We start from the raw sequence: 144,179 nt of genomic DNA, 5'->3' as shown, positions 1-144,179 counted from the left end.
TTTTGTTACAGATGAAAGCAATGTCTTTCCATAACACCCGCGTGAAAGTACAGGACTAAAATAAATGGGATCAAGTCTCTATTATAATCCCTGTTGCAATTTGTAGGAAGATTTTTACTGAATAAAATCTATTAATTAATTAAAATGAAATCTCCTTCACTTTGGAAAAAAAAATTAAGTCAGTGTCCTTAACAAAGTTACCATCAGTATTATGGGAGGTAGTCCTAAGAAATGAATAGGTGCAAATTAAAATTACTTTACGGTATTTCCCTGTCCTTTTAAGTACTTCTTTGTTTTCCACTTTTGAAGTGAAATTATTAATTTTTTTTTAGCTCCAAGTGTTGCTTGGGGGGGGGGGGGGGGGGGGGGGGGGGCGTTAAAATCCCAGTGTTTAAAATTGATAAACAGTTAATGGGGCGAATTGCTGCTCCCAGCGATATTATCTTGTGACTGAAGAGTAATCATAAAATAATTTAGAGCAACAAAACTGTACTGTTTGCTTGCAAGAGGTCATTTTCCGCTGTGAACTCGGAGCCCGCATCTGTGCAGTCATATGCTTTTTCTTGTACCGTGACGGGCTTTTTTCCGCACACGCAGCGCCATCTGCTGGTCAGCCGTGCGCACAGCGTCGCCTCGGTACCGCTGCTGTGTCTCCGTCGGGGAGCAACAAAAACATGTCCGAGTGCGGGAGGCTGAACCGTTACTAGCTACGGCCGCCTGCTGCCACCGCAACAAGTCGTCGTTTGGACGGGCTGCTGTATGATTCCCGTCGTGTCAACGGCCGACAACCCAGAAAGATGCCACAGAAAGCACTGGGATCCATTGTTGGTCTTCTTTGCACCGGGACCTATCTGGCGCAGGTAAGCCGCCGCTCGAGCTCGCGGGGATCGGTGGATGCTTCCAGGCGAGACCGCTGCTCGCGGGCTGGGTGGAAGGCCTTCTTCCGTCGATCCTCTTTGTCTCCTCCACAAAGGAAACTGGGCACGGCTCGCTACTGTATACCGGGGATGACGTCAGTTAGCAAAAGTTTTCGATAATATTTCGACAGTAAATTTGATTTCAGGTTGTGGAGGAGCTGGGGGAGCTCCTGAGAGGTGTTTTATTGTGTCTGTTTCACAATTTGAGTCGAGGGTGGCGAGATTAACGTTAGCCGCTGCTAACTGATACCCGGCAAATGGACGTATTTATTCATAGTTGTTGATTTAGCAGCATAGACGGGGCAGCCAGCCAGCCGCAGTTTGAGCTCGGCTTCCCTTACAGAGTCCATCCATCCATCTTCTACCGCTTGTCCAATTCAGGGTTGCTATTCTAAATTTCGACAACGATAACGATAAACTCGGTTAAGCTTTTAAGCTGTTTATAATGAATATAAGCGGAAGAGAATGGATGGATATTTATTAACAAATAATTTACGGCCCAGTGCATGATAGCCCAATGTTATTATTATATTACTGTTTGCCATTGAAAATGAAAATGAAATTAGACATAGCCAGTCAGCCCTTCCCTGAGGGAGATTATATTTCCTTGTGTTTTTTGTGTTTTGATGCGCACTGCTTTTGCAGATCTTTCAAACTTGTCTTGTTTCTTCACGATTTGCTGTTTTTCCTTTATGTATCAGCTTTTCTTTTTTTCCCTTATTGTGTATGTTTTGGATTTATTTGATGTTGCACTTCGTAACTTTAAGGAAAAGTGCCAAATAAATAATGTATATTGTTATTATTTTATTACTACCACTGTATCTGCTGCCCTTACCATGGCATTCCGAATAAAGTGTGTGTGTGTGTGTGTGTGTGTGTGTGTGTGTGTGTTGGGGGGGGGGGGGGGGGGTATTTAAGTAGAGTGCATTTTAACTGTCTAAATATAGGTGACACTCAGGACAGAAAATTGGCATGGAAATGTGACTATGAGTCAGGTTAAACAGATCCTTGAGATAGGTTAGAGCTTCAAGAGTTTGCTGTGTATTTTTTTGTTAACTTGTGTAATTGCATCTTGACTCAGGCATTCACTTTGTTTACCTTTGTGTGTATTTAAGGGAAAGGAGTTCTGTTTTGGGGTAAACAATGAGCAGTACCGCTGTGAGATGGGGTACTGCTGTGGTGAGACAGAGTGCTGCACTTACTACTATGAACTCTGGTGTAAGTACAGTTGCTTTTTTTATTATTATTTTTCCCTCAAGCCTTCACCCAGATACATAAACTGTGTGTTTGTATGCATTAATATCTCTTGTATTCTTTTCTTTCTTCTTTTTGTTTTTTGTACATTTAGTTCTTTAGACTCTGGTTAACTTTTCAAGTTAGCTTTACTTTCACTTTTAAATGTAGTTCCTTGTTGAATTATGAAAATGCACCTATGTGAACGGAGAAGTAAAAATGTTGTCCTGGTTTATTTTAAGGGCAGGAAAATGATGTTTTATGTTAATGGGTGCTTTAGTTCTGCTTGATATTGCTTAACTATGGCATTGTTTAGAATCAGGCAGTTTGTGAGATCAGTTATCTATAGTGATGATGATGAAGATTGCATTAGACTTCTTTATACTGCAGGAATTTTGCATATCTTCTAGGGTGTGATGCAGCTTTGTGCATGTTCTGCCAGCAGGAACCACACACGTAGGATCTCTTTCAGGTCCATTTTCAGGGAAACTTAAGTACTCACTTTTGGTAGGTCCCTCTGAGCATGCCCTAGAAACATCTAGGCAGAGCTCAGTGCTAACTGCTTAAATTCAGAGAAGACAGTTGCCCTCTTGATTTTTTTTTTTCTCTTTTACTCTCTGTGTGTTCTCAAACACCACCATCAACAATGACCAATTTTCCACAATGTAGTTGAAGCTGTTGCAAAATTATTACGCCACCTCTGAAGTCCCACACTGCAGCAAAGACACAAAGGCTGATAAGGGAGCTATTCCTGTAAATGTTCGTGTCACGTGTGTGTGCCTCATTTTTCCTTGTTGGAGGAATGACTTCTGAATTTGTCCTCTCTCCTAGGGTTCTGGTTAGTATGGACCTTGATCATCATGCTCAGTTGCTGCTGTGCTTATCGACACCGGAGGGTTAAAATGCGTCTTCAGCAGGAGCAGCGCCAGCGTGAGATCAGCCTCATGGCCTACCAAGGAGCCTCCAGCTCTTTTATTTCACCTCCACCTCTCAATTTAAGTGGGTAGTTTTTCAGTTTTCATCGTGGTGCTGAACATAGTCCCCAAGTTTTCTACTGCTTTGCAATCCAATGTTTTTTTCTTTTTAATCATGCAATGCTATGTGCAAGTGCAGTGTCTTCTGAAAACCTGTGACTGGTGTTAATTGCATCCTGAGTACAGATTAGGAGCTACAAACAGGATTGAAATGGTGTAAACATAAAGGCCTAGCTCATCTCTTCTGGAGCAAATTTCTGTAGCACCTCCTTTGGGATACTTGTGTTCTCTCAGACCTGCTGAAAGATTTAGTTTCAGCTGAGTTTGCTTCGAGTTCTTCCTGATTCAGGCCTGAGCTGCAGCATGGTATTTAGCTAATCTCAGAGTCATGGCTAGTCTACCCGACAGGCAAATTAGGGCTAGCTATAAACAGGCTTCATATTTGCAGCTTGTATGCACACTGTCATTCCTTGGGCACTGCTAAAAGCTTCTGTCTATATGTAAAGGTTAGGCCATTAAACTCCACTCTCTTTACCACAAAGGTCCAGTACCATGCCCATGTTTCAGCAGCACATCTTGGAATCTTTATCCCTCAAACATAATACTCAGTGTTCTCCCCTCCTCCTAACAGATTAAGCTGCTGCCTTTATCTCACAGTCATGATCTTTGAATTGGAGAAGGTGATCATAATGGTAATCTTGTAATACTGCAGATGACTTAAATATGGATCAAAGATCATGGTCTGAAGTTGGCCGAGTGATACCAGACGGTGGAGATACCACCCTAATGTCAGTGATCACTGGACCTTGGCTTGAATGTGATATGTCCACAGATATCACAAATAGGATTTGGATACGGTGTACACTTAATAGAAGCCCACTCAGAACATGCTTGACTCAATATCAAGAATGTGAACACAACTCTTAACCATGCACATACTTAGACAGTGACTCACTCACACAGGGACCCTGGCAACAGGTACTCTAGTTGCTTTTCACTTCAAATCGGTGTTAACATGATAAGAAGCTATTTCTGTATAGATTCATAGATTCTGGGATCCACATTTATATAAGTTGCAACCCTTACAGAAAAGGAGTCAGACTCAGGGTGCTTTCAGGGTCATTAGGTTTGATCCAGTCAACAGTTTGATGGATGACATATTAAGTGTTTTAGCTAGTTTTTCCTGATAAGTTTATGATTATCAGCTAACCCATTAAATTGAAGTTAGTTGATTATGGTGATGGTTGAAAGCTGAAACTTCTATATTTGATGACTTTCAGGGTTTTGGAATGACTGCAAGCTTCCTGACTATGAGGAGGTAGTAGGCCATCCCCCGACACCTCCTCCACCTTACTCTGAAAACCCTCCTGAGTCGACTCCTGAGGTCGTTCCACAAGTGAACCAGCCAGACACTTCTTCTGTGCCACAACCGCTTGCTGAGGCTGAGCCGAGGGTGGACAGTCAGGCCTCCAGTTCATCGGCAGACCAGGAGGCGGTGTCGCTCCCGATCCAAGTACAGTGTCCGGCAGAGGAGAATGTAGAGGCGGCAGAGGAGGACGAGGAGCTTGTGACTCGGCGCCGGCATGTGACCGGCGACTCAGGGATTGAGGTGTGCGTTTGCCAGCTGGATGTGGATGAAGGCTCAGGGCTCGAGGAGGAAAGCGATGAGGAGCAGCGTATGTGTAAGGTCGCCGGGAGGGACTGCTGCTCCGGCCCCCAGCAGCAAACCTTAAGACAGAAGGAGCACCCCTCGGAGCTGCCTAGCCAGAATAGCACCAGCAATGGAGACCACATGGTGTGATCCACAGCGTAATTAACCAGCCAACCAGTGCAGCTTCATCATCACCACAGGGGACAGTCTGTGTTTTAATTCTTTAAACTAACACTTAGACAAGACGTCAAGATGATGATGATGATGATAACTAATCCTTAATGGCTCCTGATTAGGAAAGATAATTATAATGTGTGGACAAATTTTTTTTTTCTTTACTTTTCTTGTTGTGGAGCCAGCAAGCATGTTTTGTTGCTCCATTTGGTTTTTATTTAGTACTAACCATGAGAAAGTAATTGGGTAATTAGAAGACAGCATTTGATTGTGATTGAAGCCAGAATTGACGTCGTTCTCTCCTCCAGCTCTGCTGTCATATTTCAGTCCTTGGTCAAAACATTTCCAGCCATCTTTCCCGTTTGACATTTTACCTCCAGCGGGGCGGTCATTCGGGAGCATACCAACACGGTCAACAACATTTCTCTCGTAGCTGCTGCTACAGCTAAGCAGAGGAAGGAAAAACAAACCCTTTGAAATGGTTAAATGAGACTGGATGAAATCGACAAGCGATTATTTTTAATTTTCCCCAAAGCTGTGTGGGTGAAAGACTGCGAGCGCTGTGAAATCTAGGGCACAGCTGCATAGTGATGTCACCTCTGAGGTCATGATAACCAGCATCTGGTGTGAAGTCTTTGAGACTCGAGTAAGGAAGGCTGTACATTCACTCAAGGGAGTGCAGAGAGTTTAGTTTAATCTTAGGTGACTGAATGGCATATGAGCCCCTTTTGGGAAACTTTCTTGTTACTGTTGGTGTGGCCTCCTCGGCTGTGTTACCAGCAGTCAGCATGACATATGGGATATTCAGCATTTCAGTGGTATATGGATTGTGTGCATGTAACCTCCTCACTCTGGTTTCAGACTGCATTAAATCCATAGTAATGATGCCACCAAACGTATTAATTAATAAAAAGCCTTGCGGTGGCTCTATATTACCATGTTGTTATGTCCGAATGAATTTGTTGCCCAGTATATAGTCTGGATGTTCCTATTAATGAATGCGGATTTCATTTCGTAACCAGCTGTGCTTCAGTAAAATGCCACAGGTGTCACTTTTAATTGCAACAAAGCCCCAAACAGGGGCCGCTTGAGTGCATAGTAGTAGTAGTAGTAGTAGTAGTAGTAGTGCTTGGGTGTTTCAGTGCAGTAGGGAAACGTTGAGATGTGTGCGTGTTTCTTTCAAAGTGCTGTATTGCTTGGTTGAAAAGACTGCAGTGAGGTTACTATTAAAAGCACTGGTGTTTTGCATGAGGCATGGTTTATATGTGTTTAAATTTGAGCTAATTTGTATCCCGGGAGGAGACACAGATCCCTTTAGGGTTTGTGTCAGGAAGGGGGCCTGGCATTAAAAAAAAAATCTGCCAAATCAAACTTGTGGAGCTACCCGCTGACCCCTTGTGAATAAGGGAGCGGCCGAAAGTAGTTTTTTTTTTTTTTTTTTTTTTTTTTTTTTTTTTAGTGTTTTCTAGTGCTTGTGCTACTTGCTTTGCTTATCATTTTGTAACAATATTAGTGGGCTACAGAGACTGCGCAAGTCTGAGCCCTGATGTCAGGGTAAAGAAAGGGACTGAGGTTTAACATTAGATGTCTGGATCTAATATTATTGTGTTGTTTTGGCTATGTGAGCCATGCCGTGCTAGTAGCTAGTTAGCTTAGGCTGCCTGTGCTCTCTATCTGGCCCCTGTAACTCTTGGCAGTGTGAGGGATTTGCAGTGGTATTTTCCATTGGCAGCAGAGGGCCGGTGCATTTGCAGGTTGAAATGGATGCAGGCTGTCCTCTGCAGTCAGTTCAGTGTTGGCACAGAGACACAATCTATTGTGACTGAATGCATACTCTTCAACATTGCATGCTGCTTGGCCAACACACCATGCAGTTCGTGTTCAAAACATAGCAGTCAAACCCGGTTATAGTCAGATGTAGAAATTCTTGTCTGTGCAAGATGAGCAGTAACTGATAAATCAGTAAATATTTCATTGGAAATTTGTTTGGAACAGTGGTGAATAACTCTTCATCTGCTCTGATACCTTGTACCCAAATGGACACAGTGTAACTCAGGTTGGTCAATCTGCTTCGCACATGCACTCACCAAGTCCTGCTTCCAATTGGCCTTTATCACCAGAGTAAACTTCATGGTGCAGTACTCTCTGTTCTAGTTTATTTCACCAAGGGTAACAATAGTTCAAATGCAGACGGCCAACTTCACAAACTTCACATGTGTTTTGATTTTCTTTTAAATACCATAGAGTTAGAAGACATTTCCATCTGGCAAAGTGGGGAACAAAAGCTAGCATTTCATGCTTGCTGGATATATTTATTCGGCTAAATTACTTTGCACGCCTCTTTATTTACAGCACTGAATGAACTCTGGCAAGGACACATTTGAACTGAGCATTGTTGGCCTCTTAACAGGACATGATGCTGAGTTCTGTGCAAAAATATGGAATTTTAGGCAGTTTTGTGGTCCGTGAAATGGTTTCATTTTTCCTTCAGCTAGCAGCGGTTTGTTCTGGTTGTGGCTGTGCGTGCTACAGAACTTGCTGTTGTGGCTGCAGTAAAGGAAAACAAGTGGGCCTCTGCATTGGGCGTGTCAGTGTAAAATGAAAATATCTGAATGCACAGCTGCCTGGGATTTCATATCCATTAAACAGGCCTATCTAAACATGCTGCTATGCAGTTTTACAGGATTAGCTAAAGGTTTGCAGCCTTTGTGATGTGTGGTTGAGCCGGTGCTTAAACATGAAGCCATACTAACATGACAATGACCTTTTCAGAGGAGTAGTTAAACTGTGAGCATGGCTGCACACCCATTAGCGTATGTAATAATAGACTTTTTTTTTTTTTTGCCAACACACCTCAAGCTGCCTTGCTGCATTTCTAGAGAGCAAATGTCTTGATTAAGGAGCTGCACAATATAAATTATAACCTCTGGGTGCAGAAGCAGATGTGATTCTGCCTTATTAAAAGTACATTAGTCATTTTTTTTTATGGTAACATTTGTGTTGTTTGAAGCATGGTTGCTTTAGAGCAGAGGAGCGCTTTTGTATCGATAGAAAATAGCATTTCTGGGAAAGTGCGCTTGTGTTGTGAGAAAAGGATGTGGTGAATAAACATTTAAAAGCCACAAGTTTTAAACTGTCACATGTTCTGTACAGCTTTGTTACTGAGGGGTGGTTGTAGTGACTTTAAAATCTGTGTGTCTAGTTAGTTGTGGCGCTGACAGTATGTTCAGACCACATAGTTTGTGCTCGGTCTTGTTTTTTTTATTCCCATTGAGCTGGATGTCAGTTTAGTTAGTAAAATATACTCACTTGAAAGCATGAGAAGAGTAGAAAATGTTCTTGTTGGTAAACCTTGTTTTTTTTTTTTTTTCTTTGTTTTTTTGCTGCTAAGGTGCATCTTTGCTTATTTGTATACATATTTAGGGTAATAACAATATGGGGCAGGTGGGTGGTGGGGGTGGGGAATGAGGAAGGGGATAGGGGTTCCTTTTGTGCATGAGTGAACTGGAGGTCCATGGTTTTCCCATTGCCAAACAACTGCTATGCCTCCCTGGTTTTCACTTGTTTACTGAGAGTAAGGGCTATATCAGTCATGTTGACAGACATCCATCCATTTCATTTAGCGATTCACCTGTTGTGCGCTGTTCTTTACAAGCCACAGTTGCCGAGATCCACTACCAGAACATGGTTAGAAATGAGTAATGTGATCATTCTTAGGATTTGGCTGTCTCTTGATGTTGTGGTGGAGCTCATATTTATCTAATAGCTGATTGTATATGACCATGTATGTTTGTTTTATAGGCTTTAACTTTTGCCTTCTTGTTTTGTCAACCTCAACAGAGATCCGTGATGCAACATAACCGACCAATCCCCACTTCCCCCTTTCCCGAATGCACTTAAAAAAATTTTTAAGAACCTTTTCTAAGTAGCGGCCTGTTTTGCTCCGTTGGCTCTTTGGAGGCTGCGACTCCACCTTTCACCAGGCTGTGTCTTGGTAACAGAAAGTGTAGCCAACACTGTAGCTGTTTTTGTTTTTTTCAGCTGCACGCAGACCCCCCTCAGTAACAAAAGGGCACAGCCACCGGTGCAGAACTTGTCGACAGAGTAAACTACCAAAGCCTTCGCTGTTCACGCTTCACGGCTCGTCACTGTTTCATACTCTCAGGGTTATCTTTAACAAGCAGTGCTATAGTTTTAAATTAACACATTTTTTTTGACCACTCCCCCTCCGAGTCTCATAACGCCAAAGCAGTTGTTTCAAGATTGTTATCGTTTTGATATTATGTGTGCATCACGCATCTCTGTGCAATTTACTCATCTAGGCTATGCAAAAACATAAACTTACTGTTATATGCTGCGACACCCCCACCCCCACCCGTCTCTCTGTCGTTTGTCTGTGGACACCAGTACAAGCAATATAACTCTCAGTACTTGTGGCACCGCACTATACTGTAATCTACTTCGGTTGGTCTGTGTTTATCTGTTTGTTTAAGAAAAACTTTTTAAAAATTGTAATGCTACTACAGTAATATGGGCAGTGTGTATGCTGAAGTATCTATTGAGGGGCTTGAGTTTAAATGCCGTTCTAGTTTATACATGTATATCATTCCCCCACCTTCTTTTTGGCTTTTTTTCTCTGCCTCCTTAAACCACTAACACTTCTGCTCCAGACTTATGGTTACAACACATTGTTCGGTTGTATATGCTGAAAGAAAGGGTTGATTATATTGTTGTTGTTGTTATTGTTATTATTATTTGGTCTGTTTGACACTTTTCTGTCCCCCTGCTTTTGTTTCCATCTTCATGAAATTGCAGGCTAAATATTAAACCATTGCCTTTAATCCTCAGTTAATACAGCACCACCGTTTTATATATATCATACATATGAAAGACCTCAACATGGAACACAGTCAGCTTGCATCATACCAGCCATTATTAGTGATACTTTGCTGAGCCCTCAACACTGTAGTGAAAGAAAAACGAATTCTTATGAGTGTGATTGTGTCCATCAAATCTGTGAACTGTACTATTTTTTTCTCAACTGTAAATTATACCAAACAGATGGAGGCACACATTTTTGACCTATGTGGACTTTTTTTTTTTTTTTTTTGCCAAAATGAGAAACATCCACTTTTGAGGGGGAAGGCATCTACAAAAAGCAACTTGACTCTTTCTACATTGTTTTCCTAATAACTTAAAACAACAACAAAAAAAGGACAAAATGAGAAATGTAGAAAAAAATAGTAATCAAGCACTGACTGACAGATAAAAATGCTTTGGTTTTGTAAGAAGTCTGCTGTGTACTCTTTGGGTCATCATTTGTATTTTATTTTTTTAATAAAACAAACATTGGCGCTCTGCTGATCGACGTAACTTTGTCCTTTTTACAGAATGCCGTTTGCTCGAGACGAATCGAACCTCAAACACTTTGGGGGTGGGGTGGGGGGGCGGGGAGTTGCCCTGTCTTGTGCCGAGATATTGATTTGGAGGATGATCACATGGTTGAGTTATAAACACATGAGCCATTTAGCCTAAATTATTGATGGTTCTGTCATATTGTGCCCCACCACAGGGCTGCTATACTATACTAGAACAAGAGAACATGCTTATTTTAACCAAATAATTTGTATAAGGGTGGTGTGTGTGTTAGTGAGTGCGCTAATCCTTGACCTCACTCTCATCCTGACTGACCCTCTGGCAGTATCTTAGTGTCATCAATGGTTTGTTGAATTCCTTAACTTTTGAGTCTTCACTTGCCTGGCTGCCTGTAGCCTAAACCGTGCTCTTGTCTGTCTTCCATCTGTTTTTCTTCATTTATTTAGATCACTTAAAAAGTTTACAAATGCATAATTTTATGTTCATGAATAAAATTAATTAAAACAAGTACAGGGGGAAAAAACCCTTCCGGACATCACAGCAAGATAAAACCTGCTAAATTTATTTTGATTTCTATGTCGCTGCATGAATACATGAGGCACAGTTTTTATACAAAAAAAAAACATAAATAAGGTAGGGTGTTGAATAAAGTGGTTACAGAAACATATGAACTTACTATTGAACATATGACTCCTGCGAGGCGGCCTGAGGCCAAATCAGTATGCATGTTGGGTTCAAGAGCAGGTATGACATTCAAGGGGGGAAAAAAAACAGGTGTTTTTTATATGTAACAAAAGAAACACAAAGAGGTCAATTTAGTTTACAATGTGCAAAAAAATAAATCAAAAAAGGGGTCACAAGCTAGTGTACTCCTAGTGCTGGTGCCAAGCCTGAATAAAAGGGTGGTGTCAGGAAGGGCATCCAGCATGTAATCTGTGCCAATAAAAGTAGTGAAAATAAAGAGAAAAAATGTCTCTCTAAAAAATGTGCACACAGATGAAGGTAAAAGGTATGAAATATACTGTAAATAAACATTTTGAAAAAATACACCTGATGTAAAATTATATAGTGATTGAAATAAAACATTTCCCTGAAACACACAAATTGTTGCCACCAGCACATGCAGCACAGAACGCATAAAAAGCCCACTCATAATATTAACAAAGAGCATCGGTATCAGAGAAAGTTCATTAAAATAACTTGCACAGGGGCCATGCATCCTAAAGCAACAGTAAGACTATCGAGCACATTATACAGTATAGTGTACACTGAGAGGCTTTTCTAATGCAAAGAAGTGTAGAGATAGCAATGTGGAGATGGATCCGTGGGTTTTACTAATATTTGGTTGGTTTGCACTGCAGGTGGTCGATCATTTGCAAGCAGAACACATCAGATACTTAAATAGATTTCTCAAAGCTGTAAAATCAACATCAAGTGAACTGAAAACCAATAATAAAAAAAAAAAAAAAACAATCCTCCAAATCCAACTAACAGTACCAAAAACACAAAATATAGCTGCTCATAAGAAGTCAGTGAAGATACTGCACATCTGGTTTTGCAACAGGTACAGAGGTGGAGATGGTAAGGCCGAGTTGGTGTGCGTCAGCCAGGGGTTGAGGACAAAGTGTGAAGATCCTCCTACTGGTTCATGGCTACTGATGGCAAAGTTGGGTGTATGGCTTTTCCGTAGCAGTCCACTTCCTGTCAAACTACATTGTATTGTCCTCAGGATAAAAAAAACCCCGCCGGCTGACAGCAGCGTCTCATTTTCAGTGCAGCTGGGTCCGCGGACCATGGTAGCTATTACAATCACCGTCTGCTTTGTTGTTTTCCTCAGTAGAAGCGTTTGCGTCTGTTCTCGCTCCAGTGGCTGTAGACCACCAGGCCGATGACGATGAGGAAGATGCAACCCAGCATGGAGAAGAGCACGGTGAAGAAAATGGCTATTCCGCTCATCCCCTCTTCACGCTGACCCACTGAAAGAGAGAGAGGGCCGCGAGTGAAAAGCAAATCCTCTGATGGTCACTCCACTAAATAATGCGTGAATGTATTATCTCACATCTGATGAGCTCCATGTTGTCAACACTGGGTATGGTTATTACATCTTCCTCCTCCTCCTCCTCTTCCTTTTTGCTCCGCAACACCGTCAGTTGGTAGAGTTTCATGGAAATTATATCATGGTTATCTATTAATTGAGAATCAGTAAATGGAAATGTAAAAAAGAAAGTTATACAAAAGCACAGAGATTAGAAGCTACTGTGTGCTTCTAGGAGTTTTGCGCTGTAATTCTTCATAGAGCATAAATACAAGTATTACTTCAGACAGACAGCTCACAGGAAGCTGATATTGTGAGTCAAATATAAACCCATTATATTCACGACTAAACCGCTGATTTAAATGTTGAAATCCCAGCTCGCAGCACAAAATATTCACAGCCTTGAGGCGGTAATCTAGAGTTTTGATATCTAGGTAGAGTGTCCTGTTACACAAAAGGCCAGATTGCAACAATAACAAACACCATCTATTTTTGCTTTCTGATGGACTGTGCACAGTTCTTTTTAAACACTAATGTCTGCACTGATTTAGATTTCTTAGTCCCGTTTTTACTCCAATTCTGCAAAATATGCAGATATACTTGTCTCTATGAGAGTGAGGTCCTTTGATGGGACCTGTGCTCACAGACCAGTACTGTGCAGCTCGAGTGGCATTTTGCCAAAGAACACCAAAACTGGCAGGTCCGGCACTAGACCCTCCACTATCGTCACAGATTATGCATCATGTAGTCTGATTCTGACAGTTTGGTCAGAAACCTGCACATGAGTAGCCCACTGGACGTCATTTTGCAGAGCTCTTGTAAGCACTCCTACTGTTCCTCCTCACACAAAGGAGCAGATATCAGTACTGCTGCAGCCCTGACCAGCTTATGCAGTGGCCCATTTCCTGGTATCTCCTCCAAACTCTTGAGACTGTGCTGGGAGACACAGCAAACCTTCTTGGAATGGGATGTATTGATGTGCCATCTTGGCGGAGCTAGACCACCAGTGCAACCTGTCTACTTAGACTTCAGTTTATGCAGCCTAACTGGACAGATCAATGTCCCTGAAGTTTAACTGACTTGGTGTTATACTGTGATTATCAAGTGTTCCCCTTAATTTTTGGAGAAGTGTCTTTTCACATTAAATCTTCTTCTTTCAGGTTCTCCCTTTATGGTTAACCACAGCAAATGATCTGCCTTCATCTCACCCTACCCCTAGCATCCCCCTCTGTCACGCCAACCCTCTCCATCTCCTCCTTCACTACATACCATCCTCTTTGGTCTTCTTCTTTTCCTCCTGCCTGGCAGTTCCATCTTTAACATCCTTTGTCCAATATATCCACCATCCCTCCTCTGCACATGTCCAAACCATCTCAGCCTTGACTCTCAAACTTTATCTTCAGCTCTGCCACCTGTCTTTCTGTCAGCCTCCAAAACCAAGCAGCAGAGCAGGTCTCAGCACCATCTTGTAAACCTTCTCTTTCACTCTTGCTGCTATCCTTCTGTCACCCTGACACTCATCTCCACCCTGCCTGCACCCTCTTCTTCATCTTTCTTGTCCATTGTCCTTTGCTTTGGATGGTTAATCCCAGGTATTTAAACTCAACCACCTTCACTACCTCTGCTTCCTGTAGCTTCACTGTTAAACCTGTCTTCTTCTTATTCACACATATGCATTTTGTCTTGTCTTTCATTCCTCTTCTCTCCAGAGCATACACCTCCACCTCTCCAGGCTCTCTTCCACCTGCTCCCGACTCTCACTGCAGATCACTATGTCGTTTGCAAACATCACAGTCTAAGGAGACTCCCGCCTGACCTCATCTTTCATCCTGCCCATCACCACTGCAAACAAAAAGGGGCTCAGAGCAAATTCTTTATTTAAGCCCACTCCCACTTTGCACCCATCTGTTACTCCTACCTCACCACTGTCTCAGTATCCTCATACAAGTCCTGCACCACCCTCACAAACTTCTCTGCAACACACGCAGTACCACAGTTCCTCTCTTGGCACCCTACAATAAGCTATCTCTAGATGCACAAAAACAGAGTGCAGCTCCTTCTGACCTTCTCTGTACTTCTCCATCAACACTCTCAAAACAAACATTGCATCTGTAGTGCTCTTTTTTGGCATTAAGCCATACATTAATGAATTCCTCTTCCTGTATTTACCCCATTACTCTTGTAGTGTTGCTGTAGTTTTGACATGTGTTTTACTGGGTTTCTGTCTCTGTTTTGACTTTATTATTCTCAGGGGATCTCTGGTACCCTCTGTATTTTCTTATTGTATATTGTATATTGTATATACTGGTGCCTGTTCCCCTGACTCTGTTTTTCCTCTGTTTTGTACCAGCTTAAATAAAGGCTTGTTTTCACTACATTCCATTGTTTCTGCATCTTGGGGTTGGCTCAACACCACACATGACTTCTAAAGTACACAACAGCTTTAAAAGAAGTTGCCTTGTACTCAAATTATTTTGAAGCAACTGATGATAAATAATGCATACAGATAAAGAGTATGCTAATCACTGTTATGTGCAACAGTCTGTGGTGGGTTTATGAAGACAAAGCTAAAAATAATCCAAGTAGTGTTTGAAGTGCAACAGCCACCTGTTTACCTGAGAGATCTCCAGTGATCGCTGAAGCTCCAAAATAATAGCCTTGTGGCAGCCGCACCCCAGGTAGGTCCAGGCAGTCCCTCCATTCATGCTGCCCATCGATATCTATCATCACCTGGTCAACAAATTTTCATTTACTTCTTAGGTTCACTAGTAGAAATGACTTTATATTGTAATTCATCATATTTTATATGATAGAATTAGCTACTTTTTCCTGGGTACCAAAGGGATTCAACCACTGTTTTTATCTGAGGTGCCTAAAGACTGAGATCAAACTGCACGCTTCTCACCGTGAGCCTGCGGCGGACGTATCGGATGAAGAGGAAGGTATCGTGCTTGAGGTTGCGCACCATAGCGTTGCAGCCGCCCAGCTCTGTGGGCCGGCCATCCAGCTCGTGGTCATAGCTGATGCTGCCATTCCCCACCATTGCCAGGACGAAGGGGAAGATCCTCTTGTGGTCAGAAGGAGGAAAGGAGAGAGAACGGGATCAAAGCTTGACTGAAATTAGCCTCTCATCACTTCCTGTGATGGGCCACCACAATCATGCAAAGGGATTTTAACGTGCACTGACTCTTTCATGTATGCCCACTTCCTATTATTTGATTGTTTTGTGTAATTTTAGAACATTTTATTAATCCAAGCATGACCCAGCTGTAACCACAGAAAACGTCACAGACAGTGTTGCTTCAAAGGGTTAAATGAGAGTGGAGGCTGAATTATACACAGAGGGTCGGGGTCAGATGTTACAAACACCGGTTACCTGTGTGCGAGGCGTGTATCTCTTCTTCTGCGCCTGTATCCAAATGGGTGCACAAAAGAGGACAAATACAGCCCCTTTACACAAATTTGCACTCACGCATTAAGCCTACTTTGCTTCCACACTATAAGCAGAACTACAGCAGCGTACCTCTAAGTGTTTCTCCTCATTAGGATATGTGTCCACAAAAACTCCCAAGCCAGTGAAATTGTCCATATTTCCAAAAACAGGACCTGGAAAAGGACGCCAAGACAGAGTGCTAGTTAACATATAAACACTGGTTTTATAGTTTAGCACTATGGTTAGGTTTAAATGGCATGCTGTTGTGCTTACCTTTCTGCATGCGTTCCTTAGTATACCAAATGGCCAGCCCATCACCATTCAGGTTCTTCTTTCCTTGCCCATGAATTTTAAAGTGCACCTGCAGCTCCCAGTCCTTAAGATGGCAAGGCTAAAACACAACAAGTCCAATAAGCTACGGAAATAAACATATAAGAGAAGTCTTTGGTAGGATTAGTTTTATTCCACAGTCTGGTTTCCTTTTGAGTACGTAAGGTTTCACTAAATTTGATATTAGAGCTTTATTAGGTGTCACTGAGGTGACTGCATGGATACAGCTAAAGGATGGGTTAAGGTCAAGAGGAAACACAAATGAAAACAGAAAGAGACTTCATTATAGTATTCAGTCCACTAAGATCAAGGTAGAGACACTATTTTGCCAAATCAATCACTTCCATGACCACAGGTGTATAAAACCAAGCACCTAGGCGTGCAGACTGCTTCTACAAACATTTGTGAAAGAATGGGTGGCTCTCAGGAACTCAGTGAATTCCAGCATGGTGCTGTGATAGGATGCCACCTGTGCAAGAAGTCCAGTTGTGAAGTTTCCTGGCTATTAAATAAGTGGAAGCGATTGGGAACGACAGGAACTCAGCCACAAAGTGGTAGCCCAGGTAAAATCACAGAGCGGGGTCAGCGGATGTTGAGGCACATAGTGCGAAGAGGTTGCCAACTTTCTGCAGAGTCAATCATTACAGACCTCCAAACTTCATGTGGCCTTCAGATTGGCTCAAGAACCGTGCGTAGAAAGCTTCATGGAATGGGTTTCCATGGCCGAGCAGCTGCATCCAAGCCTTACATCAATAAGTGCAATGCAAAGTGTCAGATGCAGTGGAGTAAAGCACGCTGCCACTGGACTCTACAGCAGTGAAGATGAATCACACTTATTCGTCTTGGGATCCGATGGATGAGTCTGGGTTTGGCCGGAGCCAGGAGAATGGTAGTTGTCTGACTGCATTGTGCCAAGTGTAAACTTTGGTGGAGGAGGTGTGTGGTTGTTTTTCAGGAGTTGGGCTTGGCCTCTTAGTTCCAGTGAAAGGAACGCTTAATGCTTCAGCATACCAAGGCAATTTGGACAATTTCATGCTCCCAATTTTGTGGGAACAGTTTGGGGTTCCAACATGACTGCACACCAGTGCACAAAGCAGGTCCATGAAGACGTGGATGAGAGAGTTTGGTGTGGAAGAACTTGACTGGCCTGCACAGAGTCCTGACCTCAACCTGACAGAACACCTTTGGGATGAATTAAGAGCAAAGACTGCCAGCCAGGGCTTCTCACCCAACATCAGTGTCTGACCTCACATATGTGCTTCTGGAAGAAGAATTCCCATAAAGACACTCCTAAACCTTGTTGAACGCTTTCCCAGAAGAGTTGAAGCTGTTATAGCTGGAAAGGGTTGGCTGATATCATATCAAACCCTATGGATTAAGAATAGGATACCATTCAAATTTGTATGCATGTGAAGGCAGACGAGTGAATACTTCTGGCAATATAGTGCATATGAGGTTTTCACCCAATCATAGTTGTGAGCAGCAGACGATGAGGGAGTTTGTTTTGCCAGTGTGAGATAAAATCAGCAATAAAAACCGATTATGATGGACAAGCAGTCTGGCTTTGGTTGAAAGCAATAACCAGTGGCTGAAACTTCCTCCTGAACCCCATCTAATCAAGTCTTAAAATCAACTATCACTATCATAATGTGGCTGAACATAAGGATGTCTAAAGCACATTTCTAAAGATCAGAACAGTTCCTAAGTAAAACAACTTAAAGTGCATCTGAAATTGGTGAGGTGCATCAAAAAGTGAGCCTTGCCCCCCCAAAGTCATGCTGTGTTAATCCCCCAGTTCATGTCCATGTACAGCAGCTCTTATCTGGGTCAAACATGCATATATGTAAAATAACTATATGTCTGTCAATTGTAGTGGAAAACTTTAATGTTTCTTGCAGCAATGAACGTGAAAGCAAAATTTGAACTTTACTTTAGCGAGGGTGAAAATATTAACACGAGGGTGCACTGTCAGCTTTTGCACACAAGTAGGACCAAGCCTGCCAAAGAAATCTGTTGCAATGTTACAAGATTGATAAAAATGTAACAAATGTTACAGTTTTCAAACCATTTTATAGCTAAAACACTTCATCAGTTAATCAAGCAAATAATCAGCTGTTATTTTTGTTAGCTGAGGCCCCAGTAGACACAAGACATCAGTGCTCATGGTGTATTACACTGGGTGAAGCCTTTACTCACAATGCGGCTCCATATTGCCCCCTGTCTGCTCTGCATGTCAGGTGTGAGGCGCACCTGCTCGGTGGTTACCATGGCATCACCCATCAGCTCCCAGTGGGAGGAGCCTGAGGAGCCCACACCTGAGAAAACAAATAGCACCGTCAGTATGACAAAAGCTTACAATGCAACACAGCTCACTGATGTCAAAGATGCTCTGCTTTGTGTCTGTGTGGTAGGGAAAAAAAAGGAGACAAACACATGAAGGGGAATCAAGCACAAAAACATGAATATGCCACTTTAACAGTGGAGCAGGCACGGCTACGCTATAATAGCATGAGATGCATGAGAAAAGATTTTGATCGCATCTTAGAAAAAGCAGCTTGTGCATGCGTGAGATCTGATCAGTAAGTGCGGTATTCTGGAAACATCTGTCCTCGCCCCTCTGTCTGCGCCCCCTGTACCACAGGTACCTTGGTAAGGCTTGGAAAGGGAATGCTCCCGCTTCAGGAACTCTTCCATCTCGTGGTCATCGTCGGCAAAACACCGGTTTAGAGTAAAAAGGAAGAAAACGACAGTCCAGTATAATTTAAAAGGCATTTTCTTCCCTCGGCATGTAAAGCGGACCAGTAATTTGGAGTCGCTGTGGTGACTGCTGCCGCTGGTGGCGGCCATCGTTGGTCAAAACTCAGCCCACTAAATCGTCATCTTCCTTCCCATTGGGCCACTGGGTTGCATGGCTCCTCGCCATTGCTCAGTTTGACTGTCAATCAAAAGGAATGCCTTTTACTGGCTATTCTACACGGTTGTTTAAAATAATTAACGGGCCCATATATTGTGAAAATAGAAATTATTCTAATCCTCGCATTAACACAAACCCCTCGCACATTAAGTGGAGTGTGCAGGGGGTCATGTCAACGTGTCTTTAACGTCGTTAATTTATATAGAAATATCTTTATTAATGTAAGAAAAAACTGAAAAAAGTTCACGGTTGTATGATATCAGGTTGCTTTTGTGTATTTTGTTTGTGCTTCTCAAATTTGCATGTGTCACCTGTTTACATGACTGATACACTCACTAATGCATGCGGCTCAGATGTGTTTCAGCAAAACCCCTGCCCATATTCAAACTCTGTGCACTTTCTGCATTGTCATGATAGCTTTGTGATTTCAGATCATGCACTATGTTGTTTGGTTTATGAAGACGCCAAAATGCACAGTATGTCTTTTTCTCTCCCCTCAGCCCAACGCGGCAAAGATAGGGGCAAAGATAAATAAATAACTGTATAAAAAACATACGAATGGGTTTATTTATTAATTTTCAGGGTTACTGTGGAAGCACAGCGGTCATCTACCCTTGAAGGTGAGAGGAAGAGAGGTTGCTTTTCCATCTTCACAAGCTCGTTCTTTGTACAAGTTACTATTATGGTTTTACTTTTTACTCTGCATTTTGAAGTCTTTAGTTTGGCATTATCACGGCAATGGAGCCAAAAGTGACCATATTTTTAAGAGAGGCTGGAGTGCCTGGTTAACATGCAGCATCCATAGACTGTATAGGTGCATCACACAGTCACAGAATCCGTCAAATTAACAAAAGCGGGAAACTCAAGAGCATTGTTACTTTCCCCAGCAGTAGTCCAGCAGTGAAGATCACACTAAGAAAAAGGTGTGTAACATCTAGGAAGGTCACAGAAGAACCCCGGGTAACTTCTAAGAATCTGAATGTCTCTCTCACATTGGCTTTCATTTGACAATGAAATTAGAATGACAACATTTTAAGATGCTTGGATATGAATTTAATAGAAATACTTTTACAAACTATTTTTTTCTTTTTAATATTTCATAGGCTTCAAAAATGAAATTTTTTCTTTGTGGAAAGGCTGATGTAGCTTCGAGGGCAGTGTCGCCACGGATTCTTATGACGTCGTAAATTTGATGCGTTACTGAAACATCTCCTACACCAGTGACAGATGTAAGGTTTCTCTCCAGTGTGGGTACATTGATGTATCTTCAGCGTAGATAGATGAGTGAAACTTTTTTCAGTCATCGCAAGAGTGGGGTTTTTCTCAGGTGTGGGTACACTGATGTGTCTTCAAAGTCCAGTAATGTCTAAACCTCTTGCCACAGGTATGGTTTGTCTTCAGTTTGGCTGGGGTGATCCAGCTGTCCTTGAGTAAACTCCACCTCACCCTCATTGAGATGTTTTTCTGCAATGTTGCAGGTCTGGTTCTATGAAGCAAAAAGAGATGGAGAGAGTAACAACAATCTGAGAACATATATGATTTGAAATACTTCCTAAGTATAAAGAAGGAGGTGTCCTGCTGAAAGTAAAAAGTGGAAATGTCAGAAGAGTAAAATGGAGAGAGCTTTCTTTTGTCAGGTTGTCTTGTCATGTCTACATCCATCTGTCTTTTGTTCCTGAGGTATTATTTTGGATAATGACCAGTTATGTCACTGTGAAGCTGACCTTTGACCTTCATGTTACTGTGATACTGCATGTAGTCACAATTAGTGTAAGAATTCTAGAGTCATGACTGATAAAGTGGATGCCTGAGTGTAAATCTAATGTGTTCCTCTTGGGCAAAGTTTATTTAAGTTTATTACAGTGTATTAGACATAGGTATAATAGCATGTCTTCTTCAAATGAGCTCATTATATAAAACAGAAATGTCAAAATAGTGCAAACAAAGAGCATGTCAAAAAGCTTCAAATATTGATGTCAGCACATGTAGAAGTAACCCCTGTAAGCTCAGCAGCCACTTTGGTACCAACCAGGCAGTTATTCTGAAGCTTTCACTTAAATAAATGAGGAGAAAACCATAACTTAGTTTTCAGTGGTGACTAGGACATAAAAACTGCTTGTATTACATCATCATACAAATCTGATAAAAACACGTAAACTGTTTGGTGGCATGATTCCAAAATATGGTTAATTTTTTTTTTGTCAACATGGTGTTTGTCCGCCAGAGCACTGAACAAACACCATGCTAATCCACCTCACGGATACAAGAGAAACAATACATTAATCTAAATATTTACTATGATAATGAGTAAATATGACACAACACACAGCTCACACTGTCCTAAACATCTCCTGTGTAGCATCATAACTGGCTCATAATAGCTATGTTACAATCACCTTGCCATTGACCGGTGATGTTCCCTGAGCTCACCTGTTTTTAACCTCGTGTACTGCGTTAAAGTGCCAATTTAAGGTATATGGATGAGTAATTTTATGTCTCAACTTAAAACTGACTTTCATCATGTTTCTTTGATCAGGAAGTAGTTTATTAACAGCTGTAATGCCATCATGGCAGCTGAGAGATCAATGAAAATGTCCGTCCATTTCGATGAAAACTATTTACTATTAAACTATTCTGTTTGTTATAAAGCCGTTTTTCAGCTCTTATGACATTTTCAGCATGAAATTTTGTCTATAGAGAATTATTTGTTTCATTGAGTCATTTTCATGTGACCAATCCTATATTCAACATGTCTCTTAATACTGTTCTTTGGTTTTGTTTCTTGATTCATTAATAATTAATTATGAGCCACTACTAAACTGATCATTTTCAATCTCCTGATGTTAAATTTTGCACTGCCCTCCTTTTGCCTTTCCTCTGAACTTTCTTTGTAAAAAGACTTTGGCTTCAATTTAGAGTATTCTTTGTATCATTTGTTGATGAGTGGTTGATTAATTATTGGTAAACATACATTTGGTGACAGCTTTCTATTGGATATCCCTTTCCTGAAAATTTCAGTCAAATATCTTTAAAATGAAGGCAAAAATATGTGTGTCATTTACATTTTAAGATCACAGTTTTCCATGGATCACAATGCTAAAGCAATACATGCAATAAAAATGTATCCAAATGTATCTTTTCCCATGCTCTTTCTATCTGTACAGGTTTCCAATAAAATTGGAAAGAATTAAGTTTTTTTTTGTAAGAAATCTACTCATGTGTTTCCCATGTTGGCTGTTGTTTGGCACTTCGTTAAGGGGTGGATCAACTGCCATTGTTAGCATTACAGTTTTCTGCTATAGGTTTCTATTTAGCTTTCTTGGAATGCCATGTCTCCTCCTTATCTAATGATTCAGGTTAAAGTGTCTTACCTCTGCCAGTGTAGGCATTCTGCTGCTGGTGTTACTCTGCTCTTCTTCCAGAAATTCCTCCATCAGTGAAAACTAGCTCATTTGGGGAAAACTAACAAAGAAAACCCAAAATAACCAAAATTGAAACATATTATTCAACAAAATCTGTTTCATTCATATGTTTCATTCATATTTCATAATGTCAGGATATCATACACATAGCATGTTATATTCAAGGTAAGGGTCTTAATAGCTTTTTTTGTTTGTTGATTGTATTGCATTAGATGGAGCTATATTGTTTAAACTCAACTTGAAATCAAGCAGAGCTACAAACAGTGCAGGTACAACAGCTCTCCACAGAGCCCTTACACATCTGGATCAGCAGCTGTAAGCATTTTAGTTCTGCGTTCAACACCATAATCCCCCATAAATGGATTCATAAATGGAGCAGCTGAGGCTCGAACAGTTCACTGTGCTGATGGATTCTGGATTTCCTGAGAAAAAAAATACAAAATGTCAAATCATTTTATTGCTCAGTGCACTCTCGGTGCTACTGTATATTTCTAAGGTGACGGCTGCACATTAGAGCTTTGAAATTTTAAACTTGATACATTTAAATATTTGAGCCTATGGTCCCACAGCCTGATGAAGGAAACGTGGGCATGGCTTTAGTTTGTTATAGATCAAAGTGAAATTAATATGATTGATTGACCAGGTATTCTGGGTGTGTGTTCTGAGAGACTCAGCAGCAGATTTGAATCAATCATCAATCTGATTTGGTTATTTTATTAGATACCTTGTTTTCTTTGTTAGTTATCCCCCCCCCCCCCCCCCCTTTTTTTTTAAATGTGTCTCTACCTGTTTGCTTTTGTTTAATAAAGTTTGGACAAAAAAAAAAAACAGTGGTAGAGCTAGCTGGGATATGTGGTGGATTACATACTTTAGTTTGTTTTTAAATACACTTTTGGAACCTTTGGAAGATGTGCTGCTATGGATGCATCTCTAGTGAAAGTAGCTTAAAGAACAATAGAACAGGATTTGGATAGAATAGGATAGACTGCAGCAATATGTGGATGTGCCCCACACAAACATATTCTTTGCCCCTCTTTTAGTTTGTTGGGATCTGGTCTCATCTTTGACATGTTGTTGCAGGTGAAAATGTTATCTTGCTATCTGTTTTCTTGCATGGGGCTCACTGATTTCTAAAGACTTAAATACCGAATATGAGGGCAGCATAGACCATGAATTCTGAAACTCTACATATGACATGATGGTGTATGTCTGTGTAGGTTCTCAGTCATCCAGGTCATAGTAGACTCTGGAGCTTGAAAAAGGGCTTCTTCAGTTCTGGAGAACTGAAACATGATGGTGTAATTCAAGTGACTGATAGAAAGCATCTTTGGGGAAAATGACTGTGGGGTGAATTTTTTTAGCTCCGCTGTTTACTAGAGATGACAGTCAGCGGAGAGGATCAATATCGAGCTGTCTGGCCTTCTTCCGTCAACTTTTTGCTAAATTTGCTACTCCTAGGTCATTTATATTTGACATCTTCTGAAGCATGTCACAAATACTATTTGGGTGGGGCTCTATAAAACTGGGCAGAGAGATACTTGATTTATTTTTTTTGGTTTGTTTTATGAATTTTTGAAAATTTCAAGAAATTATTATTATTTTTTTTTAATTTCAGGAAGTTCTGTATATATTGATGTTTAACTTCAGTTAACTTCAGTTAATTGTCTCATTCTTCTGAAACTTGTCATGAATATTCATTGGGCAGTGGTCAAAAGTTTTCAGTTTTTTTTAAGAAATACTGTAGATTGATGTTTAACATCAGTCGCTGCTCCTTCCTTATTTATTGGCAAATCCTTCTGAAACTTGGTGTGAGTATTCACAGGGCAAAAGATGAAAGAATATTGCAGAGAGATTTTCATTTTTTTTTTTGTAAAAAAAAAACAGTGATGACATACAGCCAAATTACTTTCTGTTCCAATATATTATAATTTGTACTAGTAAGCACATCCGCTTTGGCACCACCCGCTAACATGGAGGGGGTGGGGTTTATGACCCATACTGCAGCCAGACACCAGGAGGCGATAGAGACGTTTTGGCTTCACTTTGCGGGGAATCTGTGAGGTCGCCGGTTTTCTGCAGTTTTAGTGTACATTGTAGTGTACTCGGTAGCGTTGCTGCCGCCCTGTGTCGGCTTGCGGGCACAGCAAAGTGGTCGGTTGGATACTGTAAAGGACACAGCCCATCCGACACGCTCTCGCTCCTCGAGGTTATACAGCGCACTGTCGGGGGATGCAGTGAAGGACAGCAGGAAACCATGAAACCTACTGACGAACAGGCGGAGAAAACGGTGGACATTTATCGCGATACATGGGTCCGTTTTCTAGGTATGTGCGGTTTTAATCAGTTTCGGGTTACTAACGCTCGGTTCTCCCTGTCAGGGCGGTACTGTGTGCTAGCTGCATCGGAATTAGCATAGCTGGCTAACCACTTTCCTTAATATCTATTTTTTAGGAAACTGGACTGCTAAAAGGCGTTTTGTTACTGCGGGATATATCGGGCGTTCGCGGTCTGCTCGGCAGTTCCACAGTTTTGTTTCCACAGTACTGTGTAAGAGGCAGTGAGCTACTATCTGTAAGGCTCAAAAGTTGTCCCCCTTAGCCCTGACTCAGTGAAGGTAGTTGTCAAGCAAGTTGCGACCACTACTGAGAAACGCCCACCCACGAACCTATTGAAACAATAGTGTAACTTAGTATCAATGTCTTTTCCCCTTTAGCCTCCATCTCTACCAGCTATTGCTCCGAGACAGGGCACAGGCAGGAACCGGTCCTGAAGGGCGTCCTCTGTGCAGCTGTTCCCATAGGGTGTACCTATTTGGAACTCCTTGGCTTTCATAACAGACACAGGAGTAGCAGTGTGTATTCGACATCATTAATCCCACTCATAAAATCATAATCTTTTTGTTCCCGGATTTAATCCTGTCTGTACAGGATTACCTCCTCCGATACATTTAGAAGTCTGTAAACGAAAACTGCTCCTCTGTTTTTAACAGTAGTTCATTTGCCCCCCCTTTCCCTTAATAGACATGATATCGCATCCTACATTGGTTTTGGGGCCGCATAAAAACTGAGCATTTAAATGTATGAAATTGTGTCATTTCATCTGTCATTTTTGTATGCACCGATCAGCTGCAACAATGAAACCACTTATAGTGAATTCAGTTACAATAATGATCTTATTACACTGTATCCAGTAGGGGTGTAACACAAAATTCCATGGTTCGGTTCATATTCCCATACAGAAGCCACGGTTCAGTTTATTTGATTTGATGATTTATGTGACTAAAACCAACAAATTGCTTAAAACTTCTTTATTCCTTGCAAACAGTAACAAAAAATAACTTTCAATGAACATAATTTAGAATCACCAATTACCTAACCCCAGTAACTGCATGTCCTTGGACTGTGGGAGGAAACCGGGGTACCCAGAGAAAACCCACGCAAACACGGGGACAACATGTGCACGACACACAAAGGCCTGGGCCAAGGTGGATTCAAACCCAGACCTTCTAGCTGTGTGGCTAACCACCACACCACTGTGCTGCCCGCAACACAACAGTCTTTAGAAAATAAAGCTGACTAAATAATCCTCTTCTGATGAGATTCATGAGAACAAAATGAATTTGTATCTACATATCATTTCTTTAAAGCGCCTTGAGGCAGCTGTTTTTTGTGATTTGGCGCTATATAAATAAACTTCAACTGAATTTTATTATCACCTCATGCGTATTTATTTTCAATATTGTTGCAACAACTGTGACCGCTCCTGTTTATAGACAGCTGAGGCTAATCAACAACAGCTGGTTATAAGCTAACTTCATGCCATATGTTAGGCTTGAATGTCCTAAAAATCACACTTTCCGCTGATAAACAGTTTTATTACATTCTCACATCACATGAGAGTTTATTTGTTAAGTGTCCAAGTCGTCCGCAACATTAGATCCACCTCAAGGAAAGTTTCGGCAACCCGGGCTAACAGTGGCCAAAAAAAGTCCTGGAAATACTCAAAAAGTCACCTCATTATCTCTTGTCATCGGACAGAAGCGAGCTTCTCTGACTTATCGACTTGCTTTGGACTTTTTTTCACAAAGTTTTAAAGCCTCCTCCAGAGTAAATAAACGTGGATGCTTTATGAGGTAAACAGTGATCTTACAGTCTGCACTCACTATATAAACGCCGGTCAGAGCATTTGAGGGGACTCAGAAGTATAAATGTAAAATATTTAAAGTAAAAAGCATCGGTTTTTATTCCTGTGTTTAATATTAAAATATGTCAAAATATAGTGTGTACAAAAATGTTTTTGTGCACAGCCAGTAGTAAAAAAAAAAAAAAACATGCCGGCCAGCCACTGCTGCTACGTGAAACTCAAGGTGGCCAGCGGGGCCACTATGGGCTACAGAGGGTTAAAACACAGACAGAACTCGAATTTATTTAGATCTGCTTTGTTTTTTTGTACAATAACCATGAGATCCATTGGCTGTTCGGTTCACCAGACTGTAGCTTCTATACTGCAGTTATTGATTAACTGTGGTATACTGTTACACCTCTGGTATCCAGTGTGTCCCTGGCATGCATGTGTTTGTTACTTTGACATATACAGCCCAATTTAACATCACTGAAGGTCAAGCACGCACCTCATGGCAATAGCATTCTACCAACAGGAGTCTGGCCACCTGACAAAAACCTCTGAGGAATGACTCGAACATGAAAAATAGTCCTGCTAGTTCTGTTCCAGCGTCCGGTCTCCCCGGCTCTGATCGGGCATATTAACCCGGTGCTGCTAATGTCCTGGTGATAAACACAGGACACCCCCGGAGGTCAGGTCCAAGCTGTTTTGGCGACCTCAGCAACATTAAACAGGAGTTTTTAGTTTTCCAGCTGATTGTTCAATATTAATGTGACACATCTCTACATGAAGTGGTTAGTAATACTACATGCCTCTATACTGCTATGAAAAAGCCAGGTAGTGGTTTCACAACACAAACCAAATTAATCTTAATTATATCAATTTAGTAAGTTAAATTTGCAGGAAGATCCAGAAATGACCTTTGAGTTGACCTATACTCATTATTAGTTGCAGGTTACATGCTCATTATTTTAGAGATCTTTTGATTATGGTACCGCAAAGTACTGAAGAACCCACCAGCTTTCATTTTTTTCCACATCAGAATGTTTTGGCAGCAAAACACAGCATGCGAATTGTTGGTAGATAACATTAGAAAAGACATGGACTTGCCTGATGTGCTTGTAGATTAATACCAACTCACTTTTAAAATCCACCCCTAATAAATAATGCAGCAGAAATGCCCCGCTGTAGTCCACATATGTGAGCACTCACTCATTGTTGATGGAAATCTCTAAACCTCACTCTTATCATCCAAGTCCTGCTATCTTTTTAAGCATTTGGATTCCTTATCTCTGCTGTTCCTCGTAGTTCCGCGTAGTGGCTGCAACACATACACACACACTGTCTCTCTCTAACTAACCTTCCTACCTTGCTGTGCAAGCAGTCTATAGCATGAAGGCATGGCATATTTCCTCATTACCCAGTGCTTCCCTAGATAATCTTATCAGCCCTCCATTTGTTAGCATTCACTGTTATAAACGTAGAGCTCTTATCTTTTTATTAATGTTACCCTCACTTTCTGGTCCAAGTCCAGTAGCTGACCTGGACTGTACTGTAACTGTTATTTCGCAGTTACAGTATGCCAGGCAATCATAAGTTTACATTTACTTTAACACTGTGCTTTGCTTTTGGCTAAGAAAAAACATTTTAGCACTTATATCGTAGGTACTGGCTTTACTGGTTCTCTTGTGGCTCTTTAGATTTATTGTTCACATTTCTCATCTCATACTCACAAAAGACTACTTGCCTGACACAACCAGAAAAACAACCTGTTAGTCACAAGTAGTCACTCTACTTCCATGTTTGTCTGAACGATCGTGTTTCATCTAAGTCATGTGTTATTCCGTAGAAATGGCAGCCTTTTATATTTTATAGATACTGCTGGGAAAATTTTGACCAGCATGTGGAAACTGAAGCACAAACGACAACCCAGCTTGTCATATTCTTCTATTAATTTCATTAATAAATGCGCTGAAAGACACCAACATCACAAACACTGTTGAGATGCCCAGCCCTGGAGATTGCTCGATCTTAACATTGCAGTGGACAGGAAAAAAAAGAGAGTACAGCTGAACATATAAAACAGGGTAAAGTTAAACATTTGGGGGTCAATTTAGGTCAGACCAGGCTTTTTGAGCTATTTGCACGTCCCCTTGCACCTATGCCTCAGCAATGAGAGCTGGATCATCAAAACAGCGATCCTTCAACTTGATTTTCATTTTGGGGAAGTTGTAGGGAGGCATATCTGGCGAGTGGCCCAGGTGGTGAAGGAAATATTGTGTTTGTTTGTTTGACAATACCTACCAACAAACAAACAAAAAAATGTTTCAGTGCGCTCTGAGCTGGCGTGATGTGGCAAGCTGGCATGTACCCCAGTTCAGATCGTTTCCTCCGAGTGTCTTGTGTCACAGCAGAACTCCAAGTTGACAGTCTCACCCCGGGGGATAAATTCACAGTACAAATGAATGCTGGGTGGGAATAAACTGTCAAGTGTCTCCTGGTCTAGCTCTCCACCTGACATGCTGCCTTCAGGCTGTAGACTCTTCCACTGAGGAACCTCTAGAAGCCTGTTCAGTCAAGGTCTCACGACTAACCATGATCCTCAGCTCAAAATCTGGGTATTAAGTACAAGTTGCATGAAATTTTCAGGTTTGAAAAAGCACCTGTAAAAGCTGCAGCCAAAATCAGTTGTCCCATGTGCGCTGATTTATTTTATTTTATTGTATTGTATGTCCTACAGGGTGATATGACTCTTTAAAGTTGAACTAAAACACACATTAGTGTTCTCCATTTGATTACCAGAAAGCATTTTATTCATTTTAATTCATTCCCATCAGTAGCTATGGGCAGCTCGCCTTGAATGTTGACTTGGCATGGTGAAAATTCTAATAATGGGAACACATAACTGAAAGATGTTGTTTCACTCTATTGTACTGCAAAACAAACAAACTTGCTGTTCAGTGATGTGCATCTTTCATATACAGTTGTTGCTTCTGCTCACTACTGACTGCGCTTTCTTTTAATTTTATGTCACATGTGGTTGAAACCAAAACAAGCACTAAATCCTGTGTACTCAAACTATTTTGAGTACAGGGGATTCAGGTGCTTTTTGATGTGCCAAAGCACAAAGCTTGTGACAGACATGTTTGCAGTGTTTGAACAGTAGCTTCAGTTTTGCCCGCAGTACCCTTGATGTAATCATACAGCGGCAGCAGAATTTGACTCCACCACGCTCTACTGGTTCTGTTGACATTGAAGCAAAGATAATGCCCCCGTGTGACTGGCATTAATTGTACCAGTGATGTACATGTACTGTGGCATATGGCACAGGTGACACCTTAATAAGAGATCAAGGACATGTAAGTCATTCCGCCCTCATGGAATGTATATGGCATGATTTTCCAAATGTTGCTCTGCATTTTCAATAAGTCAGAGTCAGAGATGAAGCTGATAGAGCTGTTCATGAGCCCCTTGCAGGTTTAAGGATTTATATGCTATCCTGTGATCTAGCACTGAAAAACTGAACTTATGCATATATAATGTGAAGATCCACTACTCTGAAAATCACTAATCCTGTATTATTATGAATAAAAATTTAGTACTATTCATTAGTTTTCTGTTCCCAGGCTTCAGTACCTGTTAGGTTATTGTGTATGTAAAGGAGACTTAGAAGGTTTATATTTTGTATTCCCACAGGCTATGCCAATGAAGTCGGGGAGGCCTTTCGTGCTCTGGTGCCAGTGAGCTTGGTATGGGGCAGCTATGCTGTGGCCACTACGTATGTTACTGCTGATGCTGTGGACAAAGGGAAGAAAGCAGCTCTGGTAAGATATTACCATTTGTTTGTGGTATCTTCATTAATAAAGAAAATGTGGCCCCTGAGATTTATTATGTAACAAGAGAAGGGTGTTAATACATCATACTTAATCCTAGATCACTGGAATGGATTCATCTCGACTCACTGTACTTGTGCTTACAGATTTTGGTTAAGTCAAAAAAGTCCAGCTAAACTGTTTATCCCCTTCACTTAATTGCAGCTTTTGTCTTTAACTGTGTTTAAAACCTGACAGCTATTACGACCCTCATTTTCCAAATATCCAACTGTGTCTCAAGGCCCATGGGGACAACCCAGGGAAGACAGCACGGGTTGCGGTGGCAGTGGTGGACACATTCGTGTGGCAGGCTCTCGCCTCCGTGATCATCCCGGGCTTCACCATTAACCGAGTATGCGCTGCATCACTGTATCTGCTGGGCAGGACCACCAAGTGGCCGCTCCCTGTCCGCAAATGGACCACCACAGCTATAGGCCTCTCTACAATCCCCTTCATCATCACTCCAATAGACAGGTAAGCACAAATCATGTTTAAATGAATTACTCTGTGTTTTTTGTTTTTAGATGTTTCTAATGTCAACACATGATTAGTGGCTCAGCAGTATTATCATGAGATGCGTCTTTCCCTAACAAATGTGCTATCCACTTCTGGTTTAGTAAACATTAAAAATACAATACCTAAAGCTTTTTGTTTGAGGAGCTGGTTCCCAAATGTTTCATAGACCACCACCCTAACCACAGTCTATAATGGCATTAACAATAAAAAATGAGGAATATTAGTAATGAGTTTTAGAGAAAGAAAAGTATAGCATCATTGTCATTATACATCCTGTATAATGACAATAAAGGCATTCTATTCTATTCTATTCTTTTTTCTCACATAGATTATATTATTCCACGTAGTTTTACTCTATATTTTCCCCTAGCTGTCCATGCATACTACTTGGAGTGGCTGAACACCATACCAAGTACCTGCCCTGCAGTTTGAGAACCACTAGACTAGCACAGACAATTAATGTTCTGTTGGTGAGCAACGCGTGTAGAAAATGTTTTAAAATGCTCATGTTACTGACATCTGTTACTATAGTCAATATTCACTGATAAGCACAAGTAAAGTTGCTCTAATATTTTGTCCCTCACTGATAAAGAGTTGCATAACTGCAGCCCTCTAAAGCAGAAGTGGTCTTTGTAACAGTTCTGCTTTAGGCAATGGAACCAGAAATTATTTTATGATAAATAAAATGATTTCCACTCTTTGTGCTCTGCAGGTCAGTGGATTACCTGCTAGACTCCAGCCTACGGAAGGTCTACGGTGATGGAGAGAAGCACAAATAAGGAGGGATCACGTAGGACAGACTGCTCCCCTTGTGGGCAGGCACCAGTCCAGTCTCTGTAGACCTTTGCTGATATGTAAAGAAGGGATCCGTGAAACAAGATTCTACAGTTTGTCAGATATACTATAATACAGTAGTTTTTATTGCAGATCTATGAAATGTGCTATGTTAATTGTAAGAAGTGAAAACTGGGTGTGTGAAATATCCCTTTAGGGATGCTGAATTTAAACATCTCAGGGGTAGTCCGGGTTGTGACACCATAATATGTAAATGGAAATAATAGATTTTAAAAAAAAAAGAAAAAAAAAATATATATAATATAATATATATATATATATATATATATATATATATATATATATATATATATATATATATATATATATATATATATATATTAATATAATATAATATATGTATGTGCTTCACATAGTGCATTGAATCTCTGCTCTTTGGGAGCAATATATTTTTTACCATATACCTGTTATCTTACATAGACACAGCACAGTGTGAACTGTTACTTTATTAGCCATATTCAGTGGTACTCTAATGACAGGCCAAAAAGCCATTCTTTATTATTCATTGCTGACTTAAAATTTAACTTTGTTTTTGTTTCTTCTTGGAAGGTTTTTGTTAATTTGGGGGCGGAGAAAGGAAGGTTACTGAAATCATTCTTTACAACCTAGTTACCATCTATTTGATTGTGTATACAGTATTGGGTCAGTATGTACTGCAGTGTAATTTATTGCAGTCTGAAGTTGTTAGACATACCACTAGCAGAGATGTATAACGGTCTCTCGAGCACCAAGAGTCACGATGTATTGACTTCTGCAGGCCTCAGATTACTGTGGAACTGAATTAGAGCTGGCATATAAACTGATTGATCAGACTTTGAATGATCAGACTCTTCCAAAGCGCCAGTGTAATACCTATGCACAAAATATTTTAAGGGGCTCAGAAATATGCAGATACTGTATGTTCGTAATCGCCAAAGCAGTTCTTTGAGGAGTCAAGTGAAACATGCTGAATCTGAATTGTGCTGAACTATGCAAGGGAAAGAGTAACTGTGTACGTACACGAGCTTGGCAGTTAATGGGGAATGTTTTCCCTCTTTAAAACAGTAAAGTATGTGAATGCGCACAAATTAAAAAGGGATTTGTGATTGTGAAACTGTAGCACGACACTTGGATTAGCTGCCACTTTTTAGCTGAAACATTGTGGGGATGGTCATCAGCAATAACCTTTGTTTAATATGTTTGTGTCATATGAAGTTATTTTTGTCAGTGAGAGAAGAGCCTGTGAAAACTTGCACGAGTTACTTGGACACAAAGAAGTGATGCCAGTCACAAGATTACAAACAGTGCTTGTTTTTTTGTTTTTGTGGGGGGTGGTTCCCATTAAACACATGCTAAAGTCTCTAGGATGTTCAGGACTTAATGTTTTCATCTTACTGTAGGCACATACTTTTACCTTGTGGTGTTTTTAGTCTGATTTCTAATAGCAGGAAGCTTAAAGGCTTCGTAGTCTGCGAGCAGTTAATGTCCCAATAATCCTTGCTACTGGGAATCGGGATGCTTAAATGATAAATTGATGTCATTGATTACACCAGTGCGTTTCCTGCTGTCACATGTCAGAATGCCTGCCTTGATTACAAATTGTGCCGGTACCTCCCTTGTGAAAATCTCTATATTCGTATTCAATTTAGACGTTTCAGATTTGCATGCTGCAAAAGAAAAAAAAAGGAAACGGTTTACTTTTTCTTTTAAATGTGTGTGTGTGTGTTGCAAGCGGGATTTCTGAGTCACAGTTTCAAGCCTTAACTGAAAAAACCCCCCAGAAAGATCAGACCTCAAACTTTGTTTCGTTTACTGTAGTTCACAAGATGCATTTTTTTTGAAATGTGAGTGTAACTTAAATGTTAAAGATCCATTCATTAGAGTGGACGTCTGATATTGAGCAGTCCTGCTATTCTGTAACTTCTGAACTGAAACTAATGAAATGATGTAATAAAAAAAAAGTCTTTATTTGTGGTTTGTTTCAGAGATTACTTTAATCTCATCACATCACAGTTGTTTTTATGCCTTTAAGATTCTCCAAGTATTGACCTCTGTACTATTTCAGAAAAAATATTGAATATTATGACTGCAGCTTTTCTACGCTGCTTCAAGTGGCAGCATAACAACCTGCTCTTTGTGCAGGTAGTTTCTGCCTGACCAACTGTCACTTTCTGGTGAAAGAGGTGTAATTCAAGGGATAAGTTAACCACTGAAATGGAAGCTCTCAAAAGGACACCAGAGCAGGCGATTTGAGAGCCCAGTTGCAGTAATTTGTCTTGATTGAGTCAGGAGAGCACAGCTGATGCCACTTTTGTAGATGAAGTGGCCACATAAAAAAGCCGAAGGAAAGCGGATCATGAGTTCACGCAGTCATGTTTGTAATTCATCTTGTGCTTTTGGCTCTTCTGGCCACATCAGGTGGTCAGTCAGGTAAGAAAATGGCATTCATCTCTTGTTGGGTCAGGGTTTGATGGGATTTGTTGGGTTATATTTTTGAGTGTTTATTTACAGGCATTCCTCAGTACATCCAGGACAAGTGGCTCATCACTGAGAATCCACAGTATGATTACACTGATGGACAATTTCCAGCAGTAGAGGAGACCATGGTGGCTGAAAGTTCATCAGAAGGTCCTAGAACAGGGCTTTCTAAGGACCAGACCTTTTCAACTACTCCAGAACCATTTCTCGTGAGGGAACAAGGTGGGTTTCATGCCTTCAACATGACTAACAGCATTCATCATCACATCTCTGGTAATGCTGCCCATTTAAGATTTCATCTATTAAGAACTCCTGCTTTTGTTAGACTTCAAAGAAACTGCAGAGTCATCGGTGTGGAAAATTGCCCTGGTAGTAGCCATCCTGCTGGTGTCAATAGTGGGATCACTGAGCATGACCTACTACCTGTGTGTCTGGAGAGGAGGCAGGATCTACTATCAGGCTCAGAAGGAGGTTTATGCTTAAATAAAGTTAATGCTGTCTAGAAACTTCAAGCAGTCCCCTTTTCTAATTTTGAATTTGTGATTGTGTGAGGCTGTGTCACAGGGCTCTGTCTTGTAACCCTTGACTCACTCTTTGCTACTTGTTCTCATTCAGTGACTAAAAATAAGGCAGTGACGACGTCTATAACTGGAATATAATTGCATATAATGAAACTAAGTACAGTGAGGCCCCAAACCACTCTACTTTTTTTTTTTTTTTTTTTTTGAGTTTCATGTCAGATACACACACACACACACACACACACACATGCTGGACTCTTTGCTAGGTACACTTGTTCAACTATTGTTTTCAGCTGCTCCCTTAATCATAAGGGATTAAGAAGCACCTCTCCATATTTAATTTGGCAGTTTTATGCTTCCTGCCCTTCCTGACACTCCTAATTGATCGGTCTCCTCCTGGGATCAAACAGGGGATCTTTTCCTTTTTTGGTGACTGTGTAAACCAAGCGGTATTGTTCAACTACTCATTAACACATAAGTAACCAGCCATTCACATGGAAGCAACTCAGTGCATTCAGGCATGGTCAAGATGACCTGCTGAAGTTTAAGCTGAGCATCATAATGAGGACAAAAGGTGCTTTAAGTGACTTTGTGGCATGTGGGTGCAAGACAGGCTGGTCTGACTATTTCAGAAACTGTTGCTCTACTGGGATTTTCCCCACACAACCAGCTCTAGAATTTAGAGACTGGTTAACTTAAATAAAAAAAAAAAAACAAAAAAAAAAAAAAACTGAAATATCCAGTGAGCAGCAGTCCTCTGGGTGAAAATGTATGGTAGAGGTCAGAACAGGATCACCAGACCAATTCCAGCTGACAGGAAAGCAACAGTAACTCAAATAACTATTCATTCCAACCAAGGTATGCAGAAGAGCCTCTGAATGCACAGCACGCCAAATCTTGCAGCAGATGGGTTACAGCAGTAAAAGACCACACCAGGTGCCGCTCCTGATGGCTAAGAACAGGCAACTGGGGCTACAAATTTCACTGTGCATTGTACTGTGTATAACTGCATGTGACAGACAAACCTTATCTTATCTTAGAGTCTGCACAGGCTCTCAAAATCTGGACAAGAGGCTGGAATAAATGGTCTGGGTCTCAGACATTTGGATTATAGGGTCAGAATTTGTGTTGCCAGGCATGTTTGTAAATGAGAACTAGTTATCAAATATTTCACCTGGTAAAATTAGAGTAAAAATAAACTGAAAGCATGGATCCATCCAGCCCTTCATCAATGGTTCAGGCTGCTGGTGGTGTTTTAATGGTGTGGGAAATTTTTTTTTTTAGTACACTTTAGGACCTCTGAGTACTGAGCATCGTTTAAACTCCACAGCCTACTGATGACCATGTCCATCCCTTTATGACCACAGTGTACTCATCATCTGCCTGATAACATTCAAATCTCAAATTGGTTTTTTTTAAACAGAATGAATTCACTGTACTCAAATGGCCTCCACAGTCACCAGATCTCGGCCAATAGCGCACCTTTGGGATGTGGTGGAACAGGAGAGTCACATCATGGATGTGTAGCAGACAAATCTGCAGCAACTATGAGATGCCAAAATGACTCCATGCCATGAAGAATCAAGACTGCTCTGATGGCATATGTGGGGTCCAATCCAATACTAACAAAAAAGGCCAGTGAGTGCATGGCTTCTGTAAAGTTTATTGAAGGGAAATTCTTGCTGCTCATTGCTGTGACCAGAGGTTTGTTGTTCTGCTGATCAATGGGAGTGCATGTCAGCCAAAAACATTTCAGATACGGCCCTATGTTCTGGAGCCAAAACATTGCATATTTGTTGATGGTAAATCTATTTACATAAGCGCTGGACTTTCTGCTTCGTGGGAGGGAACAAAAAAAAAAAAAAAAGAACCTGCAAGATATTCATAAACCAACCAACAATGGTTCATCTTGCTTCTGGTTCCTTTTAACAGTGTATATATATATATATTTTGTTATGTATACACTACATATTAAATGCCATTTTTGTAACACACATACACATTGAGGTATCTCCACAGTCATACTGTATACCGGTGTTTCTCTTGAGAAAAGCAGTAGTTCTTCACTTTCACTTGCAGTGCGTTTTGCAGCCACTGGGTGTCATCACTAACACAGTTTTTGTGCAAGGCTCCACCTGTCTAGCTATCCAGGACGGCTTCTACACACTTGCAATCATATTGTGAATTTCTGCTTTATTGTAAGATATATAATATGCAACCCTGCAAACTGAACCCCTGACATATTTTTTTACTGTACTGGATCTCCATGCTCCATGAGTCCAATCTCAATCTGGCTGTAAGCACTTTAAATGTTTATGTACCATAGAGCCTAATTTTCAACATGATAAAGATTTAAATTAACGCATTAATAATGCTTCTAATTTTGTGAACATTTTTTATGAATGCGTTTATCGCTAGCAAACAGTGATAAAAATGCCCATTTTTTATTGAAGGCAAATTAGACATTGTGCAAATTATCTCTGAGAGCCCCATGCCAACATGCCTCAAGGTGCTGTACATCTTGAATGCCTTATTAAAAATTTACCTGACCTGTGTTTATTTATTTTTTTTGTAACCATCGGTCTTCCATTACTAAAGCTCTCCTCTCTTTGCAAACTCTACTTAATGTTCTTGTTGGCCGCCTTTGGCAAACAATTTTGTCTTCATAAGAATTAATCTTGATCAGAATTATGGCAGAGGTGGATGGCAGGCTGTTGGCAAAAACTGTGTACTGCTACAAGTAAAGAGTAATGTTTTAATTCAGTGTCAAGCAGCCAAGCTCACATCAAATCCACAAACATTTATAAGTCCCCTTTGAGCAATATCAGGTGGCATTAGGGGGCCCATGGAGACAAAACACTGATGAATTGAATTAATCTCCCCCGCTGTGATGGATGGGCCTGTTCACAGGGGGCTGGAAAAGGGGAGCATTGTTCATCTGTCACTCCAATTGCCATGTCCCTCTATGATTTGTGCCTGGGTTGCGAAGGCCACAAGTGGCCAAAAGACCTCCCTTTCTCCTTCTCACTTGTCTCTGTGTTGTTTTTTGTTTTGTTTTGTTGTTTTTTTTTTCAGGATTTCTCAGCCTTTCATTTGCTCTTCTGCACCCCCATAACCCACACTGATAATCATACAGCCTGAAGCAGGAAAAAACACTTGAGTCATGCTAGTCTTGGCTGCATTCTGGCTGTTAGCATTTGCATTTCAGATAAAACTTCCGTTCAGTGGTGTATTTTATGAAGACCCTGATGGCAGCCACATGCTGAAGGCATCAGGCAATAAAGTTGTTCTTTATACTGCAAATGTTACTTGAATGTTAACTTTTTCAGAGCTTATCCTCTTCTCTATGCACCTTGGAAGTACAATTTATCCTGATTACTTAGTTGTTGTTTTTTTGCATATTTGTTACACTTAAATGTTTCAAATCAACAAATTTTAATATTAGAAAAAAGAGACAAAGATAACCCGAGTAAATACAAAATGCAGTTTTTAAAAGATTTGATTTATTATGGGGAAAAAAAGCTATCCAAACCTACCTGGCCCTGTGTGAAAAAGAAATTGCTCCCCTTTGTTGAATCATGAATTAACTATGATTAACTACATTCTTTGGAAGCTGAGTTCAGTTTCACTAGTCACACCCAGGCCTGACTACTGCCAGACCTATTAAATCAAGAAATCCCTTTAACAGAACCTGTCTGACAAAGTGAAGTAGCTCTAAGAGCTCAAAGTGCAACACATCATGCCACAATCTAAAAACAAAACAAAAAAAAAAAACATTTCAAGAACCGCAGGAAACAAAGTCATTGACATCTGTCTGTCTGGAAAGCGTTCAAAGCCATTTTTAAGGCTTTTTGACTCTAGTGAACCACAGTGAGAGCCATTATCCACAAATGGAGAAAACTTGGAATAGTGGTGAACCTTCAGAGGAGTGGCCCGTCTGCCAAAATTACTCCAAGAGAGCATCACCGTCCCATCCGGGAGGTCACAAAAGAACCCAGAACAACATCTAAAGAACTGAAGGCCTCACTTGCCCCAGTTAAGGTCAGAGTTCATGATTCCACAATAAGAAAAAAACCACTGCTGACCAAAGAGAACACAGAGGCTCATCTCACATTTGCCAAAAACGTCTTGATGACTTTTGGGAAAAAATTCTGTGGCCTGACAAGACAGAAGTTTAGCTTTTTGGAAGGTTTGAGTCTTGTTACATCTGGCATAAAACTAACGCTGCATTTCATAAAAAGAACATCGTAGCAACAGTGAAACATGGTGGTGGTAATGTGGTGGTCTGTGGCTGTTTTCCTGTTGCTGTAACCGATGGAGCCATGAATTCTGCTTTCTACCAGAAAATCCTGAAGGAGAATGTCCACCCATCAGTTTGTGCCCTGAAGCTCAAGCATACTTGGATATTGTAACAGGACAATGATCTGAAAAACACGAGCAAGTCCACCTCTGAATATTTTGTTTTTCCATTTTGAGCCAAACAGAAAGGCCCCAGGTGACCTGCTTGTCTCTTAAAGCCATTTTTCTTTCAGTGAGGGGACAGCACTGCCTGCATATTTTAATATTTTGCTGTTTTATTTGGATTTTTTTCCCCTGCCTTGCCTGGTTTAGCTTTTGGAGTGGCCTAATCAAAGTCTGGACGCAAATCAGATTGAGATGCTTTGGCATGACCTTAAACTGGCCATTCAGGCTGGAAAACCCTCCAATGTGGCTGAATTAAAACAATTCAGCAAAAGAAGAGTGGGCCAAGATTCTTCCACAGTGATGTGAAAGACTCATGGCCAGTTTAACAAATGCTTGATTGGAGTTCTTGCTGCCAAGGGTGGCGAAAAAGTTATTAGGTTTAAGGGGCAATTACTTTTTCGCACAGGGCCAGGTGGGTTTGGATAGCTTTTCTCCCTGAAAAATTTAAGTGTGACAAAGTTTTATCAACTGTCTGAAATTGACAAGTTTAAGCCAGCTTTCTTCTGATTGGCTGTCCCTCATAAACAGAAGGTTTAAACAGCAGGTGAATGGAACTGCCATGCCCACAGCCAGAGCCGTCTGAAACCAAATGCTCAGAAGAGTCTGAAGGCTGAACCGTTAGCTCGCAGAGATTACCTGCACATACCCTGACCTCATTACGTAAACCTTTGCTGATGTTTAATATAAGCTTGCATCATTTATGCACTACAGAAAATGTAGAAAAGCACAATAGGTCAGCATAAAGTGTGTTTTCAATTCATAAGCTAACAAATGTTAATTAAATGCAATAGTGTCACAGTCCAGTCCAGTCCTCTGTTTAAGAAAAAAACAGGCAAATATAAATCATGGCAAGTCTAAGGAAAAAATAATACATTATCTTCACTTAGTTATGCATACACTATGTGTCTTTTGCTACAAGGTTAAATTAAAACCATTCTGCTTGGAGCATGCTCTCTGAGCTTATGTGCATTATTCTGCTCCATTCAAATATAAGTCAAAAGCAGAGATGGTCATGTTATGCCTTAATTTCTCTTCATAATGTCTTCTCTAATCCTGTTTTCTGCCCTTAACTAAACGGTCCATATAAGTACAAAGTGGAAGAGCTGTTAACATGTTTGAGCACCTTATTTGGGCCTCTAGTCTTTAAAAAGCTAATATTTTGTTTGCTTTAACCTTGGGGCTCAGAGTCTCAGATTGGCTTATCTGGCTGCTCAAGATCCAATGTTAAAAACAAATTCTCACCCACATTGGCTGCAACTTTCCCTCTTTTAGGATGCACAAGACACTTAACCTGTTTGAACTTAAACTTGAACACTGCTGAGGCTGCTGTCTTGGCTCTTTGCTCTCTATTGTTTTTCTAAAGTACTTGCCCCTTCAAAAGCAGCTGCCCCCGCTAAGGGCTTAGACGCTCAAAGGCCACTCCCTGGACAAAGCTCAGATGCCTTCACAGGTTTTGTGCTATATGTGGATAATGAACTAAAATTTAATCAGCTACTGGTTAATATCTGCTGCCTGAAAGCAGATTGTGCTGCTGAGCACTATGAAATAATCTGAAGGTGGACTGGAGTTAAAGCAGCAGTCATGCTCAATAAAGCCTGAAAGTGAGGGTGCTGGTTTAGCTCACTGTGCTGAGTAGATGCCCATGTGCCATAAGGCTACTGCAGAGGCATGGGTTTGAATCTGCCCCAGGCTATTTCCTGCTCTCACTCTCCCAGCTTTTCTGACAAATCTTAACTGTCGTGTCATGATAAAGAGTAAAAAGCCCAAAATATAATAATAAGGAAGTTAGGGATGCCACTCCTTTGGTGTGTGCATACAAACACACACTATTTTGCCAAAAGTATCCACTCACCCATCCAAATCATTGAATTCAGGTGTTCCAATCACTTCCATGGCCACAGGTGTATAAAATCAAGCACCTAGGCATGTAGACTGCTTCTTAATCACTACAGACCTCCAAACTTCATGTGGCCTTCAGATTGGCTCAAGAACAGCGTGTAGAAAACTTCATGTAATGGGTTTCCATGGCCGAGCAGCTGCATCCAAGCCTTACATCACCAAGCACAATGCAAAGTGTCAGATGCAGTGGGGTAAAGCACACAGCCACTGTACTCTAGAGCAGTGGAGATGAATCACAGTTCTCCGTCTTGTGATCCGATGGATGAGTCTAGCTTTGCTGGTTGCCAGGAGAACGGTACTTGTCTGACTTGCATTGTGCCAAGTGTAAAGTTTGGTGGAGAGGGGATTATGGTGTGGGGTTGTTTTTCAGGAGTTGGGCTTGGCCCCTTAGTTCCAGTGAATGGAACTCTTAATGCTTCAGCATACCAAGACATGGACAATTTCATGCTCCCAACTTTGTGGGAACAGTTTGGGGATGGCCCCTTCCTGTTCCAACATGACTGCACACCAGTGCACAAAGCAAGGTCCATAAAGACATGGATGAGTGAGTCTGGTGTGGAAGAACTTGACTCACCTGCACAGAGTCCTGACCTCAACCTGATAGAACACCTTTTGGGATGAATTAAATGCGAAGACTGCCAGCCAGGGCTTCTCACCCAACATCAGTGTCTGACCTCACAAATGCTCTTCTGGAAGAATGGTCAAAAATTCCCATAAACACTCTCCCAAACCTTGTGGAAAGACTTCCTAGAAGAGATGAAGCTGCTATAACTGCGAAGGGTGGGCCGATATCATATTAAACCCTATGGATTAAGCATGGGATGTCACTCAAGTTCATGTGTGACGGCAGACGAGTGAATACTTTTGGCAATAGTGTGTGTGTGTGTGTGTGTGTGTGTGTATATATATATATATATATATATATATATATATATATATATATATATATATATATATATATATATAAACACACACACACACACACACACACACACACACACATATATATATAGTAGTTACTAATATATACTAGTATGTTACTATACTAGTAATACTAGTTAGTCTTAACCAAATTTCATAAAATTAGCTGCCTTCAAAACCACATTTGTCAAACTCTCAGTGATTTCTCTGAAAACCAGAAACATGTTTGTTTGTTTTCCATTTGACTCCCAGATAAAAGGGCAGGAAAAAAAGAGACAACATCAACTAAAATTAATGGACAAAATTTAAATTATTAGCACCGGGCCATAATTATATCCCACTACTGGTAAAAGCATAAAAAAAGCATAAAAAGCGGTGTTTGCTACACACAGTGCTCTCTCACACATGCGTGCATGCACGGCTCTTAGTGTCCCCCTTTTAGTGAAGGACTATGTTTGTGGAAAGGCCATTTTAAGGGCATCGACTGAAATGTTTAACGTTCGACGGTCGATTTATTGAGGTCAGGAGAAGGCTACGTTTTGAAAAATAGAAGACAGGGACATGTTTGGATTGATTTTCATGAATGATTTTATGCTGTGAGCAAAAGAGAAACAAAAGACAATCAGAGCACATCAAATCACGGCCACAAAAGAAATAAGGGGAGGCGACATAAAAAATGAAGGGCACGGCCAGAGCTGTGTCACTGAGCGTTAAGCTAATAAATATCAGTTTGTTTCTTGGAAATGTGAAGACAAAGAAGACCGTGGAGAATTCTGCTGGATTAAGCTGTTACAAGTGCTGGGGGGGGATTAGCTCATTGTTGGTATTGTATAGTTGCTAATTTATTTTCAACTTGAAAAAAAGTCTAGACTATTTGAGTTTAAAATGTGGAGTTAAATAATACAGCATTCAACACTAAATACTTAAAAAAAAAATAAAAAATCAGGTACGTATCATTAAAATACCTTCAATTTGCTATATACAGGGAAATGAGGGTCTTCATGCTGATAAATGATGACAGGAATGTTTCTTACTCGTGTGGTTCCGTATTTATTGGCTTGATATACATCCACAGAGATTAAAGCAACACAATCATAGCACCCGATTCAACAAAGAAACTGTCAGTTACAAAGTAGCATTTCCTTATTCAACAGTGCACGGTGTGATGCAGACTGTGCTCTGTATGCTCTCAGAGCTCTCACTCTCTCTCTCTCTCTTTGTGAAATGAATTAGGAGAACATGAAAACTGAGCAGACCTTCAGCAATACATTATGTATGAGGGCGCTTGAAGGCTCCTGCTGAATTCTGTTCAGGTGGCATCAGAGGGTGCAGCCAAGTGGAAATGTTGGCGTGGTCACTTAAAGCCCACTATCTGTGGTAATCTTTCTACATGAAAGCGCCACACACGGCTTCAGCTATACTCTTCTGCAACGAAACCACGTTTCTATAGTGACCACTAAGGAGTTTTACCAGGGCAAACTGAGGATTAAAGGCCTCACTCTAACCTTCAGGTTATCTCCTACCCTGCATAACATGCAGATGCTATTTGCAATGTAAATTAAAATCTATATTTTGTTTACCGTCTTGCACTTGATCCAATCGCGATACGTGTGTGCTAATCATCCTCGTCTGCATCATTAGAGGCTCGCTGCACACGTGTCATTTGTGTGTCAGCGAGTGTGATAGCTTGACATAATTCTAAAATCAGATAACGTAGCATATGATTCCTCATCTTCTGTTGTTGTGAGATAACATCTAATTTCCCATCTCTTGAGTCATCTTACAAAGACATCATCTGCTCATCGTGAAATCAATATGCTGCGGAAACACCATTACAACAGTCTTCACAGTGTGCTTGAGTGAATCACTCGAGATCAGAGATGAAAAATTCACACGCAGCGAGACAAAGGAGCACACATGCAGGCACCACAGGTACACAAATACACCGTCTCCTTCACTGTGTCCTTTCATATAACGAGACTAATTTGATGTTCGGTGTAATTTAATTGTGCCTTGTTGCACATTCAGAAAAATATCTAATCAGAAGATCAGCACCTGTATCAGGGTGAATTGTAGGGGGCTCACTACAGAGAGAGAGAGATGGTTGGTGAAAAGCATACTGCTGTCATTAGTGGCAAAGTACTACTCTGAGTTGTCCCTCTGATGTACTCATTTCTAATCTTGTCCATTCTGGTCACTCCTAATGAAAATCTTAGCATCGTGAACTCTACCACCCCCAGCTCCACCTCCAGTGTTATTGTTAGTACTACCAAATCACTACCATCTTGTGAATCGTTCCTTTCACTGATGCTACTATCCTTCTGTCACAAATCTCCCCTGGCACTTGTCTCCATCCACTCCAACCTGCCTGCACTTTCTTCTTCCTCTCTCTTCTGCACTGCCCATTGCTTTGGACGGTTGATCCCGGGTATTTAAACTCATCCACCTTCACTACTTCTCCTCCTTGCATCTTCACTGTTTCACCTGTCTCTGTCTCATTCACATACGTGTATTCTGTCTTGCTTCTACTGACGTTCATTCCTCTTCTCTCCAGAGCATACCTCCACCTCTCCAGGCTCTCTTCTACCTGCTCCCTACTCTCACTACAGATCACAGTGTCATCTGCAAACATAGTCCACAGAGACTTCTGTCTGACCTCATCTGTCAGCCTGTCCATCACCACCGCAAACAAGAAGGGACTCAGAGCAGATCCCTGATATAATCCCACCCCCACTGTGAACCCATCTGTCACTCCTTTCACACCATCTCATACTTGCTGTCTCGCTGTCCTCATACATGTCCTGCACCACCCTCACACTTCTCTGCCATTACTGACTCATGCAGTCCCTCACACAGTACCTCTCTTGGCACCCTATCATATGCTTTCCTCTAGATCAGGGCTCTTCAACTCCAGGCCTCGAGAGCCCCTGTTCTGCAGGTTTTAGATGTTTCCCTGATCCAACACACCTGAATCAAATGGCTGAATTACCTCCTCAGTATGCAGTCAAGTTCTCCAGAGTCCTGCTAATGACTTCTATATTTGACTCAGGTGTGTTGAAGCAGAGACCCATCTAAAACCTGCAGGACAGGGGCTCTTGAGGCCTGGAGTTGAAGAGCCCTGATCTAGATCCACAAAAACACAGTGAAGTTCCTTCTGACCTTCCCTATATTTCCCGATCAGCACTCTCAAAGCAAACATAGCATCTGTAGTGCTCTTTCTTGGCACCTGTCCTCTTAACCTACCTTCAACAACTCTTTCCCATATCTTCATGGTGTGGCTCATCAACTTTATCCCTCTGTAGTTACTACAGCTCTGGACATCACTCTTGTTCTTTAAAATGGGGACGAGCACTCTTTGTCTCCATTCTCAGGTATCCTCTCACTCTGGTTAAAAAGTCCACTACCCCCTCTCTTAGACATCTCCATATCTCCACAGGTATGTCACTAGATAAAAGGTGACAGATTTAATAAAGACAGTAAGATTCATCTTCTTGGAATTATGAATGTATGTATAAAATTGTGAGCCAACTAATCATGTAAATATTGATCAGCTGGGTGTCAATCATCTGATGGCACTTTAATAAAAGGCAGGGTATCCTCAAAGTCATTAGGATTCATGTCTGTGCCAAATCTGATGCCAATGCATTTCCTGTCTCCTAGTGGTGGAACAAGTAACTGACCAACATGCATCTAAAAAATGCAAATATTATGTTTACATATCTTATTAAATGGAATGTCTTTTGAATATTTGGCCTTGGGCTTATGATGGCCAAGTTCACCTCTTTAGTATTATAGGCTTAATAATCAGTTGATTAAAAGTAGTTAGTTGCTGTTCCTTCAGCACTAAGAAAAAAAAAAAGGAATGCGGTCAAAAAGGCTACACGAAGAGCACACTGGTGGAAATGTGAAGTATATTAAAGGCGACATACATTAAGAGAGTTATAGTCGATATGCAGTAACCTGAAGTGGAGCCAAATAGTAAAAGCAAAAGTGGACTGATCACTTAAAAATAATAACAACAATGAGGTGATGACAGTCTAGGAGAAGTCAGACCTGAAGACATCCCCTCCTTTAAAGTCTCTCTCCCTCTCTCTCTCTGGCACTGCTATAATTTTCCCGGGTGAAATGATGGATGAGGTGGTGTCAGCCCATGTTCATTATAATGCACACTATCTATTCTTCTCAGCCAGACTCTCCGCGCTCCAGGAAATGCCAGAGTGGTATTGGACCTATGAAGAGAGGCGAGAATCCCATCTGATTTCACGGAGAGGATTTGCTGCTAGGTGCATGTTAACTCAGCACACGGTAATTCATCAATCACTAATGAAGATACTGGGAGGCTACTGCTCATTCTTAAAAGAAACACACTCCTCTCTGGGTGTGAATGATGAACTTCCTTTGATGCCCATAATCCCCTGCAATATGCTCATCTTGAATTAATAATAATGTGGATAGCTGCCTTTGTGCAAAACATTTGGAAAACACAGCAGTGTTTGTCCCTGAAAACTGATTTTCACAAATCCATTCAAAGTAATGTCTTCATAATGTGTAAATCATTGGCAAGGAAATATCTGTAGTCCTGTTTAATCAAAAGCAATCAGCTACATGTGCAAGCTGTACCCCAACCTTGAAATCCATTTCCTGTGGGTGGTTAAACATGGCATGGTGCTGCAGTGGTTAGCACTGTTGACTCACAGCAAGATGGTCCTGGGTTTGAATCTCCTGGCTGGCTTGGACCTTTCTGTACCTGCATGGCTTCTCTCTGGGTACGCCAAAGACATACATGTTAGACTAATATGAACATAGGCATGTTGTTGTCTGTCTCCTTGTATTAGCCCTGCAGCAGACTGGTGACCTGTCCAGAGTGTACCCTGCCTCTCGCCCTGTGACAGCTGGGAGGGGTTCCAGCCTGCCCACAATCCTGAATTGGATGAACGGAAGAAAATAGTTTGATGGAGATGGTCAAACAATATTTTAAGCTTAGATGAAAATTATTTGTAACTACAGGTACTGTTTTTATATTATTCACACTCAAAAGAAATGCATGTGTGACCATTTTATAGCATTCATATTACTTAAATAACCTAATTGAAGTATATATTTTACAATCATGCCCATCAACATGACAGCATTTGTCTGTTACCCTGTTTGAGTAACAAATGTCTGTTACTCTTGAATATAAAATTGATTCTAAAATAATACTGTGATCTTGTTCATGTGGATGTTATTTTTTGACATGTACCTAACCCACCCTAGAAATGGCCCTCCCCAGTGCCAGCTGCCTCCGCAGCAGGGCAATGTGACCCACTGCACTGCAAAAAACTGCTCAGGAATGGCTCAAGCAACACAGAAAAGAGCACAACATACTGGCATGGCCTCCAAAGATCCCAATCTGAGCGAGCAACCATGTGATTTGCCAAAATAAACCTGATGTGCAGATATCTCACCACCCAATAAATCCAAAGCTGCCAACATTCCCATGGGAAGTCCTTGTGCCTTGTGCCCCTATGAGTCAGAGCTGTTGGTATCACAAGTGGTTGATCTGTGTTTATAAGTAACTTTTTTTTAGTTTGTTCCACAGCAGTTCCACAGTTATTGGAAATTTCTTTCTTCGATGTTGTTTATGTGGTGCAAAGCTTTTTTTAAGCAAATAAGGCTGTCCTGAGGAAAAAAAAAAAATCTTACTAATAAGTATGATTTTTTAACTGAAACTTTGATTTCATCATGAATATTTAATATAATTTATAAATATTTAAGAATTGCAACCAAACTTTTAGAAGCTTTAATAACACTTGACATGTGCCACCTGATGTAAAGTGTCTTTTTATATGACGTGAGACACACTTCTTGAATAAAACACACATGGACGCACACCCACTCCGACCCTGACACATCCAAAAAGATTGTCTGGACAAACATATTATCTTTAATCAGAGTAGTAATGCTTCTTTTCTCCTCGGTCAGCAGGGACCTGATGAGGGGAAATGTGTGGCATATTGAAATAGATTTATTCAAACTGATAGCATCTCATCCTATCAGCTTCACACCAAGTGGGCCAAACTGCAAGTGTTTTCAAAGCCTTTAAGGGTGTATTGAACAAAAGGGGGGGGGTGGAAGAGTGTCCAAATGAGTTCTGGATCATTCCTGGAGCAAAGGGATCAATAACCGCCAGGCTAAGCTCTCGCTCATCCATCTGATTCATATCTTGCCCCCTCCCTGCTTTTTGCGGATACCAGACTAAAGGCTCCTGCTCTGTGGCAATATGTACCAGCTACAGGCTGTTTTCTCAAATACACAAAGCTATATGTAGTGATTAATGTGAGAAATGAACTAGTATCAGGGTGGACTAGATATGTCAGCATATTGTGATCTTCACTGGAAACATAAGACAACAAAGGGAATATACAGATATGATTACGTAGCTCTGTTAGGTTGGAATTAGAGGTAACAACTCTTATGTGGAAAGTTCTTCTGATTAGCCTAGAAGTGCCACTGAGCAACTATTTATAAACTACAAATGAGGTTCAGATGGCAGTAAATTTCCCAAAGCTCCTATATGAAAGTTTGCATCCTGTATCCACCTGTCATGGCTCATATGATAGAAATATCTCCCAATGTGTTACTGGTTGTTAATTTTTAAGTTCAAGTTTAAAAATCACTAATGAAGAAACTGGCAGGCTAGAGTAAGAGAAGTCAATAATAATAATAATAATAATAATAATAATAATAATAATAATAATATCATTCTAAAAGTTATATAAACTCACCCCATCACACATACATTTTCCAGGAAGAATATTAGAGACTTGACACAAAATTAAGCTATGACCTTGGAAATATTCACATTTTACTTGATTGTATTTATACAGTGCAAGCATATTATAATGATATGTACTGATATGTACTTATTATCTTGTCAATACAGGGCACACTGGTTATTTTTATATTACAAGCATACTGTTACAGATTTGTAAACTCTATCCATAAACATTCAGGTCCTTCTGTCAAGCAGTCTTCTTTGAGGCTTAAGAACAAAGTATTATTATGCCGACTCTCTTTCCTTAGACTGCAGAAGCCATTCCAAGGTCAGAAAATTTGTGTTACTCTTAGTGACTTGTATGCTGTACATACTATTTGTTTGGATTTTCTTTATGGTTGGATAACAAAGTTAACTGGATTTGCTCTTCAAGCTTGCTTAGATATACTAACCTAATGCTCTTTTTACTAAAAAGAGAATGTTTTCCCTGACCACAATGAAGTAATTGGGCTTCTAGTGCTCAAAACAACAGCAACAACAACAAAATTAATATGTAGCCCTTTGCATGTAGATCCCCCTAGAGGTCTTAAGATTCAATAGTTACTTAATCACCAACTCTCCAGTCTCTCTATCTCAGTTAGTGGAACTAAGAGCAGACCACAACAGCCTCCTCGAACAGGCTCCACTAACCACCACAGTGGGAGACATCCAGGAAAGAGTCTCAAATATGAAGAGTTGGAGAGCACCAGCCCCTGACTTAATTCACATTTATTGGGTAAAGAAGCTAACTGCACTCTGTGAGTGCCTGGCACCACCAAGAGATGCACCCAGAATGGATAACTGAAGGCTGAACAATCCTGATCCCCAAGGATCCCCAGAAGCAAAGACTGGTCCAATCCAACTACGAGCCAATAACCTGCCTCAGCACAACATGGATGTTTGCCTCACACGCTGCATGCCTAGAACTATACAAGATCAACAGGCCTCTAAGAACCTTCATCAAGAGCTCAGTGGGAATGTGGAGAACAACAGTGGAGGCCAACTTCAAGCCAATTGCACAAGTCACTATCAAGTGCGGGATTTACCAAGGAGATGCTCTGTCCTCACTGCTATTCTGCATAGGCATGAATCCCCTCAGCCAGATCATCAAGAAGACTGGCTACAGATACAGCCTATGAAATGGAGCAACCATCAGCCACCTCCTGTACATGGATGACATCAAGCTGTACGCCAGGAGTGAACGAGATATTGATCCACACCGCTAGGCTCTACAGCAATGACACTGGAATGTTATTCAGACTGGAGAAGTGTAGTCAGATGGTTAAAAGAAAGCATGAAGGTAGTCAAAACTGAGGGGATTGTGCTACCAGAAGGCAACACTGCAGACACTGAAGACAGCTACAAGTACCTTGGAATCTACAGGCACATGGGGACCATGAAGAGGCTGCTAGGAAAGCTGCAACCTCCAAGTACCTGCAGAAAGTAAGGCAAATTCTGAAGAGTCAGCTGATTGGAAAGAACAATATCCAGGCATTCAACACCTACGCCAGTTGCTAGATATCCTGTTGGGATAATATGCTGGCCAAAGGAGGAGACAGAAACCACTGATGTCAAGACAAGGAAGCAGCTTACCATGCATGGAGGGTTTCACCCCAAATCCAGCACCCTGTGACTATACGCTAAGTGGAAGGAAGGAGGCAGAGGAATAGTGAGTGTCAGAACCACTGTCCTAGATGAAACAACAAAGATCCATGAATACATCAGGAAGATGGCCACAAAGGATCATGTGCTTGGTGAGTACCTCAGGCAGCAGAAGCCCGAGAAAGAAGAGGACCAAGAACAGAAACCATCATGTAAGGACAGGCTCCTGCAAAATGGGATACACCCCCAAGGATGGTTGAGAATGACAGAGCTAAGATCCTGTGGGACTTCCAGATACAGACAGACAAACTTGTGGTGGTTAACCAACCGGACATAGTAGTGGTGGACACAGAGGTAGAAGGCCATAGTGATAGACACTGCAATACCAAGTGATGGCAACATCAAGAAGAAAGAACACGTGAAGCTCGATAAATACCAAGGGCTCAGAAAAGAGCAAGAGAGGATGTGGAAGGTGAAGGTAACAGTGATCCCGGTGATCATCAGAACACTTGGGGCAGTGACCCCCAAACTGTGAAAGTGGCTCCAGCAGATTCCAGGAATGACATCTGAAATCTCTGTCCAGAAGAGTGCAGTCCTGGGAACAGCTAAGATACTGTGTGTACACACATATATTAACATATTTTTTTATGTTTCTATGGTTAATCCCCCTTTAATCAAAATTATATTTTTATTATAATACAAAAAATATAATTTTTAGAATTATACTAAAAGTATTATACTTTTATTATAAACAAACATTTGTTATATTCTTTTTTAGTAGGCACATTTTGGGAATGCAAGTAAATAACAGTAATGTTTAATCTTAAAAAATAATTTTAGCACTAAATATATAACTTTGATTAAAGGAGGATTAACCATAGAAATATAAAAAAATATTTTGGTAATTATCAATACAATTATTTTAGGGAAGCTTGGGAATAAACCTTATGTAATTTATTAGGCAATACAAAACTAAATCATAGCTGAAAAATAGTAGAAAGTAGAGATTAAGTTGAGCGGCCAACTCAAAGTGACCTTTGTTTTGGGATCGTAGGGCTTGGAGCGGCTGCTGGTGGTGGGGGTGGGCTACACTCATGATAACCTCTGTATCTTTAAAATCAGCTACAGAGCTACGGCCCTGAATACAATACTTTATTTTGATTCATATTGAGTTGTCCTGCATATTTAGTTTTACATGAGAAAAGCGCCATTTTTTTTTAAATAATATGCGATATGCATGCCGAGTGTAAGACTAACCTACATAAATATCTCTTATGAAACACAGTGTGCTCAGTAAGTCATTCTGACCTCTATTCTGTCACATTCTCTGTTGTGAGAGCACAGATACATTATGTAACCAATGCATCACAGAATGACACCGTGCAGTGATAAAAAAAAAAATATAATAAATAAAATAATAATCCTTCTTTGCGCGTTTCGGGCAGAACAAAAGATCACAGAAACAAAGCACAGATCGTATCAATAAAGGAATCTCACTGACTGTCGCGTTCGCCTCTCATATCAAATACACTTAACTACTGTAATCCTGGACTTTGATCACGTGAGTACAAACTTGGCCAAATGGAAAGGCGAGTCTCGGTAGTACGCTTCCGACCGCCATTACATTACAATGCGCGGTGGGCTGGACGATCGTGCGCGAAGAAACGCTACAGCGCTCGGCGTAAAACAAACAGACACAGAGGGTGAGAATGACACATTCAGGCTGCGCGCACGCTTACATAGCTGCATAATAACGCTGTCTGAGAGATAAACAATGAGGAAGGACTCGCCGCTGAGGAAATCATACACGCCTTTAAGGATTTAATTCAACAGTGAAAGAGAAACAGAGAGGATGCGCTTTTAAATGCCGAGGTGGTGGTTTCTTAGACAAAAAAAAAAAATCTGCAGCATGCAACATATTCTTTATGTCAGCAATGGGCGCCAGACAAGGACGGCCACTTCTGCTTGAACTGTACATTTAAGAAATCCTATCTGATATATATTTTTTGTTTGTTCAAGACTGAGGCTGTTGTGGTCGCGAGAGGACGTTTCGTAATGATATAAAGCTGAAAGGAAGGAAGGATTTTTTCAAACCTCCGTCTACACAGACGCCTGCTTGTCGTTTTCCTGCTGGTGGAGTAGCCCTGTAAGAATAGTTTTTTTTTCTTGTCTGAACGCTGTGACTCATGATTAGGGCTTACTGAGGAACCCGCTCGACTTTGTCCGTCCTGCCGCGGAGGAGCACTTGGTTGGTTTGCTTGGTGGTAGGTTGGAGTGGGGGGAGAAGCTTTTTGGTTTTTTTTTTTTTGGTTTTTTTTTGGAGACCCCCTCCGCCTGCGCTCCGTTTAATTTAAGAGCAACAGAGGGATTAAACATTCCTGCCCGCGCCGCCTGTTTGTGTGAGACAGGCTGGGTTACATTGTGAGAGGAACGGTTGTGACAAGAAAGACGGCTATAAATAGCACATTGCAATTCTCGAAAACTATCACAAGTGGTGCATCAGCTTGTGGAGGAGCAGACGGAATCAGATATCCTGCGTGCTCCGAGTTGATTGCTTCGCGGTGCAGCGGTTATATTTAAAGAAGTTTTGACTCTTGATTTTTGACATTTTTTGGGGGTGGGTTGGGGGTGGGGGGTGGGAAGAGGCTGCTCCTCGGCGCGGAAGAAAGGAGTCGTTTTCCCCATGGATTACGGTCATTTAATGATGAAACTATCCGCGGAAAGACTGATTTGGAAACAGGCGGATCTTCCTCGGGATTGAAATGGATACATTTCAGTGCTCTCCGTTGTTGACAGTGATCAGATTTGGAATCGCCTGACTTGGATTGTAACAATGTTGTGATCCCCGCACACGCTTGGATTTATCAACACTACAACACAGGCTATCTTATCCGCTGTTGGCTTATTATCATCATTTTTTATTTATTTATATATATATTTTTTGGATGCATTCTGCACTTCTTTTTGAATACGCCCATTCGACCATCCCGAGTTTATTATCCGGACCTCTTGTGAGGTTATAAGCCTGCTTGTTTTTGGCAGACTCGTAAGGGAACCGATTTGTCAGCCCCTGCTCGGTGTTTGATACCCATGTAGGATTTCGACATGCCCCGCGCTGACGACCCCAAAGGCGGACCATTATGACTACATCGGCGAATTGGGTGGCTAACGGGGCAAGCCTTGAGGACTGCCACTCCAACATCTTCTCTCTGGTACAGTATTAATAAATCATGTTGGTCACAGACACGCGAGGCGCCTGTGATGGACAAGTCATAAGACAGTGGGAGGCATGCTTTAATGTGTGTCTGCTGTACAAAGGTGAACCAATTGCTGATGTTGTTATTAGGCAATCATTAACGCGGGTTAGTGATTCGGAATAAACAGCATATTTCATCACTATAAGCCTGATATAATAAGGCGCCTCAGCTCAGGGGTTTAAATGGGGTGATTTAACATGAATAAATCAACTTTATTATCCGATTTCAAACCAAAACAAATCTCACGATGCTTAAAACGCAGGGTTCAAATGCTACAAGTACAGCCTGGCAAATCATTTGTGTATTTGCATGTATCTGGCAAATAAACAATAGATAAACTATCTATTTTTTTCATGAGCACAGTGGCCATTATCCTCCACTCCTTTAAATAATCATTTCACTGGAAATCTTGCTGGAACTCTAATGCATTGCCAAGCAACTAACTTGGAAAGGAGCCCTGCTGCTGCCACTGTCAGATATCTCTACAGCCAGATAATAAAGCAAAAAGGATTGTCTGATCTTCAGCAATAATAGTTTTATGCATGGGGCTGCTAAAAATGCTCCCTAGGTCATAAATTGGAAGTAAAGGAGAGCTGAGAACATTTTATTTTTCTTTTCAGAATAAAATGACTGAATTAGTGGAATAATTGTCTCACAGGAGAAGACAAAAGCATGAGAGATTTTGACAGGCAGCGTCATGTATCAGGCACACAACGGAAGCAGCACTTTCACACTGAAAACAAGGTGTTTTTGACTCTCTAGGCAGTTGCATTTTTGCAGAATTCACTGCTTTTGAGGGTGGAAGAGAACCGAGCAGTTTTCGTCCTGCAATCAGCGAGTTAACTGTCTTACTACAACAGGCAGCCAAGTGGAAAGGCATGCAGTAGGCTGAGCTCAGGCACAGGCTGCTGCTGAGAACCACAACAACATATGGGTCCTGGGGGCTTTTTAGGTGATCGTGCAGGTTGTCAACCTGCAACAGCTTTCAGCACATGTCGCAAGATATGGTCATGATTTTAAAAAGAGAAAGAAAAGAAAAAACAAAACGGTGGACACAGGGGAAGAATAGACTTTTTCAGCTAGCACAGGAATTCAAAGTGATTCATCACTTCTTCTTTCGCGTGTATTTGAGTAATATTTGTGTCTGTAAATGGAACAAAAGGGGAATCTCAAGCTACTCAAAAGCATCTTGTTTGGATTGATGTCCAGTTGCACAGAAATACAGGCAATACACCAGAAGTCTTAAATTTTCTCAGCCTGGCACAAAAGAAAACATCGATTGCCCCTCTGTCACCGTGTCATTCGTGGATATTCCCTCGTGGGAAAAAAGAAAAAGCTTTCATTCACTCGCTGTGGCATTATTGGCCATCGTGAACATCCCTTTCAAATGGAGGGAGAAAGAGACCATCCATCAGCTGGCTTGTTTAGAATATTTATGACTGGCTGGTGCCTAAGTGGTTGCTCACTGGCAGGACTCCTACAGGGAAGTCCAAGATGGGACAAAACACTAATGAGACACCGAGTGTCCTGGTTAGAGGGGGTGATAGAGACAAAGAGACAGACACAGCGATGAAGAATGCATTCTGATGCTGATGTGACAAAAAGCTCCAGAGGTGGTGGCTGAAGCGCTGTTAATATCACTTGAAGGGAATGAATCAGCAAACAAAAAGCTTCTGTATATTTTTGTGCTTGTTGTTTCCTACAGGCATTGTTTTGATGCTGAAAGAGTAATGGGAAACTGATCAGCAATGAGAAGAATTATTACCTTTATTTGCCCAGGAAGTCCCAATGAGATCAAATCTCTTTTACAAGGGGGGCCTGGCTACAAACAGCATAAAATACAAGATCAACAACATAATGTACAATATACAAAACATCCACAGGTCTCCTTCACTGCATTCCTTATGATGCTTTTAAATGCACCAATAGATATAGGTATTAGGTCTTTCTGTAAATTATTCCATGTCCAAGGTGCAAAGTAAGTCCCCAGATCTGTCAGATTTATAGGCACATCAACAAGCAGCCATTTAGAGGAGCATAGCTGATGACTGTTGGTACTGGGACAGAGAAGGGTACAAAGGTAGACTGCAAGTTTACCTTGTATTACTTTATAGAGGAAAAATATACCAGCGCTTGGATTAGATGGAACAGCTACTCTTATGCTTCTGATTTTATGAATCAGTCAGAGACAGCATGAAGTTTGTCATTCGAAACTCATTTAATGAAAGTAAGGTGGGATACTTTTGATTTTAATCTTTTCCCTCTGGATTGTGTTCTTGTGTTCTAATTGCTGAGCACTCCTGCTCTGACAGCCTGTTAAACAGCATTCCAGCATGCATTAACCTTGTCGCTCACACTGACTTCCTTACTGTTATTGCAACCCGCACCAGGAAAAAGCACCTTAGGAAGCATAAGCGCCTATGTTGTGGGACTTTACGGGCGCATGGCAGATTACTGTCATGAGCTCCGTGTGGCCCGTGTCAGATTCTTGAGATTGCTGCAATCACACAACCCACAAAACAACTGTCTTGTGTGCTGGCGATCATCCATCTGTGACAGAAAGCAAACAAGACCCTTTTAGGTGGGAGAAAAAAAAAAAGAAAGAGGCGACATGGTGAGCTAAGTTGAAGTGTCACTGAAACAGGGAAGGGCAGAGGAAAGGAGAAGAGGAGAAAGGAATGTTTTCAGCTAAAGGAGTGTGCAGACTGAGAGAGAGAGAGAGAGAGAGGCTGATGGACTGAAGCAGAATCTGTTTTCATTTTAGGAAAGTATTATGACTGATGTGCATTTCCTGACTGCTAGCCTCAGCCTATTTGAGCGAGAAACTGAGAGTGAAAGAGTGAGAGAGAGCACGAGAGAAAATTAAAGAGGGAGAATGTAATGGGAGAGAGAGAGCGAGAGAAAAAGAGAACAGTCATCTTTCTGTGGACTGGGCAGGTTCTCATAAGACTGAGTCCCAGCCTGAATATGAAATGCAAGGAGGAGACAGTTAAGAGCCTCACAACACAGGAAGCCTCAGTGTGTCTGCGTGTGCTGCTGCTGCTGCTGTGTGTGTTTGTACTGGGCACACTGTAAACCATGCAGACTGTGGAGGCAAACTTCAAACACCCGTCATATTATACACACACGCAGACAAACACACCCGGAGATGCTTTCACAAACATGAGCAGCACAACACAAAAATGGGTGCGGGGGGGGGATAAACAACCACATTCCCACACACAAACATGTGTATCACAAATGCAGCATACATGCACACACCAAATCTTCCTCCCACACTTGCATGTGCGTACACACCACGCGTCTCATCACCTTTATTTGGGGTGTGAATGTATCCTACATCCAGGCTTGTGCAAACATATGTGGAATGGAGAGACCTTAATTAAAGGACTTCTCCTGTCCCCTTGACAGAGGCACATGGAGTGTAACACTGGTAATTAAGTGTCCTCAAGTAGAGGTCTAATGTGATCAACTAAAAGGTGCTCATTAGCCAAACTGTATTCCAATAGAGATCTTGCTTGTATAATGATGATGCTACTGTCTGGTGTGGACATAAAAATGCTAAGAGATGAGGCTGAGGGAATACCATTAACAGTGGTGTCTTGATTTATGGCAGGTGAGTGGCCATGGCTTGTAAGAAGAAGCAGGTAATCAGGAGCGGTGCCTTTTTAATTTAGGCTGTTTGCGTCTCCTCGTTATTAATGGTGGTGAATATTGCAAGGTTGCTTGGGGATGAAAAAGAGCCAGCGGTTGGATAGTGTGCGTGCCGTGGTCTGCTGAGCCAAGAAATTGTTGAACTGGGAATCATTTGAAATGTGTGTTGAAATTATAGCAAAGTACTGCTTTTGGTGTAAGAATTACACATTTATAGGTGTCTGATAGATTTTTTTTTTTTTACCTCAACATTCTCTAAAATTACACTAATAATTAGCAAATAATGTCAGATACATTGTTTTTGACTTAAGTGTTGATAAGTAGCAAGATGTACAAAGTAGCAGCAGTATGCGAGAGGTAATTTAGATGCAGTGTCACTGTGACATTGTTTTTTTCTTCAGATGTAAATGCCCTGCTCAGTGCATATCTTAGTCATAGTTCTTTACCCGCCAAAATCATGACAGTCTAGTCATACACCAGTCTTTAATGTCAATTTTAGCTTCAGACTCTAGCTGAAGACATGCAGTGATGGCACACAAATTGACTTGCCATGTTACTCCTCGTCTAAACACAAGCTTTTGTATAAGAATAAATGAGCAAATAACCAAAACAGGGCGAAGGTGAATGGATTGTGTGGAGATGGTTGTCTTTAGCTAGCATTAAACATGCCACGTGAAGCCTTAAACTTGGTTAAGGCAACTTTCAGCTGTGGATTTCTGTGTGCTTTCCATGAGCCGCGATGAACATTGTGAAAGCCGTGAAGAACCTGCTAATCGATGCATTTTCTTAAAGAACAATGCAGCCCTATAAGCACAAGGGATTAGGTCATTCAGGGTTTGTCTACACATATAATTGTCACTATAAATTTCACAATTTTTCAAATGGCTGTGTTTACAAACAAGAAAAAGACAATTACCAAATCAGGATCTATCTGATGAAATGATGAGTAAACAAACCTTAATGTAGGCATTCAATTTCAGGCGCTGGCATTGTTTAAACCCATGTTTAATGAAAGGAACTGCTATTTTTTTTTTTTTTTTATAAAAAGATTTATAAGGATGACAATGAAGTCGTGACAGCATTGAGGAGAGGCTCATTCTAGCCTGCTCGCTTGCAGTTCAGGCAGGTAGCACTAGCTTCACCTGGTCTCAGCCGCGACACTAATCTGCCGGTGTCGCGGCTGAGGGAATCCCTCATCATGGCAATAGGTCTCATTAAAGCAGTGGCCCACCTATCTGTCTGAAGGTGGCATGCTGTATGTCAGAAACACACACTGTAATCAAATAAGTTGTGAATGAGCAGTGTAGTAGTTCAGCCGCTTACAGAAATAGGGTAGAGTGTGAGTTGAAAACAGGAAGACAGGAATCTCCTCACTCATACTTCTGTTTTCACTACACATCCCTTTTCTCGTAAATTCTCTCGAGTGTAGTCATGGATTTTATCTGAGCGGCGGGCTTGTCAGGGACCTGCCACAGAGGTGAAGAACGGTTCAAAGACAGAGTGGGAGGGAGGGAAGGAAGCCCCGCCGGTCCCAGAGCTGGATATGGGACAGGATGGTGCAGGAGTATTTTGGAGCACGGTGGCTTGAGTGTGAAATATGTAAGCCCAGCAGTGCCAGCTGTGTTCTATTCTTAGCGTCCGCTGGTGTTCCTGCATGTGTGTAGGGCGACAGAAGTCTGAGTGGGGAAGGAGGATTGGCAGGAATGGGCAGTAGCTGGTGCCATCAGCTGCCTGTGACAGCTGGAAAGTTTGGTAGGTAGTTGGCAAACAGACTGATGGACTTTTAGAGAGATGTGTATTAAACACATCATTGTTTAGTGTGACTTTTGCTGTTTTCTGGTCATAGTGGAGCCATAGATTATAGATAGATAATAGATTAGATTGTAGATTATAAAAAAAAGCACACAAATATCCATTGATTTGTGGACTTTTAATTTTTTGAATTTAACTTTTTTCTTTATATAAGAAAAAATACATATACTGGAGTTCAAACTAATTGGATGGTCTGTACCATACAGTAAGCCCTTTTATTTGTAAGATAATTACATTAAAATAATCCCAGAGGTACAAACAGCACAAACACAGCTTTGAGGTCTAGTTTAGGGATATAAGTTAGATGAGGTGAAGTGTAGGAGACAGCTGTATTATTCTAGTTGACTTCTAGCTGTCACTCGAAGTGGTCCCGCTTCTAGAAATGCATATCTTTCTTCAAGCCTGAATGAAATTTAAATGGGTGAGTTATAAAATAAAATCAGTTTACTGCAGTTGTTATAAAGGGGAAAGTAGCTATAATGACCAAAGGTGTGTTTTACCAGGCTATAAAGATATTTAATTCTAAGGTTGGACATTTTAACATGGGAGTATGTGGGGATTGACTCGCATTGCCAGCCACAAATGGACATTTGAGGAGCTGCAGTTTTTGGCACATCAGCGTTGGCTTCATTTTTCAGTCCTGGAGGTTGTAGCTTGGCTGATGTAATACCAACTCTTGATATTAAATTCAGGATTTACATGCTTTATACTTTAGAAAATGTGTTAATTATAAGAAAAATAAGGAGCCATGTAAACCTTTCTAAAAAAAATGAAGTTGTACTTAACTATAAATCTTCAACCAATTCAGTTGTTATTTATCATCTCTCAACAGAGATACATTTCCCCCTAATCCTGCTGTTTTCCTCTACAAATGAACTCCACTTTGCTCCAAAGCATGGTGTCTGATTGTTAGATATATTCCAGAAACCAGTAAAACGTTTGTTTTGGTGCTGTGGGTCTCATGTAGCATCACACGGGAGCGTTGGGCTTTCCTCGGGGAGATCTGTTTGCTATCTCTCCACCTGACTGCAGGCCAATTGACAAAGAGAATTTCTTTTAAGGGAGATATTGCCCTGCTTGTAACTGGGCAAATATTTTCTGCAAGCCAGACAGCTTTGCCAATATCATGGCTGGCTGGGATTCAATTGCTGTTAGAGCACACTTAGGTTAAAGGGTTTCTCTTAGAGCTGCAAAACAAGAGGGGAGAGAGAAAACATTAATGTTGTCTGCGGTGCTGTTGCAAATTCTAATTATCGTGTGTTCATGTTCCATTGAGAGATTATCTGCGACCAATCAGACGGGTACTTGATGAGAACAAACACATTATGTGCAGACTGTTGATTCACGGCCGTTTGTGCATTGATTCTCCCTGCTCTGCCAAACGGCGCTCTCTCTCATCTTGAATTAGGCAGACACTCATGATTTTTCAAATGCTAATGAAAATTTGTACAGCTCAATTTCAGTCCTGGCTTGCTTTATGGAATAAATGGACATTGCAGTATAATAGCGAGGCACAAAAAGGTTTGATGGAATATTTACCAGACAGGACCGAGTGAGCGTGAAGCCACGGGGCTAAGTGTTCATGCAAAGATGCGAATATGCCATGTTGTTATGGTATCTGCTCTGAAGAGTGAGTGGACATAAGAGGAGGACTTGAGTGGGATTACACAAGATTGTGTTAGTGCATGTGCTGAAGTGCAGAGGACGTTTAATGTAAAAGCTCTGATTGGCTACCACTCCCACTTAGTAAGCAAAACAAGGGATTAGAGACAGCAGCCGGATGAGTTGCGGGTTGAAACCTGTTCAGGTGTGACCTACCGAGATGTCAATGGCCTGGCAGTGTCTCAGTCCTCCACCCACCTACCCACATGCAGTTTCTTGCTTTCCAGGTTTCTGCTCTATAGTTCATTTATCTGGTGTGTGATGAAACAAGGAAAACTCATGTTGACTTATAGAGGGCTGTCTTTTTATCTTAAACGGCATCCCTGTGGGAAAAAAATCAATGCAGGAAATTACTAGCCAAATTAGATATTTTTCATACTGCTTATGCTCCATTTGCCCAATTTCAGAAACAATCAGACTATTAACTACTTGTAGGCATTTCAGAAAGCCTCCATGCGGTGCTAATTGTACAATTACTGTACTGAGTAATTTTTTTTATGCAATTTAAGTCATTCTTGATCCACAAAAACTCAGTGTGTAATCCTGTACAGCGGTAATGTTCAGCCAAATTGGAGCTCATGAATTCCAGCTGCAAGGGAAAAATGGGGGTGACGCTTTATTTTATAATAAATATTATTAATATATTGTAAATTAATAGTTAATTAAACTTTCCTAAATAATATTTGGCTGTAAACAATGATATGATGAGTAATACTATTTGCTAGTTCTTAATAATAATAGAAAAAGTGTGACTTTGTCATTAATTTGACTAGCGTAAAATGATTACTCTGAACTATTCTGTGTGCTTTGTATTATATCTGTTAAAAAAAACACAAAGAGATTACATTCGAGTCACATAGAAACAAAAAAAATGTAATTATGTTGTTAATGAGTAGCAGATATCATTGTTCCCTTTAAATAAAGATGCTATCACTCACTTGCAAACCTAGCTCATTCCTAGGGTGTCAAACTGCCGTTTTGTCAAAGCCACTGGCGTCCCATAGATCCACACAAGGCGTCCTTTGGTGTTGCTGCTGTGACACACCTGTCCCAGCAATAGTGAGACCGATCTGAGATCCAGCGTCACATATGGAAGACCCCTTGGTGTCACATTTTGACACACTGGGAACCCTTAAGCTTCTTTGTTTACATGTGCAGGGTTAATATTTGTTGTAACCACATAAATATTTGTGTATTTATGCCATCTAACCTGCCTACGTCTTACAAAAACCTGTCATGTCAGTTTCAGCTAAATAATATCTAAGTAATATTTATTAATATTGTAAACATTATTGTCATTTTATTAACAGTAAATAAGTATTAACTAAAGTTTAATTAATAATAAATGTGTGTTTTTTTTTTAAACTACCAATTAACTGTTTATTATCTGTGGTTGTTATGAAGTGTTACAACAAAGGGAGGTGGAGCTCTGCTCAGGAGAGATGTGCGGCACGCTGCTTTCTGATTTATAGAGTACTGTAATGTTATATTTTCACTGTAACCCTGGAGACAGAAATCTCCAAACTTGAATATCTTGCTGAATTCCTACAGATGTTGTATGTTGCCTAGCAACTGTTTTTACTTCTCTCTCTTCCTCTTGTGATTCTCTCTTTTTCTGTCTTTTGTGTCTTTTGCTCATTTCTCCCTCCCCGTGGCTTGTCACAGTTAATTAAGTTACACCAGAGACACTAGTAAAGCAGGGGCTGGTTTATTTATTTGCACGTTAATAATTTAGTCTAAGCTGGACCACTGCTTTAGTCTGTCCCTTAATGCTTTGAAAGCAGCCTAATGCTGCAGCTTGTGTTGTTTCATTTTGCAAATGGCAGGGGATCTTGTCTTTCAGATGTGGCTTCGCTACTGTACACAATGTCCAGCTGTCTTTGTTGGTCTTCCGCTTCTGTTCCTCCTACCTCCTGCTTCTCTTTGTGTCAGGTGAGAAGTCATGGTTTGATGGAGGCTTTCCGTGGCGTGATTGGCAGGTCTATCCGTCACTCAGCCCTGGGGACTCTCGCTGCTCTAATTAGGTCGCTTGGCTTGCTCACCTCCCAGGGCTGGATGCTGCAGCAGAGCACAGATCAAATGACGGTCCCTTGTTTTGTAGGGGCTTGTAAAGGTGGTGGCAGAAGGCAGAGGAAAGGCATCTGTTTAGTGTCCCAGAGGCCTTTTTTTCTACACCTGTTTGGTGCTTTTGTGTCGCTCTTGCTCCCTCGCAAATGCAGTAATGTGCATCGCTCTTCATTTGTGTTGTAAAATGCCAGAAGGGAGTGCGACTCCTTGTGGGTTAATTTGATTTCGGCGGGTTAATTGATGAAGGGGGAGTCATTGCCTGTTCTGATTTTTGCCACTGGCACTTCTAACTGGTGTCTTCTCAGTGTTGACTTAGTATCACAGCCTCAAAGCTCACATTGTCTTTGTTCATATTTAATTTCCGCACTTGATTTTGCATTGTACTGCTTCAGCGGTTCAGCTCTGAAGCGATAAACAAAAACAAACAGTGTCATTAAAGTTGTAAGAATTTTTTTCTTTTTTTTGTGACACCACATTTACTGTAGTAACAAGTGTGGCTCATTGTTGCAACAATCACTGAGCAGCTACTTTGCTGAAAATACTAAAAGAAATGCAACTACTGCACTTGCTCGCACTATAGCCGAGTACATCAAGCTATAATGAACAGTAATGCACCTTTTCCATCACGCTGCAAATAATTGCAATCTGATTTCATGCTGCAAGCAGAACAACGGGTAAGTGGTTGCTTACTTTATTTGGCAACCTTTTCCTTTATTAGACAATGCAAGTGAAGAAGAAGAGGCAGCGTGTGGGGAAAAAGAGCAGTGAAAGCTGAGAGAACTGAAGCAGGGAAAAAGTCAGGTATTGGGTAACCTCCTAAACTTACTCCTACTACTAATTGATCTACTGTCAGTAATGCCCCAGATTAAAGCTTTCGTCATTTGCAGATTAATTTTGATGCTAACCTTCACAATAAATTTGATCTCGCGCATTGCCAGTTGCATGCTTTTAACATGAATCCTTTCAGTTATAAGAGAATTAGGTTGATGTGAGCAAGATCGCATCACCCTGATTCTCGCAGCAGTGGAACATCACTTACAATAAAAATGACTATAAAGGTAATAAATAAATGTAAATACATAAAAGGGGATCATTTTACATCCATCTATTTTCTTTACAGCTTATGTAACTTAGAGTTCGAGGGATTCTGCAGCCTATCCTAGCTGATACAGGGCTGGGGGGGGGGTGTGTATATATATATATATATATATATATATATATATATATATATATATATATATATATATATATACACACACACACACACATACACCTTGGACAGGTTCTCAGTCCATCTCAGGCCTAACACAACTGCACACTCTTCATGCACTCTTACGGTTACTTAATAACTGAATATGCATTGCTTTGCTCAGAAGAAAGCCACACAGGCACTGGGAAAGTATACAAACTCCAATTATACTTCTCCTTATTTTTATACATCTTTTTTTTCTCTACTTTTGGCACTGTGTGATCTCACTGAAAGCCGATATCCTTATGATCATCTCAGGCGCACAGGTCTGGCTGTGAGCACAAAAGCCCCACCCACCTGCTGTTCAAACCTTCTGCTTACAAGAGGCAGCCAATCAAAAGACACTTGGCTTAAAGCAGTGGGGGGAGCAGTGGGGGGCTAAAATGACTTGTTTTCAGAGAGCAGATAAATTGAGGGGCTGCATTGTGAAAGGATGCAAGAGCCTTTAGAAATAACTGAATTCCCTCCGTCCTCTGACATTGAATCAAAGAGAGATGGATGCCATTGTGTTTGTCTGATAAAGACAACAAGTCTTATCTAAGGACTCACAGGCATCACAACCGATCTGAACACACCCCAAATATTGGCAGCTTGTCAAGCGTCTAATCAGATTTGACGTTGATGAGAAAGCTATGCCACTCTGACAGACTAAGTGTTGTGTGTGTGCCAGAGTAGGTAAAACTGCTGAGCCAAGCTGTCTCTCAATCGCCTAAAGTGGCTTCTTTGTCAGACTGCGAGGCTCTTATGCTGTTGTGAGATTCCTAAAGAAGTGGCATCTCTCTTAGACGACATTCTCTATGTGCTTTCTGTCAGCTTTGGTAGCGCATTAGGCGCTTATCCTCTCAGATGATCACATCAGCTGCGTTCCTGTTAGAAGCTCAGGCATTTGCTCACGACCAAGACTAAATATATTTTCTCTTAACTTTCTGTGTAAACGCGTGTTTTTCAAAGATCTCTCTCTTCAGTGGCTTTTTGCATGAATTCTTTTACAACTGTTGTTTGTCCTGAAAGTGAAAGGAAGTGCTCTACAGAGTCGGTACACGCCTCTTTTCTTTTGTAGGGGAGGGCAAAAGAAGCGTGTCTGTATGTGCTTTCCTGCATCGGAGTACTACTTGGGGAGTTCAAGAGGTCCATTCAAAAGGTCGTGGAAGTTTTCGAGGAAAAAAATGAGAAGAGCAAAAATATTTTCAGACTGGAAATGTTCCTGAAAAGTGTGTTTTCCTCTCAGCTTTGCTATCTAGGCAATGAATGTTTCCTGGTCATTTTAAAGCTCCTGGGCTTTAAACAATATATATATATATATATATATATATATATATATATATATATATATATATATATATATATATATATATATATATATACGCATGTTCCAGTCTTTTAGAGCTGAAGTATGACAAACATATCTGAAAATGAGATCCTCTTCTCTGCTTTTTGTTTTTCCTCTTCAAGTCACGTGACTTCACCCAGCGTGTTCGTTTTGAGCAGTGAATACTAAAGATTAAAGTGCTGACTTCCATATTTTTGTGATTACAAGCGCGAGACTGGTGCACCGAGGTTGACCTCTAGTTTGGAGACAGATTATGTTTTTCCAAGCTGGTCCCCCACCCACCCCCACCCAGGAAATACCTCTTAAACTCTCAGCTTTAAAGTTCAGATTTCTGTCAGACACCACCTTTTAAACATACAAAATCCCAACGCACAACAAAGAATCAATCCCATTGTGGGAAAGATAGAAAGATTTTCATGCTGCCGGCCAAAGAGGTTTTAATGTAGTTCTTCAAATAAAGTGTGATCTTCCACATCCTCTGTGCTAAAGCAAACATTTTCTGTAAACATTTGCTTAGCTCTTATCTTTTCTCTGTTTACTAGACAAAAACACATAAAGAGATGAATTAAAAAAAAAAAAGCCAAAGAGAAAGTATGAGATACTCCTGGCGGGGATGTATTACATAGGCATCTGTCGCGGTGAGAAAGTGCTGAGAGATGAGCGGGAGAGTGAAGACTAGAAAGATAATGGAGGTGAGAGTAAGGTCAAGGCTTTGGTCCGTCTTAGCAATTGAAGGAAAAGCTCTTGTTTTTGCTCCTGCATTCAATCAGAAATTGAACCAGCCAACCTAGAGAACAAGGGGCTCGGAAGAGTGCAGGATTTTATTGACAGTGAAACAAAATCCTCCATCTTTTTTCTTGACCCCTTTGCCTTTTTCCCCCCTGTGGTAGTGTTTAAAATAGACAGAGACTGCAGCCTAGAATAATGTTTGATTTGCTTTTTTGTACTCAGAAGGATGATGAGGAGTTCGCCGCTTTTGGATACATGTTTGCTGTGCTTTTCACCATCTTGGCTCGCAGTCGGACGGTTTGAACCAAGCACGCCGATGGCACAAAAGGACATTTTTGTCCTAGTTAAATTCTTTCAGATTGATGAGAGTGGAATCCCAGTTGGGTAATCCATTCTTTTTTACAGTGTTTTTACAGTTCTGCCTCATTTAGCACTTAAATTACTATACTTATCCAGCCAGTGTGTTGTTAATATTCATTCTCTGATTGGTCTGCACTTCAGGAACTTACCCCCCATTTCTTTAAAGAGCAGCAATGAGAGAATTATAACATAAATGCACAAAATGAGTCAAATAACCCTGTTTTATGTGTCCTGTGTGACAGGATTTTTTTCACCAACAGTGATTTGTCACTGGAGTTGCAAATAATAGCTCTGTTCTCGCTTTGTCTGCAGACTCAGTTGTGATATCAGTTGAATTCACATGCTTGACAGATTTTCTCTTATGTGTTACAAGTGGTAATTTATTCATACAAATATGAGAATTGGCTGTTTGTTAACACTAGTATTACTGATTTCAGAGGTCTGATAGTGAAGGTGAAGAGCCCTGAGAAATCATTATCATTCAGTAAGAGCGTAGCTTTTACTGCCTGCATGCGCATTTCATATATTAAAAAAAAAAAAACACAATATGTGTGTATGTGCACATGCTGAAGAGATGCACTAAAACACACGCACAGATAGACAAGCAGATCTTTGCTGTCATATCTGAAAAATAACTGGACATCAGTCTGAAAATATGTCCGCCTCCCGACGCATGTCAGTGTTTTCTTCTTCTTTTTTTTTTTTTTTTTGGAGCACTTCTGGTCTGCACATCGTCACAGCTGCGGTGTGTGGATGCCAGTGTTTGCGCGCAAGCATGTGTTTGGATGTGCCCGCGAGCATGTAAGTGCAGCTCAGTTCCTCTTCTTTCAACTGTGCCACAGCTAATCCTCCACAGGAGTTCAGCAGGATGTTAGGCCACATGGCCAACAAGTACAGAGCACTTTGTTTGTGCAGCCTCTGGCTACTTATTTAACCAAAAAAAATTAGAATTATCTGATAAAACTTAAACCATTTTTTTTTTGCACTACAAAGTGAGTACATTTGGACTTAAAGCCCCCCCCGCCCCTTCCACATAAAAAGTGTTTTGCTGGTAACTGAAGTATCTCTACAGCTTTTGGTTTAAATAGCTGTGAAATATTGTGCTGACTTTTCACAGGCGCCAAACACGACATGTCTGAAGGGGACCGTTTAACAATCGGTTCACAGAGGAGTATGTTTTGCTGGTATGCCTCCGTTGTAAATATATATTCTGACATTTTGCTTCCATCATCTCAGCTCCTGATTCAGTAGCAGCAGACAGCTGTGCCAAACAGTGGAGGAACTTTTGACATTGACTGGGAGTGACGAGGCTGTGCAAGCAGATGTCTTCCTCTTTGCTCTGGGACAAATAGCATCTTTGACCTTGTCATGGCTAATTTTAGGGCTCGGCTTATCACAGCGCCAATGTTTATATCTTCTATTACACACGCTGTCATTATAGAAGGGACATGCTTGTAATTATGGGTTTATTTTGCAGGGAGGATGTTCATTCGTGCCAAATGCATACCTTATTGTACACTCACTTTTAAGATGCTGCAGTGGATGCGTGCCAATAAGTAATGTTGATATGTTCATTACAAATGCTTGAGCACATGCACACACTTCCTCGTGCTTCTGGCTTTTTTAGGTTCTTATTTGGATGCACACAGTAGTTACTAGCTTGCACACACACACTTAACATTTCTATAAGCCTCCTTGTCCCCTCTCTTTACAATCATCAGAACTGAGGAGCCTGCTTTTCTTCACCCACTCAAAGACACTGCAGGCTTTAATTTCCTTTGAGCTGCTCTTTTCTACCTGTCTCTGCGTTAAAATGGGTCAGTATTTTTCTTCCCTCAGTTGGCCTTGGATGGCTTGGTGCCTGGGCCAGTGTGCCAAACATGATCCTCACAGCTGGGTGAACACAGGGGAGGAGAGGAGGGCAGCGCAGCACACTGAGAGATTTTCCCCCTGCCTGCCAAATCTCCGTCCTGTTCAACAATGCCTTTGTGCACTCTGCTCATTCATGCACAAATGCAAACACAAAAACACAAACAAACATCAAAATATAGTTTCCAGAGCATACATGATCATCACAGGGTCACTGACATTTGTGTGTGCTCACCTAAAAAAAAAAAAAAAAAAAAAAAATCAGAATAAAATGTGTCTCCTTTCAGGCTTTGATGGAGGAGACATTTGACTTATTTACTGCCTCATCACAAAAAAGTCGCAAGTCTGCAGCAGGCAACATAAACACCCTTCATCTCATTAGATTAAATGGAGAAGATGTCAGTCGCTGGGCCGGATTCCAACCATTGACCCCGACACTATTTCCTCTTTTCATGTCTCTCTCGCTCTTGGCTTGCTCTGTATTTTAGTGCCGTCTCTCCTGCAGTAGTTCATTCATGTATTTCACTCAAGGCCATCCTTTACGTCTCGCTGTCACTCTCCAGCTCGTCTCTCTGCAATAGTTACACACTCTTTATGCTATCTTTACAGCAGCAGCAGCAGTGAGTGAAGGTATTGATTAAATAAGGTTATAACAACACAACAGGGAGACATTAAATAATTTTAACCATTTACGCAACGACCGTGGCTGCGTAAACAGGCAGCTGATGAAAATAGAACATAAATGGATGGCTTATGTGCAGATAGAGATTAAATCAGGGTTGTATGATTTGCTCGTTCGTGGGAAACACAGTTTATATGGTTACTTTTAAAACCTGCACTTATTGGTTTCATCTATAATGTTTGTTTTACTTTATTTTCTATATAATATTACTTTTTGAAATAATATTTTTATAAATCCATGACCGAAGAGTAACACTAATTAATAATAATTAATAAACAAATTACAAGATTCCTGAATCTTCATTCTGCAAGACTAGGTTATATAATGTACTTTCAGTTGTAGTTCCTTTATTCTGCTGACAAAAAAAAAAAAAAATCTAAATGAAAAAGAATGAATAAATAATTTAGTCACGAAAAGTAAAGCTATTATCTGTGCTGAAGTGTGGAGGATGAAGTCAGTAATCTCACAGCCTGAGGAAAGAAACTGCTCTCTGTGGCACGGAAGTGGATACGTCTGTATCGCTTGCCAGATGGCAGAAGGGTGAACAGGCTGCGGCTGGGCTGGGTATTGTCATTTAGCATATCACTGATGCTCGGTAGATTGGTACCTGTAATATTCTGAGCAGGTTTAATCACATGCAGCAGAGCCCTCGCATCTTGAGTTGTGTACAACCTACAAAAGTTTGTGATGTTTCCAAATTGCTTTTTATTGTGCATGTTTTAGCAAGTGCACTCGTTTCCAAGGGTGGGAATGTTTCGTATCAGTGTCCTAATGTTTCCCAGGAATCTAAAGGTGTTTGTATGCTTCAGCTCCACTGAAGTAAATGAATGTGTATGTGTAAGAAAAGGAAGAAAATCAACCATTTTTTAACTGAAGCCAAGATGATATCCTTCCAGAAGTACAAACACATCCAAAGTAGAATAATTAAAAAAAGAAAGAGACACAGAAAATCCTCTTGCTTTGGTGAGGCTTGAATTAGAGAAATTTCGTGGTTCAGCTTAAAAAAACTGTGAAATTATTAAAGATTGTTAAAAAGACTGCTTGTTAAATATCTGCTAATTGACTTATAAATTAACTAATTATTTTACATGTTTGCACTGAAGTCATAGGAAATTCTTATTTACTATATGGATTAACACTGCGTTACAAGTGCAAGATTTAAGGTTCTCTAATTGCTCTTCTCTCTTCTTCCAGGCGGAGTTGACGGGCATTAAATGGCGTTGCTACAGCTTCCGCAGTGGCGGCGAGTACGGGCCTGTGATCTCTGCCCCGGCTCAGGACGACCCGGTTCTGCGCAGCTTCATGCGCTGCGTGCAGTCCAACCTGTTGTGCGTGTGGCGACGCAAAATCAAGCCCGATGCCAAGGAGCTGTGGATCTTCTGGTGGGGTGAAGAGCCCAACCTCTCTGATGTCATTCATCACGAGCTGGAAGGTGAGAAAGAGGATGAAAGCGATGAAGGATGAGGGTTGCTCCTGTGTTCTATCCATCTCAATTATTTTTCCATCCTATCGGTCTTCACCTCAGCTTCCATTGTGCTCTGAAAGTTGAGGTTAGAAGCTTGTACAAGCTGGATAGTTTTGTAGTTGCTTTGTATAGAGAGGAGTTATCATGTGGAATACAGTCCGCTTGTGCTTTTAGCAGATTTTATGAAAGACTGTCAGAGAAGTAGTGAAATATGTGTTGTGTGTTACATATGCACAAAATAACTTAGGGCTTTATAGTGTGGCATAATTCCTGTGTGTTATACATGAGCTGCAGGGGCTCCCATATAGCAGAATTGCAGTATTATGTAGATTCAAGCTGTTTAGTCTGCCGCACATTTGTTTAAGATGTTTAGGGCACATTGATCTGGTTTGTGTGGTGCGGTCCTATTTCTGAGCCTCTTATAGCTCATATCTGAAATGTGTTTGCTTTGCATCTCAAGTGTTTATATGCTGCTTCAGGACTATCACTATGATGAAGCGCAGCAAACGAGGAGATTTTTCTTGCCAGCGTGAATGTGTGTGTGGTGGTGTGTGTTGGTGAAAATTACACCGAGATATCTCACTTGAGAGAGTGCTACTTGCTACTGTCAGCACAGTTGTCCCTATTTATAGCAACATTTGCATTATCTCGCTGTGCACGTGTGTAGAAGTCTAACGTATCGACTAAGCCCGTGGAAAACAGGGAAGGGGAAACGGGGGAGGGATTATATTGGGTTTGGTTTAAAAGGACAAGAGTCAGGATGGGGAAAAACAGGAATATTGGAAGGAGAGGTTGAAGCCATAGTGAGAATTTCAGTCTTCTGTTATCTGTTAAAGCTGACTTGATGTGAAAAGGCCTTTCAGGCACTGCAGTAGGTATTTGACAGATGTTTTTACTGCTGCTGGGGAGAACCCTTTACTCTGCACAAACATGTGTAATGGAGAAAGATATGCAGTACATTTTGAGCTACGTTTGCATCACTAACATGGAGAAAACTCACTTTTTTTCATTGCTCCCCCCCAAAAAACTGACAACATCTAAACTCCACTTTTATATCTACTTACATCATCCAACTGATATAATCTGGCCTTTGTGAAAATTGTATTTTTTTCATCATCGATTTGAAAAGATCTGTGGAGGCTGATAACGATCACAAAAACACATTGAGTCAGTGTAGTGAGAACAGTGGCAGCATTTAGGCTTTCAGAGCAAAAAGTTACCTGAAGCCATAAAACAAGCACGTAGAGCGTGAAATTTTAGCATTACCTCACCAATTTACAAGCTGCTAATGGCGGCCTAAAACATTAGTAATAACTCTCTTTGACTAGCACACTAAGGCCCAATAAACGTGATAACAATCTGAGCCTTTTTAATTACATTTTATGGTTATTGATTTCTTACTGTTGCAGTTGTGTCACGGTTCTAAGAATTTTATTGTTATTTGTCTATTTTTCAGTGCAGAGATGTGTTCTTGTTCTGCACATTTTCTGCATATTTACTTAAATAGTAATATTTACATATATAAAGATAAAATGTTGCAAAACCTAATTCGCTAAAATAAGTCAAGTAATGAAAAAATAATTTTTAGTTTTAAGTTATAAAATGGAGAAATCTAATGGCAAAATATTTACTAATTAAATCTAGTTTTGAAGAAGTTTGCTAGTCATATCTTTTATACATAATCCTTAAAGGCCATTTTCTCAAAATAAAAACACAACCTGATCTAATAATAATATTTTTGTTCTGTAAAAAGACAGATAAAGCCTAATGTAATAATATCTTAATGTAATAATCATCAACTTAAGTTTCATGTTTTTTTTTGCCTGTTTACCTGTCAGGTTGCCCTGCCCTGTTTCTAAACAGCAGTATCTCAAGACAAATATTATTACATTAGACATAAAATTGCATTCATATAATCCTGAATTGAAATCTATAAGTAAACTCAGCAACAGCAAAGATGGTGGTAGAAATTCAAGTCGAATCAGAGTCAAAATAACGACCCAGGTAAGTACCCGGAGGTGTTTTGAGATAGCTGCCAAGTGGCATGGCTTGGTTTTGTGAGCATGTTGGTCTGCTGTTTATGTTCACAACTGACCTGTTAATAGGTCAGTTAGCCCATCACAATCTTCTCATTGTGATTAACTGATATCTTGCTTTCTCTATGTAACTGTCCAAAACCTATAAATATTTAACTTTTGGATACTGTTAAGATGCTGAAAGGCAGTAAATTCCCATATTTAAGAAACTAGATCCATGAGATTTGGACTCTTGCCACTAAAAATGACAAACGAAGAAGGGAATCCACAAATTATAGTCACTCTTATGACTTGCGATACATACCACTAATTTTACAGTTCCTCATGTTGGAGGGGATGTTGCAACACTAACCCTAACACTACCCTGAACTGGGTAGTTTAGTGACACTTAACTGAAGTCCAAATGAGCGGGTTTAAGGTAATCAATCATCCAGTCTTTGAAGCAAGAACGTACAACGTCTTTGGGATCACTGCTTCCACTCCTTTATCTTCTACAGGCCAACTTTGGAGAGATGTTAGTGTTGAGGGACTCTCGAGGATGGATCTCTCTCTCTCTGCCGCACAGTAGATGTAGCTTACACATCCACACGCACACATTCTGCACACAATTATGATGATAAGACTTCTTATTTGTAAAATCTCACAGGTCTCCTATGTATAATTCCTATTAAGCACTGAAAATAGCACTTGGGGTGTAAGAAGTGGCTGATAATTGTTAATTAAAATGAAGCTGGATTTCTTCCAAATTACAATCAGTTGTAACACAGGGGATATCAGTGTTTTAAGAAGCCTTTAAAAAGCTGCACACCTTAATATCTGCTTACTGTGGAAATGTTTGATCTTAGGTTTCTCTCTTTCTTGCAGTTCTTTCTCTGTCTCGCTTGCACGGCTTTGAGTTCTTCCTCATTTTTGTCACATGTGAAAGTTGTGTTCTTTATGGGATTTCGCACATTACATTCCTCAGCTTGCTTTCCTTCTTCCTTCGCCGACCTGGCCATTCTAAAATATCACGCAAAGTCTGAATTTAGCTTAAGCTTGTTTGTGCACTATTGAAGTTGAGCAGTTAGTGCTAATGCAAATTAAATGCAAATAACAATACGGGCTCGAGATGGAAATGCCACTAGTGTTACAGCTGTTTAGCCATAAACCAAAGTATTAAACGAAATTCAGCAGCACTATTTAAAGAGAACAGTTAAAAAATAGGGGATAAAAGTTATTACATTGGATCTCCAGGGTACCATGTATGTCAACACTATGTTGGTGGTAATGGAAAAGTCAGGGGATAATTAGAGCCACTGGGATTAATCCATTACAGTCTACAAAGATTCTGGCCATCCTATACTTGCTCCCATCTGGAACAAAAGGAGATAAAAACAGAAAAGCTAAAATGTACACACAATTAAAGTTTCCTGAGTTTTGGTCCAATTACACAGTTACAAAGTTTATGAGAAGCTGCAGGGGTTGCTTTCAACCGTTTTCTGCTGATGAAAACGCAAAGTTTTTAGGGTTGATACACTGCCAAACACACGATTGTCAGGTCCATATAAGAACATTCAAAATCCAAGGATCCATTCAAAAATCATTTACTGATTCATATACATTTGATGGAGCAACTAGAGCCGTTGCCTTGTCACAAATCAGCGGCGTATTTATGCTTTGAGTCATACAGCAGATATGAAAGCAATGTGGTCTGACATGTTTTTATATTAGCTGGCTGCTCCACTCAAAGGGGTTGTCATCCTTCAAATTTTCAGAAGATGTATTTGACTCGTAATGGTTAAGAAGAAGATGATGCTTAACATCCCTTACACATCAGCTTAAAAAGAGACTGACTATACAGTTTTGCATTTGAGAAAAAGAACTGCTTTAATTGCAATTGCTGAGCTAAACGGTAGCACCCTATAAACAGTGTGAAATATAGACAAGGAGCCGGCACTGGTAGATAATTTAAACAAATACATCATCTTGGGAAACTCATCTCATTAAAGTGTGCTTCCTATTTCTAAATGAAATTATGCAGAAGAAAATAAAGCATAATTCTGTTTTACATCACATGAATTATTTTTCAGTGTACTGTACCCATGTTGGCAGGTTTTAGATGAAAGCAGATTGGCTTCAGGACAGCTGCAGGAATAAGGGGGAAAGTACCTGTAACTAAACATAATTCCGAGACATAGAAGTGCATTCTGTAAAAAAAAAAATCAACCCTACCCCCCACAAAAAATGTAAAAATTGTGCAGTGATTGTATTTATAATTTACTGCCATTTTGTGTGGCTTTTTTGCTTTAATGACAAAAAATGCCTGAAACATGTCAAGGACGTTATTCTGACTCACTGGGTGTCAGTTTGTTCTTTTGGCTCAATGTTGAGAAGGGTCATTTTCAAATACACAAGAGCTCTTCAGAATGGAAATACACTCTAACCCCTACATGGCTGTTAAACTTTATGAGTCATCAAAAGGTGAATGCAAACCTCTGAGTGGATGTCCGCCTGCCTGTCTGTTTTTTTGCTGTCCTACACTACAACGCACCAGCTATGCACGTGCCCCTTCAGGTGGACTGCAGGCAGACTTGAAAAGACTAATTCATTCGTGGTGTCTCTCCGTGTCCATTGGTGTCCAAAAAAACAACATTGAAGTATTGAAGAATTATCATAAATATTAACCTAGCCAGTGCACATGTTAATGCTAGCTACTTAACTATTAACAATTACCCGATAGCCACAAATCCAGCCTGAGGGATCACAAACGAGTATATTCCCAGTGCCGGTGTTGGTCCCAAGCCCAGATAATTGGGAGGATTTCATCAGGAAGTGCATCCGGCATAAAGTCTTCGCCAGATCAAACATGCGGATCCCTCCGCTGTGGCAACCCATGTGGAAATAAAGGAGCAGCCAAAAATACCTTTATCCGATAGCCGCATTAGGGCTCTTTCACATAGAAAGCGGCATGCGCTGCTCTGTCTTCTGAAACAGTTTTTTTTTTTTTTTTATAGCCTGTGTCGCCCTGCTGCATTGAGCAAAGCGCAGCTTGAAATGGTCACAGAGGTAGCTTATGTTGCGACCAATAGAACTGGGGAATCACAGGGAGCGGGTGCATACAGTACATGTGAGAAGGTTATCATCATTAAGATAGTGGCTAATGGCTATGGCTAAAAATAAAACCATAATGTTAAGGTAGAAGCCCTGCCTGTCTGTAACATTATAATAGTGTAAATTTAACAGGATAACACAATTATTTGTGTCTATCTTTTTAGACTCATTGTCCAAGCAAACAATAAGGTCTACATAGAAATGGGAGATAAGTGATTTAAATGTTTACATTTTCTTACCCATTGCTGGGCAATGCTACAAGCTAATTCTGTTAATACTGGACAGGCATCTCCTCTGCTGGCTCTCCTGCTAAGTACCCACTAAAGTGGCTGCTTTAATGTTCAGTTGATCTAAAGTAACAGGACAGGTGTGGCTGAATTCCTTGAGCACATTTGTTTGAAAAGCTAACAACAATCTAATTCAAACATTTACAGATTTGGGCTTCTAAATATTGAAAGTGAAGAATCTTTTCACCTACAGTTTAGTCTCGATTAAGTGCGGCTTTGTGGTACTTCCAGCAGCATGTGCAGTTATGATCCAGCCTTGCCTCTTTTCTCCTTTCTCTTTATACTGCAGCACTCTCTGATATTGCCTTTGGTTAAATGACAGGCATTAAAACATCATGTTCAACTATTGGTAACTTGCTGTCCAAAAATCAGATGGCAATGGCCTATAATGTATATAGCATAATAAAACCCACTGTGGGCTGAGTACAGTTTGTGAGGAAACAGGATTAGTGTGTTGAATGGGCTGAGTCATCAGCATGTTGCCAGCACAGCCACAGAGAAAGTGACACACACTTACACATGCACACACCAGCTGCCACGCACGCACACACACACACACACACACACACACACACACACACACACACACACACACACACACACACACACACACACACACACACACGCACACATATGCACAAATATGCATAATCGTTGAAGTGGTGGCTAACACACAATCTGGACCTTATGATTGTCCAGCAGAAGCATCACCTACCATCCAGCAGATCTACATACTCATACAGAGACACAAAGAAGGCTGTGTCTCTGTAGCGCAGTGTTTTTATAGCAGCTACACACACATTTCCCCTTTTTTTAATGTGCTTGTGAGGCTAGACGATGAGATGATTCAGTACAACGATGAAAGTGTTGTTGTATCTTTAAAGGAATTGTTGCATGAATTGCTTGATAACAATTGCTCAGGCGTGTAAATACCACAGGAAGAGCTCGATGCCCCAAGTTTTTGTTGCCTTTTTAACCAGGAAGTGAAACTGTTTGTGAGGCAGCATTAACCTGGCATGTTTTTTTAACGCATTTCAGTGCCACATAGCGGGGAACCAGAACCCACTTACTGTGAGACAACAGCACTAACCACTGAACCACTTGGTGTTTAGAATATATATTTTTTTATATAATTATTGACAGTATTGGTTAGAATTAAACCACAACATATTAGTCAAAGTGACACAATGTAAGAACGAAGTCATTTATTTATTGGCTGGTTGTGTTGGTCTTTTTTTTTTCATCTTTGACATGTCACATGAGGGAAGAAAAATCTTCAACATTAATGATGGCTCTTTTCCCTTGAAATGTCCCTCTAAGCCATAACAGAGAGCCAGCATGTCACCACATAGCCACTGTGAGAAAAGATCAGTTCAAATGGTTAAAATGTCTAGCAGTCAGTATGTGGGTTCTAAGTGACACATTCACACATGTAATAACAAGTGTTAAGCAGATGATACGAGTCACTCGTGCGTGCGTGCGTGCGTGCGTGTGTGTGTGTGTGAGGGCAATGGCGCAAAGACCTGTAAAGAGCTTCTGTACATAGAAGTATTGGTTAAATTGTCTCTGTTCTGAAAGATGAATGGCTAAAAATGCCACAAAATTGTGTCCACTGTAATTGAGGCTTCAGTCATTAGTCAGCAGCCATATGACATCAAACCAAAACAGTACATCAAATAAGATCCCACTTGGTCTTTAAAGTAAAGTTGTGATTTATCCCTCTTGAAGCGAAACACAAATAAACATTTAGGTTTGCTCATATTTGCTGTAAATCTGGTACATCAATGGAAATTTGACTGTGGTTAAATTCTTATAACAACATCAGAGTTTGAAATGAAAAACAGCAAGCACAGAAAGTACCCCCCCCCCCTCCCTAAAATAAAATAAAATAAATGGTAGTTTGGAGTGAAAGCATCAAGATTTACTGTTTTGTTGTGATTTGAAGAAATCAAGTGAGTGCCACATGAAACTCTATGAAGCAAGAGCATGTGAGGTCAGGGTGAAAATCTTTTTAAGAATAAATATTTCTCAGTGATTAAAACATAGATATAACTCTTTATTAAAGATTCAGATTTGTGGAATACCTTTTCAGAGCTCTATCTCCCAGAGGGAGTCACAAATCTTACAAATATTAAGGTGAATAGCAGGATTTCATGTTTTTGTAACGCCCTGGAGTTTTTTTTTTTGCCACTTTCTTTCTATTATTATTATTTCTTGATGTTTGATTTGACTGAGATTTTATGCCGGATGTGCTTCCTGATGCAGCCCTCACTATTTATCAGGGCTTGGGACTGGCACTAGGAGTACACTCCACCGTGGCTCAGTCGGGGCCCGGGTTAACAATGATCACCTCTGGTGCTCTTGATTAACAGGGTGCCTGCTGAAACTGTTCTACTGGAAAGAAAGGAAGAAGTAGAGGAGAAGGGGGGAAGGTGTGTTAGGAGGCAGTGAGAGAGAAGGATATGGATGCAGTGAAGGAGGAAATGCAGAATGTTGGTGTGTCAGAAGAGGATGCTTGGGATAGGGTGAGATGGAGACAGATGATCCACTGTGGTGACCCCTAAAGAGAGCAGCCCAAGAAGAAGAAGCTTATATTATTATTTCATTCAAATGGTAATTTTTTAGATGGAGGGGTTCCCCAGGGTTCACTACTAGGCCTGCTGCCATTCTCTTTTTAGACTTGATATTTGACTTCTTCACATTTTACACTCCATCTTTTCACAGCAAGGTGAGCATAGTCTCACTCCCAATGCGTCGCATTGCGATGCTTGTTCACGTCCCCTCGTTGTCACTTTTTAACACGCAGGATGCCCTTTAGTATCACCCTGTCACTCTTCAGTGTCGAGGCTTACTGTTGTGGTTTGTTATTTTTGGCGCGTAAACCTAATCAAACGTGAGTGAAAAGAAAATAAAGCTAAGTTTAAACTGCCAAATGTGACACAAACAACGTGATTTACACCTTGATAACACTTTCTGCATTCTTATGGGGACATTTTTGCTTTATCAAAAAGAAGCATGTACTCTCGCCATCAAATGTTGCCTTTTGTGTATCTCTGAGGTGCAATTGGTTTTGACAAAACAGAAGCATTTGTTGGTGAAATATTTAACCATAAACTGAGTTCATGATTTTCATCATTGGTTTTAAGCATTATTTAATACAATATAATGTTTATTTTGAAAATGATTGTTCCGTTTAGAATAAATCAGACAATAAAGCAGGATAGGCATTTAGTGTGTTGCTACTTTGTGACTGAAAAGGTGTATGGTATAGGGTTTTTTTTTTTTGGTCCATTTTGAAGCCACTGAGTCCAGGCTTTAAAGACTTCAAAAACCACTGGATGATGTCTAGATGTTTTTTTTTTTGTCAGCTGCACCATTTTCATGTGTTCCTTTCTGTGTATCCCACATTACAGCAATCATCTCAGCCTGCCATGGCTCCCTATTCACACTATTTCCATTACTGTGTTCTGCTAACCTCTTCCTTCTTTTCATCCATACCGTTGCCGTCAGAATTGTCCTTTGTGTCTATTTATGGCCATAACTATACATACTGACTTTAAAAACAAAACTTGTACTTTCAGGTCGTGATCTAGACACCTCGCTCTCTGCTCTGGTGCAATTGTCTAATTATTTATCCCTTTCCCTGCAGTGGCCTTGCAGTCTCCTTCCTTTCCTGTGGTGGAATGACTTTCCCACAGTAGTTGGATGAGGATGAGTCATTACCTCTCCTCCACTGCAACTTAAAAACTTGCATCTGAGTCACATCTTTGTATCTGTGTAATGGCCCAGTTTTATTAAACCTCCTAAATTACATTGTTTCACTGATGATTATGTTTTATATCATAAAAAAATGGAGGTCTGTTCTGTCTCTAAGAAAGTGTGGATGTGATGGTTAGGATTAAAAAAAAAAGCATCCAGAAATGTTTTTAAGTATGTTGTTTTTTTCCCCCTGGTAGTTATAGTTTTTCTTAGAAAGACATTTTTCATGGTTTTTCCATCCCATTCTGCTAGTACAACACATAAAATATCAAACATAGCTTTCATTAAAATTCCAGATGTTTTTTTTTTTTAAATATATAAAAGGACTCTGTAACAAGTGCTACATGTGCTGTAAAGCCACTGAACCTTGGAACCCTAACAGTGGGTTTGTGATTTATGAATTTCAAATTATTCTACCATTGCAGTCACAAATGATTCCATATAAAAGCATCAGCTTGATCACCAAAATGAAAATGTCAGTTTGCTTTATCAGCCCGCAAATGTGTTCAGTTAATAACCGGACAAAGAATACTATAATAGGATTGATTATGGATTTACTGAAGAGGGTGTGGGTGTATCTAGTTAGGAGATTCTACAGAGGAAAACTATGGGCTGATGACTTTGATAACACCATAGGCGGTGCTCCTGTGTGCCACCAGAACAGTATGTGGTCAAGGTGATTGCAGGAGCAGGCGGAAGAGTTAGAGGTATATTCACTTAAGTGTGTGTAGCAGGTGCTTGCAATTTAATCTATGCTGTATGATCGGAATAATTTCATCTGAGGCTGCTGAAATATTTATAACATGCATTGCAATCAGGCAAATTTATGATATTTGCATTTCTCTCACATTAAGGCTCCTGCTGGAAATTCACACATGAAAATCTAAATGTTTTTTGTTTAGTTTTAACCAAGAGTACGACTTCCAGCACCCTGAATTTTCCTTTTCTTTCTTGAAACTGTAGTAAAGCTGAGGGGAATACAAAGTAGGGGAGATCCAGCAGAAAAAGACTCTGACTGGAATCAATCCTAGCTGGGGGTGAATGTTGTTCTAGAGACGAGCGTCTTAACTGCACTGTCTCAAGGAAATTATGTACATGTTTTATTCAAAAATGATCTTAGAGACTACAAACTGAAGAGCATCGAAAAACAAGGCAGCAGAGAGGTAATTATACACCATATACTTCAGGTATCACCTGTAAAGCATTTTCCCTCGTTATCTTACATCCAAATGTCATCAGCATCGTTCAGCATATTTTTGCAGTTACTAGTGAATGTGTGAGCCACAGTACGAGCGAATTAAAAACCTCACTTGTGCATATCCATTATCAGCTCAGTGTTTGGCTGCTGCAACAAAGATATGTGACCCAGCAAGTGGATTAGAGCAGCAATGCTTATGAGAAAATAATCAGACATAATGAAATTAAAAGAGAGAAAGACTGCGCGAGAATCGGACATTACTGCAAGCAGTGAGTTTTAAACAAGGTGAAACATGGAAATCAGTGCCAAATATGTAGGGGGAGTCCAATAGTCTTACTGTCTCGTGTGTTTGAAAGCTGCAGCTGGGTGCTGCTGTGCCCTTCAGAAAGAGAGTGCCATATTTTGTGGCGCTGGAGGGGTTGTGGAGTGTGTATACACATCATGACAGGTTGTGTGTGTGTGTCTGCATGTGTGTGTGGTTCAACTGTGGCTGTTATCATTCCTTTACTCTGTCTGTAATTGGGCAAGTGTGTGTGTGTGTGTGTGTGTGTGTGTGTGTGTGTGTGCGTGTGTGCGTGTGGGTGTGTGTACGCGCACTGGCAGAGGCCGCAAGGTAATTGTCCTGTGAAAAAATGGTTGCCAAATGTGTGTGTGTGTGTGTGTGTGTGTGTGTGTGTGTGTGTGCGCGCGCACATGCACGCGCGTGTGTGGTAGAAGAGAGCAGGAAGGAGGGCTAACCTCTGCCTCTATCTGTCCACGTCTGGCTGTGAACTCATAATCTGGCCTGTGGAGACAAACCCTCCTCACCACTTGCCACCTGCTTTAGAAATACAGGTTAGATTTAGGTTATTACTGTTATGGAGCTGCTGGCAAAAATGCTGTTATTAGAGTGCCATACATACATAATTTCCATGTTATTTCGCAGCTCTGCCTGATACTTCCGAATTTGCATTTTACACATGAAGCAAGCTCATGGTTTTATTGGAGGAATTCAAGGGGGAGACAGCACAGGTGAACAGGGCAAAATATAATAAAATAAGAAAAATATTCTTTGCATTCGTTTTCTGCAATGTGCAAATTATACATATTATTGATTATTATCCTAATATACACCATTGAGCTTAGTTTTCCAGAACAGAAATCTGAGTACTGGTTAAAACCATATTATAAATTCTTGTTCTCGTTTTGTTAACATATTGGAGAAGTGATTTTTGTCTATTTCTTTTTAGCACCTTCATGAATCTGAAAATACTGAATAAATAAAAAACAAAATCAATTTTATAATTTTTTTTTGTTACCATAAAATGCTCTATAAATATTGATAGTAATAAAACTGGATATAACAGCTGCTGTGGTGGAGGTTTCTTGCTGAGAGTATATGTATTGTAAAACATCCAGCTTGATTGGAATGAAAAAAATGTAAAAAATGTTTTCTGAAATGTTATCTTTATGCTTAGACATGCTCTAATTTACACAAACATCCAACAGATATAGGTGTTGCAAAATAAACATCGCAATATAGACTAGTTCAAAATCTCAAAACTGACTAATGCATGAACTGGAGCATGCTTTCGCTGCTAGTATCTCACCTGAAATGACAATGAGCAGAATTTTAATTGAGGAAATGTTATGCTTACATGAGATCTGTGCTTTGTTTATTCCAGTTGCATGCAGCCCACACTGCTCATCTGTTTAAAATCGACTTTGACAGCTACTGGTTTTGCCTCATTTCTAACATTTATGCTTGTTACGCTTCTGCATTAAAGAAGAATAAAAAGACAGCAAGTGTGAACTTGAAAGTTACACTATTTTTTTTTTATGTGCAATCCAGTTTACTGTCTGTTGGAGCTACATAAGATAAGCTAATTAATTCAGGTATTCAGGTCTCATTAAAAATATGCTGACAATTTAGGAAAAATGCCCCCCCCCCAAAAAAAAAAAAAAAAAAAAACCCAAAACAAAACAAACAAACAAAAAACCCAACAGCTTGTTGTTTTTCTTGTGGAATGTAGCCAGTCTACAAAAGGCCATTTTCAAATCAGTGACAGATTAAGTGTCTTGCTGAAGTGCATCTCAGCAGCAGTTGTTAAGTGACTGGTGTCTATTACACCTCTGATTATTGCAGCCAGGATTGAAGCTGATCCTAAAGTGCTGGCTCCTCATCTCTTAGGTTGAGCTGTGACCAGCTGATCATTTTAATGATGACACTGAGCAGCTGAATACACTGTGCACTATATCCTTATGCTATAATGGGACTCAGGTCTATTATTGTACATAAAATTTGAAGATCAGGCAGTTATAATCTTTTCTTTCTCCTCTGCTCTCCTGTCTCTTCGCTTTCTACATTGTTTTAGCCTATCCATTGTTCCCTATAGCATCATAATGATAATGTATAGTGGAAAAAAAGAAGTGAGGAGGAATGAGGAGCTCACGACACTGCTCTCCCTGCTCAGCACTGTGCCGATGTGATCCCTGCATACACAGCAACATTTTTTAAGAGCTGCGTGCAAACACGATGAACCAGTCCTCCCAGGATGAATGTTGAATGCTGTCGCAGAAAACAGGTGCCACTGAGCATAGCAGAGAGAGCAGAGAGTGTGCTTCTGACCTGATAATATGGGCTTCAAAGTGGTGCTTTCTTTCCACATAGGTTTTGTTAACCCCCTCTTTATATATATATATATATATATATAGATATATAGATATATATATATAGATATATATATATATATATATATATATATATATATATATATATATATATACATACATATATATATATATATATATATATATATATATATATATATATATATATATATATATATATATATACACATAAGTTTTTTTCAATAAGAAGAAATCATTAGGTGGAATTGAACATGATTCATTGATATACAGAATTCAATTAAGCTCTTTGGCGATTAGAGTCCCATGGCCCATCATGGCAGAATGGAATCCCAGCAGGGATATGAATTAGGGCAGGACCCCCTCGGACTGTAGTCCCTGGCGGTGGTGAAAAAAAAGATGGAGGCTTGGATGGAGAACTGAGTGACTTGGGTGAGGTGGAGATGGGGAGTAGGTGGGTTGCACAAATGAGTCTGCAAGGGAGAATGACAGGTAAGTGGTGAGATTTAAAGTATGCAGAGTGGAGGCTGATTGGCTGGAAGAAGGCAGGCAGAAAGGTGATTGGACTAGAGCAATGATGACAGCTTTGAGATCGATGGCACGTGAAAAGGGAAGTGATGTGAACAATAAACTTGCGGTCGAACACCTGGGAAAGCAGATGAGTGATTTCAGATCTTCCTTATTGAACTTACACATAAACTTCATATCACTCTGTTGATTGCATTCATTTTTGTTGACCGCCCGAGTTACACCACTCATGCACTCTGCCAGAGACTTGAGAGTACATCAAGTGACATGAGGTCAGAGCATTCTTAATTGCTTATAATTAACTAAGCCACATCCTGTATGTAGTTATGAGAATACATCCATACGCACTTAAGCAGACACATCAGTTTTTAAACTATAGCTTATAAACAGTGTGAGATGGCACACCTGCCTGGAGTGAGGAGCACAAAGTCATTAGCTGTTAGATCCTGATTCATCCTGTTTTAATGCTGGCCATAATTCATGAGAAGCAGTTAAAGAAATTACCGCTGTGCTGTGTTTGTCAATGCGCACAGCTCCCTTGCTTTGGGAGAATCTCAGGGATGGATTCTCTGCTGCAGGTTTTCTAATAAACTCAGAAGAAAGACTTCTAAAAACAGCTGGAAGCAACAAAATGAACTTGCTCCTGTTAATCTTCAAAAATGGCGATTAAATTCATGACTTGTGACTCTTTTAACCCTGACCTGTCCCCGATGCTGTCTTCATAGCATTAAAGACTTTATCTTAAAGTTGTAGTCGATACAATTTCAGTCTGTGATAAATGTGAACTTGCAGGGCAAAGTGAACCCAGAAAACTCAACTTAAAGGTGTGCGCCAATTTGGGTGAAGGCTTTGTGTGTGTGCCTCTGGCAACTAAAAGAATGCAAACGCTGTGTTTTGTGCTCTTTGTGATGCTGATGAACCAGTGCAGGAGATGAAATGTTAAAATGTTCAGACTTTATTCTGTGTGGAGAAAACAAGTATGTTATTTTTTTTGGTAAAGCTTTGAGGTTTCTGCAAGATTAGCTTGGTCAGATTAAGACTGAAAATGGGTATCATGTGCAAAAAGTGTTTTTTTTTTTGTTTTTTTTTTTCCCACTCATGTTATTGCCGTTTAGGGTATTCTCCAAAACAGTCAAGCCTTTAGGGATATGAAAGAATGTAAGAGAGACATGTGCGCAGTCACAATCTTGTGTCTGCCTTTCTTTAAAACAAACTTCTGCCAAGTTGAAAGTGACACACAAATGTCAGTAGGTTAGACTGAACAAAATTGCTGTTGCGACTTTCATGGTGCATTCAGGCATAGAACCGATATGTTCAGATGCCATCAGATTAATGGAAAGGAGTTCATATCTGAAAAGTGGCTTTGGAAAATCCTTGATATTTATGCCTTGCAGCCAAAAGTTGGTAAATAGAAAGTGGAGGTTGTTAAAGACTAACAAGACAAAGGCCACAGAGTTCAACTGGGGTAAAATAAAACAGACAGGAAGTGAATAAAAGAAAGTCGATGAAAGTCACTTCTGTGAGTGTGGAAAGATATTTTTCTGTGGTGGTTTCAAACAGAAATATTCATGCTAAGAACGGTAACCTGCTACATTTTTCATAGATTGCAAAACATGCATTTATCATAACCGACCTTTTCCATAGATTTAATAATATAACTGCACTGAAATGGACTTTTTTTGAGGCAAAAGGACAGGTTAACTTTATTGGCTCATAACAGAGAAATGCTTCACCACTTCATATAAAAACTATTTCATTGTGTGAAAAATAAAGCAAAACAGAAAAAAAAACAAAAAAAACTGTCCTTAGTCCTAAATGACTCCCTGGTAGGCTCTTTTCTGTGTCAACAACTTTTACTTGGCATTACTTCTGTGCTCTAACGCTCTCCTTTTCTAGCCATCTCTCCTCCTGCTAACCCTCCTCCTTTTGGAGCTTTGTTGTGCTTTTTTACCCCCCTCCTCCCTTGTTTTTCGGGTTGCTCTCTGTGATGTTAAGGTGGCGAATGTCTGCGAGCACGCTTAGTTCCTTGGCAAATAAAAGGTGTGGGTGTACGGTTGCCAATCAGGGCCTACTCCTTCTCTTTATTCCTTCAGGGTTTGTCTTAAGAACAGCTCTCAGAAGCGAGACTCAAACAGAGGGGATGAATAATTAGCCTCCCAAATTTTGCTTGAATCGTGAACTAGGTCGCTGGCTGACACATGTCTCAATAGGAAACAATCTCGCTGAAAGAGGGGGAGACCTATGGAGGTTATAAGAGGCCCCTGAAGGAATGCTGTTTCACCTAGTGAGAGGGACTCGCTAGAGTCAGAGAGGCAATGAGAAGACACATGCATTTTGACTTTTTTTTCCCCCTGTCTGGCTTTGGCTGGTGAAAAAGTGAGTCACATGTGGAAAGCAGCAATTCCATCATAGGAGAAAAAAAATATGAGCAAGAAAAAGAGAGGAGGAGGGGTGGGAAGAGTGGGAAGAAGAAGAGGGAGGGAAAGGACAAGGCAGAGATACATATAGTGAGCGAGGGGAGGAAGGGCGGGAGTGTGTGTGTGTGTGTGTGTGTGTGTGTGTGTGTGTGTGTGTGTGTGTGTGTGAGTGAGAGAGAGAGACGGGAATTCATGCTTCAGAAAGAAGAAAAGAAGTGGTTTGTTTGGAGGGAGAGCAGAACATCTGCGATTTCTCTTTAGGCCGTTAGATATGCAGTTGGTGTGGTGTTCTGCACATGTTTCTTCAGTTTTTTTTTTTTTTTTTTGGTTTATTATTTGCTGTGTTGCCAGCAACAACAACATACACTCATTTTGAAAACTGGTCACTTCACACCTCCTGTTCACATCTCTCTTATCTCGAATATGTGAGAAAGGATCAGTCTGTTCTTCAGCTATGACTGTTTCTCACAGGATGGACAAATTTACTTGCAAATTCCAAACGCAAAGAAGAAAAACATGCTTTCGTGGGAGAGAAACTTTATCCTCTGTTTTTTTTTTTTTTCTTGACAGATGGAGGCACATACACATGAAGGGAGGAGGGAAAATGAGTTAGGAAACAAGGAAAAAATTGCCACAGTCGTGTTTACTTGTCTGCAAATTTGTGGGGAAGGACAGAGAATCTCTGATTTCCCTCCTCCTCTTCTCTCCTCCCCTTGTGGGCTCTCAGGGTGTGGCCCATGACCTCCTCACCCCGTGTGTGTGTGTGTGTGTGTGTGTGTGTGTATGTGTGTGTGTGTGTGTGTGTGTGTGTGTGTGAGATAGAGAGAGAGAGAGAGAGAGAGAGAGAGAGAGGGAGAGAGAGATGTGACTGTAGGGGTGAAGTTTCCCAGCTGCACAGAGTAGGAGTGGGAGTGCACGCTTTTCCTTCACAACCTTTCAGTTTTGAAAGAAAAACCGCAAACTGAAAGAATGAAAGCTTTGTGTGTGTGTGTGTGTGTGTGTGTGTGTGTGTGTGTGTGTGTGTGTGTGTGTGTGTGTGTGTCTTAGATAGTAAAAGAGATTGAGAGACAAAATGAAGGACAAACTGGGAGAAGGAGTTTTACAGAATCAGACAGAGAAAGAAGAGAGGCTATAAGGGAATTGTGGGATTAAACTAATCGGGGTAAATGTGGACACGGTATGACTTTTCAATCTAAGCTCAAAGAGCTCAACAATTTGCTGCCGGTCTGAAATATACAGCGGATTTAATAAAAATCCCTGAAAATAACAAAGCTTTGTTTATGTGTTTTTCGCCCGCGTACTCCTCACAAAGGCAGCTGTGCCGAGAATCTGTTTTTCATGATTAAGTTGAGGAAGGTTGCTGAACTTCAGCAGCATTTTATTTGATGATTTGGAAGCACCATAAAGGAGATAGTGGCACTTACAGCAGTTGCTAAACTCCACTTTTGATTTGCCTGCATGCATGCAAGATTAATGTTTGAGGTAAGGATATTGCAGAGTGACAGTTTGGCACTGTCAGTGCACTTCAATTTCACATTTCCCCTCCAAGTGTGACTGTAATGCATTTATTTGTCTGACACTCATCCTCAGTATAACATCTAAAAGCTTATATAAATCTGATAGTATAGAGCTCAGGGTGGGCCGCTCCAGAGCACCCTCACAGTCTTCTGCAGTAACAGTAAGATAGCTTACACTTTGAGGAAATTCTTACATTAAGAGTTTGTGTAGTCAGAATTAAATGGTCTGGACAGAAAGTGGTATTTTATGTTTTACAGATTTTAAAGCTCTTTGAGGCAATTTTTGGAGGCAGTTTTTATTTATTTGAGACTGCATGCATAGAATTAACTTGACTGTGGGGAAAACACCATTGACAAAAGACAAAAAACATCAACCACAACAAAAAAGACACCATGCTTTGTTTGAATAAATAAATAAGACTAGCACTGCTCCAAATCTTCTTCCATTGTGACTTTTGAGATTAATTCTGTTTTTGCTTAAGGACATAAATATTATGCAGTGCAGACTAAAGCCAAATTTGTTTAACAGCAAACATGACTCAAGAATGAAGCTATATATGCTTATATTTTTAAATAGATTGTATGAATACTGTTGTTGTTTCCTTCGAGCCTCCTTTTTGAAGATGAGCCAGTTGCCTTTGATATCTGCAGTTTGCGAGGCCTCTCAGCCCGCATCAAGTGACTGCAATGGCCAAATTGATTTTTTCCCTTGGCGTTTTTATCACAAGCAGAGAAATGCTGATTTTGTTGCAGTAAACAGACAATCAATGTCTCCACAATAGCCTGCGATTCTCCTACAGGGACTAGAGCTGCTTGTTAAAACAATTACCAATCATGGAGACTACATTTTTTGGATACTGAAAACCTCCACATGTGCTCTTTGTTAAGAATGTGTTCAGTCATGCTTATAGACAACTTAGACATGGGCTAGAATAATAATTAAATAATCTTGTAGCTATTTTGGTCTGTTCTCTGAGGTTTGAGTTTATTGTTGTTATTGTCGTTATTGTTAATGCATTTTTCTTATGCATTTTTTCTTTTGTTGGGAATTCAATTCAATTCAATTCAATTTTATTTAAATAGCACCAAATCAGGACAAACAGTCACCTCAAGGTGCTTTATATTGTAAAGTAAAGACCATACACTAATTACAGAGAAAACCCAGCAGTCAAATTGACCCCCTACCCTATGAGCAAGCACTTGATGACAGTGGGAACGAAAAACTCCCTTTTAAGAGGAAGAAACCTCCGGCAGAATCGGGCTCTACCGTGACTGGTGAGGGGAGAGAGACAGGACAAAAGACACACTGTGGAAGAGAGCCAGAGATTAATAATAATTAGTGATTAAATGTAGATTGGGGTATAAATGGAGTAAAAAGAGTGCACCATGGGAAAACTATTATGCTGATTTACAATTCCAAAGTTTTAACATTGGGCTATGCTTGAGTAACATGATTCAGTTCAAAATAATCTTTATTACCTCTGCCAAGGAGATTATGTTTTTGGGAACATTTGCATCTGTGTGTCATTTTGTCTATAAACATGATAGGTCAAAAAGTTTTGAATTAATAAAATTGATTGAAAAAAATTGATAAAACTCTGTAGGGGTGCATAGTGGGGTCATGTTAGCCATCTATTAAGATTTGGCTTACATCCACCAAGGTCTTCAAGGTCATTATCATGATTTATTGGTTGAAAATTGAGTTAGAAACTATGATTCTTGCAAGTGTGGCGTTTAATGTCAACATATGGAAAGTACTGTATAAACATGTCAGCAGACTGATCTGAAGGTCAAAGTGATAATAATGCTGTATAGAGCTGTTTAAAATGACAGCAGGTTTTCAGACTTCTTGAGCTGATTCATTTTATTAGGACTGTATTATGTACATAACAGTAACAGGTTATAACCATTTAAATAACCATTTTCACTTGATATTTATTACTAAACATTTAAAGGAATTTTACTAAACAGTGAACTGAGTGCTATACATTTACTATATCCACATAAATAAAAATAATTCGACTCAAAATGATGTCAAGTATATTAAAATGTATTTCAACAGGCCAAATAACAAAAGCCTGAACTTTGCACTTGTTTATACTGCACCACAAACCTCTTAAAGTACTTTTAAAAAGAATAAAGAAAACAAAATGAATATATGCAAAATACTATTCCCTTAAAAGTAAAGACTGCCCAGAGACTGAGCTACCTTGGTGGAGGTTTGCCCTCTCGGAGTGCTTCTTGTTTGTCTCGGGTTTATTTTTCTGCTACCTTGGCCAACTCTCTTGTAAGATATTTTAATCTCATTAGGATTTACAGGGGATTTATGCTTCTATGTAGAATCTTCTCTTAAGGTATGTTGTAACTGCAAACCCCTCTCAAACCCCACACCACAATCTGATGTGCACCTCCCTTGAAATTATTGTGACCGTTGATTCCTCCTGTGCATTTCCGGCTACCTTTTCGCTGTAGTTTTTGAATGGATCAATGAGAAAGAGCGACAACAAAGAGCGAGGACCCAGAAGGGAAAAAAAAATCCCAACATTTAATTTGTTTCTTTCATGACTGGCACCACATGTAAAACACTAGGACATGACCACAAGGTGAAACAGACACGCACAAGCATGAATCCTGGCAACGTGTCAGACACTTACATAGGTTAGATTTGTAGAATCCGCGAAGATTTCCCACAGAAGGCTAAGCTGTTATGGGTAAAATTAAGGTAAAATAAAATAAAAATAAAATTTGGTTTTTGCCTTGGTGCTGTACTTCAGGTCATCTACTATCTGAGAAAATCCATTCTAGCAACGTTACCCTTCTTAACCCTTTATAGGGCACTCATTGAAATACTCTGAAATTCAATAACACCTTAGGTGTTATTGAAGGACATATGATGCAAAAATACATCATCTCCACTACCATCTGAAGCATCACTGTTTAGGTCAATTCAGTGCTCTTAAAATAAGCCATAATAGCACTAGTTCCTGATGCTAAGTAGGATGGCAACCTAGGAAGAATTGGTAGTTGTCTGGTGATTGCAGTGAATTTTTTTCACATTGAACAACCGATTGCAACTAGTTGCAGCGACCAACTTTCGATTGTAAGGTGAATGCACAGGTTGCATGGTGGGAGGCAACTTGTCTCCAAACAGTCATGGTCCGACTTGGACTGATCGCAGTCACTCTCAGACAAGGTTTGTGAAGGTTTTCAAATGATTTCCATCAAATTTATAAACTGAGACAGATTGCTAACATGTTGCAATCAATCTGAGTCAGTCTGTGCCGATGAGCACAACTCTTTACAGTACGGGGCTCAACTCAACTGGTTGCCAACTGGTTGTATTCTGCTTATATTATGATTAAAAAAGTAAGGTTGCTGAGCGCCTACATTGTTTTGCAGTTAAATTGCCATCCTGCAGCAACTACGTCACTATTTGTTAGGGAATTTCTGAATTTCTATTTAAAATTTTTGAGGTTCTGGGTGAACTCTGAATGTAAATATTTAATGTGAATTTCTGTGTTTGTAGACAGCAACAGATTTACAATTTCCCCCAGTTTATCACAGTTAATTACCATATTATCAAAAAACAGTAAACATGTAATTGCCAGCTTGAGCCCATTCATTCACAAATTGATGGCAGACTGATTCCATCTTATTGCCTTTTTATTGCCATCTTGAATCACCAAAATCAGCTTAAAAAGGGCGGCTGACTGTGAGTAGTTGCAGACTTGGTCCCCGTCTTTGAAGCAACCATTTCAAAGGTGACAAGATCACAAGCTCATTACACATGGTTGCAGTAATTTTGATCTGTCTGCAACCACCATGTTCCCTAGTGTGATGGTAGCATTACAGAGCACCTTTGGTTTGCACCACCTTACTCAGGAAGCTCATGTGTCTACATGGAAATTAACCACATCTACTTTGAAAACAATCTTGATTCAATGTTGACACAATGCATAGCTCTAGTAGATGCTTAATCACTTTTTGCAATATATGATTAATAATCTCTAACATAAAGAAGTCTTTGTCCTCAAGATAACTGATAGGTAGTGGCGTCTCAGCGGCCAGCAAAGAAGAAAAAAATGGTTAAAATTGAATAAAGACTCCTCTGTATCCGATGCTCATTAGAGTAAACTGATGGCTCCCATTTGAACATCTCTGTCCCTACAGCCCATGTGTAGCTCCTCTGAGATGTTTAATTCAGTATGATGAATAGTGGCACGATGATATCAGAGACCAAGCATATTTGCTGATGGGCTGTTTTGACTATGTAACTATTGATCTCTGAGAGTACTTTAAAATACTTCACTGAAATGTTTCTTCATAAGTTCTTAGAACTTTGTGGACCTGACAAGGGACCAACGTAAATACCCCAGACACTGCCACGAATGAGCTGCCTGGAAAGGGAGGAGAGCAGTCCATTTCTCCTGCATCCTTGAGAGGAAGCGAGAGCAAGCGCTTTCGTCTCTGTCTCTCTCACACCATCTCTCTCTTGTCTCCCCTCTAGTGGCAGTTAGGAAACTCTGTGGAGGCCTGCTAAGCCTCTCCATAGCTACCCTGCCTCCCACCTCGAGGCCCATTCACTTCTAATGAGGTGCTCAAGTGTCTGTGGCTTAACTTGAGGGTCAACACACAGAAATGGTCCATTTTACATTGGTAGCTTCTCCACTCTGGCAAGTGCTAAAGATTAAACGCTCTTATATTTTAATCTGCCAGTGTTTCATTTTAATAGGCATCAGTTAAAATGCTTGTCACACTTTATTTTCTTTACACCAGACTAAGTCATTATAAATGAACACTTGCCTGCACGATACTATATCTAGATTAGTCAAAATCTACTTCTATTTAATCCTCAGCCATCATGAAAAATAAAAAAGATAAACTGTTTTCTTTTACTGTAGTGCTACTTGACTCATACAAGTCCCAGCACAACTAGCTGCTCGACACTTGACACATTACTTTGACAATCTGCAGGTATACCTGAATGAATGGGCATCAAAAGGCAGTGCTTTTCTCTACCTGAGCAGCTCTCAAAATATCAGACCTCGTGTACTTGAAATGGCATTACTGACAACAAACAAATACCCCTTCAGCTGCAGTCGCTCTCCAGTGTCCCTCTTCATAAACACTTGCTCTGAAACCATGGACATCAAACAAATTGGTTTTGATCGTTTGCCAATATCTTTTTTCCCTGATACGGTGTGAACAGGCTGTGTGGCTACACCATAACCTGTAACAGTGGTGAGCCCAGAATTCACGTTCTCCTAATTGCATGGATTAAAACAAGTATGAGCAAGCACAGGCATGGTTCGCTGTCAAAACGATTAGTTAGAAGAAGAAGTAACTTATTTAAGTATAATAAAATGTAGAAGAGGTGTGGAGACTAGTAATCCCCTATGTTTGTCTGTATTTGAGCCGCCCCAACTTTTACGTTGCCTCTTTTCCAAAACATCCCATCAACGCCTCAATTAATAACCTCAACAGATAAATGAGGGGAGCTCAACAACAGTGGCAGCTGGTCGAGGTGGGTGGTAGAGGGTGGAGTTTTGCACAGGCAAAAACCAAACCACTTTCAAAGACCTTTCAAAAAATGTTCCATCTCTGGTGTTTTTGAGGATTTAGCCCCCATAAAAAAACCACTCCCAGACCCCGAGGAGGGGGCCAGTTTTTTAGGGACTTAGAGACTTGTGGACCTGGTTGTGCTGAAGGAGTAAACCATGAGAATCAGTAACTAGAACCAAAAAATAGCTGTGCACTTAGTCTATTATATGAGTATAGTAGTAAGAATAACAATGATGACAATATCTGTTAACAACAGTAATATAATATCAGCGATGGTCAATAATAGTAAAAATATGGAAATCAGGAAAAAATGAATAATGAAAGAAGAGAAAAAAATATATATGTACACATATAGAGCCATATAAACACACTTATAAAAAAATGCAATAATAATAATAATCATCTTTTAAAACTTAAACTTATTTTTTATGTATTTATTCATTGGAGTGCCAGTATAGTACTCTCACTCTGACATGGTGTCGTAGGGGATATATCTGACTGTCTTTGTAACCTTCAGAACCTGACAATCCAACATCTACAACCACTTCACACCAAGCAATGAACACAAACCCCCTGCAGCTTTGTATAGCAATAGCTTTGTAAAACTGAGAGCAATCGCAAAGGAAGGTCATAATTCTTTGAAGGCTGAACATCATAAGTGGCCCCTTTAATACTCTGTCCAGTCCACTTCTCCTGTCAGTATTTAATTTAAGCTTTTTTTTTTTTTTTTTTTTTTGGAACTGTATATCTGACTTCACCACCAGTCTGAAGGTTACTTGTTTTTAGTTAAAGCTAACATGCATAAATCCAGGTGTAAATGATGCCGTCACACAGCCCATCGCTGCAGTAGCTCATCAGCATCTGCTTAAATAAAGAGCAAACTGTAAATACAAGGCATCATCACGACATTCAGCTATGCAGGCTTACATGAAGAGTTAGTATTGCTTCCTGTGTGTTCAGCCAAATAGGATTAATTCTTAGCGGATGCATTAGACAGCAAGCATACTGAAGCACATTCTGGATGAGATGATTGGCAGTTTATTCATGCTGCAGTTTGAAGTCCATAAACTTGAAATTGTGAAGGGAATACACATTAGTGTAATAATATGCTTGGTTAATAATTATCCCTGAGCAAAGACTTCATAGTGAGCTACATATACAAACACCTTTCATTTGAATACACAGTTCTCCGAGAAAGTATGTCGCTCTTTATGCAGAGGATATCTAAAGGAATCCACGAGACATAATCTAAAAATGATAAATCAAACAGGCCAGTGATGGTAAACATTCAGGTTTAGTGAATTGTAGATGAATGATTATAAGGTTTAAATTGATACAGGAATAATCCAGCCATTTGAGGAAACAGGCTTTTATCTGTCTTGATTAATAGCCGGTTAATGTGGTTCAGCAGAGACACTGATGCTTGCCGATTTTTATTGGGATTCATTTTCATTTCAATTCAATTACTTTCTTTTCTTTTCTTTTTTTGCTTTTAATTCTGTGCTAAAATCCAACAGGCTAATTGTAATTATGTGTGTCCATGGAGACAAAATGTGTTTTCACTGCAGTGTGTGCAAAATAGTTCAGACACCATGTCCCATTCATTCATTTATATATTTCCCACTGACTTATGGGAGAACACTTGGCAGTTAGTGCTTAGCATCCATCCATCCAGCTATCCATCCATCCACTGCATCCCAGACATCAAAAGATTTGTGTGTGGCGTTGCTTTGTGTGTGTGTGTGTGTTGTGCTGAGTTGGAGAACTAAGTGACTGTCAAATTACATAAGAGTGTGGGATAAATCTGTTGGCTTTTCTCTGCACACTTGGCTCTTTTTTTGATTGTCAGGGCTGGCAGGAGGCCAGTGGGTGCACACACAGGCACAAACACACTTCTTTTTCATTTTCAGCATCACACTGAGCCCCCCCCCCCCCCCCCCCCCCAATCCTTACCTTGACTTGCCATATCTTTTCTACAAAATTTTCAGCCTATTTCTTGCCTGTGTTTCTGCCTTTCCCCTGATCCTCTGTCCTCTACATCGACACATGCACTGAACCTCTAAACACATTTACACCCATGATTTTTATAGCGGGTTATATTAGAGACTACAGTAAATCTTATTTTGTTCTTGATGTTGACATAATAGCCAAGGCTTAGTCCTCTTCAGTCACTCTGATTGCACCATTGACTCCACATTAATACAGTAAATATCTTGTAAATTATAAATTATGCTGTCGACAAGCTCTTCCCGATTAAAAGCTGCGGAATCACACACGGCATCACGTCAAATTAGTGCCGGGCTGACTGGTGAGATGAAAAATGAATCGAGAAGCTTACAGTATTTGCGGCATTTGTTTACTGAATTAAAAATAAATGAAAAGAAAAGTCAAAAAAGCCGACAAATGTAGAAACATGCAGAAGAAGCCGATCGCCGGTTAACTTTGAGTGAGTGATGTGTGGCGTCTGTTTCGTTGACTTGATGAGAAAATCTGAGTCGCAGCAGCTGGCGTCTTTCAGTGTTAGCGCAGTGTTGCAGTTTGTGGATTTATAGATGTTCTTTGTTTTTTTTGTTAATATTTTTTTGCTTTCTTATTTCCAACATGCCCTCGATTGAGTATATAAAATGCACTGCTCACAGAGAGGCTGACTTCTCAGAGAATTTTCACTCGCACTGTCTTGCCTATCTACTTTTAACCTTCAAACAAACAAACATACATACAGTAACCCTCACATTTTGTGCTTTCACTTCTTACTTTCTCCACTCTGAACTTTCCTGCTTCTCATCAATATGCCTTTTGCTTGCCAGCAGAGGTGCTCCAGGCTCTGAGCCCTCTTCAGTCCACAGTTGTAACATTGCATCTGTTCCTGACCTAATGTACACAAGCACTTCATATCCCAACAGCCCAGACACTGAACTGTAGCTTTGTAACATTTTGAAAATATTAATACTGTAATACATATCATACTCCAAGTTCAAACAACCTATCAATCTCCTGCTTAGGCTCTTTTTGATCAATTTAAATAGCGCTTCTGCATTTTTTTCATTTATTTTGCTTTTACTGACAGAAGATATAAAGAAAATAGAAAAAAAACTGTTAATAGTATGTATGATTTGTAAGGATATAGTTTCATTTAGTTTAGTATGGTAGAAAATGCATGTTTTTAGATATACATATTCTACTGTAACCTTTGCTTCCATTCAAGTGTGATATCTGTAAGCTCTAAGATCCACTGTTAGAATTTTGCAGTGCTTTCCTCCAAAGTCCAAAAAATGAAAAACCAACAAATAAACAAAAAAGGATGACATTAATTTCTTGATTCAAGGTTTGTAAAGATCTCTTTAGAAAGATTTATTTATTTTACATCAGTAAAATCAGTGGCTGGGTTTCAGAGGGTTTACAGTAGGCCATAGGTGGCAACAGAACAAAATGCTCTGTAATAGCTGAATAATAACTGAAGTCATGTGAGTAAACCTCAGTTGAGGTCGTGACGTTGCATATTCTCTGCATATGTTTGCATATTCGCATTTGTTCAGCAAACCTCGGCTACACAAGCCGCTTCTTCTTCTTCTTCTTCTACTTCTCCTTTTTTTTTTTTTTACATGTTCTGAAAAAGTTCACACTATTTGTGCTTTTTTTCCCCCTTCTTCAAGTCAAATTCCCCCAGCGTCAGAGCCAGTGAGAGAATACACTGTGTGAATTTTGTGCGCCCAGAAGTAACGAGGGGAAGTTGTGTAAGGGAATAGCGAGAGCTGCTCTGTTGACACGGCCTGGGTCTGTGCCAGCCATCCGTTCTAACGACCCACTTTGACCTTAGCTCAGGAGAGCTCAGCAGAGGTGGGGCTTTACTGCAGCTTGATTTTACTGGTCAAAAAGATGCTGTTGGGGCAAGGAGAGGAACCAAACCAATAACACAGGGAAAAGACTCACATGGAGAGTTAGACAGGCAGGCAGATACTGCACTTACTTTTGCAAGGTTGTGTTTACATAGATACATTCACTCATGGCACAACACTCACACCCCGGTCCCTTTTCTTTCCCCTCCGCCTGACTCACCGCCACAACTATGCAAGCAACTCCAGCTCAGTCACCTAATTGATTCCAGATTTCCCCCTCATCCCCTCACTCTCTCAGAGCCTCCTCCTTTTCCTCGCTGTCACTGCAGCCCTTCGTGTTCTCTCTGAACCTTCTGGGTCTCAGTGCCCTCCATATGTGCATTTTTCCTGTGAATTTGTATATGCCAACATGTTTCTTTTCATGTCATGCAATATATTAAAATTCATTTTTACCTGAACATTCCTGAGAAACAATAAGTACTTGTAGAAATACGATTTTGCAGATGTGATAAGCGCACTGTCGACAATCAAGGCTTTTAACTGGAAGTTGTAAATCTAAACTGTTCAGGCTGAAATAAGGAAAAAAGAAGTCATTGTGCCAGCAGTTTAAAGGTTGTAAAAATTTGTAAGCTGTAAAATGCAAAAGCCTGCAACGTTTCCTGTTTACTACTCTTTGAATCCTGCATTGCCAGTAGTGTGTTCAGAGATCTGATCTGGTGTGTTGAGGTGACAGGTGTCAGTGACGGGTTTAAGGGAACGGTGTCACTAGAGCATGAGAGTGTGTTTTATTTTTTGTTGTTGTTGTTTGTATTGACACAAAATTAAATGTTACAGTGTGAGCATAGGCAGATGAACACACTGGGAACAAGCAGCAAGCACAGAGATGAAGTTTTGTTTAATTTCAAAACTCGCTGTTGTGTTTGTGACCACACATCTAAGCAGCCTCTGCTAGATATGAAGCTTGTGACTGTGCATATAATACCTTTTTTTTTTTAATCATTGCATGCATAAAACTTACTTTAAAGCGTGGATCTGAGTATTACCATCTAATGCCGAGCCTTTGTGCCACTAATGTCAGAAGCTACTTGTTTAACTGATTTTGTCTTATCTTATTCCTGTATCATTCACATCATCCAGCTTATTGAAAACGATGAAGAAAATTGGGCAATAGCTTATCATGGAAACACAAAACACTGGCTTTCTTTCTATCTAAATTGTACTTTCCACAGCTAATTTTAACAGATTTGCACACCTCCAACCTGAAGGAGTAGGCCGAAGAAAAGAACTAGCTACTGTTGCATAAGACAGCCACACTGTGTCAAAGTCATGCAGAGGAAAAATTGACCATGTAAAACAAAACAGAAATCTGCAGAAAAACAAAAAAGCCCCTTTGATGTTTTAATTATTCAAGAATTAGCAATGCTAATCACTCCTTAGACATTTACAGTGTGTCTGAAGACAAACAAGCTAAGTTTTCAATACAGTATTTATTATCAGCTATGGCAGGAACAGGTACTTGCTTCAAAATTGTGAAAATAATGTGAGCTGTAGGGGTTTGGAAGCTTTCAAATATTAAAACTGAGGACCGCATCCAACATGTAAAATGATCAGTAAATCTAGGCGTGCTGATAGGTCAGGAAGCTCTTCCTGCTTTTTTCCTCCACATCCAGGATTAAATCTATTTTTACCAGCTGGGTTGTTTTTGACAGCATCTAGATTTTCTCTCATTGTAATCCAGATAAGTGTTTTGTGCTTCATTAGGGCTTAAAGCTAATCTAAAACGTTTCATAAATAAAATAGAGAGAGAAACTCCTAACTGACAAATTAAGAACTGCGTTTTTCACCCTCTGCTTAAGTAAAGACACGTTCTGGCAATGTGGACCAGTACTTTAACACACCAGGAGAACTTGTGAGTGAGTGGTGCTCGCGAATGATTGGGTTGGCGGGGCTGGCTGCAGGCAAGCATCTCGGGGGTGAGACTGGGAGCGAAATGTGTGCTTACTCAAGGAGGCACGAATGGTTATTTTCACTGAAATTCTAAATATGTACATTTAGTGAAAAGGTGACTTTTTAGGGGTTTAATGGATATCACAAGAAGTACTTAATTTGTTGTGTTAACTGTGTAACTGTATGCATACCCTTTTCTTTCTTTGTATTAAAGAGGAAAAAGAGGGGAACATTCTCCTTTGTTTCTTTGACTTTACTTGGGGTATAAGCTGCATAAACTCAGCCTCATGCTACAGTAGTGCCGTATTGCCAGCTAGCAAAAAAAAAACAAAAAAAACAGTGAACTGCTATTACTGTACTGGAAAGAGCTGTTAGTAATCCCCTGTGGGCATCTGGCTTCTCCCTGCACACTGTTTTTATTTTTATGATGTCTGTGTGAGTGTTAAATAAGAAATATAACAGATAGGAGTTTGCTGCATCATATCACAAAATCACGTTATTAGCTTTGTGCGGAGAGCGCAGTTGACTCAGGAAATGTAAAGAAAAATAAATTGCAAAAGGATAGTGTCACAAATTAAATGTGCCAATCAATATATGAATAAAAAAGAATTGGATCTTCTGTTTGTGCTGATCCCAAAGCTCACTGCAGGCATGTTGGAATGGGCTGCTTTCACAGCCTTTTCATTTTCTTGCCTGACATCTTAAGACCTCATGAAGCATAAGTGTTTATAAGCCACTTATACTTGTGTTTGACTGTCAGGTATTGTTATAAACTGTAGTGTGAGCATTTCATGACATCAGCATATTTAAATACAGAGTGTGTACGTTGTCTGTGTTGAGATTACAGCCGTATGCAACTATCAGTAATCACAGTCATTTATTTTTGGTCTTTATTTTTGATCTGATGTAATTTGAGCATGGTGGCATGGCACATTATCCTGTTGAAGGAGCCATCAGAGGATGTTGTCCAATTTTGGTGAACCCATGTGAATTGTAGCCTCAGTGTCATGACAAGAGTGGTACCCGGTGTGGTCTTTTGCTGCTTCTTCTACATACCTTTGGCTGTAGCGAGTGGATATTTCAGTTACTGCTGCCTTACTATCAGTTCAAAGCAGTCTGGTCATTCTCCTCTGACCTCTGACCTCTGGCATCGACAAGGCATTTTTGTCCAGAGAACTGCCACCCACTGGATATTTCTTCATTTTTGGACCATTCTCTGTAAACCCTAGAGATGGTTGTGTGGGAAAATCCCAGTAGATCAGCAATTTCTGAAATACTCAGACCAGCCAGTCTGGCACAAACAACCAGGCCACATTCAACTTAAATCACTTTTCTTCTCCGTTCTAAAGCTCAGTTTGAACTTTAGCGGGACATCTTGACCGTGTCTATATGCCTAAATGTGCTGAGTTGTGGCCATGTAATTGGCTAATTAAATATTTACATTAACAAGCAGTTGAACCTAATAAAGTTGTATCTAATGAAGTGGCCGCTGAGTGGATGAAGCTCAATTAAAGTTCAAATAATTTCTGTTAATAAAAATGTTTAAAGTAGTTAAAAAAGATAAAACAAATAAAGCTGCATATTTTTACTCAGTGATTAAAGAAACTCAGTAAATATTGCCACATTTAGTTATAAGTGAATTTTTGGATAATTATTATAACTCCCCTTTCACAAACCCAACATTTGTAGATTTGTCTTCCTCTCCGGAGACACGTCGTTATCATCTTCATCCCCTTTTCCCTCTGTGCCACTTCTTCTTCTGTTTCACTTTCTCCCCATCTGTGCAGCCTTGTAATGTTTCTTTCTTTCATATTAATGAAAACACACACTGTGTTGCCATGCATACCCAAGTATTACAGACTCGTACACATAGATGCTTGCACACATACACACAGAGTAAACAGAGACCAACCTCTGCTCAGACATGCAGTGGGCCAGCTAATTAGTAAAGTGGCAGTGGGGTTTGTGTGAAATTGCACACATACACATGCACACTGCCCAGCGAGAGCTCATAGTGTGCGTGCAGCACAGACACCACTGGACAGCAGAACTGCTGGTGCTATTGATCCAAAACAAATGAACAAACAAGAGAGAGCAAGAGGGAGAGAAAGAGCAATGTTTTAAAAAAAGTGATATATTACACCTCATTTTTTTCATACTTTTAATTAATACTTCAGCTGTAGGAAGGCATTTGTCACACTTCTCATTACATTGCTTTTGCATTACCCTGCAACATCGTCTGAGATGCATTGTCACATAATTGCCAGTTAACACCTTAATGTAATGTGATTACAGTAATCTGTTACTTCTTAATGTGTCGAAAAGGGTCACCGCGCGAAAGGCAGCGTGATGTCATTGCTTGAAAGGCAGTGTGATGTCACTGCTAGACCTCCACCGTCTCTCTCCTTCTCAGATCAATACCATCTTTGTGTTTATTAGCTCAGAGTTATAGCGAGTGGTCAGTCCCTCTAGTGGTGTGAGAGCAACACAGTCAGAGGAGCTAAGGAAAAAAAAAATGGGAAAAGAGAGTACAAGAGAGAGAGAAGGAGCACACAGAGAAAAGAGAGAGGGATAGACAGATGGAGGTGGAAAGCTGGGGTTAGATGCAGAGGGTGGAATAGAGAAATAGAGAGAGAGAAGTATAGAGGGTGGTAGTGGCGACCCAGTTCCATCACTGCTTGTTTGTGTTTGACGTGGTGCAGCAGTTAAGAGCATTGTGGCACAAGGACTGAGGGTGGGGAGACGGCATGAAATAAATATGCATTTGGGAGGATGTTACCTCACTGCACACGCATGTACACAAAGGCGCTTTTAGGACTCAATACTTGCACTTACATTACAGCCACATGTACATGCTCATAAAGATCTCAGAGCTACAACTGTTGGTTGTGCAATTGACAGGCTGATTGGCATGATTAATAGCAGCTGCTTTGCTAATTGCTTAATTTTTCCCATGATTTTTATTGTTGTCTTTCTCTTCCAGCTTATCAGATGTTAGAATTTTCTCCCTTTTCTCAACTCTTATCTCACTAATGAATGAAGGAATCTCTGTTCGTCTGCGTGCGCTTCACTTTCCTACTTCACACTTGGCGAGTCTGTTGCTAGGGATCAGATGAACTGTGGTGTCAAGTTTGAATTTCTTTCAATGAGCACTTCTTATATTTGAGCTGTTTCTGTTCTGCTCTGACATCTAACGATGTTTGCCTGCAAAGTGTTTAGGGAACATTGTTAAATTGTAGCATATGGTTGCCCACAATTTGAATTTAAGTGTTTATGTTTCCAAATTGTACACTGAAAAAAAAAAAGAATTATTAGAACAACTTAATTATATTATGCTTACTGGTAACACATGATTTAATTAATTTTTTTTAATTAACTTGGCATTTTATTTTTGGATTTTTTTACTTTGAGTGAACTCAATAAAATTGTGAAATGGATACATCTCAGAGAAAGGTTACCAGATACATCAGGGGCTATATTAATTTCACTGTGGGCTTGGACTAATTATATCATATAAGTATTATTTTGTGCTTCATTTTCACTATAAAACATATAAAATAAAAGATTCAATGATTACTGTTTACTTAGAGGGAATGAACATGTTCCACTTGTTTCTCCCCATTTTTTTCTGTTTCAATGTAAATTAGGAGTGAGTGTAAGATGTAAATCCATGTGAAAATAGCCTTTAATTGGATCTGCTTCCTTAAAAACCGAGTGCTAATTAGTCAAACTTAGTAAAACAAAAACCGATGAGTCAGTTTAATCTAATGGAGACCAAGGTCGATTGCATCCAGCTCCTTTAAAATCTTTCAGGCGTGATGCAGTTCCCCGTAGCTCAGGATGGGATGAATGATTGATCATGATGCCGTAAAGCCGTATTGCACTTAGCTGTGCATTTAGTGTTGACAGTGTGCTTCTTCATTGGGCCTTCCATGTTTCTCCTCTAATGAACAGGCAGTTAAAAGTGGAAACATAGTGCTGGTCTCTGGCTGACTGTTGGTGAAATGACAGTTTCATGGTATTTTCTTCATCCCCTTTAAGATATCACTTCTAGTTTTATTTCACACTGTTTGCCCATATTTATACTGATAGCGTGTGCACGTGCTTGTGACCTTGTTTCCCCGCAACAGTGATTTGTCACACCTCGTGACGATATGGCGCAGTGAGCTGGCTCTATGACAACTACACTATAAACGTGAGCGTCCGATGTGAATTGCGCGTTTTCCAGCATCTAAAGCATACGCTGGTACTGCTGTTGGGATTTGCCATATGCGTTGTACCTTCTCTTTTATTAGCTGAAAAATTACATGCGTTAGGGGAGCAAATGTGGCAATGTTTCCTTCAAGTCTCCTCAGGGGACGTGTGGCTCAGTTTGTTGACTTTTGGGTGGAAGTTCTGGAAACTGTGAGGCTGGGGAGTCAGTGACATAGTTTTGGAGTAATAGGGGTCAGGAGCATGTTATGGAGCTGGTCATGAGGAGAGTAAATGAAGATGGGTTGTAGAGGGCTGGCAGAGTTTGGAAAGGGAAAAAAAGGTGTGATTTTTAATAGCAGGGGAGAGAGAGGGAGATATAGAGACAGTGAGAGCTAATGAGCTGGATTTTGTGGAGACTTGGCATTCTGCTCATGGTGCTCGCTCTATCTCTCTCCTCTGTAGAGGAGCTGGCATGAGCGAGCTTCCTGTCTGAGCCCTGAAGCAGGAGTAAATGAGGGGTGGGTGGGTGGGTGGGAGGGCGGAAGGGATGGAGGGGGTGGGGGGGTGTTGGAAGCAATAGAACAGAGAAAAGGAGGAGAAGCAGGAGGAGGAGGAGGAGGGGTGAGGGGTGGGAGGGACCAGTGTTGAAATTGAATGCCAGGGCGCCATGTTCTCACCGCCAGCGTTTCCATGGTTACAGGGTAATTCTGGCGAGTAAGGAAATTTCATTCACTCTGGTATGAAGAAGAAGAAGGGAAAAAAAAATAGGAGGGAAATATCAACAAAGCAACAGAAATGGAGAAAGGAATACATGACCAAAAAAAAAAAAAAATCAGGGAGGAGATAAAAAGGAGACAGAGGAGAAAGAGGAAACCTCTTCTGGGGGTTGTGCCACCCATCCCCCCGGCGATCTGCCTCTGTTTCTGTCTCTCATTCCTTTTTTTTATTTTTTTCCTTGTGTATTTCTGTGATGCTTGGTTTGTTTGCCACCACCCTATAAGCAAACACAACACCCACCCACAATCCTCCAGTTCTTCCAGCAGCCCTGCAGGTATATGGCAAAGAACAAAGAGAAACACTGTTAACTGGCCGCTGTGTGTGCATTTGTCAGTGTGTGTGTGTGTGTGTGTGTGTGTGTGTGTGTGTGTGTGTGTTTCTCTCTCCTTTTTTTTGGGAGGAAGGCAGTGGGGGTTGGTGCCAGGGTAGGTTTTGGGTAAGGGGGGGTAAAGAAATCAGGAGGCAGCAGAATTGTTCACAACATATTGCAAACCCAAACTGCTCAGGCAAACTTGATTTAATTTGTCTTCAGACACTTACGTTTGAAAGGAAAAAGTGTATTGAGTTAAAACTCTTTATTCATGTAAAAACCTGAGCAGAGCGAAGCATGTGTGTCAGCCTTTATAGATACAGGCACACTCTCACTCTCGGGCTAACAGGGGCTGACAACTGCATGGGGTTTGACTGGGCTGTCGTTGCAGCCAATGTGACAGCTGTACAGCCGAGCTTTCTCTCTCTCTCTCTTCACACACACACACACACACGCACACACACACACACACACACACACACACACACACACACACATGCTCAGGCATCATCTTGATTTCAAATATGATGTGTAAATTATCTCATCAGCACATGCAGCATGTTTTGACAGAGTTATCCATAAACAAAATTTTGTTAACGCGTAAACCATGTGTTGTTTATTATTGTCAAGGTGGTGTGTGCAGATGTCTTACTGTCACAGTAAATGATGTTACTTACTGAGATAATAGTAACGTAATATGTCGTCATTAGAGATTGCACCGATTGCAGTTTTTGTGGCTGATTCCAGTTTTCGATTTTTTTTCGGCGAAGTGCGACCTGCTGATGCTGATTTTCCTCCTAAGGACTACAACTGACAGCATATACAAACAAAAATCAACTTGTCTTCATGAAAATAAAGTGCTCGGCTGCTGGAAAGAGAAACAGATAATTAACTGAAAATGAGTTGCTGTGCACCGACCTTTGCCTGACAGGTTTTACCTTACCAAACAAAAACTGGTGCAACAGAAGTACAAAACAAAGCAAATGTCAAGTACTTGCATTATATTTATAACTTCACCAGATATCCGAATGTCAACCCTCTTCTCTTTTCACTCCTGTCCATAATTTTCTTCATACGTGCCTTGATCTATTGCTCATACTGAGGCTGCTGGCTTGTGGCTGGCTCTGAGCTCTGGGTAGCTTTAGCGTTAGTTTGTCTTCGTCCAGGTTCAGTCAGGTGAGGCTGGTTTAAGTGTCTGAATAGGTTTGCTTCTATCATTGTTTTTCATATTGTTGTCTTCACTCACAACAAGCAGCTTCCGTGCTAATGGCATGTTAGCGTATGGCTGTGAATGTGAGTGTACGTGTGACTATTTGCCTGTGCCACTGTGCACGTGCATGAAATGGACCAGCATACAGTATGCGAGACTGACAGGCCGGTCTGAGCCGAGTATGGTGGAAGTTGTGTGATTTTGGTCCTTGGCTGGTTGAACAATGCATCTCTATTTTTCATTAAAAAAGAAAAATTACAAATGTTTTTATTCCCTTTTCTTTCAGTGGCTGAGGAGGGCCTTTGGGAGTGTGGGCTTTCCTACGAGTGCAGGACCCTCCTTTTCAAGGCCATACACAACCTGCTGGAAAGGTAAAACCATCAGCACTTTGTCCACTGCACAGTGAGAGCTGTAATCAGAATGTGAATGACCAACTTAGATTAGGAAAAAAAATCTTACATCGCACTGTTGCATAACTCAACTGTGGCACCCGTAAATGGAGTCTGTTGAGGCAAATAAACAGGCAGTCCTGTTTAACACAGAGATTTCACCATATTGGTGTTCACGGAGACCCTGCTTTATGGCGCCTTTGCTTGTTTACACTGAATCACACTGAGCTGGTGTAATAACACTGATGCGCTCTACAGGAAGGGTCAGAGCAGACTCTACCTGCTGAGAAGGCTGAGGTCTTTTGGAGTGCAGGGGACACTCCTGAAGACCTTCTATGACTCTGTGGTGGCATCAGCCATCTTCTATGCAGCAGTATGTTGGAGCAGCAGCTTGTCTACAGCTGAGAGGAAGAGGATAGACAAGCTCATCAGGAAAGCCAGCTCTGTCCTAGGATGTCCTCTCGACTCAGTGCAGGTGGTGGGAGACAGAAGGACTCTGACCAAAATAACATCACTGATGGACAAGGTCTCCCATCCCATGCATGAAACTGTTGCTGAGCTGGAGAGCTCCTTCAGTGACAGACTGCTGCATCCTAAATGCACAAAGGAGCGTTACCGCAGATCCTTCCTCCCAGCAGCTGTAAGACTTTATAACCATCACTGCTCCCAACAAAAACCACAATAGCCTACACAATGTAGGATAATATATAATATACTGTAAATAGTCCGGCACATCATGCACATTGTATATAGTGTTATTATTATTAGTAGTATTAAGGTTAATATTGTTTGTTGATTTTATATATATTCTTTTCTTAATAGTGTGAATTATTATATCTTTATTTATATTTATAATAACTGCGGCTGCTGTTACACCCAAATTTCCCCTCTGTGGGACAATAAAGGCTGTTTCTTCTTCTTCTTCTTCTTCTTCTTAATGCTACCAGAGTTTACACAGAAGGGCTTCACGTCTAATACAGCGGCGTCGGCAGTCCACGTGCCAGCTCTGCCTTTTACACACACGTAGATTAGATTTTATTACCTTTGCACCCAGCTCAAAAGTGCAACAACAAAGCAATAGGGATAAATTAACTGCACAACATGCTCACACAATCCCATTTCCTAAACATTTATAGAGTGACATGGTTCTTCTAAATGCTAAATAGGATTGTTGCTCTTCCTGTTTTTGGATTTTTCTTCTTAAAAACCGCCAAACAACAAAACTTTAAGTCAAAAGTGACAGACCGCGTTAGTTTTCCTGCATGAGCTTCACCTTAATGGAATTATAAACTGAGTGGTGAATCACTTGCTCAAGTACCCAAAGCTCTCCTTTCTGAGTCAGAGCCATCTGTTAAATGAAGCAGCACATATTTGCTCTCTATTAAGTGAAGCATCAGTGATCATCATAGGGGGCATGCTGAATTAACCTTCCTATTACCTTGAAGCTAACTCCTTAAATAGCTCACTGTTTCAATACTAAAGGTATCAGTTCCACTTTCTCTTTCATATTCTGCACATCAAGCTGACCTCTGTTGCAGACTGACGATATTATAATTCTGATTTTAATTCTGATTATTATCACTCCAAAATTATTCAACTTTTTTTGGTTTTTGCAAACAAGAGCTTTTTTTAAAAAAAAATAAACGAATTTAATCGAATAAAAAACAGAAATAAAACTTTTTCTAAAGTTAATGTCCAAACTATTCTGGTTTTTTAAGATGTTACAAGAACTCATTTGTATTGATCGTTAAGGTAGCACAAGAATAAGAGCTGGGTGTCACAGTACAGATGTTTTGATGAATTAAGAAAGAAAGACCAGATTTATAGATATAAATTTATTGCCCATTGCAGCACACTCTCAAATGGATGGATGTTATTTTATTGTTTTTTATGACCATAAATTATCCCCACACCCTTGGTCTACTTGAAGATTAATGTATTGGTTTGTTCCAATAAAGACACTGCAGTGGGCAGAATCAGAAAATATGACCATAAACAATATACATTAGCAACACTCATAAGTGATTAGTTTGCCAGCTGTTTTAAAAAGAAGTTTGTCCTGAAGGCTAAAAGTGTGTTTTGGGGCTTTTGCACACTTTTTGTGCAGTTACTGTTGCATTGAAATTTGAGTAATACAGTGGTGCCAAGATAGAGCTGAGGCAAATGAGAAAGAAAAAAAAACAAAACAACTCCCTTTATTTAAAGGAAAAAAAAGCAAGGCCTCATTTTACCCTCTAAATTTTTAATAGGGATGAAAATGGTTAGAGCCAGACCAATTTATTGGTTGGTTAATATTATCTGTCAATATTATTGCAGACATTTGCCTAACCAAAAATTAGATAAATGAAAAGATTTATGCAAATGTTGCTGTGTGTCGGCTGGAAAAATGTACATTATATGATGATAGGACGTCAGGGCTGTGTTGTTTACTCCCTGACGCTATATTCCTGAAAGTGGCTGAAAGTGTACTGATAAGATACTGCAGACTGATACAGTACAGGTTGTACAGGTTAGAAATATTACAAACATCAGACCAATACTTCTGAGTGAGATAACCGAACACCTTATCCACACGCTCGTTAGATTATTGTATGTTATTGTAAGCATGCTGAAAAGATGCCGCAGTGTCCCATCTGCAGCTGGCACAAAACACGGAAGCAAGACTACTCACAAACCCCCGATGAATCCAGTCCACTAGCTTCCAATTAGCTTCAGAATCCAATTAAAATTTTCACTGATTATTTTTAAATTACCACATGGCATGGCCCTACTTTATATCTCAGAACTCTTAGCATGTCATAACCCCCACCCCTCAGATCCCACAGATCAGAGTCAATTACTGTTACAGGTTCCACAGTCCAAGCTTAAAACAAAGGAGGATCCTTTTATAGAAAGGTGCTTTAAAAATTAAGTTTATTATTATTATTTTCTTTATTAATGTTATTGTAAAACTTAGAGAGAGCTTATATGGACAGCCACAATCAGATGAAAAAAATGCATTGATCAGACTGCACCAAAGATGGTTCAGCTGGAGACTGAAAGGTTTGGATAGCTGAGTCTGGGTGAGCGAGGTGGACTTCTTGAAATCACTCTGTAATTCTTTGACCTGGGTCAGAGATTTCAGTGGGGGATTCACTGGCACCTGCACACAGAGACAAGTCAAAAAACTTCTAAAAGAACTGGTTGGATAGCCAAACAGAGAGCGTGATGACTGAACTGAGCTTTGATGTGATCATATTTTTGATCTGATGAAAGAAGTGGTTTTTGGCAAGTCGTGTGCAAAAGTGCAAATCACTTTGGGGAAACAGATTAGCCGAAAATTATAGTTTCTTCCCCCGTGCACTTGCAAACTACTTATTTCCATTAATAGTTATAAGTAAAATAGTAGACAGTTCTAACAAGCAAAGAGTCAAAGTAAAATTGCTCAAGATAGAAAGGAAATAAAAAAGAAATCAAAATTTTGCACGCTCAAGTTAAATGCATTACCGTTTTTAAAATTCTAACTGTGAACCTATTAGGCTGAAAAATGGTTCAATCAGAAGCTGTCATGCAGAAACCATCCTCATCCTTCTAAACATCACTTTCAAAAACTCTTTTCAGCTTCACAAGAATGTTATTTGTTACTTGATTCTTTGATTGAAGTGCATGACGCTGTTCGGGTGTTGCACTTAATCAATCATCTGGTTGTTGATGATGAGAGAAACTGTGTGACGGATGGCTTTCTTAATCTCTCTTCTCGGATTTTCCTTCCTCTTCTGCTCATCGCTGCAGATGTCTGATGGATAAGGGGTTTGTGAGGACTGGAAAATGGTTCTTCAAGCCGCACGAGCTGGAGGAGAAGTCTTTTGGCAGCACGTAAGTCGAACTTTTAGCACAAATGTGCACGCTTCTCGTTCAGTAATTTTTTTAATGGGATTTCTTTAGCGTGTTTTCCATCTTTTCCATGTATGTTTGACTCTGAGACATGCGCGTGACTGCGTGTGCAAAGTGTGACACAGCTTGGCCGTGTGAACGGCTGTGTCACACTTTGTAGAGTCTTCTGTCCTTGATGTTTCAGCAGCTGGCCCGTGGCGTGAGGCTATTAAAAACTAGATTGGTGGTGGAAGGTGAGAGCATAGCTGAGTTCTCACAGCTCTCGCTCTCTTTCAGGGTGAGGGAAGGGTTGTGGATCACGCTGTGTAACTGTGTAGGCAGTGTGGGAGACAGACACAGAGACTGAAACAGAGTAAAAAGAGGGGTGGGTGTGATGACAGTAGTTCAACTTGTTGCTTCAGCCATTACACTTCCCTCTCACAGCTCAGTCGGCCCACTTCAGCTTTTCCTGCTGGTGAGGAGGCAACATTCTTTACATTTCTAACATAGCAGAGCTCAAATGCTGAGTAGATAAGTAAGTGGGTTTGTCAAATAGCTCCTTTTGGAAATCTGCTTTATTTTGCTAAGAGGAAGGGAAAAAGTCATGCATATATTTATATTATTTTTTTGTACTGTTAAGTTGTAAATTGCATTGTCATTCAAATGTAGTGCAAAGGAAGAAATGCACAGGAAACTCTTCCTCTAGAAACTTGCTGACACAAGTGCACTCTGCTGCGATGTGCTGAAGCAAACTTGGGTTTAGCTGTTCAGAGCAGGTGGAAGCCTCTCAGTGGGGCACGCTGCGTGACATCTCAAGAGAGTGTGTCTCACTTGTACAGCATATACTGTATCTGTGAAACACTGTGAGGAAGCTTGACGTGACTGTGACATCTTTGTACCAAAAAGCACTCTTGGTAAAATATACTGTATATACAGGTGATAAAGTAATAAAGAAGCTGGAATAAGATATAATAATGAATGTGGATATTTTGATTAGCACAAAGGGATCAGTGAATGATTTTATGAAGATGGAGAGGATGTGAATACTTGTGACAGTGCCATCATAAAAATTCCAAATGAGGGAATACCCACGGGCTAGTAGACTCCTGAATTAGACAAGCAGTGCTGCCCCTCTCCCACCCCATCACTCACCCCATCACTACTGCTGACTGTTACTGTAACAGTTATTATCTGCTGTTGCACTAATTTATACACATTTGTTTGCAGACTTGCACAAAGTATAGGTCCAACTCTGGTTTCACATTTATCTTGCAATTTTTTTTTGTTAATTTCTTGGATCTTTATGTTTTTTATCTTATTAAAATTTTTATACTTGTTTTGTGTGAAGGGAAACGAGCAACAGAAGAATTTCATTGTACAGTGTAAATCGCTGTGTTTCTTTCCACTGTGCATATGACAATAAAACTTCTACTTCTATGACAAGTTCATCCCTCTAATAGTTTTAAAATGCTTATAAATAACATATTAGAATGAGCACTGAAGCTGTTCTGGCACCTCGTGTTGGCAGAGTATTGGTTTCTGGCACAGCTTCCGAGGTGCGTGGAGGAGGGGAAAAAGTCTAAAGTAGCAGTAACATTTATAGCATTTGCGGGACAGTGAACTAAACTGAATTGAAAACAAAAACTGAAATTCAGATAGAAACTTCAAACTATAATAACACTGTTGTTAGCTACACTAGCATATAACTTGGCTCCATCCCCTTATCAGACACTTTGAAATGGTTGCAGCCTTTGGTTTAAAAGCAGCCCTCTTTTGAAGTAGGACAGGTTTCTTTCAGAAGGGATGTTTGCTTTCCAAGTGCTGGTTTAACTTCTCCCATCAGGTAATGCATTCAGGGCAGAAGAGTCCTGCTGAAAATTCTTTTCCTCTTTTTCTTAGGTCATGTGTTATTCTAGTGGTGTGCTGTGGCTTGCTGTATACAAGAAAGTCATCTCCTCCCTACCCTCCCACCCCCAGATTTTCCATCCATTCTCTTCTGCTTATCCAATTCAAGATTGTGGGGTGGGGGTGGGGGTGGGTTGGAGCCTTATCCAGCTACCATAGGGTGCGAGGCAGGGACACCCTGGACAGGTCCCCAGGCTGTCATACCTGTCACACCTATGGGCAATTTAGAATCACCAATTAACCTAACCCCACTAACTGCTTATAGAACCACAGTAGAAACCCTGCACATGCACACATATTGATGGCGGATATTTTGCAAGGAAAATGAGAAATAGGTGCAGAACTGTATTGAAACATGTGCAACCCATCATAAAAATACAGTACATAAGGTAAAAACAGAGTTTTTACAGTTCTGCCAAGTTTCAAAGTCATATTTGGTGTGACCACCTTTATTCTTCAACAAATGCTGAGGTCCGGGCTCTGGGAAGGCCAATCCATGACAATTGCCAAGGCCATTTTAAAAAATCACAACAAAGTCTGGCTCCTTGGAAGAAAAAGATAAGAAAGGAGGAGTGGCCAGAGTTTTTCAAAACTATTAATTTACATATAGTCACTTGGATGGCCACAGAAAAGTATACACATACAAATGACATACGAGTATACAACAAACTACCAAACCATGCAAACAATACATCATAATAAGTTGAGTTGAAGTTCTCACAGATCTTGTTTGCCATCAACCATTATCTGAGATATGTAGAGCAGTCCTTTATTTCCACTGATTGAATGAGCTGTTCTAATATTTACTTCTGAATATTTGGAGAGACTCATAATGAGTATAAGTAAAGACGAATGAGTGATGAAAAGTGCTGGAGATTAAATAAGTTATGTGTGGGCAGCAGGGTGGTGTGAAGCTACTGGTTGTGCACATACGCATAGACACGCAGTGTGTTGAGCATTAAAGGTTCACTTGTGGAAATTACACCCGGCACTTGATCGTGCTTTTTGTGTGTTTTTGTGTTTTTCTGTACATCACGTAATTCTTCTTGAATTCGACAGCTCTGTTTGAATATGTTGTCAGCTGGTACGCCCCCTTGCTATGCCAATCCCGACTTGTTCTTTCTGTGAATTATTACAAGTCCTGCGAGGGGAGACAGAGACGGAGACAGAGAGAAATGTTCTTGAACACTCACACAAACAAATACAAGTATTATATATATGTCTGTACATTTTGTGCCTGCTCTTTCCACATTATCTCCATAGTTCGCTTCCAGGCGGGCATGCCCCTGCTCCTCCACACACACACACACACACGCACGCACACACACACACACACACACACACACACACACACACACACACACACACACACACTATCCCTTGTTCCCACAATTGCACTGTTGCCCTACACTTGACAGTGTGAGTCCTAAAAGCCCCTGCAGATCTCTGGCCATCAGTGTTTTCATGCCACGAGGGGGGCATTGCTCAGTTAGGCGTACAGTGACCTCCAGCCTCAGCTGTGTTACCACTTCCTTTGTCTCATCTTCACTTCCACACTGTGCCTTTCATCCCCAACAGGGGGCGCTTTGGTGCTACTATCAATGGCATGCTTCCCTTCTCGTGCCAACTCCTGCGCCTTGGCGCTGCTGCCTTTGTCAGGCTTATCTGGTGTTTATCTCGTATGTGTCCCTGGGGCACAGCGGGAATTGGTGCATCCAGGAGAACATTCCCAAACCCACCCACACCCACACCCCCCTCCCCCACCCACAACCCCTCCTTTCTTAACCCAACACTCCTGCTCTCTTGTGTCTGAATGAGAGGAAAGCACTCTGGGTTGGTAACGCATTGCATCAGACGCTGAGGGGAGCGTGTGAGAGTTATAGGAGAGAGTGTGAGAGAAGAAGCATGAGAGGGAGGAAGAGCAGGGTGGAGGCTCAGTGTGTGTGGTGGGGGCTCAGTGAAAGTGGGGGGTCATAAATTAATCATTACTATAGACGGCTGAATGGATGTATTAGAGTCTGTCTCTCTCATTAGTTCAGTCAATTCTATGCATGTCAAGTGCAGTACACAGTATGCTTGTTAATATAGGTGCTTTAATTTCACTAATGGCCATATACTCATGCATAAATAATATTGTTATTTTAGTGTAGCACAGCTATAAACAGACACAAGCTGCAGCGCCTACTTATTAAATATATATTTTTTAAAATCTCAGAAATCCTTACCTGACCTGAAGGAACTGTTTTTTTTTTTAAATACACTGCAAGTCCTCTCTTGTCCTCTCCTCTCCTCAGGGATAAGTGACATTGAGATATGAGCCATCTCCTAGGCAACAGACATCTGGTGTTAGGCCACACCACAAGGTCACCAAATCTCCAAAATAAAAACATACAAAATATAAAAAGAATATATATATATATATATATATATATATATATATATATATATATATATATCTATATATATCTATCTATATATATCTATCTTCTATATCTCTAGATATCTTTATCTCTGTCTATGTCTCTCTGTCTGTCTGTGTGTCTGTGTCTGTGTGTGGTGTGTGTTTGTCTCTCTCTCTCTCTCTGTCTGTCTCTGTCTCTCTGTGTGTGTCTCTCTCTCTGTCCTCTGTCTGTCTCTCTCTCTCTCTGTCTCTCTGTGTGTCTCTATCTCTGTCTCTCTGTCTGTCTGTCTGTCTCTCTCTCTCCTCTCTCTCTCTCTCTCTCTCTCTCTCTTATCCTCTCTCTCTCTCTCTCTCTCTCTCGCTCTCTCTCTCTCTCTCTCTTCCGTCCCCCCGGCAGGTCAGCCACCCCCCCGCTCAGTTCTCCCCCACTCCTCGCTGCTCTCATTTCTTTTTTCTTTTCCCGTGTCCGTCTGCACCCCCCACCACCCTCACTGCAACAACAAAGTAACACATTCTTGTCCTCATTATTATGTTCAGCATAATACTAACGTGAAAGTGGGGAAAATGATCAGTTTTAAAATCTTTGAGGTTTTTGCATAATCTATTCTTTGCTTGTCAGTTTTCAGAAAGAAAAATTCAAAAAATAAAGATCTAATATGTAAAACTGCAACTGGGTGAAAGGCGACATCTCAGATATGGCATAATTATTCGAATTAGTGCTTAAATGAAATCAGTTGCATTTTACTTTATTTTACTAATTTTTAAATTTATTTAGCTGCTTGGAGTTTTCTGTACTTTTTGCCTTCATATTTGTTTTATTCAATAATTTCTCAGTGAACCAAAAATTCAAATGATTCTTTTTCTCGTTTTGTGATCTGAATTTTAACTATTTTGTTCTCAGGCTTTGATTGTTCATATTTCGACTGGGAAGAGAGTTAAGATTTATCAATTGGACACCGTGACCAAGACTAAGGTAGTTCAGAGCTGCTGTTGAAAAGAAGCAGTGTTTCTGTAGCTTTGGAGTGTATTATTTTGGAAATACGACAGAAAAAAAAGTTGAGATCTTCAGTTTCTCAACACAAGTACATGCAAACTCTTAACTCTTCTACAATGTTTGTAATTCTGAACTGATTTTTTTAAGCAGGATGAACTCAAATTTGGCTTAATTAGTGACTTTGGCTCACTGTACGAGGTTCATGCAACTTTTTCTGAGACAGTGCATTTCCATACTTATTTTAGAGCCAAATTATTATATTCTGCTGCAAGGCAAAGTGTTGTACTGGAAGAATATAATGGCTGGCTTGCATAAATGACACTGACACGTGTTTGTAGCGAACAATTTTAATAAAAAAAATTAAAAGGACAATTCAGCAATCAGTCATGAATTTGACTACTTATATGAATGCTCTTCTCTTTATTACTCTCATGCAGTAACTAAAAGTCTATACAGTGGCTCATTGATTGACTAAATGCACTGTGAGCCATAAAAATATTGATGTAATACAAGACAATAAAACTGATCATATCATTCCCGTAATTAATTGTGGTATTAAGTTGTTAAGATGAAAGTTCAGCAGCACCACCAGTCATCAGAAGGTATTTGCCTTTTCTCCTTTGAAACACTTTCCACCTGCATGTTCAGCCTCCATATAGACAAAATGCAGAGAACATCTGAGGCACTATAACCCAGATTTCTTATATTAGCAGGTGAGCAACTGCTGAGAGCATGTGAGAGAGTTAAAGAAGCAAATGGAAAAAACACACAGATCAATAGAGAGGATGGTGATACATCAGAGCAACAACCTAACACCAGACCCCTTCCCTCTATTTTTAATTAGGAGCATAGATTTGAAGTAAAAGCCTGTAGTGGATTGAAGTGGTTTTTTTGGGGTTTTTTTTTCCTGAATTTAGCCACTTGGTAGTGTTTGTGTGGACTGAGTATTTACAGTAATTCTGTGCTATTTGTCAGGACTGTAAAAACAAACAAATCAAATGTAGCTTTTTTTTTTGTCTGCATTTTTTTGTCTGCACCTTTTTATTGTAAATCCACATAGATGTTCGGAGAACACATTTGAACACAAACATTGTGATAGAAACACTGGCTAAAGCCACTCACTCGGGGCCACTGAATAATACATCAAACTTACTGCATCTGCCCTATGTTACTTTTAATAGTAGTGTGTACATGCAGCAAACATGAGCCTGAGTGTGTAATGCATGGTAGGTGGCTTGGTTAGATTTGTCTGTCATAGTTTCAACAATTAAACAGTTTAAGCCAGTGCAGTGAAAGGACTTTCAGAGCATGTGTATACATGCTCCTAGCAAGAGCTTACAGGAGTGTAAACAGTGGTCTCTCTGCACCAGAGGAATGTGTACACTCGTGTGACTGTGTAGGAAAGGTTAGACAGCTAGAAGGAACAGGGTAACTCGCAGCTTTGCTGGTAACAGAACAATTTGGGTGCAGATTAATCTGCCAGATTTCAGAGAATCTTAAGAAAAATACTATTATGTCTGTTTTGTGCATGTAGCTGTAGTAAATTATATCTAAACACAATTATCACATCATGGGCTTTTAGATGCATCTGAGAGTGGAAACAGGAGCCTTGTGTGTCTTGCGCATCGTAATTGTAATGTTTATTGCTTTCTATCTCCTTTAATCTAATCTTGCTTTATCTTTGTGTCTCCTGGGTTAGACATGAGAGCAGCCCAACAACCGAGATAAGCATTGTTATTTTGTGTGTGCATGCGATTATACACACAGATTGTGTGGTGTGTGTGTCAAGTCCATGATGCATGTCAGACATTAACCAGCTTCCCTGCTGGCTGGCTGGTACTGTTGTGATGGGGTAAGAAGACACATGTTGTCACATGAACCGAACACAGTCTCTGAAACAGCCATGCAGTGTTTAGACTGTATGTGTTGTTACAATAACGTGTGCATGCATTATGCCACTTTCTGAGTATACAAGCACATGAATTAGATATTGGCATATTTGCACATTTGTAATATATTTCACCTAAATTCATACTGTTATCTCTTGTATGAAACCCACACAAACAGTGTGTGGTGTGTCTCTTTGTGTTGTCTGACTCTAGATTTCCTGATTGATTTCACCATAAAAGTATGCTCAGTAGCCACCCATTAAAACTCTGATCTCATCGATATGTGTGCAGCATTGCAGAGTGTGCGCTGAATTATTCACCTCTTCCTCTTTCTCTCACACTTGTTTTGCTCTCACTCCTCATTTTAACTCCATCTTTCTTTTCCTTGTCTTCTCAATTTCCTCTCCATCCTTTCCGTTTTCCCCCTTTGTCTCAGTTTTCCCCATGAACAGTTTTAATTCACTCTCCATCTTCTTCTCTTACGGTCTTCCCTTTCTTCCCCCCCTCACACTCCCGCTTCTTTCTTCTCATCCCACTCTCACTCAGCCTTCCTCCTCTCGTCTCCTCTCTCTATCTCTCCCCCTGTACTGTCAGCCCTTAGGCAAGTCTCAACCATCACTCCTCTTCATTTATTAATACCTGTACTCATGCAGCCCAGCACAGAGAGCTGCCTTGCATCTCTGTCTACCATTCTCTCTCACACACAAGCCTGCCGACTGCACAAATGCCCCAGAGGATGCAAGGAGCCCAGTGCGTCCACATACTCACACTCGCTTACTGTGCAGGAAAATGCCCTTTGTAAAAGGACAGGGAGCATCAATCTCCCAGCTGCGTCAGCCTACAGCTTGATGCTCTTTTTGTAGTTCTGCTCTTCCCTGACTTGCATATGATCACATATTTATCGTACTTACAAGAGCTCTTTGTTACAATTGTTGCACATTATTTATCGGTTTCATTGATTGCTTTATCAGTCAGCATTTTTGCTCAAGTGAATGTTCCCTCATCCCTCGTGACGTTTTTACTTTTTCACTTACTCAACAGTCCCATTGTGAACAAGTCTGTATCAGCACACTGTAAATTGAGCTGAGATATCAGAAGAATCCAGCCCTTAATTATGTTGGATCAATGTCTGAGTTAAAGACAGATAGTTAAAGAGAGAGATTTTTCAACGGTGATTCCCTGCTATTAGGTCTTGGCTGTCTACAAGGGAGTTGTTGATGGAGTCATATTTTTATATATACATATAAATATGTAACTATATAAAAATGAATCATAAGCCTAGAGGGAAATAAATCAATTGCACAGCCTTATTTTGTGTGTGCAGCCAGTCAACAGCCAGTCAAACCAATTAGACAGTCAATCAGCCATAAAAAATAAAATCAAAACTTCCTAATCTCACCGACTACTGAAACTGTGTGAACAATTAACACATTCAGAATCAAAGCATGTAATAGTGGAGATGCTAAAGATCCCTCAGTGATAATTGTGGTTGTTTGTGTATGTGCATGAGTGGTATTCATGACTTGCAGCTGTTTCCCTGAACTTCCCCATGCAGCTATATATAGCTCTTCATATGGTGGGATGATGCAGTGAGGGCAAGGTTGGAGGACAGTGACATTGAAAGCATTTGACTCATGTGTTGTAGAGATGTGAATTGCAGAGATGATGAACTGTGTCTGTCTGTCTGTCTGTCTTTGTATGTGTGTGCGTGTTGTGAGGGAGACAGTGGGGCAGCGCCTGTGAGGTGTGAAGGCGACGTGGCGCCTGTGCGCCCGTTTGTCGCAGGCCCTGTGCATGCATATGTATGTGCTTTGGCTCTGCTCTTCTCCTGTGATTGTGCAGACCTGTGTTCAAACCACCTGCTGTTATGAGGGTATGCTTTTCCTCTGGGAGCATCAGGAATGTTTATGAAGCAGAAAAAATTGGCCCGCTCTGTCTCAGGGTGCATTCAGCGCCATCTGGAGGCCGTCGACTTAGACTGCGTGCTAAGCTCTGCCCAATGAGTGACTGTGGATCTGGCCATTTTATTGAATTGATGATCCATTACAACTCAAATGGAGGTCAAGCTCCCTCAGGGCAGAAGGGATATTGCATAGGCAGCAGGGTAATCGCAAGGAAGATTACAGTACCTGCTGACTTATTGTCAGTCTGATATCTATAACCAAGGTAGCAAGGAAGTTTAAAGATAAAAATATACATCAGTGAAGCTGTCGAGGTAGTTGTGATGATGTCCAGCCCGCCCACTGGTACATAGATTGTAATAAGGCCCCAGCAATTATTCCTCTGTGATTAAAAAAAAGAGCAAAATATGATGAACTATGCCCAGGCTGTGTAATAAAGCGTGCGCTGCATAATGTAAACATGCAGTCACCACGATCACCTCATAAGCAAATGAGGATTTATACCTGCAATAAGGAGCATATCTGGTAACTGATGAAGATGATCAATGAAGATAGAACTCAGGGAGGCTTTTACGAAGATCCATTTTGAGGCTGCTCTCCAAATTGCTATTTGCAGAAATGCTCTCATTTGTTGTCCCGTGACCTGAAAGACATACAGGCTCATGTTTTACTTTTTGTTTTTAGTAGATCCAATCTGTGGGTTTATTCAGTCTCAAGTAACATAATGACATAATAATTTAAATACATTATTTATGTTGTGTTGACAAATTTACATTTTTAATTAAAACGGGGTGAACGGTCATGTGTTGTCAACTAGTAATTTTTTTCCAGGCTGTGTACCTTTATTTACTCACATGTCTCTGCGGTCAGCTCACTGCACAAACACGTGCAGTGTGTGCGCCGCCACATTTCTGCTCCGCTTATGCTCATCTGTGGTTCCATCATCTAAATCTTCACTGCCGTCTCTCCCCAGTGAACACCTATCATGTTCCTTCTCCCTTCTTCCTCCATGGAGAGAGCAACGTGTGCACAAGTGTGGAGATTGCCCAGCACCAACCTGCATACCACATCACAGAACACCACATCCGCCTCGCACAGACCTCCATCACACCAGTACAGGGTAACACCACAAACCTAGTGCTTGTTTTTTTTCTAGTGCTTAAATATGTAAATCAAAGCAAAACTGCTGCAATAAATATCCAATGAAGATTTTATTATCATTATGAGAAAAAAAAATGGAAGTCTCTTGATTTTTAAAAGTTTTTATTAGAATATGTACAAGATGACAGCGGGTGTCAAGTCAGCAACAGATGGAAGAAGCATTTGGATCTTTTACACTCGAACGCTTTTGCTTTCACTTTCATGAAATCGTGTTTTTAAGAAATGAAACTGATCGCTGTTAGTAGCCCATAGAGTTGTTTCTGAATAAACAATTGTGCCCATGCTGTTTATAATAATGAAACATCACTCAGACCCAGCAGTGTGCTTCCAGTCATGTGTTTTTAGTGTGACTGCACACTGGTAATACTAAAAAAAAAAAAAAAACACATGACTGGTTATTGTTCAGATGAATGAGGCAAAATCTGTGTTGATGAACAAATGATAGTTATTTATGGTCTTGTGAGTGTGATACTGATGTGCAACCTTTTTTTTCTTTTTTGACATTATTCATTTACCTATGCAGTGATCCTGAGTCCGTACGGACTGAGCGGCACTCTTACAGGTCAGCCTACAAGATGAGTGACCCAGCAGTGCGGAAGCTGATGGAGGAGTGGAGCTACTTCTACCCCATGGTACTTCAGCAGAAGAGGGAAGTGGAGAGAAAGAAAAGAGGAAGCAGGCCAGGCCCTACGATCGCAACAGTCATGTGGCAGTGGAGGTCATCGTAGGTATGGAAAAGTAATGAGTAAAGGTGAAAAAGATGCTGGATTTAAAGTGGTGTGCAATGCAAAAAAACATGTTTAATGAATGAAAAAGAAAAACTTTTGCTGTGGAATCAGTCTGTAATGCAACCCACATTCTGCATACTGTACTACTAAAAAGCAGTACTTAGTAAAGCGGACTGCAGTTCTGTCAGAATGGAGAAGTTGCAGGAACTAGAGCAAACACTGAGGATCAACATCACATTAATTACCCTCTGGTCTCCATGTAGACTCCCAGGCAGTTTGAGCTGAGGTATTAGTGGATGAGGTGCTTAGACTGCAATGATCCTTACAGTCAGTTAGCCTATCTGAGAGCAGAAGACAGGAAATGACTGAAAAGCAGGAGAGGGGAACGCAGCACTGACAGAAAGGAAAGATAGTGAAGTCGAGGTAGAAACCCCAGGGAGTTACACTAACAGCTTTGTCTAATCAGCCTGATTCCACAGCTTTGGTTTGACCTGATTACAATTAAAACTCCTTTGCATCTAAAGAGGAAAGCCAGAAATCATATTAAAGCAGTGAGTATAAAAGGATTTTAGATATGATTATGTTTCCATGACAGGTGAGTAGAAAGTAATATATTAACAGAAAAGACCAAATATTATTCAGCCACTTTACTTATTTAAGGCCATTCATTAGCAATGTCTGGATCTGACACCCCATTTTTTCTAAAATTAATGTTTGCAGCTGCCATCCTGTTTTTTTTTTTTTCGTAACTGTCAAGCCTCTTTTCTTATATTCTCAGGTGGGGTGAGAATGACCTACCCAGCTGCTTTTGTGCTAATTGCCCAAGGAGACCTACCAGTGGAGCAGCCTCCACCTGTTCCTGCAGCTCAGGGCCTTAACAAAGAGCTGAACCACTGCAGCGTGCCACTGACACCACCAACATCACCAGAGCAGCCCTGCTCCGGTAACAAAGACACACAGACGTGCACAGCATTGTACACACAACTGAAATGTTGAAAACTAGACATTGTGAAAACAGTGTTTCACTCTCTAAACCTTCTTGCATTCAATTCTGTGACAACTCATACAAAAAAATTATATAAATAGGCACAGGTGGAGTTTAATACTTCCAGAAAATGAAAGAAGTAAAAAGGGATGAAATACACTGAATCTAAATGTTGAAAAGGTGCTCAATTCTATATTAACATCTATCCCCACCCCACAAACCATTTTTCAGCGGACAGTGGCTTCGTAACCTCGGGCCTCTAGTGTGCCCACACCAGACAGCAGCATGGGTATCACCAGCATCAGCCCAAAGCATTCTGGGAAGAAGCTGACTTGTCAGGTTGGTCCATCAGGCCTGGAGGGAGTGCTATCTCAACCAGCCTCAGCATGTGTAAGTAAATCTGGAGTTTACTTCCTGACTTTGGCTGCATTATAATTGAAGTGCAGTGATGCAGCTGAGCTGGTGCCCTCATGGATCTGTTCGTTCCCCGCAGACCGAATCAGTCAACTGAAGTAACGCCTAGAAAGGAAGTGCCAAATTGGAGTTACCACATGGGATTTCAACGATCTGGGAGCGAGAGCGCCCTGCAGCTGCTCCAGGTACTACAGGATTGTACCCAAGCTGTTCAAAATGTGTTATATTCATGTGTTCTTGTTTTCATGTTGATGCATGCTCTGATGATCTGATAAAGAATTTGGTGGTGGATTTATTATAATTATTTAAACCATAGATAGTATACAGTGTTAAAATCTGTTTAGACTCTTTGTATAATGAGATGACAGGTTTTTAGAGATTTATAAATGGATTACTATTAATTTTGTTTCAGGTTTAAGCAGCAGAAGCTGAATCTGAGCACCACATCCACTGCCAATTCCCAAACTAGTGCCAATCCCACTCAGAGGTCTGGCCCATCATTATACACTCCCCTCTCTGCCCAAACACAAAGACCAGTGACAAGACAGAAAAGGCTGACAAACAGTCCAAGAGGCCAGCTGTTATTCCCTTCCACCATCGCCTGTCTGTCACACAGGAGGCCCCTTTGGAACAGGACTCTTCAGGAGGGCCCCAGCTTGGTGGCCTTGTGGCGCTGGATCCACCCATGAGGAGTCCTTGGCCACTCTGCCAAGCTGCAAGTATTCCAAGCCCACTCCAATGGCAGAAAAGCTCCCGAGTCCCTTCTCCATTCACCAGTATCCTCCACTTCCACCCACTCTTAGCCCACATCCCCGAGTACAAGACCCAGAGGCCATGGATGGGCCTGTGGATATGCCCGTCCTGTCAAGATGGTGCTTCAGGATTGGGTGTGATTAACTAGCGAAACAGCTGTGTATTCAGCTCTGCTGAGGCAGAGGGAGACTGGGGCTGGCTGGTGGAGAGGCTTCAGGACTCCCAGGACTGATAAGACTGACTTTAGACCCTCTGAGCTCCCCACTGATAAACTAGAGGAACTGACAACAGAGACAACCATCGAGGAGCTCCGCTTAAGAGGTGGGAGAGTTACACTAGTGTTCAGTAACAAAAACCTGGGTATTTAGTGCATTTGTCAGATATATGAGAACATAAAAGAATAAACTACTGCTGCATTTGTCTTTTTGCCTCCTCCAGACTATACGCCCAGACTCAGAAGAGATTTAAAATCTCAGAGGAGAGGGTGAGGGACCACATCCAAACTTTGGGCCTGTTCCAGCAGCCAGGTGTGGAGGCACGTCGGGAAAGTGGGGATGATCCCTATGACTTTAAGGAAGGAGACACCGAAGTACCCTTTCATCTCTTCCAAGAGATTAAAGGGTCAGGGGCGAGAACCCAGTAAGAAGGCCAAGGTAGGACAACACACAGTTTAAAAATACAAATACAAACTAGTTAGGATAGTCAGGATTTAGGACAAAATGTAAAGTGGCTATAATCAATATTTATGTGTTAATTATGGATTGCATGTTGTATGCGAGGAGGTCATGCATAGTAGCTTTGCTGTTTAATTAGTTGTACAGTTGCCATCAGTCATGTTGCAGCAGGCATTTGTTTACAGTAAAAAGAAAAAAAGCTCTCTCACTGCCTTACCTGTCCCGCCACCCAAACAGCAAACCAAAGTAGTAGCTAGGGCAGGGGTGTCAAGTATGGCCCAGGGGTCAGAACAGACCATTAAAGGGTCCCCCTTTGCAAAATGTGACAATTGCAAAGAAGTAAGGTGGAAAAATGGACTTTATACTGAATGTTGTCCTTAAGAATGGATCATATCACGAGTCCAAACTGAGGGTGCAGAGGTTTGAATCATCATCATTGTTACAGCCTCATACTAACAAAGACATCAGCCCTGCCCTGACATACTACACCAAAATAAGTAATAGACACACAAAAAACAAAAAAAATAAAGTGACTTTTCACCATAAATGACTCAGTAGGGAATTTCCTATTTAGTCAGTATGGGTCTACTGTAAAAATACAGAAAATTTCAGTTTTTTAAATTCTTATACTGTAGCTCCCCAGCCCTCCTGATTTACTTTATAACAGGTCTGGGTGATGAATTTAGACTGGCCAAATGTGGAAACACTGAGGCCTATTAAAATTTTTAACACATCTCAGGATGTTCATGTCAGTTTTAGAAAATGAGTTCATGAAATGTGAACATTTTCAGAATGTACATCTTTACATACAAAAAAATTAAATGTTTTCTTTATAGGTTATTAGCAGTCTGGCCCACTTAAGCTCAAATGTAACTCTATGTGGCCCATGTACTAAATGAGTTTGTCACCCCCAAGCTAGGGGGTAAACATAGCAGAGCATTTAGCAGCTAAAGACCCAGATAAGTCCCCCTACTGGGGGGACTTATCTGGGTGGATTCTGCTCAGTCTGAGCGCTCAAAGCGCTTTCTACTACGTGCCTCATCCACCCATTCACACACATTTATACAAGTGCTTTTTCTAAGCCTAAGTGCCTACCTAACATTCACACCAAACACTCTGATGGATACATCGGTGCAACTTGGGGTTTAGTATCGTGGCCAAGGATACTTCGACATACAGAATAGGGTAGCCAGGTATCGAAGGGCCAACCTTCCAGTTGGTAGACGACCCGCTCTACCTCTTGAGCCACAGCTGCACCTTAAAAACATGGAAAAACCTAAATGGAAAGTGAACAGTAAACTGAAACTCATCTGCTTGTCAGAGGCATACCAAAATATGTTAATACTGCTAATGGGCAAATGCTAATGCTTTGTGTTCCATGGCACTAAATGTGGCATTTTCTTAACATATGATATTTTGCAGCACAAAACATGCATCATAATGATAAAGGGAGGCTCTCGACCTATTTTATTGAAACTGCACTGAACCTAACCTGCGGATGTTCTCATTTGGTTCTAATTTATCCACTAGGGAGAAGAAATCACCAGCAATGGCGCATTACCTGATGGAAAAGATGCTATGTCCATTTTTTAACTCAGCTCCAAAATCAGGTGGGGGACATAGCCACAAACATAAACATTATATACACATTCTACAGTACACCCATTTGCAATTCATGCCACTCGTGAGTGTTTTGCTCAGTTTAACGCTGTTTTCTGTTGTTTTAGATGAATCAGGTCAGGATGATGGGGCTGCAAAAACCAATCCCTCTCTGACCAGAGAAAAAGATCTAGTGGTCAACATCTCTGATCTTGACAACATATTTGATGAAGATGAGGAAGAGCTGGGGGTAAGCTGTAGTGTTTTATGTCTATTCTTGCATGTAACAATGTTAACAGCGTAAGACACTTTATATTGCTAGTCTTTCAATTTTTAGTTAAGTGCTTAAAACAAATTAGCACATGAGAAAAGTGACTATTTTATTTCGTGCTTTGCCCTTCTGAAACACAAGTATTGTAGTAATATGGCTCCCCTGTACTACTTTTTAGACCGTTTACCCAACCAGCACTCAACCAAGATACCAGTGTCAACAGAAGATCGCCCTCTGGAAAAGAAGGAAGAGTTGCAGTACCTTATCCATCAAGTGAGTCACTCTGATGGGTATCTAGTTTAAAATCTCAATAGTTCCTTAAATAGTATCTGTGGCAATAACTTTTGGTGTCATATATTCTTAATTCCACTGATTATCTATATACCTCCCCCTGCTCTCTGTGTCTCTGTCCATTTCTGTCTCCCTTCAGCAGTAGCAGATCTCCAGCGGATGTTTCCCACACCACCTTCTCTGGAGCAGCACCCAGCCTGCTCTCCCATCATGACCTATCGTGACACCCGAGTCAAGAGCCCCCTGCGCCCAGTGGACCAGCTGACCACCTTCCTTCAATAGGCTCCACCCAGCTTACCGAACACAGGATGGAGGTAGAGGATGACATTGCTAGTCCAGGCAAGAAGACATCAAGGTGAGGAAGCAACAAATATTGTTAGAACAGCTGCAATATTAGAACAAAGATTGAAAAGTAGATTTGAGTGAATATGACTTCGTGATGGGTTGACATACATAGCGAAATAAGCATCAAAAGATTGTTATAATCTTGCATTTCATGATGTTATTGGCAAGGTTAAAATGTAGTGAAAGTTTAAACATAATATGTATAATTCAAATAGAATATCTGCTTTTAGTAATTACTTAAAACCTTAATTACAGCAGTCCCTAATACAAACAGAATACTTTTAATCACTGGGATGGAAAAATCTTACTAACATATTGGTTACGCAGACAAAGCCGAACAAAGGTTACCGTTGTGTTTGACAGAGATCCCTTGCTGCACAAAACAGATATTAAAAATGAACATGGGTACTTTAGTTGATCTCACTAAGCTGTAAATATTGCTGTAAATATTCATCAGAGGACTACACGCAGGAGATGTTCGCTGAAAACTGCAGTTCATTGCTCTTTAAGAAATTATCTTTTTCAAGAATATTAACATATAGATTCATGGCTGTAAGCCCCTTCCCCCTGTGACCCTGAACTGGTTAAGCACAAGAGGATGGATGGATTTATTTGCGAAGGGATTAGAAAGAGGGTCTGAAAGTGGAATCACTTTGCAAGCCTGATTTTTAAATAACCGTTCTAATTGCACCTACAGTAGATAGATTTTTGTATTGACAGATTTTTTCCCCTCATCATCTACTCTTTTACCTCTTTCTCAGTGTAATGAGACATTTATGCTCCTAAATAACACATTTATGTCTCTCTTTGTCCAGCCACTGATAGGCTCCTCCATGTTTGCTCCACTATCCTGCCTACCCAGCCAGAATCTTCCACCACTCAAGATTCCTGAACAGTGTTATTACCGTCCTTCCTGGTCCCTTTTGCCCAAGATGGAACATTTCCCCACGGTCATGCAGCCCCAGAATTCTGCTTTCACCAAGGATGGATACACGTGAGTAATCAGCTATCACAACCTGTTGTGACTAAGGAGTCATAAAGCTTTTATCATACTTATACTTACTGTAAATTACTGTGTTTAAAAATAGTTAAAACTTACAAAATTAACTACAACTATCATCAGAATTCAAAGATAGAACTACTTTGACTTGATACAAGATGCTACCTGTCACTGTAACTTTTATTTACCCAGCCTGGTCATTATGAACAGTGATGGCTAGGCAAAAAAAAAAAAACATGGGGAAAGTGGGTAGTTTGAAAAAGCTGGTTAAACATAGCTCACATCCAAAACATCTCAATGCACTGATCAGTGAAATGCTGCCTCCTGGTGGTAAAAACTTTAGTCCAACAAGGATCATTTTTTTTAAGAGCATACAGTTTATGAAAGGCTGACATGTGAGTGCTTTTTAGCCTCACTACAAAGAGTGCAACGCTCCAAGAATGGGATCAGTTTGTTCAGCGGAATTTCCTTTGTTTTTGGTGTAAGGAACTGCGTGACCTTTAAGAGCTGCTCCCCAGACAGAAACACTAATCTTGTTTGTCTCTCTATTTGTTCTTGTTTCATCTATTTCTATTTCCAGAAACATTCCTAGTGTTCCCCTCACAGACCAGGACTATGGGCAGATAAGCGGTGCTACTGCCTCTACCAGTACCACTACTGGCATCCTCCCATCCCCTGCCACCCCACGCTTCTCTGTGCCTACCCCAAGAACTCCACGTACACCACGGGGTATCAACACTGCAAGTTCTGGACAGGGTTCAGTGAAGCAGGATGGTACTGAGCTTAGCTCACCTGTTTCTACCCCCCTCTACAAGCCTGCCTCTCAGCTCTGTAGAGCCCTTAGCTCGACCAGGCCCTGCTCTGCCTGAGGCCCACAGCCTGTACACGATCCTCCTGCTCTCAGACTCTGTTCTCAGTGTCTTTAAGGATCGCAACTTTGACAGCTGCTGTATCTGTGCCTGCAACATGAATGTCAAAGGAGCAGATGTGGGGGTTTATATCCCAGATTCCACTTGCGAAGATCAGTACCCGCTGCATGTGTGGCTTCAGCGCCATTGTGAACAGGCGACTGGCCCTTGGGACAGGCCTCTTCCTGGAGGATGAGCTCGATATTTTTGGTCGAACTTCTGAGGTAGGTCGAGCAGCTGAGAGAAGGTTAGCACTTTCCAGGCGGGACCCAACTATGGGAGATTCCAAGGCCAAGCGACCGCAGGATGCAGCGCCTGCCTCTCCGGCAGTCATGATCCTTTTACAGGAACAGTGTTCCCATCCCATTTCGTCTCTGGCTTCACTTCATCTCCCCCTGAGCTGTTCCTGCCATGGCCGCAAAGGTGCGCTCCTCCAAAGCTGGATGTCTGAAAAGCAGTGGGCAGATGGGAGTGATGCCTGTACGGCCTGTTACAACGCTTTGGAGCAGGGTCTGCAGTATGTGGATAACCCTACAGGAGGGAAAGTAGATCTAGCTGTTGTCAGAAGTACTGCTCTCCACTCCTGGCCTCACACTAATGGTAAGAATTGTGATGTAGCTGCTAAATAGAGGCACAGGAGAACTAACTTGTGATAAAACCCCTTAAATGAAGAATCACTTTTTTAGATTTTTGCTGAGAAGATTATTTATTATGCATGCGTGGCTGCTTTTGCGTGTGAACTATGATGTAGTTTGTATTTCTGTATGTATTTATTTGTTTCTTTGGTGTTCAAAATCTTGTTAACATGTGTGCATCTGTACACTTTTGTTTGTGTGTATGTGTGTGTGTGTGTATGTGCGTGTGTCTCTGGCAATCTCCAAAGTGGTGGATATGAGCATGTTGTCGTCACAGGATATGGTGCGTATGCTGCTGTCTTTGCAGCCTTTCCTGCAGGATGCCATCCAGAAAAAGAGAACAGGACGGACTTGGGAAAACATCCAGCACGTACAGGGTCCACTCACCTGGCAGCAGTTTCATAAGATGGCTGGGAGAGGTTCCTATGGTGAGTCAGTACATTCTTTGTTTTTATGTAAGCAACTGGCACTTGTGTTAGAATTTACCTGTATGTTTTGTGTCATAATATATACATTTAAGATGTCACAATGTTTACTTTTCTAAGGTTCGGAGGAGTCACCAGAGCCCCTGCCCATTCCTACGGTACTACTGGGTTATGACCGGGAGCGGGACTTCTTGGCATTGTCCCCGTTGGCGTTGCCTTTCTGGGAGAAGTTGCTGCTGGAACCTTATGGGGGGCAGCGGGACGTGGCCTATGTGGTGGTTTGTCCCAACAGTCCCACACTCTTAAAAGCTGCCCGGTCCTTTTTTCAGGAGCTCAGTGCTGTTTATGAGGTAGGAGATTGAACTCCAAATAGGAAGCATGGTCAGATTTAAAATCATTTGTATATATTTTGGGAGTTTTAGTGTCATTTTCTTTTCTAATGAGAGAATAACTCCATTTCCAGACATGCCGCCTTGGAAAGCATCGTCCTTTGGCTAAGGTGTCCAGGGATGGCATTGTGCATGTGGGAGAAGAAGTGGAGAAAGAAAAGTTGGACGAGATGGATGTGGACCAATGGTTGACTGGACCCTGGGTTGGACAGCAGCACACTGACAACCTCAACAAACTTAAACTCTATGCTTATGCCTGCAAGCAGCAGCTTGGTGAGAATAACTTAACACACTAAAGTAATTTAATCCTACTAGTGCCTTCTGTTCTTTCTATTAAATCTGTTAAATTCTTTATCCTCGGTGTATGAAGATTAACATTTCTTCTTCTTCTTTCTTTCAGGTCCCCAGCTCTCGGCCCTGCCATTGGACAGCAGTCTTCTGTTGCCTCCTAAAGCCCAACCGCCTGCAAACAACACATCATCAGCTCAGCCTGCTTCTTCCGGTCAAGAAGGAGAACAAACTACAGGTGCTGCCAGTTCAGCAAACGCTTCAGCCCCAACTGGAGCAACCTCAGGCCAAACAGAAGAGACCCAAGGAGGAGCCAGTGACTCTAAAGGGCCTCCTAGTTCCACACCACCAGCCAACACACCAGCAGAAAACCCTGAACTGTAAGATTAAAAACAATTTTAACATCTCAGATGCTGCTCCAGTGCAGTTATATTACAATTTCTTTTCTTTCTTTCTTTTTTTTTTTACTCTTTTTCAGCTCATCTGAGCAGTCTAGAATTGGCATCCCCACTGTGGCTGACTCAATGGACAGCCATGCCAACCCACCAGCTATTGTTATTTACATAGTGGATGCTTTTCTAAGCTCAAGTGGCGTGAGAAACGATGGGGGAGAGGAGGAAGAAGGTGACGAGGTAGAGTCAAGTAGCATTTGGCTACTAGGGCTTCTTCGCTGCTACACAGAGATGCTGCAGACATTGCCTGAAACAATGAGACCTGCACTGGTGCTACAGGTAGAAAAAATACTTTGTGTTTCACGGGGCAGGAAACAGAATTTCACTTTTGAACACCATCCTTATCATTTCTTTTTGTCCTTTGTAATCTAGGTGGTGGCGTGCCAGTATCTCCTTCAGCCAGCTAGTGGAGAGAGCCATTTGTATCTGCAACACCTGCGCTCGCTGGCCTTCTCTTGTTACTCTCAGTGCAGACGTCTACTACCCCAGCAAACGCATATCAAGTCCCTGACTGGATTTGGCCCAGTTTCCACTGTCAGTTCAGTACTTAAGAGTCCAGAGGTAACCATGACTAATCAATGATACGCTTGGATTCAGTAACTTTTATTATGTTACTACATGTAGAATAGCTGTAGTATACTCATGCAAATAATAATTCTGCTTTTTAAAATTTTCATTGCTTCATCCAGCATCCCAACCCACTGCAGCTGTACACTCCACCCTTTATCCTCGGTCCGAGCCGTCCCAAGCAGCCAGAACCAGGAGAGATATGGGCAGAGCTGCCTCCCAAATACAATGTGCTGTTTGTAGGATACTGCCTGTCGCACGACCAGCGTTGGCTGCTGGTGTCCTGCACCGACCAGCAAGGAGAGCTCTTAGAAACCTGCATTATCAACATTGATGTACCCAACAGGTGAGAAATGGTTTCCATGAAAGGGCTGTCCTTTCACAGTGTTTGTTGTGAGACGGTGATCCGATCTTTCCAACATTTCTCATGATTTCTTCTCACTTCAGAGCGCGGCGTCCTAAGGTAGCGGCTAGGAAGATGGGACTACAGAAGCTGTGGGAGTGGTGCATTGGTATCATTCAGATGACCTCCCTGCCATGGAGGATTGTTATTGGTCGATTAGGACGACTGGGCCACGGGGAGCTTAAAGGTGAGTGACCTGAGTTCTTAGGGTTTGTATTGAGGGATAATTTAGGGTATAGCCGACCATCACTCTTCATACTGTATATCTATCAATAATGTGATGTACTGAAAGGACACTGGGACTCCTGTAATTAGTGTTTGTATCTAATGAACTCTTCTTTTCACTTGGCCCATTGTATTTTATTTGCCTACCCTTTCATTGGAGAATTTCCTATTATCCACCTGTATTGATTACAGTTGTGGGCATAGACTGGTGCACATGCACGCATGCACACGCACTCAGCCAGACTTCAGTCTTGGTATCTTAATTTCCTTCCAAGAATTTTATTAAGCCATAAAATAGTTGAGTTAACTGAAAGGCATTTCACATCTTTCTCACTCTTAATACCTCTGCTTTTCTTGCTACATCTCTGTTTCTCTCTACTAGATTGGAGCTCACTCCTTGGGGAATACTCCCTCCATTCGATAAGACGCCAGCTGAGGGAGGCATGTCGCATGTGTGGGATCTCAGCCGCTGACTCTCCAGCAATCCTCAGCGCCTGCCTGGTAGCCATGGAGCCACAGGGCTCCTTCGTGGTCATGCCTGGTAAGTAGCTTATCTGCTTTGGCAGTTAAAATTTAATAAATTGTGAGTTTGGCGATGATGTTTATGGTTCTGGCACTAATAATATCAGATACCTGGGTGCATAGACATCATATTGTGTATATTTGCATTGAGAAAACAGTCCGAGTAACAAAAAATAAAAGCACAGATTAATAACAGAAATGTTTTGCACCTATGTGCAGATTAGAAAAACTGCAAATCAAACACAGAATTTGCAGGTATTCGGTTGATAGTAAATAATGTGGTGAACATATCAATAGCTAATAAATGCAGCACATAATATAAATAAACCCTTCACCTTTTCTGTGGTTCTGTTCATGTGTGTCCAGATGCAGTTACCATGGGCTCTGTGTTTGGCCGCAGCACTGCTTCGAACTTGCAGACCTCGCAGCTGAACACACCTCAGGATGCTTCCTGTACACATATTCTCGTCTTCCCAACTTCTGCAACTACCCAGTTCGCGGCCAGCTCCTACCCTACAGAAGACAATAACGGTAAAGCCTTGCAGGATAGCAGTTATCCTATTATTATTTATCTATTAGTTAGTAGTAGATCTTGAACAGTTGTATAAAAGTTTTTTTTTGCGCCAACAGGTGGTGAACTTGTGCTTCAAAAGTCACTTTAAAAATAGCTTTCAGATATGTGCTACTGTGTGCTTTTTAAATTAAAGATGCATCCTTTCTGTAGGCATTTAATGGCCTTGTTGATGAATGAAGTATGCAGTCATTGTCCTGACATCCTGTTCTCGGTTTCTCTCCTCAGATGACATGTTTGATCTTCCCTTTCCTGATGAACTGGAGACTGACATTGACCACGACATGATGCTGAACCTTCACTCTTCGCCCAACACCTCTCCTGTGCCCTCGCCTGGGTCTCCGTCTGGGATGGGAATGGGATCCCATTTCCAGCACACGAGGGTGAGTCAGGTTCAGTGGAAAGAAATGCAGTGGCTTGAAACAAATGACACCCTGTAACAAAGAAGAAGAGCTGCCTGACCTTAAAGTTCGAGTGTGATATATTTTTAAATGTAAATGAGCTGTGTTTACACATAACCATTTCATTTCTGCTGAAAAATGAAAAGTTGCCTTTGATAAAATGCTAACATGCGCAATTTTGTTTAAGGAAGACAGCCTACAGCTGCCAGTGCAAATGCTCAGAAATATAGCCTGCTGACAGATAAATAAATTATACAGGCCATGACCCAGGATTACGATGAAGGTAATATTTATTTGCTGGCCTTCTCTCTGTCTGCAGAGCCAGGGAGAGCGCTTAGTGTCCAGGGACAATCCCCCAGAGGAGCTAAAGCAGCAACCGTTGGCTCTGGGCTACTATGTCTCCACTGCACAAGCAAACGGGCTTCCTCACTGGTTCTGGGCCTCCTGCCCGCAGGCTGAGACCCAGTGTCCGCTTTTCCTCAAGGTATTCACAACACTGCATGTGTGGGTGAGAATGAATGTAAACCTTTTGGGACTGGCACTCCAGTCCCAAAAGGTTTACATTCATTCACTCACAGGGACAGAAACTGAGATTTATTGATTAGGTCAAAAAGTTGTTTATATATTATTCGGTTAAACTTCAAAAAGGCATACAGCTTCTCATTATAGCAGAGCTTTAAACTGCATTATGTTTCTTGTGTGCAGGCCTCTCTCCACCACCACATCTCCATAGCACAGTCAGATGAGATTGTTACTGACAAGACTAAGAGAACCCCTCATCCCTTAGACTCAAAGACCACCTCTGACGTGCTCAGGTAACTTCATTATGTGCATCAAATGCTAATGAAATCAACAACTCTACTAAATTCATACTGAGTATGAGAAGTTCATATTAGTGCGCACAATTAAGAGTAAAGAAATAGAGTTGGAATAAATGCATAAACCCTTAGAATCTAAAGCATGCTAATATTTATTGAAAAGTTCACATTCATAGTTTTTGGCAGACATTTGTGTGTTTTTGTCAGCATAATAGGTTGATATCACAGTGAAGGATGAGTTCAGACATACAGTGGTATGAAAAAGTTTGGGCACCCCTGATAATTTTCATGATTTTCCTTTATAAATCATTGGTTGTTCGGATCAGAAATTCCAGTTAAATATATCATATAGCAGACAAACACAGTGATATTTGAGAAGTGAAATTAAGTTTATAGGATTTACAGAAAGTGTGCAATAATTATTTAAACAAAATTAGGCAGGTGCATAAGTTTGGGCACCCTTGTCGTTTTATTGATTTGAATATCTTTAGCACTAATTATTGGAACACAAAATTTGTTTTGTAAGCTCATTGACCCTTGACCTACATACACAGATGAATCCAATTATGAGAAAGGGTTAAGGTGGCCAACTGCAAGTGTTTATCCTCTTTGCATCTTCTCTGAAGAGTGGCAACATGGGAGCCTCAAAACAACTCTTAAATGACCTGAAAACAAAGATTGTTCAACATCACGGTTTAGGGGAAGGATCCAAAAAGCTCTCTCAGAGACTTCAGCTGTCAGTTTCCACTGTGAGGAACGTAGTGAGGAAAATGAAGACCACAGGCACAGTTCTAGTTAAGGCCTGAAGTGGCAGGCCAAGAAAAATCTCAGGTAGGCAGAGGCGAAGGATGGTGAGAACAGTCATAGTCAACCCACAGAGCAGCTCCAAAGACCTACAACATCATCTTGCTGCAGATGGTGTCACTGTGAATTGTTCAACTATTCAGTGCACTTTGCACAAGGAGAGGCTGTATGGGAGAGTAATGCAGAAGAAGCCTTTTCTGTGAACACGCCACAAGCAGAGTCGCTTGAGGTACGCTAAAGCACATTTGGACAAGCCAGTTTCATTTTGGAATAAGGTGCTGTGGACTGATGAAACTAAAATTGAGTTATTTGGACATAAGGGGTGGTATGCATGGCGGAAAAAGAACACAGTATTCCAAGACAAACACTTGGTACCCACAGTAAAATTTGGTGGTGGTTCCATCATGCTGTGGGGCTGTGTGGCCAGTGCAGGTACTGGGAATCTTGTTAAAGTTGAGGGTCGCATGGATTCCAGTCAATATCAGCAGATTCTTGAGAACGATGTTCAAGAATCAGTGACAAAGTTGAAGTTGCGCCAGTGCCGGATACTTCAACAAGTCAACGATCCTAAACACTGCTCAAAATCTACTAAGGCATTCATGCAGAGGAACAAGTACAACGTTCTGGAACAGCCATCTCAGTCCCCAGACCTGAATATTACTGAAAGCGGACTGTCCGTGCTCAGAAACCATCAAACCTGACTGAACTGGAGATGTTTTGTAAAGAAGAACGGTCCAAAATACCTTCAACCAGAATCCAGACTCTCATTGGAAGCATTTAGAGGCTGTTATTTCTGCAAAAGGAGGATTTACAAAATATTGATGTAGTTTTTCTGTTGGGGTGCCCAAACTTATACACCTGCCTAATTTTGTTTAAATAATTATTGCACACTTTCTGTAAATCCTATAAACTTCATTTCACTTCTCAAATATCACTGTGTTCGGGGGCGCTGCTGAGCGGGGGGATGCTGCTGAGCAGTAGCTCCTGCCAATTTTGGTCAAAATTGTTATTCAGCTGTGCTTTTTACTTGTAAACCAAGTGTTTTCCCTTACACTTTTGCACCGTGGGCCTGTGTATATACTTTTGCACCACCTTGAAATGTCAGGAAGGGGAAAATCTCGTACTATTCAGACACACCTAAAGCTGAGCTCACAGGCCTCGGCTTCTGTGCCGCTAGCTCCGGATGTCGAACACAACTTTTTCATATCACTGTAGGTGTGGTCTTATAGATATATCAGTAGTTAAAGGTTTCCACTTTAACAATTTTGACTCAGTGCTGTTGTTAAATTTGTGGATTTTTAACTCACAGGTTTGTGTTGGAGCAGTACAATGCCCTCTCTTGGCTGACGTGTACCCCTGCCACTCAAGATCGCCAGTCCTGCCTGCCCGTCCACCTGGCTATACTGGTCCAGATGTACAATGCTATCTTGAACATGCTTTAGCTGTGTGAGACTTCAAGGACAGCTCTCAAGGACTGATGGTCAGCTTAATTTTGCCTTTGCCTATGCCTCTTTCCGACCACCAGGGAGCGCCAGAGCTCCTCTGTTGTTTTAGGTAGACATGGATTAATGGCCAAATAAAGGACAGGACAAGCCAGACTATCCTATGCCTGGAATGTAATGAATAAGAAGAGTGAAATGTTTTGAACAGTAACGTCACTTAACCACGACACAGTGAAACGCCAGTGCAGCGTGTACCTTCAGAAATGGTTCTCTGAACGTTTCAGTGCTTCAGAGGGGGACACAGACGGATCCATCCCAACTACACCTATCAAAAAAGCATCATATCCCACATGGGCAGCATCTCTTTGTGTATTTTGAAGCATCTGTGGATGACATTTACAGAGAAGCTCTGTATGATTCTTCTTTAGCACCCTCACTTGTCAAAAGGGACTTCTGCGCAGGGCCACGCGGCTCCACGCGACACGTTTTACAACCAGCAAAGTGACATGAGATCGCAAACACGCGTCTTTGTTACATCGAAGATGTTTTTACATTTTTTGTATAGAATTGAACTTCTTGTTGGTTGGTTGGTTTTATCTTCACTCTGAGAGGAGCAACTCCCACTTACTCCAGAGGGAGGGGGGGTATTTGATAATGGCACTTTTTCCCTCGTCCCTTCCAAAGTGTTGTAGATATGAACACAATGGAAGATATTTGTACAGTTAAGGAACACGTGTTGTTTATAATGTAAGGCAAACATTTACAAAGAATTGAGACTTATTTTTAATATTTAAAACAAGAAAATGAGAAACTTAAACAAGGCCTTTTTTTTCCCAATTGACTATTAATGTCTTGGGACCTGAAATAAAAATTTGTCATTTTAATGCAGTTGTAAAGATGCCATATTTATACAAATTATATCATGTCATAGAATTTGATATATATACATATATATGTGTACATACATAAATATATATTACCTCTTTCAAGCAGGCACTTAATGTTAAGGGGGATGGGCACAACTGTCTTCAGAAATGGACACAGTCTGAACCTTTATTAAAGATGCATTTAGTTCCTTTTTTTATTTTCTACAGATGCTGAACATTTTAACTTTTTATTTAAGTTAAATTAAAATCACACGGAGATACGGTAAACTGTATATTTATAAAGTGTTCCTGTTCTCCTAACAAAAACTTGAAATAGGCAATAAAAGACCACGGTATTGCGAGATTATGAAACATTTCCGAATGATGCTTTATTTTATTGGCTCTCCTAAATGATGTCAAGAAAAGCATTAGAAAGGCCTCCCTCAGTCTGCTCTTTGTTAGATTCCTAGCATGTTTGTATATACACTTTTCAGATGTGTTTTTTGCAGTTTCTTAAAGTTGTACATTTCATGCTGGTTGGTTTACTTTAATTTAATTCATATCAAAGTATTTTTTTTTTCCTCCTTTGAGCTTTTTTTTTTGGATATACAGTATACAGTGCAAAACTCATTTAATTACAGCCAAGAGGTTAAATTGCCAAGTAAGTATACACAAATGTACAAAGGCAAGTTTGCAAAAATTTGTTACGTCTGTCATCACTTTGAATATCAAACAGATCCACTTCGGTAGAAGAGATCTGTTACTTTTACACTCTTTTTTTTAGTAAATTATTAAAACTCTTGCAAATGAAGTTGAGTTTGGTGTATTTAATACAGAAAACTGCAAACCACAGACTGTTTGATATTTTTTCTTACTCCATTCTTGCCTCACTGTTTTGGCTTATCCACAATCTGGTAGAATGTAAATGAATTTAAAGTGCTGAATCTATGTAAAGTTGTGCTTTTACATGTTATGCTACTCTGTTTTATTCTACTGGTGACATTTTGTGAGGCTGTGTAGAAATCAACTTTCAGGAAACACAGATGTAAAATATAAAATTACACTCACCGGTTACACCTTGCTGGTGCTGGCTTGGACCCCCGTTTTGCCTTCAGAATTGCCTTAAATTCTTCATGGCATAGATTCAACAAGGTGCTGGAAACATTCCTCAGACATTTTGGTCCATATTGACATGATAGCATCACACAGTTGTTCCAGAAACCTGTTTGAGATGATTTAAGCTTTGTGACATGGAGCTTTATCCTGCTGTCACGGTGGCCAGAAAGGGATGAAGATAGTCAGCAACAATACTCAGGTAGGCTGGGGTGTACTAAGGGGTCTGACATGTGCCAAGAAAATATTCCCAACACCATTACACCACCAGCAGCAGCCTGAACCTCTGATAAAAGACATGCTGACCCTACCATTTGAATGGCACAACAGAAATTGAGATTCATCAGATCAGGCAATGTTTTTTTCAATCTTTTGTCCCATTTTGGTGAACCTGTGTGAATTTTAGCCTCAGGTTCCTATTCTTAGATGACAGGACTGATGCTCAGTGTGGGCATCTGTTACTGTAGCCCTTCTGCTTCAAGGTTGTGCATTCAGAGATGCTCTTCTGCATACCATGATTGTAATGAGTGATTATTTGAGTTACCATTGCCTTCCTATTAGCTTGCTATTCTCCTCTGACCTCTGGCGTGAACAAGGCATTTTCACCTAGAGAACTGCCGCTTGCTGGATATTTTTGAACTATTCTCTGTAAACCCTAAAGATAGTTGTGTGGAAAGCAGGTATGACCATTCCCATTCCAGACAAGAAGCAGCCAGGATGTACTTGAGAAGTAAAACAGAAGACTATATATATAGAAGATGCTTAGGTCAGAACACTCCATCGGTCATGACCCTTTCAGGCCTCCTCAATGTTTGTAAGAAATCACCAAATAGAGGAGTTAGCTCCAAAAAATCCATCATACGAATAACTTTAAAGTTTTTATCCAGAAAACTTTTATCCAGGGTGGATTGCTGTTCACATTTAATCCTTAGATGACAGTAAAGGTACTTTTGGCTGCTTCCTTATTTCGACACTTGATCTGGCAGAGATTTTATACCAGATGTCCTTCCTGACACAACCCAGCACATGAACTTGTGACCTCATGAGACTGGGTTGTGTTTTCCAGGTCTCAAACCAGGGATCTTCCATGTGGAAAGTGAATGCGTTAGCATGCGTTAACCACTACAGCACAGAGCCAACATTCACTGGATGACATTTAACAGCAGGCGTTTTGTGAAGAACGAGCAGGCAAACACAGGTAAGGTGCAGAGTCTTAATGTGTTTTGCTGCCATTTTATGTCTCAATGGTTTAATGTGAAAAAGGTCTATTTTGCATTTTTAAATAGTAACATACATTCTGTCGCCATGACTTATATTGCAGTGGCAGATCTACTGCAATAGCATCCATCCGTCCGTCCATCCATCCATCCATCCATCCATCCATCCATCCATCTTCTGCTTATCCAATTCAGGCTGGAGCCTAACCCAGCTGTCATAGGGCAAGAGGCAGGGTATGCCCTGGACATGCTGCCAAATTGTTAAAGGGGTGCAACCTGAATTCATAATGGAAAATTGAATGTTAAGGGCTGACTTACAGTTGCACTCACTGAACATACTACTAAACTATTTCCTGTGAAAAGAGAAACAGTGGGCAGTTTGCCAAAATGGCTGACGATTATGTCTGCTTCAGTTACTTCACAGAGTACTTTTATCATACTTAGTCTAATTCAAATGCACATGGGCACAGAATGCATTGCGTCCAAAAAAGGGTTGCTAAACACAGGATTCAGGATTCACAGGTTACAGTAGCTAATTGTTAAGGTAACTGTGACTCTGACTAGGATATACAATGATTTACATTTTTTTCAATGCATAAATGCTGGGAGCTGTAGGTGCGGCTAGAACAACAGCTCAAACGTGAAATGATGTGAACAGTGTGTGCACAGTAAGAGCAATCATAATTTAACAGTGCCATTTAACAAACAGTGTGACGAGTGAGATAAGCTTTTTATTACACTGCTGTCAGGAGGTGTGAATCACTGTTTTTTCAGCAACACCCAAGGATCACCTAAGGCTTTTGTCGTGACAATAAGCTTGCCGGGTTCTTTGAAAATATAACTGGTTGTGGAAATGAGTTTACACGTAACCTTTGACGAAGGTGACGCATACTGATTGGTTCATTAGAGCAAATAAAAATGATGCACATTTACTGCTGATTGACTGTCTGCCCTTCCTGTTCAACAAGATAGTCATGCTTTAGTCAAGTTAAAAAAAAATTTTTTTTTATAGTATGTATTCAGCTCACACCTGCAAGCATAATAGCTGATTAAATTCCTTTTGAAAAAATTAACATCAGTACAATTTGTTCACATTAAAAAAGTGCTTTTTTTTGCATGTACATGTCAAGTGATGTGCGTCATTGTTAAAAAACAAAAGAAAAATAAACGGACGAAGGAAATGTCACTGCACCGTGAAACGAGGTGTGCCATATTAGACTTGCTAATCCTCCTGTGAACTGCTGGAAGTTACTGTTCAAACCTGCATGTTTGATGCTTTCTTTTATAAAATTAAAGGAGTTTTACATATGGTACAAAATGTGGGCTAGCAGGAGAGTTAGCTGCCTGTAAAAGGTGTGTGTGTGTGTGTGTGTGCGTGCGTGCGTGCGTGCTGGGTGTTAAAGCTCACGAAGGACATATGAAAAACAGTAAATACATGTACATTTCCAAACAAGGATTTTTAAATTAGCTTATTGGATACACATAATGATTCTACAGGATGTCCACTTAAAGCGAGGTAAGGGCGCTGCTATTTTTGCGGGATTTACTAAGGGAGAATATGTGCAGGCAAAAGAGAAAAAGAGGCTGTGAAGGAGGTTCTATTTGACCATCAGGGTCACATGAGATTACTAAGTGAAATAACTGCATTTCAAAAGAAGCTAGAAAAGCCTAGAGGACAACAAAACTGGAAAAAAGTCTGTCTTTGAGGGACTGGGCAACTCGAGGACACGGTGAATGAAAAAGAGAAAAAGAGTGAGTAGTTGAAAAGTAAAAGCCACTGAAGAGTCACTTGTCATGGTGGGGCTGTGTAATGGCCGTGACAACTGGAGGAAGTGGACTCTTAATTGACTGCAATGTGTTTTCCACAGATGGCCTATTAGGCCATGGCCATTCACCTGTTATCTGGCTTTCCAAGTGCCTTTTTGCAGCCAAATGGCCTACACACTGGACAAAGGAGGCCAGGGTCTGGTTTGACATAACATTAGTGCTACACAATTAGAAGTCAATTACATTTTATGTCAACAGTGCACCACATGACAGGACAAGGTTGCTCAAAAAAGACCTATTCTGACTGTTATTTTATTTTTTTAAACTGAATGCTAAAAGGCACTAAAACATGTTTGGGGTATTACAATGTCTATAATACCCCAAATCAACAGATTCAACTGCATATTAAGAACAACATGCACATGGCCTTATTTACAGTAAGACTTATAGTAAGTTATAGTAGCAGATGTTCTTAAATGCACCTAAACAAGCAACCTATTTCATAATGGAAGAGCTCCAAGTTCAGAGTTCGCAAAGGTAATGTCGCTGCCTGAATCACAGTGCACTCGTTGAAAATACTACTAATGTAAGTATTCCATGTGATGAGCGAAAGATTGGGTGCACTTTAAAGTTCACCAAAATGACTGATTATTATGTCTACTTCAGTTAGTTCACAGAGCACTGTTGTTATGCTTAGTCCATCCATCCACTTTCTATCGCTTATACAATTCAGGTTCTCTGCTGCCACAGGTTGAAAGTCAGGGTACACCCTGGATGTGTCACCAGTCTGTCACAGGGGTAACATAGAGAGACAGACAACCATTCACACCTACAAGCAACTTAGAATCACCAAATAACCTAACCCCACTAACTGCATGTTTCTGGACTGTGAGTGAAAGCCAGAGTGCCTGAAGAGAACCCACGCAAACCACACAGTAAGGCCCTGGTCAGGTGGTGGATTCGAACCCAGGCAACAGGGCTAACCACTGTGCCACCGTGATGCCCGTCAGGCTTAGTGCAATTCAAATGTTCCTGTCTTAACAAAAACTGACCGTTCTGTTTCCCAGTCCCCAGAAAAACAAAAAAAAAACAAAAAAAGCACAAACAGTGCAGAGGTGCACGACGGGGCACTGCTACAGCCAGTCTGTCACTCTACATGACCCGTGAGAGTGCAGGGCAGAGCCATGTGCTGTTTGACATGCTCTCCCTTTAAAGTGGAGGCAGCTGGTGGCTGTATCTTCACGCAGCTACTTACACTAGTGATCTTCCTATAGTTGAAGAAAGAAATGCAAACACACACACACACACACACACACATATGCACACACGCTCCTTAGATACCTTACTGGTCTGTCTGGTGTCTGTCATAGCAGTAGTCATGTGGGGTTGGACAACGTGGTGGGTCCTGTGTCTGCCTTGTCTTTAATGAGCCAGCCAGGTCAGGGAGGGTTCAGACTTGTCATTATCCTGCTGGTGTGTGTGAAGGTTTGCTCAGTTATTGATGAGAAGATTAAACAATTTAGTCAGCTGATGTTTTAAAATGAGACTGTTAAATACTGATTTTGATCGATGAGCGCAAAGTTTCCATCCTGACAAAGTGCTCTCTGAGGATGGACTATTTGGACGATAAAATATTCAGACCTGAGTTTCTGAGTAGGGTTGTTAAAATTATGTTTTGACATCTGTTGACATCGATCCACGTTCTACAGATCATAATTAACGTACAGTAAATCTGGTCAATGAATTTTAGTTTCGTTTTTGAGGTTACATCCTTGCATTATAAATGTTTGCCACCAGAAAAATACAAAGAAGGTGAAACACACTGCACAAAGAAATAAAAAAAAATTCTGGTCTAACACCTCTGCTGTCCATTTATAGTGTCATAATGGGAAGGCCTGTGTTAGTATTAATAAAAGCTCTGTTCTTCTTATTAGATCATCAGCATTCATTTTAATTAGTGCCCTCACTTTTCCTTTCTCCTGCGCTCAGCCAGCTCCAGCCAACCGCATTGTCTGCCATCTTCCAGATGGCTCCAAGGAAATGCAGCTTTTGGCGCAGCTTACACTCATTGAAGAGAGCCATCAACAGCTTTTGTTTATGGGGTCCCGCTGAAGCGACAGAACATCTGCCAGCTCGGTACAGCAGCCTCTTTGGAAACATCTGATTTTGTCTGAATTTGCTTTCCATCTCCAGACTTTCCATTTGCATAAATAGTTTTTAAAAGGGGCCCCAAAACGAGCACGCAGAGTTTTGCAATTTCCCTTTCTCTAAATCTCCCACTGCAGGGCATTACATCCTTCAAGCCGAAGGAGAACTCCACTTAACACTTTAGCCAATGTAAATAGAGGAAGATAAAAGCTCTGCTGACTTCAAAGCAGTCCATGTGTGTGCCCCTCTTGCACACATCAAAACACTAGAGAGGACACAATCTGTCATTTATGTCGGGTATAAAAGTTTGAAGGACGTTAATCCACTTGTAACTGCTCGCCACAAACAATCCAGGGAAGCCAGTAGTCTTAGAAGAAAACCAAGGATAAGGAAAGGAATTCTGCACTAAATTTGTGAGTGCAGAAATATGGCAAGTGGAATTACAGAATACACAGATAGGCAGTAAGGAAAAGATGAACTCATTGTTTAGTCATATTCCTGGCACATACAGTTTGTTTTTTTATTCAGATGTGCTGCAAGATGTCTTTTTAAAGATCAGTTTTCAATTAGAAAGAACTGCAGAGACTCTATATTGTTTTATTTGAACGAATTAAAAACTCTATTAGAACCTTCATTAGCAACATTGACAGATCAAACAAAACTTGAAACTGCCATTCTGTATATTTGGAAACAAAATATCTATTAAGTACACTTTGTATTGTGATAATTAAATGAGAATAGCCACTATAG

General features: G+C 40.7%; 4 protein-coding genes across 5 annotated transcripts; 3 read left to right on the top strand and 1 right to left on the bottom strand.

The window, feature by feature from the left end:
• Positions 1 to 619: 619 nt before the first annotated feature.
• On the top strand, positions 620 to 6,363 carry wbp1 (WW domain binding protein 1). Its single transcript, XM_030742746.1, has 4 exons — positions 620 to 860; positions 2,033 to 2,135; positions 2,982 to 3,149; positions 4,405 to 6,363. Exons 1-4 carry the CDS (start codon positions 798 to 800, stop codon positions 4,923 to 4,925), a joined length of 855 nt encoding a protein of 284 aa, XP_030598606.1. The 5' UTR covers positions 620 to 797; the 3' UTR covers positions 4,926 to 6,363.
• A 4,522-nt stretch (positions 6,364 to 10,885) lies between these two features.
• On the bottom strand, positions 10,886 to 18,977 carry lman2la (lectin, mannose-binding 2-like a). Of its 2 annotated transcripts, XM_030742606.1 has the most exons (9): positions 18,769 to 18,977; positions 18,320 to 18,438; positions 16,067 to 16,184; positions 15,884 to 15,966; positions 15,737 to 15,769; positions 15,266 to 15,427; positions 14,976 to 15,090; positions 12,385 to 12,510; positions 10,886 to 12,301 (listed from the first exon to the last, which is right to left on the bottom strand). In XM_030742606.1, exons 1-9 carry the CDS (start codon positions 18,968 to 18,970, stop codon positions 12,159 to 12,161), a joined length of 1,101 nt encoding a protein of 366 aa, XP_030598466.1. In that variant the 5' UTR covers positions 18,971 to 18,977; the 3' UTR covers positions 10,886 to 12,158. The 2 variants fall into 2 exon arrangements, with proteins under 2 accessions (XP_030598466.1, XP_030598467.1); XM_030742607.1 differs by lacking the exon at positions 15,737 to 15,769.
• A 5,480-nt stretch (positions 18,978 to 24,457) lies between these two features.
• On the top strand, positions 24,458 to 32,050 carry mtfp1 (mitochondrial fission process 1). Its single transcript, XM_030743098.1, has 4 exons — positions 24,458 to 24,783; positions 30,278 to 30,405; positions 30,695 to 30,927; positions 31,682 to 32,050. The coding sequence occupies exons 1-4, from the start codon at positions 24,714 to 24,716 to the stop codon at positions 31,746 to 31,748; spliced, it is 498 nt and encodes a 165-aa protein (XP_030598958.1). The 5' UTR covers positions 24,458 to 24,713; the 3' UTR covers positions 31,749 to 32,050.
• A 21,085-nt stretch (positions 32,051 to 53,135) lies between these two features.
• LOC115789575 (mediator of RNA polymerase II transcription subunit 13-like) lies at positions 53,136 to 136,836 on the top strand. Its single transcript, XM_030743052.1, is given in 51 exon segments — positions 53,136 to 53,696; positions 70,350 to 70,587; positions 106,203 to 106,287; positions 110,077 to 110,160; positions 120,221 to 120,245; positions 120,247 to 120,367; positions 120,932 to 120,970; positions 120,973 to 121,050; positions 121,053 to 121,136; positions 121,915 to 122,079; positions 122,353 to 122,375; positions 122,377 to 122,463; positions 122,465 to 122,511; positions 122,615 to 122,660; positions 122,662 to 122,720; positions 122,948 to 123,041; positions 123,044 to 123,223; positions 123,226 to 123,265; positions 123,268 to 123,317; positions 123,319 to 123,396; positions 123,398 to 123,430; positions 123,432 to 123,585; positions 123,588 to 123,609; positions 123,727 to 123,877; positions 123,879 to 123,941; positions 125,493 to 125,549; positions 125,551 to 125,572; positions 125,690 to 125,818; positions 126,011 to 126,064; positions 126,067 to 126,105; positions 126,263 to 126,346; positions 126,349 to 126,459; positions 126,462 to 126,478; positions 127,284 to 127,462; positions 128,049 to 128,271; positions 128,273 to 128,497; positions 128,499 to 128,976; positions 129,260 to 129,439; positions 129,557 to 129,786; positions 129,900 to 130,098; positions 130,226 to 130,493; positions 130,592 to 130,844; positions 130,938 to 131,126; positions 131,255 to 131,478; positions 131,580 to 131,722; positions 132,143 to 132,301; positions 132,649 to 132,813; positions 133,082 to 133,236; positions 133,574 to 133,738; positions 133,960 to 134,069; positions 136,186 to 136,836. Coding segments are annotated over 51 exon segments (6,309 nt in total). The 5' UTR covers positions 53,136 to 53,624; the 3' UTR covers positions 136,319 to 136,836.
• The last annotated feature ends 7,343 nt before the right edge of the window (positions 136,837 to 144,179 follow it).

This window comes from Archocentrus centrarchus, chromosome 12, assembly GCF_007364275.1.
Source record: "Archocentrus centrarchus isolate MPI-CPG fArcCen1 chromosome 12, fArcCen1, whole genome shotgun sequence".
Lineage (NCBI taxonomy): Eukaryota > Metazoa > Chordata > Actinopteri > Cichliformes > Cichlidae > Archocentrus > Archocentrus centrarchus.
This window is presented reverse-complemented; position numbering and strand designations above follow the sequence as displayed.

What these genes read in the sequence shown, in the direction of transcription:
- wbp1 (XM_030742746.1), top strand. Translation starts at nt 798, where the DNA reads ATGCCACAGAAAGCACTGGGATCCATTGTTGGTCTTCTTTGCACCGGG. An exon ending in CCGGGACCTATCTGGCGCAG is followed by an intron (nt 861 to 2,032) that starts GTAAGCCGCCGC and finishes TGTGTATTTAAG; the next exon opens with GGAAAGGAGTTCTGTTTTGG. An exon ending in ACCTCCACCTCTCAATTTAA is followed by an intron (nt 3,150 to 4,404) that starts GTGGGTAGTTTT and finishes GATGACTTTCAG; the next exon opens with GGTTTTGGAATGACTGCAAG.
- lman2la (XM_030742606.1), bottom strand. Translation starts at nt 18,970, where the DNA reads ATGGCCGCCACCAGCGGCAGCAGTCACCACAGCGACTCCAAATTACTG. An exon ending in CCTTTCCAAGCCTTACCAAG is followed by an intron (nt 18,439 to 18,768) that starts GTACCTGTGGTA and finishes TTGTTTTCTCAG; the next exon opens with GTGTGGGCTCCTCAGGCTCC. An exon ending in GGGCAATATGGAGCCGCATT is followed by an intron (nt 16,185 to 18,319) that starts GTGAGTAAAGGC and finishes GTTGTGTTTTAG; the next exon opens with CCTTGCCATCTTAAGGACTG.
- mtfp1 (XM_030743098.1), top strand. Translation starts at nt 24,714, where the DNA reads ATGAAACCTACTGACGAACAGGCGGAGAAAACGGTGGACATTTATCGC. An exon ending in AAGGGAAGAAAGCAGCTCTG is followed by an intron (nt 30,406 to 30,694) that starts GTAAGATATTAC and finishes CTGTGTCTCAAG; the next exon opens with GCCCATGGGGACAACCCAGG. An exon ending in ATCATCACTCCAATAGACAG is followed by an intron (nt 30,928 to 31,681) that starts GTAAGCACAAAT and finishes TGTGCTCTGCAG; the next exon opens with GTCAGTGGATTACCTGCTAG.